At 39.7% G+C, this 144,179-nt stretch overlaps 1 protein-coding gene across 2 annotated transcripts; it reads right to left on the bottom strand.

The window, feature by feature from the left end:
• Positions 1 to 29,450: 29,450 nt before the first annotated feature.
• On the bottom strand, positions 29,451 to 88,687 carry VIPR2 (vasoactive intestinal peptide receptor 2). 2 transcript variants are annotated; one of them, XM_086614450.1, is made up of 13 exons: positions 88,637 to 88,687; positions 85,387 to 85,489; positions 71,284 to 71,391; positions 67,448 to 67,545; positions 50,494 to 50,591; positions 47,049 to 47,190; positions 43,950 to 44,100; positions 42,948 to 43,008; positions 41,528 to 41,597; positions 34,692 to 34,783; positions 31,384 to 31,513; positions 31,257 to 31,298; positions 29,451 to 29,624 (listed from the first exon to the last, which is right to left on the bottom strand). In XM_086614450.1, the coding sequence occupies exons 1-13, from the start codon at positions 88,685 to 88,687 to the stop codon at positions 29,451 to 29,453; spliced, it is 1,320 nt and encodes a 439-aa protein (XP_086470576.1). The 2 variants fall into 2 exon arrangements, with proteins under 2 accessions (XP_086470576.1, XP_086470575.1); XM_086614449.1 differs by having other exon boundaries at positions 47,025 to 47,190.
• Between the last annotated feature and the right edge of the window lie 55,492 nt (positions 88,688 to 144,179).

Below are 144,179 nucleotides of genomic sequence, written 5' to 3' on the forward strand. Positions count from 1 at the left end.
ATATTTGGAGGAAATTAACTTCTGATACTCTTTGTACAGTGTTTCTTATATTACTGCTGACACATATGTAGGTCAGTGCTGTTTCATTGTAGAACACTAAACAGTGCATCTTGCCTGAAGACATCTATTTCTGTCAAAAATCTCAAACATAAAAGCAGTAAGATGATCAGACAAATTAAATCAATTGAATTCAGCAGCATAAGCATGTGGGTTGTACTCCTTACCAAGATTAAATAAATGGACACTTAAATGGCTGCTCTGTGTGAAATGACTTGATTTGTTTCACACATACACTCAGTATTGCTTTAGCAACATATCTCATATGAAGGACAACAAAGCAAATAACTCTTGCATGTGTTGTTTGATTGTGGTAGAAACACGATACCACAGTTACTATTAGTGAAAAGCTCTTGATGTCACTCTGCAGCTCCCTCTGATTCTTCTTTCATTTTAGGCTCTGTGAAGGTGACATTTTCAAAGGTTTTCAACCTTGAGTCACGTAAACTATGCAAGTGGCACAGGTTCAGGTTCTAATCAGTGAAGAGAGTGTTGTAAGGAACTAGACCGCTGCAGTCTGGGACTTGATCCAAGTCTACTGAAGTCTCTTGAAAAACAGCTGATGACTGATCATCTTGTATCTCGGGCACATGCTTCTTATGTGTATGGGATTCTTAATTGAATATGAATGTTTTTCCAGGGAAGCAGGCACATGAGTGATTTGCATTATTGATGCTTGGCTTTTGGAGTACTTCCTTATAACTTGAACTAATTCAATACTAATTCACTGAATACACTGAACCAGGGACATTGTGCCATTAAATTAACTTAAACAGCTTTGTAGCAAACCAGCAGCAGCTCAGCTGGCGTTGCATAGAGTTATCCCTGGTGTCCATACAAACTGGTGTGTTTTACCGGGAATTTTATTGCTGAAGATCCATCAGCTCAAGCATGAGCTACTGAATGTGAGATTAAAATTCCATTTGTTTTCCTTCCACAGCACAAGAAGGACATGGAGCTGCTGGAGCGGGTCCAGAGGAGGGCCACGAAGATGATCTGAGGGCTGGAACACCTCTGCTATGAAGACAGGCTGAGAGAGTTGGGGCTGTTCAGCCTGGAGAAGAGAAGGCTCCGGGGTGATCTTATAGCAGCTTTCCAGTACTTAAAGGGGGCCTACAGGAAAGCTGGAGAGGGACTTTTTACAAGGGCGTGTAGTGACGGGACAAGGAGCAATGGCTTTAAACTGAAAGAGGGCAGATTTAGATTAGATATAAAGAAGAAATTCTTCACTCAGAGGGTGGCGAGGCAGTGGAACAGGTTGCCCAGAGAAGTTATAGATGCCCCATCCCTGGAAGTGTTCAAGGCCAGGCTGGATGAGGCTTTGGGCAACCTGGTGTAGTGGAGAGTTTCCCTGCCCATGGCAGGGGGGTTGGAACTAGATGATCTTTGAGGTCCCTTCAACTCTAACCATTCTATGATTCTATGATTCTATGATTCCTTGGGCAGCCAATGAAATAATTATTATAATTATAATAATTAAATTAAATAACGAAATAATAAAATAAATGATTATTTTTCTTCCCCAAGTGTTTGATCTCACAATAATCCTATTAATGCTGATATATGAAACAATCATAAAACCAAGCTTTGTTTTAAATTCATTAAGAAAATTTTGAGACTATCCATGAAGCAATTTAACTACCTGCTCTACAAATGGCACATGACAAGCACAACTGCAGACCTCAAGACACTGCACAAATGCAGGCTTTGTTTAAAAGCTGTCAGAGCAGGCGAATTTGGATTTATCTGAATGGATTTATTTACTTTGACAATTTATGCCTTGACTCAGTTAACCAAAGTACTTAGCTAATGAGGCATTTCACAGATTTCTTTTGGAGTTACCACGTGCTAATATTCATAGATAAACATCTGCAGAGAATACGTTAACAAACACATTGTATTTTGACGGAAACCTTCATCAAGCAAACCCATGTCCGGGAACTCTTACTAAGTGCATAATACATGATTAATGGGCAAGTGAGAACGGGCCATGAACGCTGTGTGGTTCTTCACGAAGAACGCTACTAAGAATGGCGAAGGCAGTATAAAATCATCTAGTGTGGGGAAAATCACAACCTTGTTCCATCGATAGCAGCAAATCATGTAAGTCTGACATGCGCCCAATGAAAAAACACTTCCATGGCAATAGCGTGGTATGAAGTTAGGTCCTTCAGGGACTGCAGAGAAGACACACTTCCTTTGAGAAATGCCGAACTGAGAGCCGTGCTTCTTATCCCTGCACTGGGGAATACTCTAGAGAAAAATAACCCATTATCTCCTTAAAATGTGAGTTTTGAAAGAAATATTTATTGCAAAAGCAAAGATTCAGAGATTCATAGATTCATAGATTTCTAGGTTGGAAAAGACCTTAGAGATCATCGAGTCCAACCATCCCTAATCCCCATTAAACCATATCCTCAAGTAGATCATCCACCCTATTCTTAAACACATCCAGGGATGGGGACTCAACCACCTCCCTGGGCAGCCTATTCCAGTGGCTGACAACCCTTTCAGAGAAGAAATACTTCCTAACATCCAACCTGAATCTCCCCTGACTAAGCTTATGCCCATTTCCTCTTGTTCTATCACCCATCACTAATGTAAAGAGTCCTTCCCCTACCTCCCCACCATCTTTTCTCAAGTATTTATAGGCCGTAATCAGGTCTCCCCTCAGCCTCCTCCTCTCCAGGCTAAACAGCCCCAACTCCCTCAGCCTCTCTTCATAAGTTTTATTTTCCAGGCTTTTCACCAGTTTAGTCGCCCTTCTTTGGACTCGCTCCAGGAGCTCAATATCTCTCTTAAAGCGAGGGGCCCAAAACTGGACACAATATTCCAGGTGCGGCCTCACCAGTGCCGAGTACAGGGGCAGGATCACTTCCCTGCTGCTCCTGCTGGTCACACTATTCTTGATACACGCCAGTATCCCATTGGCCTTTTTGGCCACCTGGGCACACTGCTGGCTCATATCAAGCCGGTAGTCAACCAACACCCCCAGGTCCTTCTTCGCCAGGCAGCTCTCCAGCCACTCTTCCCCGAGCCTATAGCGATGCTTGGGGTTTTTACACCCCAAGTGAAGGACTCTGCACTTGGCCTTATTAAAACTCATGCCATTGGCCTCAGCCCAACGATCCAGTCTGTTCAAATCGCTCTGAAGGGCCTCCCTACCCTCGAGCAGATCGACACAGCCTCCCAGCTTGGTGTCGTCCGCAAATTTACTGAGGGTACATTCAATTCCCTCATCCAGGTCATTGATAAAGATGTTAAACAGAACTGAAGGTGAAGAAACAGAATGTTTTCTGTCAAAGAATTCAAAGTCGCTTGACTGTATGGTAATGAAATCTCATCTTCTTAAAAGCTGAATTGTAGGTGCGATGGCAAAATAAGCAACAAACAGTTAAATAAAAGCAACAAATGACTGAGGCGTCCCCAAATAAAATTATATGAGCTGTTAAGCCAATTATAGAAAAAGGGAAAATTAAAGGCTGTATTCTTCCCACTCAATGTTCCTGCAGAAAAATGACGTTTCCATCACTGCAGATTTGTTTTTTCAAGTTCTAAAATGATGAAGCATCATAATTGTACATGCACTGCAATTATTAAAAAATCCAAAGTCAGAATAGCTATAGGAAGTGCCTGTTGGAATGTCCATCAAATCAGTACTAGATATAGGAAAAGACAAAGAGCAAGGAAAGAATCCGTAACGTGGAAGAAAGGGTGAAGACAGAAATAGAACGGAAAAAACATTCTTTTAGTTATTAAACCAGACTTTGGGAGGACTTGGCAAGATGGATACTGGCTAGTCAAAATAACAGTGATTAAAGAGATATCTCCTCATCCACATCAGTGCTGGCTCTTGCAGTTCAGTGGCTCCAAAGGTAGCTGTTGCTCAAGACACATCAGGACTTGGCAGAGAGGGGAAGCAACCACAGACACTCATGTACCACAATATTTTTCATACTGATGCTGTCATTCAGTTAAACTGAGTTTGAGAATCCTTGCTTTAGGCTCTCAGGTGTTCCTGAACATAAGACATAGCCTTATCTTATTACCTATTATTAACAACTACATATTAGTAAAGAGAATAATAGCAGGATTTCTGCTAGGTTTAAAACACCTAACAATCATTTAATCTGTGTCTCACTAGAAAAATCCTTCGTTAGACTATTTTTATTCACCTGATTTAATTAACATAAATTCCCTGAGATTATTCACCTGTTCATATATTCCCATTTTATAAACTGTTCTGATAATTCATAAAAAATGAATAAGAATTACTTGCTTTTAACCGAAACTCTTCTCACCATCTCTCAACTGTTTCTGATGGTGACTATTAGTGAAAAGGACTTATAGCAAACATTTGAGAATTGGAATTTCTTCTTTTTGTTCATTTAGATAAAACCATTTCTATTGAAGGAAGAGTCATTCTGTTACAAGCTCTCCAAATACAGACATACCAAAAATCTGTAGCTGAAGTAACAGGTTTTAGTTATTGGGGTTTTTTTTTTGTTTTTTTACCCTATTTCCTTAGGAACCAAATTATTCTAATTAAGGGCTGCATTAATTTCACTTGGCTGTAATTGCAGCATTTCTTAAGACAGGGCAAAATCATGTAAGGAAAAAAAGTGAAAGCCTCATCAGAAGATGGATGTGAAAAGAAATGGATATTAAATTCAGCTTTTTATGTTCTGTTTTCCACTGATTATAAATTACTTTTCAATCAACTCAAAATACTCCTTCTATGCCATATAATGAAAAGAGACCAAATCTTACAGGAAAGAATATTCTGCTAATAGAAGGATTCAGATTCAAGTTCAACAATTCTTTTTTGCTCACGTATTTCATGTAAATCTATAGGACGTCTGTGCCATAAGGCTTTCGAGGTAGGGCATTCTGAAAAGAAGAAATTGAATATGTTATGGATGATGTTCAGAAATTTCTGATGTATTCTTTTCTGAGGTTCGTTTTGCTTGAAGTTGGTTTTATTCTGGAAGCTACTCCTGACAAAAGAATACAGACGAGGAATAAAAATCCTAGCTATATGTATATGTGGCTACAGCCACATATACATGAACTGTAGCCGCTCAGAAAGAGGTGCCTGTAGATGATTTTGTAAAAATGCTGGCTTGGTACTCAGTGATAGTTGAAAGTCACAGAGAATATTAAGTAATATGTATTTCTTAACAAACAGAAATTATCACTAAGTTGTTGCTGAAATCAATGGTGCACCTGCTTCTTTATTGCTGTGTGCAGATCTGATTCCTATCAGAAAAGGGATACAGCAAAGCTAGAGATGATACAAAGAGGGAAAAAGAACATGATTAGAGGGACAGAGCATCTGCCATATTGGGACAAATTAAATACCTGCTGTGGATTAACCCCGACAGGCAGCTCAGCCCCACACAGCTGCTTGCTCACTCTCCCCCAGTGGGAAGGGGGAGAGAATCGGAAGAGTAAAAGTAAAAAACTTGTGGCTTCAGGTAAAGACAGTTTGATGAGTAAACCCAAAGCCACACACACAAGCAAAGCAAAACAAGGAATTCATTCAGACGTTCTGCCGTCACCAGGAAAGCAGGAGTTCCATTACGTGTAACGGTGACCTGGGAAGATAAATGCCATCACTCCGAACATCCCCTACTTCTTCCTTCTTCCCCCAGCTTAATATGCTGACCTTGGCATCATATGGTACAAGATATGCTTTTGTTGTTGTATTGGCTGTGTCCCCTCCCAAATTCTTGCACACCCCCAGTCTACTTGCTGGTGGGGCAGCATGAGAAGCTGTCACGTTTTGAGGTCAAAAGACCAGTCTATCAGCTCCCAAGTCAGGCGAGACCCTTGGGTCCGACTCCCCCTGCCTTCCCTTGGCAGCTCAGTAGGTCGGAGGGTGATTCGTCTGCCTTATCGTGGGATCCGTCACTAATAGACAGACAGGAGGTAATTTGGCCAGTATACCAGCTCCCAAGTCAGGCGAGACCCTTGGGCCCGACTCCCCCTGCCTTCTCTTGGCAGCTCAGTAGGTCGGAGGGTGATTCGCCCACTTATTAAGGGATCGTCACTAGTAATACTATGGGCCAACTCCTTATAATAATTCAAAAGTTTCCGGAAACATGCATATATTATTTGTGACAGAATACAGGTTCGAGGATAGCCGGTGATAGTGACTGACTACAAAACAACTTTAATTGAAATACTGCAGTGATAATATAAAACGATTACTGATCAGTGATAATATTAAATAGCTAGCAAGATGTTAGTAAGTAATTAAGTAAGTGCACATAACCCAGATTTCTTACCCAATAGGCGTCCCTATGGGGGGGAGAAGAGAGGTTCAGCCCGTCGACTGATCCCAGGCGTTCCGATGGGGGGGCTTCTCCCTAACATCCCCTTTGTTTGCTGCCATTTTTATACCTTTTCGTATCTTTTGGGTGGAGCTCGAGTGACTCTAGTCATACATAACTTTTATTAGGATTGGTGTAAATTTCTCTCGTGAGGGGTGTTCACAAATTAGGATTGGTGTAAATTGCTCGTTTGAGGGGTGGTCGCAGCTCGGAGGCGGGTGGAGGTGTGACTTAGTAGCTGAAGGACACAATTTCGCCATCACTGCTGAGGCAGCGGTTGTGATTCACTTCCCTCAATGGCATTTTTATGGTTATCTTTACCAGGCGCCTCTCATCCCTGATAACAGGGATGAGCCGTGATACCTCCGTACCACTCTACTCCCCATTTCAAGGGTATTGCGTGGGCCTTGTTCGTTGTTTCTTGTCCCCGATAACAGGGCTGAGCCATGATACCTTCGTATCACTCTACTCCCCATTTCAAGGATATTGAGGCCTTGTTTGTTCCTGAGAGCAGCAGCTGTGCTTCATGTCAGAGCTGCTCTAATATTAGCTGAATTCTGGGGAACAATATTCTCCCATTCCCCTCCAATTTCAGTCATTTTCCCACAGAAGCGAAGGCAGCCTTGGCTCTGTGTAAACACTGTTCAGCAATACCTAAAACATTGGTGTGTTATCAACACTGCTTTGGTCACAAATCCAAAACAGCACCCTACGGGCTGCTACGAAGAAAATTAACTCTGTCCCAGCCAAAACCTGCACAATATCCTGGCACTTCCTGGTTTAGAAAAGTGATGACTGCAGAGAAGTACCCTAGAGTCAACTCATGAATGGGGCAACAAGGGAAGCATTATTCACAACTTCTCATAATACAAAACTTAAAGGCCACTCAATTAAATTATTAGGTTACAACATTAAAATAAAAATAATTACTTATTCAGACAATGCATAGTGAAATTGTAGTACTCAGACTTTGAAGATGCCGTGGTGGTCAAAAAGTTGTAGTTGTGTTCAGTCCAACTCATGGAGGACAAACTTAGCAGTGAGTACTAAGTAAGACGTTGCTGGATGCAACTTTGACTCAAGATATTCCCAGACTACTGTAAGCTGCAAAATGGGAGAACACATGCAGGAGAGAATCGTTTTATCCACAGTCTTTTTCCCATCACTTTTCGCATGCATCCACCACAAATTCCTGCCAGAGACAGCTTGATCACCTGGGCTTATCTCTGGATTGATATAGTATGGAATTTATGTTCTTATTCTCAAAGAAGTCATTCCCAGGTGAACACAAACCAAGACTGAAGAAGTGAAAATCAGCACACCTAACTTGAGATGGTATGACTGCGGCAATCTCTAAGCATCATGGTTCAGGACATTAGGAAGTTCAGCTCGTGTTGCACAGAAACAACATCTTTATGAAAAGACTAAAAATGCGTCTGTAAAAATAAAGCTCCTTGGAGATGTGAATTAAACAGTGTCACCTTGGCAAGCAAATATTTAGAAGAATGGAAAAAAACCTCAACATTATCCACACATTTATATCATCAGTAAATGTAGTTTATGGACGGATGTTATCATAACCTATGCTCACAGTCACTTTGCTGTTCTCTGCAATTGCCAGGGCAAAACATTTCTGCAAGAACATAAAGATAATGGCACAGTTAAATTTAGTTGACTATTTTAATCTTAAAATTCAGCCTCTAAACACATGCAATTGATAGTATACGAATGAGTCATGGAAACTTGCTTTTTATGAGGAAAATTACTAATGTGCAGTTCTGACTTTTCTCATTACTTTTTATATCACCAGTTTCCTTCCAGTATGCAGTTTAGTGATCATTGATCCACAACATTTATAGTAATTTAAATGTATTTCAGGTAGTGGGTAACATGGCTCCTGCCACTTCAAAATTCTCATGAGTTTCCAAGCTATTCTACTTCCACTTTTGTTCTTTATGAGCCGGTCATTGTTTACCAAGTCTTTAATGAGGAACTCCTGCTTTTCTCAGACTGGAACGCATCCCTTTCCCAGGCAGCTCACCAAGTGCTCTGCACCTTGCTTTCAGTCCTGCCCAACTGGGAGGGTCAGCTATGACCAGCAGAGGAAAGGCATCGAGACCAGAAAGGCAAAGGAGGTTCTGGGATGTGCACAAAGGGTACCTTGATGAGCTCAGACACTAGCTGACGTGCTGCCCTGCAGTTTCTCCCACTCTGCCTTGCAAGGCTGCACTGTCATGGAGAATTGTGTTAGGTGCATACTTCCAGATATACTTCCAGTTATACATGCCTTTGACTTTGCTCCTTTTGGAGACAGGTAGAGCTCTCTATATTTTCCAGTTGAAGCAAGTAGAAAAGGAGGACAAGTTGACAACTGACTTTTAAGATTATAACCTGAACTTTCCAAAATGATGGTGACTGTTCTCAAGCTGCACTCAGCCAGTAAATCATTTGAGTGTGCTTGCGTGCCAGGACAGTCTCATGGGACTTCCAGGAGGGCTGGTAGATAAACTGAGTGGCTTTTGGGTGCAAATCAGCCAGCCACAGCCAGTGTGACTAGTCATGATGTCATACGATCCTGAAAAATCTCAAACTAGATGGAAATAAGGGAAGCCATGAAAGCTGTTACGATCTCACCCATTTCACATCATCTTTATTCATGGCTCTTGATCACATGAAACATTTGGTGTGCAGCTCACAGAGTCAGAAGCATTGCCACGCTTCAAGTGTTCCAGCAAAAGGCTCCCGTCGCTGTAGCTGCACGGGAACTGGTAAACCAACTCTGTCCTTGTTTACAATAGAGCACATTTCAGGGACATCTCCACCAGTTTCTATAAACAAGAATTTGGAGCTAGAGACTTAAAAAATAGCCCCTTTCTGGCCAGAAAAGAAACACAAATGCATTTCTAGTAATTTAAATAGCTACCAGCATGTAGCTATACATGTTTCTGAGAAATAGCTTTGAATAACTGCATGAAATCAGTTTAATTAATTCATTAGCACAGGAGTCAGCTCATGGTTAGAGTGTCACTGGTCATTAAAAGTGCCAACTACAAATTTATATCACTAACTGGCACACAAAACTGTAAGTCTTCTAGCAAAAAGTCTGTAGTCCAAAGTACCAAACTTCTATCTCCTGTCTAGAGAATAGCAGGCGTAGCAACTATATTTGGAAAGAAAGGATATCAGACCAACAGCTACAAGAGTAGTGTGACTTGAATGGGATGCAAAGCTTTAAACTATCTTTTTATTTTTTAAGGAAAAAGTAACTTAAGGAATGAAATAAATAGAAAATGGGAGGAAATCAAATATGAGTTTTCCATGGTTAACTGTGCTGGAAAATTCAATACCCTTGTTTGATAACAGCTGATCTCTCAGGCAAAGAGAGTTCTATATGTACTTGAACTAGTGCAAAACATTTGGCATGTGACTGTCTAAAAATGTGAAAGATTAGTATAAGCAGTGTAGACAAAAAGCTGAAATGGCAGGCAATCCTTTTTGGGGGGAGGAAGATATCAGAAGAATTCCTCAGAAATCAGTCTTGAGACTAATCTTAATTAACAGTAATCATTAATTAAATTCATAGGCCTTGGTCCAGAAATGTAGGAATTTACTAATGAAATCTGCTGCTGACACAAAGTGAAGAAAAGTCATCCTTATGTATGGATTTGTTGTGTAAAGAAAATATAGTTACATGGCACTTGAGGATCAAAATGTTAGAAGTGATATTAAACATAATATGAGATGCAAAGGGCTGCTACTGTAAACTTTGGCTATGGCCCAAAGTGCCATCCTTGGAGGTTCCAAGGCTTGGCTAGACAAAGCTAAATCTGTCATCATCCAAGGTGGAAACAGTTTCCTTCTGAGAGGAGGACTGGACCAGGGATCCAGTGATCTTTTCTAACAACATGTCGATGTTTCTATGAGAATGAATGAGAGAATGAAACACTGATTGTTAGTAACATCATTGACTGTGAACTGCCATTGCTACTCTGAAGAAGAAATTGAAGTTGCAGGTTTTTGGTAAGGTATTTCTTGTAGAAATAATAATTGATTTGGGAAAATGCAATTTCCAAGCCGGTTGCTTTATACAGCTGTAGTAACCTGTGCTCAGGAAAGATTAATTTTAACTTTAAAATGTGCTAAAAGAGCAAAATAGGACTATGAGTCAGCCAGGATTTGGGCTGCATCTGCCTAGACCTTCTAATTCTAAGAAGTGTGTCATAAACCACAAAATATTTGGGAGGGTGTAGGGGGGTGATGGTTTAAACACAAAGCCAAATTTTAGTAGAAGGTAACCTAGAACAAATTAAAATTGTCAAAAGTAGGTAAGATAGAAGTGAAATATCAAGAAAACTAATATAGAGGGGATTCTGGAGTGGCTGCAGTCTGCAGGATACATTCCAATCTTATGATCTTACTTTTTTTCCAAAACTTAGAATATTTAACAGTTTGAGAGACTCCATCATGCGGATACTGTGATAGCAGGTAAGGAGGGAACAGAGAGCAAGGATTTTCAGCTCTCGAGAGAATCACATTGAACTGAGCATCTATCTCCTCCAGTATGATTTCACAAAAACAGCCCAGGGCAGTCTACAATGATTTTAGTAACTTGCACATATTGAAAAGGAGAAAATTGGCAGACAAATGGCAGATTAGACTTTGTTGTTATCAAGAAAAGTAGTACCTGATGTTAATGACAGCATGCTTCATCTCAGTACCCTCTACATGCAACCCTGCAACATGTCAATTAAATACTTTCAAAAATGTCTGTTGTTGTAGTTTCTGTGTTCTCTCTTCCTTATCGGTGTCAAGCCAGCTTGTCTGCTGGTAAATTTGAGGCTTATCTTTCACTGAAAGTTCCTAAATCTACCTCAAAATCATACCCTTAATCCTTTTTGAATTAAAACTTTGGTGGGGGAGGAGACTATTTCAGAGTACGAGATGTGGCTCAAAACAAGTCAAGTCCAAGGAAAGCTGAATTCATAGCTAAATAGCAGGGCTGGTGTTCAGAAGGTCTGAACTATATCCTGGACTGCCGCACATTTCCTGTATGAACTAAGCATATCTGAAATATTTAGTTTTCCTCCTAGGAAAAATGTGATTAGTCCTATCAAGCTAATAAACTGAGAGAATTTATTAGCTGATATTTTTTAAGCACTTTGACACACTTATTTGAGACAGTATGGAGTTTCAAAAGATTAATATAAATTATATTTCATCACCATGCATGGATGTCTACACCTGAAACATATTCTGTTTCTCATAGAAGTCTTAATTATTCATGCACTTCAGACTTTAAACATGAAATATTGGTATAATCTTATCTTTCACTTGATAAAATTAATTTTCTTTGATTTCTGTCTTCATCATTCATTCTTCAGTCTGTTCTCTTCAAACTACTAAAATTTCCCTACATTCATACTTTACCAATTGCTCCTGCTCTAAGAAAACTCAACTTCTAGCTCTCTGGAAGGCCACAGGTAGGATCTTATACTATGCCTACAAATGGACCAAGTGTGATAAGTCTTTCTGGTTTAAGCAGCCTCTGACTCCCTTTTCCCACTCCAATTCCTTTGCCTACACCAACTCTCAGTGTGCCAATTTAACCATTTGCCAGGCAGCATGGTGAAACAGAGCTGGGAACTGCTCTAAGCTAAAAATAACCGTAGTTTGCAGGGTGATTTTCTTTTTGGGATAGATATGCACAGAGACAGAATCATGCTTTTGATGAAGTATTAGAGAGAGAAGGTCAGATTGATTAGCAGCACACCTCATGTCTGTGCTAAAATACTGCAATTCTCTTGCCTGGCCTGCTGGACCAGGAACTTGAAGATGTCTCTGCATCAGCTATCACCGCTGGTTTCCAGGAGAGAGATAGAAAACAACCTTTTAGCTCTTAACTCCACTCCAGTGAAACTAATCTAACAAATAATGTGAATTGACAGCCCCTACAGTATCACAAACAAAACACTTTGATTGCTTAATTAACTGCCTGATGACAGTCTCACTCCTTTCCAAGTAAACAAGTACAGTTGCTCTTTCCAGCTCCATACAGAAGTAAGCTGCACTTCCTTACACAAGCTCTCTCAGAGCTGGAAATACACAGCGTTTGCTGCATTATTTGAATTCTGGATGTCACCCTCAGAAATAAATACTGAGAACTGAAACTCACAAATACTGCCAATATGCCCATGATTTATTCATGAATGGAATAGAGTATGAATGGAATGGAGTCCTAAACCTGATGTATTAGGGAAAGGGATATTAGTCAAATTAAGTAGCTTTATTCCAGTTTCACCACCTGTGATAGCATCTTTAGAGTTTTTTTATAGCCTCACCAGAAGAAAACAGCTTTGAATCCGGAAAAAAAACGAGCTTTGAAAACTATTCATATGATGATGCAAAAGGTTTTACTAAACCATTTTCAAAAGGACATGACAGATGAAAGCAGAAATACAGGAATAAAAGTATAAAATAGGCAATATTACACAACTTTGAGGAGAAGTCTTTCCCTATTGGAAAAAGAGGAATCATAAGGTATTCCCTTGCAACAGCAAAGAGGCAAAGTTTTATAGCAGACAAATTGGCACAAGAATGTTTTCTAGGTTGTGTGAGCAGGTAAAAATTCTGGCTTTTCCTATCCTTATAGAGGGAATAAAGTAAGGGAAGGCAGGAAGAAGCTGCTGCTTTGGACAATCTTAAAACTTCATCTTAACAGAGTTAATTCCACCTTGGTTGAAACTCAGATGAAAGCGACCAAGGAAAGTTTTTATCGTTAAATACACTCTACTGCGGTTTTGCAATTATATCTGTTCTTGCAAATCTGTAAGATTTACGAAACAGTAGAGTCTGAGATATTTGATGTGTCATGAAGCTTTCCATTCCCCTGGGAGTAGAAATCCTGAGAACTGGTATATCACAGTGTTTTCATGTGCATAAGCAGCCTGGAAATAGTTATCTTAAGGGCTGGAGAAGGGGAAGGAACATTTTCCAGTGACTGGCAATAGCAAGAAAATCTCTTCATGTGCAGCAAAGCAACATGGAGCAACACAGAGCAATGTTTGAGTCCAGAGGCTAGAAGCCAATAAGGAAATTCAATGTCTTAGTTTGGAAACTTTAAACTACTGGAAGTATGGTATTACTTATAGCATGGAAACATTGCACTTGGAAAATGCGCTGGTCAGCTCAACAATCATAGCTGAAAAGAAAGTTATCCTTTAGAAACAACAGTCTATGGTGGAGTGGCAATGGAAAAAAATAAGTCTTGAGGGACTGTTATGGAATAGTTAAAATGCAACAGGGAGCTGGGTGTTGCATGTGTTCAGGTGTAGATCATGAACACTTTGGATTAGAAAGAAAACAAGCAGAGGTTGCTCAATAGCAGTGTTTAGATGTGTTTTTAATGAAACATGTGGTACAGGTGACTGTAAGATCATTGATTTGATCTAGAATGCCACTGTGCTAGCCATGATACAGCAATGCGTCCAGAAATGCTTGTAAATAGGTAAAGAAACAAAAACCCCCTCTTGAAAACTAGCAGACATATACACGATACTCAGTTTATAACAGATAGTTGCAGTCTTCATAATTGTTCTGCATCAATTATTTCCCTTGCAGGGACATCTCATAGAATCCAGTTGAATGATTCCTGGAGTAAAATGGTATTTGAAATAAATTTATGATGATCTGACACTATGTGGACAAATAGAAAGCCAGCCCTCATTTATCATAGAATCATAGAATTTCTAGATTAGAAAAGACCTTAGAGATCATCCAGTCCAACCGTCCCTAATCCCCCATTAAACCATGTCCCTAAGTAGTACATCCACTCTTTTCTTAAACACATCCAGGGATGGGGACTCAACCAGCTCCCTGGGCAGCCTATTCCAGTGGCTGACAACCCTTTCAGAGAAGAAATACTTCCTAACATCCAACCTGAACCTCCCTTGACTAAGCTTATACCCATTGCCTCTTGTCCTATCACCCATCACTAATGTAAAGAGCCCTTCCCCTACTTCCCCTCCATCCCTTCTCAAGTACTTGTAGGCCGTAATCAGATCTCCCCTCAGCCTCCTCTTCTTTAGGCTAAACAGCCCCAATTCCCTCAGCCGCTCCTCATAAGTTTTATTTTCCAGCCCCTTCACCAGTTTAGTCGCCCTTCTGTATCAGACTGTATCAATGGCTTTTCTAAGGTCAAGGAAAACTACATCCACAGCCCTTCCCTCGTCAGCCACACGGGTCACCCCATCATAGAAGATGATCAGGTTTGATTGGCAAGACCTGCCTTTCATAAACCCATGTTGACTGGGCCTGATCACCCAGTTAACCTGTATGTGCTCATTAATAGCACTCAAGATAACCTGTTCCATGACTTTGCCCGTCACCGAGGTCAGACTGACAGGCCTGTAGTTCCCCGGATCCTCCTTCTGCCCTTTTTTGTAAATGGGGGTAACATCCGCCAGCCTCCAGTCCAGCGGAACTTCCCCAGTGAGCCAAGACTGCCCAAAGATAATGGACAGGGGTTTGGCAATGACATCCGCCAGCTCTCTCAGGACTCTCGGGTGGATACCATCAGGCCCCATAGACTTGTGGGCATCCAGCCGAAGGAGCAGATCCTTGACCCGTTCCTCTTGGATCACAGGAGCTTCGATCTGCTCTCCCTCCCTGCCCTCAGACACCATAGGCCAGCTCACCTGGGAACTACTAACCTTATTATTAAAGACTGAGGCAAAGAAGGCATTAAGGACCTCAGCCTTGTCCTCATCACTAGTGACTAACGTACCCCCTGTGACCAGTAGGGACTGGAGGTGATCTTTAGCCCTCCTTTTGTTAATAATGTATTTATAGAAGTATTTTTTGTTGTCCTTTACGGAGCGGGCTAGTCTAAGTTCCAGTTGGGCTTCTGCCCCCCTGATTATCTCCCTACATGCCCTAACTTCCTCCCTGTAATCCTCCCTGGATGCCTGCCCATTCTTCCAAAACTTATAGACATCCCTATTATAAGTCCACATAGTTGCCTGTTCTGGAAACACTAATTTCATCTGTAGGCAAACTTCTGTTTTTCAATCACTCATATTGCTGTTGACTCGGAAAAAGTCACAAGTTCTAGCTTTCTTACTTTTCCCCATCAAAGACACAACTTTAACAACAATTATCTCATTTGGATGGTGTGAGAATTACTGGAGATCTTTAAGTACTTTAAACAAACTGTACTGTTCTCAAGTACTGTCATTAATTGCACAGAAACTTCTGCACGAATTCAGTGTCTTGTGTCGGTGATTTGCATCCTATTTTTTTTCAGTGTCCAGTCATCACCTCTGAGGTTTGTTAATTTGATACTAAACCAGCATGTGATAAATCACAAACAACACTTCTGTGTGTGGGAGAAAAGATTAAAGAAACTATGTGTGAGAAACAAAGCTGTAGGAAGAAGCAGGAATTACTGTAAATGTCATTCAGAATTACTCAGCTGTACAAGACTACTATTCTTATTTTACATACAGAACATACAACAGTTTTAAAAATCAGATTGCTTTGGAGGTTAGAATGAAAATCTAGTGCTCTCATCTTTCCATTTCTTTAAGTTTCTCAGCTACATTACAGTGGCTGATTTTTAAAGAATGGTAAGTAATATTGGCACCTAGATGGACTTGCGTTAAGTGTTTACTTGGTTAATGCCAGTTGAAATTCAGTCAGAAATTAGCTCTGAGTTATTACTCACCAAGAAAAGAAGAAACAAAATCTGGCCTAAAGGCCCTCTGCATCTTGTCTGGTCATTCTTATTTCTCATGAACAGCACAGTGCATCCTCATCCAAAATCTGAAACTGTGCTTTCTCCTTCCACTGTAACACAGGTATAGGCCTGGTACAATCTGTTCCAAGTACTGCTATATCAAATCTGACAAGTTCTTAGCAATTAACTGTGATAAAAGCCATCTTGATTTTTAAGTAACTCCTGTGATACTCTCCAGCCATACATCAGATCCATAATTAACAGTCACCTCAGTACTTGAAACACCATGTCAGGAGTTAAAATAAACATTTGCAAGAGAAAATCTGAAATAATAAACAAATCTTAAGCAATGATAGCAAGACTTTCTGATGTACGTGCCAGACATCCCACTGGAACTCACAGCTGGGAGGTCATACTGACAGTTTGAGCTGTCTGCACTGCTGTCCAACGGCCCCAGATGAGATCGCTGTCCCTTAAAATCACTCGCTGAAATAAGTCAACTCAAGCCTTCAAAAGAGCTCCCTTTGACACTGGTGCAGCTGATCCAAGCCCTCCCCTTCCGCCCTTCTAGTGGGAAGTCAATTTACGTCAACACCAAGATCACTGGGAAGGGGTTTCAGATCCGTCTGTGGGAGAGTCTGGTTGTATCTCCTTGGCTCTGCCCATGGCAGTATGGGTGCTCAAGGCTCTTACCCGCAGCGTGCTGACATGCTCTGATCTTCCAGCTCTCTGCCTTGGCGCCCACCCTCTGGTTTAATGTTCCAGTTTCAGTTTCCTGCTCTGAGGGGTCTCGTGACAGTCTTATATCAGCTGTAGCTCTCATCTTGTTTTCCTCCTGCCATAACAATTCAGAAAATGTATCCAGAGACGATAATAAGGTGCAGACCAATGCCAGCAAACAAGTAGTGTCTATATAAATTAAAGGGAAATACGTATAACGTCACAAAATATTCACAGTATTGCAAAAGGAGAAACTGCATCCTGGGGAAACGCAAAAGATGAATTACAAACATTCTGTAAGATGGGTAAGTATTGGTAAAGGATTCTCAAGATCATTTATAACTTACATAATTGAAACTATGAAACACAGCAGAGGAAGAACAAGCACTGTTGCTTTAAACTGTGCTTATGATCAGCAAAACCCCAAAACAGCTCCTTAAGATCCACTGATGTTTTGGGACTTAAGTATAGGTTTAAAGCTTGAAATGTACTCAGTTAGATATTTGAACAGGCCTGAGAATATGTGCCTTTGTAGGAGACAGGCACATATTCCTAGCTGGTACCATACTGTCACCTGTATGCCCCCAGCAGATACAGTAGAGTAGCAGTTGAACATTTGAATATTCAAAGCAATAAAACTTTATGGTAAATAGATATCCAGATGCTTTTTATTGCTTTTGTTTTTTGTTTGTTTCAGGAGCTGAACTAAAACATTGCAGAAGACTTATTTTAGAGCAGCAACTATTTTCCTGCAAAGAACTACTATGGTATCCAGGACATTTGAGAATCTCACTTGAGGAAGGGCTGTACACAAAGCATAGGTCCTTCACCAGCCACAGCTTGTGACAAAAACCTTCCCTGATGGGATTTCTGCCCTGGGAAGATTGTTTAGTCCCTATTGCTGAGGGACTTGAAGAACAGACTAAATGAATATGTCAGGAATAGCAGAAATATAGTTGAGGTTGGGATAGGCAATAAGTTACCTTGCAGGCATTTGACTCTGCATGTCTGAGACTTGTGGCTTTACAAAGGCAGATGGCAAACTTTAAGTGGCATTATTAAGGAAACAAAATGTTAACTATTTTCAAGTGGAAAAGTGAAGGGCAGATTAATGAGTCATCATCAAAAACTGACATTCCACTTAGCTGGTTTTGAGCTCTACTTTGATGGTTAGCAGCCTGCTGGCTACTGAGATTGTACCATTAGGGAATCATCTGGTATTAAATAGGTACAACCTGGACACTGGTGAAAGACTGAAAGCCAAAATTATTGTATTTTGATTTGGGAGAATGGAAGAATAAAGCCATGCTGGGTCAAGAAAAAAATCTCTCATACAGTGGAAATACTTCAAGGCATATGAAAGCTGAGAGAATTTTATTTTTCCGTTACTGATTTTGGCTTTGGGAATCACAGCAAACATAATCCTTCACCTGACACAGTAATACCACAGTGCTTCAGTTTGTGATGAGACCAAGATTCATGATTTATATTAAATGCCTTCCAAATGTATTACCTTATTTGCTTATTGGTTTAAAAATGCTTTGTTGGTCTTGTATTGTGAAAAGCTTTGGACTTTTCTGTCTTAGCAGAGGAATCAGTGTTAGAATCATAGAATCACAGAATAGTTTGGATTAGAAGGGACCTTTAAAGGTCATGTAGTCCAACTCGCTACGATGAGCAGGGACATCTTCAACTACACCAGGTTGCTCAGAGCCCCGTCCAACCTGACCTTGAATATTTCCAGGATTAGGGCATCTACCACCTCTCTGGGCAACCTATTCCAGTGTTTCACCACCCTCATTGTAAAAACTTTCTTCCATATATCTAGTCTAAATCTGCTCTCTTTTAGTTTAAAACGATTATCCCTTGTCCTATCACAACAAGCCCTGCTAAAATGTTTGTCTCCATCTTTCTTATAAGCCCCCTTTAAGTACTGAAGGGCTTTAATAAGGTCTCCCCGGAGCCTTCTCTTCTCCAGGCTGAATGGCCTCGACTCTATTCATTACTCAGAAAAGTTTTCATTTTGTCATATGTAGAAAGCCAAAAACTGGCCTTCATGTCATCTAAAATACGTAAAATTTCTATTTAGGAGAGAAAATACAGACCATCACTTGATAGGTGGATTGTACCTGAATACCTCAACTTTTCAGCCTGTATAATTTGGTTGCAATCTGGAGCAAAACTGCTCAGGTTTTATATGCAGTGCATGTGTCTGAAAATTTAGCTTCTACTTTAGCTTCATACATATACAATGGAAAATTTTTTGGAAAATAATTCACAGTTCCCCATGAAAAGGATCCCCAGGGAGTGATTGACTCAAATGGGATCTTCAGCAAAGCTCTTGACTTCCTATCACAACCCTTTTTCCGTTCACCTCGTACTACATGTACCACCGCCAAACCAAGGTTCCCTTCACTATTCCATTTTCCTAAAGTATAATCTTATTTCCTCAGAATAACATCCTGCTTTGACCCTGTTTTAATCCCCATCTTCACATAATTTTCCTGTATGTTTTTCTTTTGATTTGTCATTTTCCATTAATCTGAATTTTTTAAATGTACTAAACTAGTCAACTGCAAGTTAGTTGTGAAGGTCAGAAGCCCCTTTACTCCCTATGAGCCAATGAAATACTTCAGCATCCAGATTGTCCCTATTTTTTAATTGTCACTATTTTTTAGACTTCATGAAACATTGCATGAGGAAAGTTAAAACCACTGAAAAAACATTGCCAAATGCTGAGATGAATAATTACAACTCAGAGGAAATAAACTATTCAGCCCAGACATTTGGAGAACATATATAGAAATACAGTTGTACTATTCATAGATCAGTATATGAATAGGTAATTGGAAGAACTTTTCTAGGCTAGGGATGAATGCAGATCACAATAGAGGGAGAAAATGAACTTAGACTAAAAATCTCTCTATAGTACTCACATTTTCTTCCAAATTATCTCTGTCAACAGCAGTTTCTATTCATTCAGAAACAAAGGAGCCATGTCAGATTCAATCTACAGCTGAAACAAGTGACTAAAATAGCATTAATAGAGAGTTTGTGATAGCAATTGATAAAGGATCAAAACCTAATGATTTTTCTGATTCATTTATGTGTTTAAACTCTCAGATTTGGAAAAGTTTATAACTTTTTTCTAACTTTTCCTATTTCTTTCCAAAACGTTGGATGTATTAATGCAGTTAAGATCCCACGGTCTTATGGGCGTGTAGAAAGTATAAGTGCATGGGTCATGAGGTCTAATCCCCTGCTCTTATAGATTCATATCATACTACTCCCTTTAAGCCATATAAAAAGGAATCTGAAAGTGGAATTTTCCTTAGATGCCATGAAGCTTTTTCAAAACCTCACTGCTCTGGAGATTACAAACAACTTTCTAACTTCCAGTCTCAGTTTATGCAATGCCAATCAATATTTGATTTTTGCATGGAAATTTGCATAGGTAGCAGAACTATAAAAAACCCTCCCTCTGCTAACATTTGTGCATACAACTATGGTTGTCACTCAACGTTAATCCTTTTGAATAAAAACCTCCTCCTCCTGATTAGTCTATCAAGTATTCAAGAATCATTACAAATTCAATATTTCAATGCAGTGAAGCTAGTGAGGGCTGCAAAGTAAATACCTTCTTACTGAATGTTATGGGAGTGAGACAAAAAAATCTAGTGATCGCTCAGTTTAAGTTAAGATTCAGATTTCATAAGCAGCTGAAAGAAGGAGAAAACCTCGATCTATCTATAGTGTGACCCCGTCAGACTGCCACTGAGAAGGAAACGTGTCCGTGAGGAGCGGCAGCACGGTCAGGGCTCGCTGAACCCACTGCCCCCAGGGACATGGATCTCCCCGCTGCAGCCCCGCGCCGGCGTCAGGCGGGTCCTCAGTGCAGCCCTCCCTTGGGGCAGGATGTGAGATATCCCAGAGGCAGGATCAGTGCTTGGGCTGGAATTTTGCCTTTGCATTCAGCCAAAAAGGGGATTTATAAATAGAACACTTAACCGAGATGTTTAAAGTTAGATAGAAACAAACTGGACCAAAATGACAAAATACCCCAATACCCCAATACTGCCTGTGTCTTCCAAGCTGGAGTCAGATCATATTTGGGGCATCAGGACAAGTAACCAGAGCTATACACTGAATAGGGTATACACTGGGCTTTTAAAAGATTTTTTAAAAACTTATTAACAATATTAATTCCATATGTTATAAGACAAAATGGTACTTTCAGGTGTCTAAATTGATAAATTATTGTCCTAATCCAAGAAACAGGATGTTACTTACTGTCTTTATAGGCAAAATGAAAATGATTCTTTAAAGATGTTGTGTATTTCAGGGAAACAGTATTTTTCTCCATGTTTTTGTTGTTGAGTAATAAGGTCAAGTGAAGTGTTTTTTAAAACAGGCCATATGGTTTGGGTACTTAGCTGAATAACTGCAGCTAGAATCTGCAGGAATTGTTCAATTCATCACCTGGCTAAGACACAATCATCCTCTACAGCACAATTTACTGTATTACTCCAATTATATTTTAATTTTCAAATTGCTTCTCATGAATACAGCTCTGTGTAACAAAATGTCCCCTAGTAGTCAGGATCCGTTATTAATTATATTGTTATAAACTTGCTTACTGATCTTCTCATTATTTGCAGAGTATTTTTCACATCCTACGGAGACAGGCAGCCAAAGCCCAAGGCACTAACTAAGAGCAGGTGAAGAATGGAAGCAGGAAACCAGGGATAAGCAGTGGCTGAGGGCTATTGCTAAATAAAGCCTTTCTGAACAGAGAATTTCACAGCTTAACAGGATTGTGTTGAGAAGCAGTCTCAATTACAAAGGCACCAGCTCAGAAACGCAGGAGGACTTCAACATAAAGCACAGCTCTTCGTTTTGATTTCTTTTGTCTTCCGAATCCAATATTCATAGTTAACTGAATATCCTAGGGCACTGACTATATTCTGCAGGATATTACTAGAAAAATATTTATTTTTCCTATGTGAAAAATCTCTAATTAGTTTGACACAACATATACTTACTTATTAAATGGTTTCATTCAGTAGTTCAACCTAAATTGCATGTCAGCTAGCTCAACATATATCCCAGTCTACGTCGCTAAGGAAAGATGAGGGTATTAAAATACAGTCAATTGCAAATAATAGAACTTAATTCATAGAAAGCATTTTATTTTATTCAGTTGGACACATAGGCTCTGATTATTTGGAAATTAACTCAAGAGAATTGTGCAGTCCAAGGAATCCCCTTTGCAAACGGAAATGACCTCTGTCCTGCCACAGAGTCACTGCAGTAAAGAAAATCACCCCCAAACCCCACTGACAACGCGGTGTTGCAGGGAGGTGACATGCAGCAGACTGCAGCGTGCGCTGTAGTGCTGCTTCTCCTGAACACGTGCTCTCGGGCCTCTCACCGAGCACCCGGTTCCTCCTCGTGGTCTGTGTCAATCTCCTTTTAGACTGTCACTCTGTCACCTAAGGGCCAACCTCTGCCTGGGTGCAAGCAAATGGAACTGGAATTGGGAGCTAGATGGGAATTTGGCTTATGCGCTGCCAAGGGAAAACAAGGTGTCTTCAAGCTGCTTCTTGACCGCAGGCTCCCTCACTCTCTCCCCTCCCCAATACATTGGCCTTTGCTTTTATTCCACGGACATCCATTTCTCTAGCTACAGGACTCCGCCAGCATTGATAGTGTTAAAATTGTCTAGATTTTTTTTAAACGGATCCACTTCTTGCATTTGACCAGACTCAGACTTGCCATGGAAACCTGCCAGCGCTGTTGCCAACACTGATGGGAGTCAGCCCCACTGCTCCCCTGCACTCAGGCTCTCCTGTGCCTTCAGGCTCATCAGCCCTAAAGCAGCTCACCTGCAGACATCAAGATGATCTGGTTGTGGAGCCACTCAATTAGCAACGGGGGAGAGAGAACATGCACGTGGGCAAGGATGCTGAAGTGCTTTGCAGTCATGTAATTGAACGCAAAAGGCTTCAGACTGATGTGCAGCTCATACAGGCACACGCATAAGGTGGGAGAGGATGAGAGCTCAGGTCTCTCAAAGGGTCAGAAGACCATTCCCAGTGACGTAGCTTCTGTGATGACTGAAGATACACACAGAAGGGGACAGATTTGCTGGTCCATGAGGGGCAGCAAAACAGCACTCCGTCCTTTGTCCCTGCTGGGCGTTCCTGCCAGGGGAAGTACGCTGTCCTGTGAGGTGCCACCTCCTCCTCCATGGGCTCACCTCCCTCGCTGGCCCCACCACTGCCAGTCTCGCCATGGTGTGCCTCTTCCCTGTGACCATTCCCATGGCAGGAGCAGCCTCGGCCTTTTGTTTTCTATGTGATATATTTCCATTTTAATTACATTGCGGAGGAACCCTGTGCTGCCAAGGCAGGAGGACCATTTTCAGTTTTGAAAATTTGGTTTATGAGTGCATTTCATAAATATATAAATCACATAAATAAGTTCTGTGCAAAACCTTTAAAATTTTTATTCTTTGATTCCTCTTCAGTCCATTATTAACTACTATTATCTCTAATAGCATAAAGATGTAAACATTTATTTGTTCACAGCTTTATATATAACATATCTCAGAGAAGGCTGTTAGGTACGTGACATTAGAAACTGAAACCAGAAAAGAACAAAAGAGTAAAACTAGAAGAAAAATACAGTGAGTTACTGTATGAAAAGAAAATCTATTTACACACATTAATCTATACAATGTCAGTCTGTACATTTTGTAAAAAATAATCACATTCATTTACATCATCTTTGATTTTTACCATACTTGACAGATTAAAAGTTATTGATAAAGACGGCAAAAGAGAATTTCAAAACAATACTTATACTAACGTGCCAGGAAAAAAAAAAAGCTGCAGGTTATCATAAATTTATTACAGTGCTTTGGGAAATAAAGGGGGCTGGGACATTTCAGCCACTGGTTTAGCTGACAATGGAAATGTTGCTGACTTTTAGATCTAACTACCTACTGCTATCATTTGGTAGAACCAAGTGCAACACAGAGTGCTTAAACCATATCACAGAATGCTCCTTTTAAATGCTATCCTGATCTACTCTCATAACGTGCATGTTAGAACACATTATTATTATCATTATTTCAGTGTTGTCTTTTCATCCACAGAATAGCGCTGCATGCTGACTTTTGCTATTTGGTTATGTCAGGGTAGTACTGACAGCCCACAGCTTATATAGGCACTCACGGTAATGTGAAGGTACTTTTGCTTGTAAAAGTATTTCCTGCATCCCTGTGTAACTGCTCGGACAACAATCCTTATATACATAGCAGCTTTCTCTGCAGGTTACTTGCTGGTTCTTCCTTTTTATCAGATATATTTAATGCTTTATTTTTCATTAGAGATGTCTGAAAAAACTGTATAAAGTGAAATTGGACTTTATTCACAATTGCTTTGCTGAAATGGACAAATTCACAGTCAACAGAAGATATTTTTTAGAACTCATAAAAATAGAAGACAAATAATACAAATGATTCATCTTAGTCTTTACACATGGAGTGTGAGACATACACACTTGTCAACGCCTCATTTCATAAAGGCGTCCCAGACAGATTCTCTGGTTTGCTGAGGGTCTATGCCTGTTGCTTTCCCCTTCATCATGTTAAAGGCAGAGCACAGCCTGTCTGGGGTGCATGAAGTAGACGCTACAGAGTGGGGCAGGCTGCCTCCAACTTGACTGTAGAAGGCTTTCTGTAATACTTTTTGCCACCAACTAGTTATTGCCACTACAGCACAGTTCCGATGTATGCTTCAACTGGGTAGTTCTTCGGCTGGCTACCTGCAGCACCCACCCCGGTGCCGTTCAGGGCTCTCATAAACTCCAGCATAGAGTGCACGGAGTACTTAAATACATGTCAAATTCTTCACATTTCATGAAAGCCAGCACTGCTTTCAGCTGCTAAAAGGGTGCTCTCCATATCCCTAAGGTTATTTTGCTAAGCACTTTAATGGACATGACCCAGACACCAGGGCCAACATATTTTAAAAAGAAACTAGTTTTTATGGCAAAATACATGTCAGCGATAAACTCATTGCATGTCACTAGCCAGTTCCTGGTCAGTTAAAATGACTACGTAAAGTCAAAGATTTCAAAGGTACAAGCAGGTGAGCTGCAAGTGGGAGTGAGAAATATGGTCAATGGTGTGTGTCCTCCTGAAGGAGGAGATACTAAAATACTTTCTTTGCTTCTCTTGCCTGAAGCTGTTACAAGTGTAACGAGGCAGAGAAGAGAATCAGGAAGAGTATTTGAGAAAGTGCCTTGCTGTTAGAATTTGAAATTTGACATTAGTGTCTCAGAGAGGAAATCTAAACATAATTCAGAGTAATTTTCAAAAGACTTCACATAAAGAAAATTTCTGGTAGTATAAAGCACTTTGTTTTAGCGTATGACCCCTCTACAAAAGACAACAAGCCAAACACCCAACCCAAAACAAGAAATAATTGAAAGGTGAAGCCAGGCAAATCAAAATGGGATGTAAGGCTACCGGCTTTATCACGGAAGGCAGTCAATCACAGGGACACCCTATTAAATGAACCAAGGGATCCTCCAGTGCCTGAACTTTTGAATCATCCTGCATGTTTTCTTGGAGGAAAACTTTGGCCAACTCAAGTTACTCGGCTTAAAAAGGAGTTCTGGATACTATTAGCTAGATAACTGAATGGCTTCTTCTGGAGAGATTTATCTTACCTAATTTTAGTTGTAGAGTGAGAAATCTAAGTACTAGCTCTGGGCTTATCTTATAGTAACTACAGAGAAAAAGGTGATTCAGCTTACCCGCTTTAGATGCCCAGCTGAACATGGGATGAATCATCTTCAACTAGTGCCTATTTCTCTATGATGACTATAGAAGGCACTTAAAAAGAGTCTTTAGCTCAGAGGCAGACATCCAGCTTTAGATATTGAAACTAGGCAGGTGAATTTCACCTGAGCTTGTGGAGCACCTAGCTGAAATCGACTTGGCAGAGGAAAATTTAAGTCAATGCTCACTCTGTATTTAGATTTTGATCATGGTTAGCAACTGGAGAATAATCTGTCACTGCGTCCCTCAGGCATCAGCAGGAGGTAAAGCTCATAAAAATCACTCAGAATGAATGGTGCTGCCCTGGTAGCTCCAAGGAAAGTAAAGTACAACAATCAACTGCAGTACGAGAGTGAATTGTATTATTGTTCTTGTTCAGTAACTTTACATGATGTGCTCCTGGCTTTTCATTGGGGACAAAAAAATCAGGTTTTGTGCTCTGAAGACAACTCATTTGGGACTTTGATGCAACCAAAGAGAGAAAGGCAGTACAGGAATAAAGAAAGGGAGGAGCACTATGTGACAAGGTCACGCCCAGAAAGCATCTGCTTGTCTTGCTGCCTCTACCTGCTCCCCTGATGCTGCTAGGACTGAGCAAGAACTAGGTTTAGGGATGATAGAAGGCCAAATGATGTTTTCTTGCATTGTCCTTTTGACTCTTAGAGTCACCACAGCACAGAGCAGGAGTGTGTATCTCCACACCCCTGTGCAAAATGCAACAAAAGACAAAGCCATGAGAATCTGTTTTCTGGGTGTCGTAAAGATGCAAAACATTGATCAGGTACTAGGCTTGTCAAACTGTTTTGCAGCTTTTACATACATTTTAATATGATATGTATCTGTGTGTGAAAAGGCAGCTGAAAGTCAAATAAATAGGTGATGATGGGGCTGATGCTGTAACTTTGCATAAAATTATTTGGAAATCAGAATTTTCTGGGAGTAAAAACAAGTGAGCACAGTGCCCTCTGGGCCTTTACTGATACGAAAATGCTTGCACAAAGCATTATGAAGTTAAACTGTCTGTCAGAAACATATTTTCTATACTTAAGATTGTATGGCTTTTACAAAGTACTACAATTTTCACTGGTTTGAAAGAAAAATATATGCAGCACCTCTCTCCCTTGTGTGCTATTCTTCGCATGCCCACTTAGTCCTTTACAAACTCAGTGATACCATCTATGTTCTCCCACTGGTGCAACTTCATTGTCTCATATGGCATTACTCCCTACATGAAAAGTAGAATCGAGTCCAAATTCATCTGTGCCCTGTTAAGGGAATCTGTGCTGTTTTGTTGCAACATAAGATATATTTTCTTATTTAAGCTTGTCTGTTTTATAATCCAGAAATCATTAAAATGTAGATTTTCTCCATGCTCACCTAATTAGAACAAAGATAGTTTTCTCTAGGACACAATGAATTCTAAAAACGTGTAATTGGTGATGCATCATGCAGAACAGACTGATGGAACTAATCGCTTGAAATCTCTATTGCTATACCAACATTCTGTCTATGTGGCAACTCACTCAAAGGACCTTCTTTGAACATAAAGATGAGTACGCTTGAATGCTTGTCAAGTGTGCCTTTCTAGCCTAGAAATGTGGGGAAATAAGTACATCCTGCATGTCACATCTCAGGGAGATGAGCAGTCCAAATGCCACTTCAGGGAAAGAAGCCTAAAGTGCACAGATGTATTTAATTCAGGTCTAGGAGCAGCCCTCAAAGCTCCAATGTGTCTTCATATATTTGCAGTTGAGTTTGTTGATAAGGTTGTTCAGTGATCCAGGAAAAATACTGAAGTTTGGCAGTGGTTTCTGAGTCTAAAGCTTTGGGGAATATATTTAGTTTAACTACATGTGTAGGGGCATATCTTTAGATCCCATGGGACTCTCATTGGGCACTTCACTCCAGAATCTCATAGTTACTGCACTAAGCGACAGCTGAAAACACTCTGAATGACTGGAGATGATCGGTACCTTCTTTGAAGTCAAGTTTGGCAAAGTAACAATTCATCATGTGATTATTGTTTAACTCAAATGATATCTATCATGTAAGGGTTGGTGTCAGGTAACAGAGTTAGCTGTCCTGCAGCACTCTTGTGAACCATGGGGCCTTTTCTGCCTTTGGTCTGACACAACTTTCTATCACTCCAAGGTAATCTCATCAAAATAAATTGTGTTTGACTGATAACTAGCTAAACTAAATCAGACCAAGAGGTGTATGGACACTTTGATGGCTGCCAACAATATTCCCAGTACTGGTAACATTTTCGAGAATGTACATGTATGCCTGCCAAGACATGCCCTTCCTGCTGTTCTTCCCTTCACCTGGCAATATTATGGACTTTGGATTCTGGTAGCTCTGTACAATCTGTTATCTGAAATATCAGGGCAATTGCTTTTACGGATCAGAGGTACTGATGCAAATATATGTTATTTCCACTTGCTGTTTATAGTGGACATGGTTAAATGTGACATGGGAAGTAAACATCATTGGGTTTATTTCTTTTAAAGAGTGCAAATGTTCTGTGTATATTTATAAGAATGTCAGTTCTACATCTTTTTTTTTTTTTACAAAGTAGCTATGCAAGAGGTTTGACATTGTTGAGAATTCTTTCTATTTATGCCTTTTATGGTAAACTTTTAGGGATTCTGTCTTTTTTTTTTTTTTGCTGGAGTTATGGTCAGGACTAAATTTTAAATCAGCTCAGGCAGATACAGAATAGAATTGAGCTAAAAGAATTTACATTATTCCTTAAATAGGAGTTGTAGCTTTATTGCAATATTCCTTTTTTTTAGCTGCTAAGTATGTAGTTCTGGAGACATATTTCAATTAAAATATTGTATAAAAATGATATTTTCAATAAGTAATATGCTATCCAAGGCTGTTTATCCCATGCTATACAGCTCTAGCAATAAAGAACCTATTCAGAAAATGGTTTAATAAAAGGTCAACACAAATATCTTTGATTTTAAACAGAAAATAATAACTAGTGATTGCAATAGCACTATTGAAAAATGCTGATGTTTTAATCAAAACTATTACAGCAGACTTTTCTGTATGGACTGCAAATGTAGCCCTATTTTCTGCACCTAGACATAAAACCAGACACTTTTTAAAGGAACGACAGGATTCAAATCAAACTCTGTAGCAAGTAATCTCTGAAATTTATACAATTAGCCAAGAAGTACTACCTTTTTTCCCTCTGTATAAATAATGTTAATGATTTCCTGGATTAGCACACTAAAGTCCCAGTGCGGTTAATTATAGTCTTACATTTCTTTATTTTTATTTTGTTTTCCATAATTAGGAAAGAATTTCCTAATCCTTAAGGAAAGAAATGTTTCCTTAAGTATAAATAAAGTGTAAGAATTTTTCTCACTTCCCATCTTAACCTTTTCAACATGCACCAAAGAAGTCTACATTGAACAGTATACCATACATCTATCTTGCAGACATGTTGGAGGGTAAAGGGACCATTATAGTATATGAGTTTTTGAATAGTTACAGCTAGTAAACAGCAAGAGAACATCAGAATTAATATGAATATCATTTGAAAAAAAACCACAACCAAACAGAAAGTATCCATGGGCCAGGTGTCTCTATTATTAACTGGTTGGTTGCACAAACCAATTTCTCAAATACCAACATGTAGAAAAGCAAAGAACTAAACTGTACTTCTTATAAAATATCACATCAAGCTGCATAATGAATGATATATCCCACAGCTTTTCATGTTTTGGGGGACCTAGCTGATTTATATCATGGTGGTCTCTGTCTGCATAAATGACTGAGCCCTTGAATTCCGGTGGAGCTGAGAAATGCTTTCTGATCCATTTCGAGAAATTGAAGAGCTGTGGAGTCTATAGTCTCTGCCTGCTGTCTGCTTCCAGCACAAACTCCGCCATTTTCTTTTCAGCTCCCCTTGCACCTGTGTTAAAAAGAAAACGCACAAGATGAACTGAAAATTTTCTTTTACGTGAGGAACTTTCCCATGGTTATGGGCTACCAAATAGGGACCTCTAGGAATAGAATCCTAGAATGGTTTGGGTTGGTAGAGAGTTTTAAAGATCATCTAGTCCAACCCCTCGGCCATAGGCAGGAACATCTTTCACTCAATCAGGTTGCTCAAAGCCCCATTTAACCTGATCTTGAACACTTCCAGTGATGGAATATCAATAACTTCACTGGTCAACCTGTTCCGCTGTCTCCACAACCCTCACAGAAAAAAAATTCTTCCTTACATGTAATCTAAATTTACTCTCTTTCAGTTTAAAACTGTTACCCCCTGTTCTGTCACTACAAGCCCTGCTAAAAAGTCTTTCTCCATCGGGCTTATAATCCACCCTTTTTACACTGAGAGACTGCAATACGGTCTCCCTGGGGTCTTCTCTTCTCCAGGCTGAACGATCCCAACTCTCTCAGTCTGTCTTCATAGGAAACGTGTTCCAGCCCTCTAATAATTTTTGTGGCCCTCATTTGGACTCACTCTAACAGGTCCATGTCATTCTTGTACTGAGGACAATCACCTCCCACGACCAGCTGGCCACATTTCTCTTGATGCAGGATACAACTGGCTTTCTCAGCTGCAAGCACACATTGCCAGCTCATGTCCAATTTTTCATCCCCCAGTATTCCTACATCCTTCTCTGCTGGACTGCTCTCAGTTCATTCATCTCCAAGTTTGTATTGATACCGGGGATTGTCCCAACCCAGATGCAGGACCTTGCACTTGGCCTTGTTGAACTTCAAGAGGTTTGCATAGGCCCACTCCATAAGCCTGTCAAAGTCCCTCTTGATGGCATACCTTCCCTCTAGAGTATCAAATCAGTTTTTACAAAGATTATAAAACAGAGGTGAAGACTGTGTCTACACTGTCTGTGAGGAGATGCCCCAAGGCCACTTTCAAAGTCAGTTTTGTAATGCTTGTGCTATAACATTAGCTTTTGGTATCTAGCTATTAATCACATGTACCTAAAGCATAGAATCAAATGATTAGCCCCAAATCAGGCATCTCATGAATAGAAAAGACCAGAATAGCATTCAGGAGACCTGAATGTCAAGTCCCTCTGCAAGCAACTGTCTTCTTTAGACAGATTCCTCCTGTCAGAAACTGCATGCTGTTTAATGTATATTCTACCTTAAAAAGTAGCTGACATCACTTCTGAAAATCTGCTGCTGTTCTGGAGGTTAGATTCTATCAGAAGATTACCCCTAAACACTTACTAAACGGTGTTTCAAGTTTTGGATAAATTTCTAGACTTGTTGCACCTCACTTGCACAATCCACATTGCTTGTAACAGAGCTAGAATTAGATCACGTTAAACAACAGTAGACACACTAACATCTCAGTTTGCAAAGAATTGGATTTCAAACTGTTCTTAAATCTTCACCCAAATACATGAATTTCTCCTGTTGCATAGGAACCGCCACATATATATTCTATAAATAGAACACAAACATCTTCTAAAACAGTTTCACGTATCAGAGTGGAATTATAGAGGCACTTACACATTTACTGAAAACAATATTTAACATTCTCAGTAGAAAAGATGAGACTTACTTCACTGTTCAAAAAACAATACAGGACTGCAACAATCAACCCCTGGAAAGAGACAATATTCCTTAGTTAGCAGGCAGCACAAACCTAGGCCGATAAAACTTCTTCTGAATAAAACTTTAAAATTTACCTGAAAAGATCCCAAACACAACTCAAAGATTATTTTATAATTATTGGAACTGCGGTCAGGAAATAGAGCAAACACTGTGTAATGAACTCCAAATAACGGAATAAGCAACAACGTGGATTTTGCAAGTCTCCTGGGTAAATAAAAGAGAAAAAGCTGGAGTTTAATGATAAGCTCTTGTTTTACTAAGACAAGAACCTGATGCGAAGTTGTTTACATAAACCTTGCAAGACATCAGATTTATAAACAGTCTTACTAAGAGTCATTTACTACAAATTGTTTTCCTTTCAGGCTTGCTATGAGATTAGCCACGTAGTAACCCCACAAATTAAAGTGTGCAATTCCATGTTATACTTGAGCATGCTGACCTTGCACTCTTCCAAAACCAGGGAAAAGGCTGCAGGGCCTCTCTAGACCAAAAGACTCTTTTTCAGTTGACCTCTGGACAGCAGCAGGGTGGAGGATCTGTCCTCTGCTGTGTCTCTTTGCCACACACTCAGCTCTCAGCCTGCTTCCCTGGCACAGTTTTCACCTTTGACAAAGTGTCACAAGCTGCCATCAGATCTCTCAGAGTATTTTCTGAAAGGGTTCACAGTGGAAAGGAATAATGCCTTCCTGCAAAGTCATACTGACAGAGCCTCGTGTATGGAAGGTAAAATCTCTGTCTTTCAATTAATTGATGTTAATTTCCTTTAAATGTGCAACTGCATGGTTAGTCTGTACATTGCACATACACAGTATGCAAATAGTACCTAGGAAATGTAATTCAGAATAATTACGGCTGTGAGATTTTCATGAGTAAGTTCAGATTTACCCGCAAATGCTAAAATCTCATAGCTATACTGATGGTATTAAGCATATACCATTAACTACTTTTTAATGTCATCAATCACATAATACATTTTAGCACAAGACACTACTGAAATTAAGGAAGGAGAACTTTAAATTACTAAGCAGAGCTGCTCTGACAAACTGCTGTGAAACTACTGAAATGATGAATTGCTAATTATCCCATATCTGTCACTTATTTCACTCTAATAACATCAGTCTTATATATTATACAGAGCCGGTCATGCATGATAATGGAAGTCTGGTATCAGACAAAATTCAAGAAGTTATAATGTTGGGTCCCATAATTCATCACTGTCTTGGTGAATATAACTTGATTCAACAATGAAAGGATTTTGTTGTGAATTCACCTATTTTAACAGAAAAGTCAAGGTATTTCAAGCAGTTTTGTTTTTTCTATGTCAGTCTTCATGCCTTTCCTTTGCTCCTAATGTCCCAGAGGCTGCATCTGTTTATGTGGAAACAATCAGTTCTGACAGCAAAGTTTCTCAAGAATAGTAAAACCCTCATATCTAAAGCAGGACAAATAGGATTTTCTTAGCAGAAGAAATTCATTTACAACTGGAGGAGATGACAATGGTAGCAAATTTCCTGGTTTTCCAAGTGAAATGGAGAATTGATTTTTATTTGAACTTAACCTTACCCACTGCAAAACTAAAATGAGCAGCAAAAAGGATAGAACTAGGTACAAGCAGGTGAGACAGAGGAAGGGAACAAAAATGGTGATTTGGATGGGTAGTATTAATTTTAGACTCATATTTCACTTGCACTACATTCTTGTTTTAGTAATTTTTGTCTAGCTGATGTTACTTTCTCTATACTGCCCTTACATTTTAGTGACGGAAAGGAACAGACAAAATAGCCTTATTCTTCTCTGTATTTTAGAAAATGCATTTGCATTTTGAAAAACGAGCCTTCCAGACCTTTAATTTGCTCTGTAGATACAGTATTTCTTGAGGAGGTTAATCTACTGTTTCCATGGGTCTTGGCTAAACACATCCAATCCAAATTTAATCAGGCAACCAAATACTAAAAGCAAAGAATTCACAGGGCTGAACAATGAAGGACAAGGCTGCTATTAATGAACGTTTTATACTATGAAGCATTGCAGTAAACTGTGGAAAATGATCGGACTGATAGGAAGGGAATGCCTTGTTTTCATAAAATACATAAATACTACACAGAAACAAAGAAAAGTTCCTGTCACATGAAATAAACTTGAGGGATTTCCTGCCCATAGGTCAGTCATTGTGCGAAATAATAATCTGGCAACTGCATTATTTCATCTAGGTTGATTTGGTTCTCCCACTTTTAATTAATTCAAGCAGCAAACACACACAGAAAAGGACCCTTGAAGAAAAGCTTTATGTCAATCTAGTTGTGTCGCCTTTTCTGTGGTGCATCAAAATTCTTCACTTTTTGCATCTAATGTGTCGTGTTTTTACACAATATATAAGGTCCTCGTTCTCTTGGCTTTAAAGATATGCTTTAGTTTAGCACACTGTGTTTTATCTGGTTTTAGTACAGGAATTCAGTATTTTTTAAGTGAAGAAAAGGCGTTATTCAGGAGCACATTTTCAAAGGCCACTTGCATGGTTTTGAATTTTCAGTATCCTTGTTAGATTTTGTCATTGAAATATCTTATTAACATTCCAAAGTGTCAAACTCAGTGTCTACAGCTGAGCTTTAAAATAAGACCTACTACAACAGACTCTTGATTCTGGATTCCAGTATCCAGCAGCTATAATAATAAACAACAATTGATATGGCAATATAATAAAGAACAAATCTAATTTTAGCAATGTATTTAAATTGCCCCTCAACATTCCTTGATTCTAAAGCTGTGGAAACAAGGGATGTTAGGATCTGATGTTCAAACCAAAACACAGAAGAAGAAAGCCTAAACAGAAATGAAGTTGATCTAAATCAGAAACACTTCCTCTATAAAAATAAAGATGTTATTTTAAGTCAACACAAAACATTGTATTTCATTTTTTACTTTTGGGGAACAATATACCTTCTTTCTAGCTGTTAAAATACATGTAAAAGTTACAACAGAAATTATTTAGAAATGAAATTTTTTTTTAAAATGTTTTTAAGAAGGTTGTAGCAAAGTGATTTGATCTTGAAACTTTTGTTATGTCAAAATAAAATATGTATACATTAAAAGAAAGATATTACTCTATTTTTTTGTATCAGCATATTCATTCATGGATTAAACTCAAATTCAGGAATAGTTTGTTAGTCTTTATGAAACTGTATTTTATATTTAATTTAGTGTTTGACAAAAAATTATGTTCATCTCTTTTTCAGCATAAGACCTCTATTAAACCACATCTAAAAGTACTTCTAATTTAAATGTAATTATAGTATCACAGCAACTGTTGGTAGCAGGTTTCAGCAGAGGAAATCATACAGAGATTATCTTAGTTCTGTATATAATATCTAAAAATATGACTCACTTGTACTGTGACTGGTCATTTCCTCCAACATCTGGAGATCTTAACTTCTGCAGTAAGATTCTTATAATACTAATGAAAAGTATAAAATTCACCTGCAAAGAAAACAAATATAATGGTGATTTCTGACTTCACTCAATAGGCAGCACAAAGAAACACTTATCAAGTCAGACAAATCAACTCAGCGGTGGGCGTTGTGTACCTCCTGCCAGAACACATCAAGCTCTACACTATCAAACCTATTGTCTGTTTTCTGCCTCACTGGGTGTGTTATGTCCAGCACACCTCTGCATGGCCACCAGTTCCAGTCTGGCTGGCAAAAGCCTTTGAAAGCCTCATTGTCAAAAGTTCCCTCTTTCCAAAATCTCAGCTGAAGACAGGTTTCTTAGCTGGACGGGACATTAGATGCGATTGGGTGCAATCAAGCATTGTCCTAAATTGTCATGTGGATTCACAACTGGAAGCCGAAAGGAAAACGTGAGTCCCATACACAGTTTTGACCCTCGCTTGACTCTTGCCTTGACTTTTAATATTTTCTCTCTGAATTAGGGGAAGAGAATATTGTTGCACAGGTGATATGTCCACTTCAATCGAGCACTAAAAGGGCCTCTCACAAGCATCTGTCTGTCTTGGGTATTGATGCAGACCTTACCACTGAAGGAACTGAATTCTTTCAGTCTAATTCTTGTGACAGTCTTCTGAGATAGAACAGCAGTATTATTTTATTTCATATGTTATTTCATAGAAATGCACTTGCATAAACAAAGTTATGATCAAATCGTGACCAATCTAGAAAATTGAAGTATATAACTCAGTAGATCCTAAGTCTGACTCCCATTATTTCTTCACCCTTGGCTTTTGGCATCTTGTGTTCACCAGCCCTTCTGGTGCTGGACTGTGGTGAGGTCTAGGAAAAAGGAATATAGCATGCCTGTACTAAAGTGAGGTAACGCTTGGAATCCACACCTTCAAAGCAAGAAGGTAAGGTAAAAACTACAGCTACAGCTACATAGACAGCTGCATCAAGTACACACATTTTAGAAGAAATCAACCTAGAGAAAAATTTCTCTCTCTGTCAAAATGAGCATTGTATTGCTTTTAATTAAACCACTTCAAAAGCCCAAAATCAGGAGCTTGGGTACCCAACCAGACAGTGCCTCTCACTCCTATAAACCTTCAGTCTCTGCCTTGATGTGTTGTTGGAATTCTTCTTTTACCAGTCTTAATAATTTGACTGTAAGCTTTTCAAGTTCAGTGAATTTCTGTGTCTTCTCTGACATACTCAGTACAATTTGTGATGTTAATAAGTAAACTATGATCATAGCAACTGCATGCTCCTTTGTATTTGATATTTTGTTTGAAATGACAGTCAAAGAGAAGTGAAAGGAACTGAGAGGGATTAAATAAAAAATTAGGAAAATTAAATCTAGTATTTTTGAAAAAAAAAAAAGAATAAAAAGGAAATGTTAGAAAATATAGGCCTTTACTGAACTTAACATAGATTTTTCAGGCAGATTATGACTTAGAAGTTTTCCTTGATGCAAATCTCCTATAAAAGTAACAGGCAGAACCCTGTTATAGCTGATTGCATCTACAGACTTACCACAGCAGAGTATACGGACCAAGAGATATATTGCTATGTGCACTGGAGCCAGTATCAGTGGACAAGGAGAGAGCTCCCATTTCATTGCATACTTGTTAGCCACAAAACAGGAGAAGGAAAAATCTTTATTCTGTATTTGCAAAGAATAACTTCTTGTTCTTTACAGGCACCCTTAGTTTCTACTGTAACAGAATAAACTGTCATTCATTCGATTTCTGAAGCATCAAATCATCTGCAAAACTACACTCAGGTGACTCACGTTCTTGACTGACACTCATGTATCACTTTTAAGTCTGTTTTCAAACTCATACCTTTCTGTCTGTAAGCACAATCTTTGATTAATGAAAAACATACGTTCTTGTTTGGAGTTTGCAACAGTCCTTGGCACTACTGAGCTTGTAAATCCAGTCATCTGAAACTGGGTATTAAGATCAAAAGCTGGCGATTGCCACTGACTTACTACAGTGGAGTAAATTAATTTATTGGATTGATTATTTGTTAAAATCCTTAAAAGTATGGATCTCATTTAGAAGAGTATGTTTCAATAAAATAAGAAACAAGTAGTGCCCTGGAATTTTACTTTTAGTATTGTGGCTTTTCAGTCCCACAAAACCATTTGAGCATAATGTCTTTAAATAAAATATAGTATGTATACTGTCCAATGAACATTAAGACAGGAAAATGAGAAAATAATGTGAATGCAGAGAAACCACAAGAGAGTGATGAAAAATTATGCCTCTTTAGTGGAGTAACAGCAAGATGCTGCTGGTACTCTTTTCTACTGGTTGACGACTTCTGACAGAAAGTTTTTGAGTCTAAATACATTGTCTGAGCGTGTATCATTTATACTGCCTTCATGTTGCTTCTTTCTTGCTATTTAGTCCCTTATACTATCGGCAATGTGAGATAATAAGGTAAATATTTCTCAGTTACTTTGATGTGACAGAAGTATTTCCACCCAAATACCACTCCTTCCCAAATGAGTGCAGTTTATGCAAGTGGAAGTAGGAGAAGACAGCTGTGGATGCATTTGCTAAATGGAAAGTATGAGTATCATCACACTAACTGTGTCACCCCCAATTAAATAACTCTGAAACGTGTACAGTATGAAATGTGGAAGCCTGCCAAATAAATTTTCTCAATCCAAAACTGTCAGGAGGAGATGCCAGGGAAGGTTTCTGACACACTGAATTAACTGAAGCCATTCCCACTTCGAGAAGTGACTTCAGAACTTGCTCTCACAGTACTGTTTACTGTTTGATAATAACCTTATAGATAGTATAGTCTTCTAAGCAGTGAAAATATTTGGAGTTAACATAGAAATCAGTGGAAGAGAGTGAATATGGCATGAAGATTGAGTGGACTTTCTGTTAAATCTAATGCAGTTAAACCATTGCTCCTTAAAACCTTTCCTTCATTTCCTCTGTCTCTCAAAAGTATATTCATGGCATCATCCTCACGATCAGGCTCTGTTTCACTTTTCTTCACTCTTCTTCCTCGTCTTAAAGATTTTCAATATCAGCCATACTCTGGGCTTTCTTTCATGGCATTACATAAGACAGATGATGAGAATTTTCAGCTTAGGTGTTCTGCTCTCCTTTACTTTAGAATCATAGAATCATAGAATGGTTAGAGTTGGAAGGGACCTCAAAGGTCATCTAGGTGTTCTGCTCTCCTTTACTTTCCTGAAGTTCAGCTTCTTTCAGAGTTTTCCTGTGTTCACCTCATTGACTGCTTACACAGACGTCCTTCCTACTACTGAAGCCATTTGTTATTGGTCATCGTTGTCACCATTCTCTGTGAGGTTTCCAGTCTTCCTACATTCCTGAGCAGACTGAAGGCACTGTGTGAGTATGACATGAGTGCATCATACTTTTATTGAGAAACATCATGACTCTATCACAACACCTATCCAAAGAACCCGCAATGATCTATTTTCCTTGTCGAATGGCAGGTAGCACTGACCTCATTATTCAAAGATTTGAATCTTCAACTTCTATTTTTTCTAGAAGATAACAGGAAAGGTTGAGGTTTATCATGGTGTACGTATACTGAAAATTATATTCTCATGAATGCAGTGTTTTTCACTCATCAATAATAAATTTTATGTTTAGCTCCTTTTGCTCTATGGATGCACGCTCTACTTTGATCAACAGTAAGTTTGCATAACATCCTAGCTGCCACAGTGAACGTGCTGGCTGTAGTTCAATGTTCCAACAAGATATGCCACATATCCAGCAAGAAAGGGTGAGTATCACTGCTTTTATAACTCCCTTTCACAGCTTGATTTCCCAAATGCAAAAGGTAGTTGATCAAACAGCTGAAGAATCATTGGAGAAGTTGCTTCACACAGTACGCACTGCATAATCACTTGGCCATCCTTAGTTGCACTCGTTCCTAAAACACGTGTTTAAGTGAACATATCTGGAAGGAGACAGCAGATCCTAAATATGTGCACCTGGCAAGCTGAATAAGGTCATTTGCAAAATGCTTCCCTATATCTTACAATCCCTTGGTATCAAATCATTAACAGAATCATTAAAATAAAAAAGGAGAATGACTATTCCTTTGGCTCAAACAGTGATTCTGGTCCACGGTTTATGATGTACTGGACTTTTGCTGACTGATCAGTATTCCATTTTCTTAACTCACAACTCATTTCCCAGTCTGCTAAGATCCAGCTGCAACTCAAGTCTGCCAATGAGCACTTAGATAACTTTCGTTTCCAGGTCTAAGACTTCTTTGGAGAAGCACTGCTTTCTGGCACATGAAGTCTCAGCTGTCTACCAGATAGCTGTTTAAACTGAACATCCAGAGGACTTTCATCTTTTTGTAAACACCAGGCAGTTTGTTTTGCTTTTATCTTTCAGCATATTTTCCCCACTCTGGACCATCCCGCATTCTCCAGTTCCTTTGAGGTACACATGTTCTCTTCATGATGTAGTTCTGTTGCATGCCCATTTCTTCAAACCATAAAACATCTTTTCCGTGAGTCCTTACCTTACGTCATTTTACACATATCATAGAATCATAGAATGGTTAGGGCTGGAAGGGACCTTCAAAGGTCATCTAGTCCAACCCCCCTGCAAGGAACAGGGATATCTCCAACTAGATCAGGTTGCTCAGGGCCTTGTCCAACCTGGCCTTGAACGTCTCCAGGGATGGAGCATCCACCACCTCTCTGGGCAACCTGTTCCAGTGTTCTACCACTCTCATAGTAAAAAATTTTTTCCTAATATCCAACCTGAACCTACCTCCCTCTATTTTAAAACCATTACCCCTTGTCCTATCATAACTGGCCCTCCTGAACAGCCTCTCCCCATCCTTCCTGTAGGCCCCCTTGAGGTACTGGAAGACCGCTATAAGGTCACCCCGGAGCCTCCTCTTCTCCAGGCTGAACAGCCCCAACTCTTTCAGCCTGTCCTCATAGGAAAGGTGCTCCAGCCCTCTTATCATCTTCGTGGCCCTCCTCTGGACCCTCTCCAACTGGTCCATGTCCTTCTTATGTTGGGGACTCCAGAACTGGACGCAGCACTCCAAGTGAGGTCTCACGAGGGCAGAGTAGAGGGGGAGAATCACCTCCCTCGACCTGCTGGCCACGCTCCTCTTGATGCAGCCCAGGACGCGGTTGGCCTTCTGGGCCGCAAGAGCACATTGCCGGCTCATATTGAGCTTCTCGTCCACCAGTACTCCCAAGTCCTTCTCCTCAGGGCTGCTCTCGATCCAATCACCACCCAGTCTGTATTTATGCCTGGGATTGCCACGACCCAGATGTAGGACCTTGCATTTGGCCTGGTTAAACTTCATGAGGTTGGTACGGGCCCACCTCTCCAGCCTGTCAAGGTCCCTCTGGATGGCATCCCTCCCTTCCAGCGTGTCGACGGCACCACACAGCTTGGTGTCATCGGCGAACTTGCTGAGGGTGCACTCCATGCCACTGTCCACGTCACCGACAAAGATGTTGAAGAGGGCCGGGCCCAACACGGACCCCTGAGGGACGCCACTTGTGACCGGTCTCCACTTGGACATTGAGCCGTTGACCACTACTCTCTGAGTGCGGCCATTGAGCCAATTCCTTATCCACCGAGTGGTCCATCCATCAAACCCATGACTCTCTAATTTAGAGAGAAGAATGTCGTGCGGGACAGTGTCAAAAGCTTTGCACAAGTCCAGGTAGATGACATCCATTGGTCGACCCTTGTCCACCGATGCTGTCACCCCATCGTAAAAGGCCACCAAGTTGGTCAGGCACGATCTGCCTTTGGTGAAGCCATGTTGACTGTCACCCACCACCTCCTTGCTCTCCATGTGCCTTAGCATGGTTCCCAGGAGAATCTGCTCCATGACCTTGCCAGGCACAGAGGTGAGGCTGACCGGTCTGTAGTTGCCCGGGTCCTCCTTGTTCCCCTTTTTAAAAATGGGGGTTATGTTCCCTCTATGTATATATGTATATGCCTACATCTGCCTACTCTGCTTTTTCTTTCAACTCTGTGAAATGCACTCTGACCAAGATGATAGGAAGTTCTCTCAAAATGTTTTTCAGCAGGCACAGATTGAAAGGCAAGCCCAAGCATAATGTGGGCTCTTGAAATCTTGTGTAATCTAATAATGCCCTAATTTTTCTGAGTAAAATGTAAAAATAAAGGAAGTGTATCTGAAATGTATTAATTTGAACTGACTGTTTTCAGTCAGTTACTTACACAATCATTACAGCGAATAGGAATTTTATTATGCTACTCCAGTAATTCTAATGAGTTCCACATAGGAAAAGCCCCATGAAACATTCTCAAATGGTATTCTTTTGCAAATACTTCATGTTCAATATATATTTCAGTAGGCTACCAATTAAAGAGAGATATACACAGCCATAGATTTTTATGGCTGCAATAATATCAAATTCTTGATAGCAGGGCTATCTATTTACACGCAAAATCAAATCTGCAATTCATTGAGAAGTATAATTAGATTTTTGCTTCCCCCAGGCTCATAAACAGGAGAGATGTTAAAGAAAGAACAACATACAAATAAAAGAAATTGCTCATTTAATAAGAGACAGATAAATTTTGAAGGCAACAAATTTTAATGGCCTTGGCATCTGTTTAACATTTCTCCTACGGCGCAATTTCTTTTCATTAAAACAGAATTCTTGCCTATCTAACTAGCAGTAAAGAATAATGGCTATATGCACTGCACAATGCTGAAGTGATCTACAATTCATGCTTCAAAGTTTACTTACTATAATAGAAATTAAAATTGGTATTCGTATAACCCACCAGGGACCACCATGCTCATTTGTATCCCAGCAACTATAAAAAAAAAAAAGGAAAAGGATGTTGACATTAATATCATCTGGCAAGCAAGACCTATGAGGAGAAGTATTTCTTATGTACAAGTCAAAGAACACTAAAATAATGCCTGTTCTAGCCTAGAATTTGGCATTCAATCTTTTTCTGCTTTTAATTTTATTTCCTTGGTTTTAATATGCATATTCAAAACAGCTAGAACATCAGGCACGCTAGACTGTACCATTAGCCACCATGGAGGATGTTGGTCTTTAGGGAAACCAAGCTTACTTTTTCACTTTGTGTAAGGACACTTTTGCAATAAGCACTTAACACCAGCCTCTGGGTAGCAGGAAGATCTAAAGCAAGTGATAGATATAATTGAAATGAATAATTCCTTGTGGAATATTTAGGTTACAGATGGCTGGAACTTGTTTAGGAAAAACGTGAGACCAAACCTGCAGCATTTTCTGAAAAACTGAAAATTTAATTTTCACTGGAGGCTTGGCACTTTTGGTCCAAACACTCTGAGAAGAAGTGCTCTGAAAGATTAGTCTTAAGCAAGGGCAATATCCTTCCGAGTTCCCCTAACTGTGATCATAACGACAAAGAAAAAGAAGTTAGCCTTTGGTTTACGTGTTAGAGGCCTTGCAAAGAAAACTTAGAAATTATGTAGAACATGATTTTTCAGTTTAATTACAGAATCAACTGAAAAATATTAGTCAAGTTGAAAACAAGGAGTGTGAAAACTGTTTGTCCCACTAGCTAGGAATGTTCTCCCATTCCTTGGGGCCAGCAGCAGCAGCAAGTCTGATCTTCCCACAAAATTCTTATCTCAGTTCCACTTCCCATGCCAGGAGCCAGGCCTAGCTCTAGTTAGTCACAGTTTTACCTGACTACACGCATCTTACTTATGTTTACATCACATTGCGTCACTTCTGGGAATGTAATTTAGATACACCCAAATTTATCCTGATTTCAATCATTTGAGTTTCTAGTTAGCAAATTAGAATGCCCAGTATCCTACTGCACTGTATAGCAGCACTGAACCCAAGGACCTCCTTTGCTATTTTAAGTATTATTTTGACTTCCAAGGCAGATAGTGTTAAATGTGGGTCTCAAGGGGTAACACTAGTTATAACCCTTCTCTGCCCTTTCCTGTCCTTAGATTTTCTTCAAATAAACAGCAAGCATAAACAGCATGCTGAAGAGCTCCTAAACACTTGTCCCTTTATTGCCACATCTGAAACTTCAGTTCTGTATTTGTCCCCTTCAGAACATCAAACTACTTCTGTATGAACACCACCATACCCAAGACAGGGATTGTATTGGCACAGTTGGAAGCTTTAAGCTTTCTGTCCCCCATGCGCTTACCCAGTGTCCTCTAAAATGATCCGTGTCACTGTCCACGTAATAATGAATATGGTAGGAATTCCTGAAAAATCCCAAAGAGGTTTAGAAGATGATCACAAAAATGTAAGTCCACAAAAAGAAAAAAAAGTTCAGTCTGCTAGTAACCAATTATTTTCCAAATATACAGCATGTAGTAAACAGTTTAGTGAATGGAGGGAGAGGCCCATCTGATGAGCTACGTGATGTAAGCAATATATTACAAACAAAGATCGCAGGGAAGTGGGTTTATTTCTTATAAAAATGCAGCCATAATGACTAATACACAAATAACATGCCTTTCTTAGGTTTCTTTCAAGCCATCAGACCTACAGGGAGATAGATACAAGTTATGCATTCCCAATGCACTTCCAAGGACTACAATATAAACCCAAATTGTAAGATGTTTCGGAACGAACCATTCCCCTACACTGATTTATTCCCATTTCTCAGCAATATCTAAACGTTTCATGACCACCTATGACTGGATGCTTTAAAATGCTCCATATAAATATCATTGCACTTTCTGGAAATGAAAGGAATACATGTATTTAAAACCAGATGAACAATATTATTGGGCTTTTCAAAACGGCAAACAGCATAGCATAGCCTGTGGCCGTGCAGCTAAACTTTCTTTTTCCTCCCAAATTAGGACAGCCTGAATCATACCCGTTGTCATGGCAGTCCTTGCACCATCCTATATCTTGAACAACCCCTGAGCATTGTGCAGATTGGCACAGGTCAGAGCCATGCCAAGGAGCAAGCTAGTAGTCATGCTTCAGCAGTTTTGTGCCCGCTCTCTCCAATGGTACAGCGGCTCTAACCAATGCTGGAGTTGAAATGAGGAACTAGTGAGTCTGAAGAGTCATCCAACAGAAATGGCATGACTACCTTGTATGAAACATTGAACCTGACTAATACAGATAGAAAAAAGAATATGTTTATTCTTTACATTTATACGTTTAAAGAAGATGTTTAAGTTCTTACCCCATCCAATCAGCAGGTAGATTGTGAAGTGTCTGTTCGGGGAGAATATTAGCACAAGGAGAATGTGGAGGTAAAGTCCTTCAACTAAGAGCCAGTAAAAGTTTGCCATAACACCATACTGAAAAAATACCAAAATAGCCTTGCAGCCCACCTGAAATTTGAGAATAGGGATCAAAGTTGTTGCAGGAAAGATGCCGCATTATTCTGTTATTAATATATCCTATAGGTCTTAACTCTCTGTATAACACTAGTAACCCAGGTCCGCTATAAATTTTTTTCCTACAGTCAAACAAATTGAGACATTGTAAATGTTACTATATACATATAAAGAAAATGAATTATAAAAAAAATATTTAGATGGCTTTCATAGAAATTTTGCTTAGAAATTTTGAAAATTTCATAGTTCATATTGTAAAAGGTGGTGGCTATCAATAAATACACATATTTGCAATAGTTAGTTAATGAATGGCTATTAGATTAAATGATCATCTACTAGGTAGCTAATAAATATATTAACATCTCAGCTGGCTTCTTAACATAGTAAAAACTAACAAAGAAACTGCTTTATGAATTTTTCAAGGCTAAATGAGAAACTGAGTGAAAAATATAACTTTACATGATGAATACTCTAAGTAGACTTAGAGAAAAAAAAGTTGATTGGACTTTTAAAAATAATGTTTTCCCTTTAGAAAATGCATTAGTGTTTCTTAATTAACAAAACACATAAGCATGTATCATAAAATGAAGTCTCAATATACTTATATTCTGTCAGAATTAATTTTCAGATGTCTGTGCTGCTGATGTTCTACAGTGCTGGCTGCTGCTACTTTGGTACTTCCCAGTAGGAATCTGGGATGTGAGAATTGAACATAAAAATGTTTCTGCTGAGACTGAGTTGAGAAATGCGAAGATATGATGAATGTAACAGACTAAACAAAATGGACTAAATAAAATTTCTAGTTTCTGCCAGCTTTATTCCCTTCCCCATTTTAAATACCCTTCAAACCTCCACTGTTTCTGTTAAAATTCCAAGTGCACCAAATACCTAAGTAGGTAACATTCATTTAGTGATCAATTCATCTGTCTAAACATAGATGTCTATTATGAAGTGAGATGCCCTCAGGGACCTGTCACCAGCTGCTAAGCCAGAAGGGCATAGACCTCCTAGAGATACTTCTTTGTATCCATCAGCCCTTTCGGGTGTCTCCGATATCTCAGTGTGTCCCAAGTAACATACATGCCTCTATTTATGCCAGTGTACATGCCTATACAGACAACTAAGTAAGAGCCCAAAGGCTTGAATTCATTTCACCTAATTTTAGCTGCCTACAAGCAAGGTTTCTGGTGAAAGCTTGCCACCTACTAGCCAAATAGCTCCTCATACAGTTTATAAAGAGAGACAGGCATGTCCAGAGAAAGTCTTAAAGCAGATGAGATAAACTGTCCAGTGAGAAGGAGAAGCCCAGAGAAACAGCTTAGTCCAGTCATCTCATGCGGTAAGACTAATCTTACCTCTGGACCTTGTACGCACTGAAGGGACACCCATTGCAGACCAGTAATGGGCCAGAAAATTTAACATGCAGAAAATTAATTATTTCAATATGCAGGTTGAAATTTGCTTTTATGCTTGTGACTATTTACAATGAGATTAGCAAAGTCTAAAATTTTTTTAATCTCTTTTAAATTCCAATACTCTGCTGTATTATATTCTGAACTTACATACCAGAACCATGCATCAAAATATTTTCCCTTCCTCCTGCATCTAATCCTATATCAGGTGTCTTTCCAGATGCTGAATAGCAAAGGTATCTGTCAGTAAAAAGTTAGCCAAAATTATGGCTCTGTGTCATTCAGATCCAGGACCTAACTACATTGCATTTTGAGTTGTGTGCTTTTAGACGTCTGTGCATGCAGCAGAACTGTGGAACATCACACACGTGTGACAAAAGGGGCAAACCCTGCATGCTGTTATGTAAGAAAGGTAGCATCGAGCCAACGCAAGACAAAACAGCCTTGCCAAGCTGGTGCCAGATCATCCCACATATAATGCAACAAAAATTACTCAACAGTCCACAAAACTGGACATATTCAAGCATGAAAGTATGAGGCTTTGCAGCCAAGAATAACTGGAGAATAAAAGAAAATGCAGAAATCAAGTAGCATTTTGAGAGTCCATTGACTAATCTCTCAAGGACCTCAGAACGTTTGATTAGCCCTGGCAATCTGCCTACTAACTCCTTTGCCTACTTTGAATCTACTAACTCAAAGCCTATTTGTCTTCATCAGAAATATCCTAGATTATGAATTCATACATACAGCTTGGTAGTCACTCCTAAGAACTTTATATTTGGGACAATATGGCTTCATCAATATAAAAATATCTTCCTTCCATTTTTTTCTCACAAGCTTGAACTGTAGTAAATTAAATTCAGAAAATATTTAGCAATATTTGTAGGGTTCTTCTGCAGCACTTTTGGCTGAAACAACGCAGGCAGAGAATGGGGAATATCATGTACTGGTCAGTCTTTTAACAGCAAGACTTGAGATTTTTTTAACCCCTGTGCCTGAAAATGCAGTAAACATATCAGCTTGCCAAGAATGCAGATGGCAACACTTCTGTCATAGCTAGAAAGGACAGAGGAGTCAATAAAGACAACTCCTGCAAATATTTAATTCCCTGACTTGTTTCTCTCCCTCCATTGATACCTGTCCAATTCCTGGATCCCTGATAAAGCTGCTGGAACATTTCCAGACGAGCTGCCTTCGATCATTCTCAGCTGATGGCACTCCTGTTTGTCTTAAACTCTCCCAGCTGATTAATGCAGTGCCCATATTTATTATGAGCTATAGCTGGTCATGATTTGTTTTGGCAGATGACAAGTTGTCCCTTCATGAAGACGCAAAACAACATTAGCTTCTGTTACTTGTGCTGCAACCTTCTTTCTCTGGCTACTTCTAATAGAGCATTTTTCTAGTCATTATATTCTCTACAGAATTGTCTACACTGACAGCTTGGTATTCCTAAATATTTAAAAGGAACAGGGAGGAAAATTTAGTGACACAACAGTATTATACCAGGTAGCAAATGCGGTTTATTACCCATGAGGTTTGATCCTCTGGACAGTGAGCTGTGTTGGAGCTGGAATACAGAATATCATCCTTGACTAAAACAGAGATTGCTCTTAGAATAAAAGAGAGGAACAGGTTCAGATGGATGTAGTTCCGAGTACAATGAAGTTTTCTAAGAAGAGATTTAAAAACAGCCATTTTAGATTTTGAGACAGAAAGCTCTTGAACAGACTTCTAGTACTCTCCAGTCGTTTCTTAGTAATATGAACCTTGAGTGAGAGCCTACCCTTTCGTCCTGTCATATTGTCAGTGCTGCCTTGCTGTTTTCTTTTATCATCATCATAGGTTGTCCAAAACATACAAATAAATTATCTCTTACTCCTTTTCAGCATCACAGACCAAAAGATCCCAGCGGTATTTCTTCCACAGTTTAATATAAGGTGACAATAAACATAGATTATTATATCCTTCTATGTGTACACTCATCCCAGTGTTTTTCTTGCTAATAAAACTTTGATTATCCTGGATATATTTCAAATATGCTCTCACCTATTATTTTCTGGTTTAATCTTTTATTTAACTCCTGCATTTTGCTATATAATGGCTCTTCATCCTATGATGTCAGTGTATACAGGAACAATTTAAAAATGCATTCAAAACATTGGATTGTCTATTCTTTCTATCCAGAGAGATGTAAAACTTCTCTTCTTTAGTGCAGCAGCCATGTGAAAGCCTGACAAACAAACGATGAATTAAATATTCCAAGTACGTGAATGAGTGCTCCCAGGAAGCAAATTATAAGTAGAGGGCTTTTCACTTAAAAGACAGTCCCTTCAAGATCTTGCCATTTAATAGAGTTTTTAATAGCAAATCCCTAGAAACCAAACTTCTTTAAGAGGTTTTTTTTTGGTCAAAACCAGCACCTTGAACTGCACCTGGAAAAAAGCCACAAGCCAGGATATTTTAGCAAGTATGAACAATGAAAGAATGAAGATGCAATAGGATGTCATGGTGGTGTGCACTGGCAGCTTACAAGTAGTCTTCACATTTTGATTTTTACCAAAGAAGACTAAATAATCCATTCTGAAACTACTAAAGCAAGGATAGTTACAGTTGAGTGTAGGGAAATAAATAACAGATCCATCTTGCTAGCCCCTAGTTTGGCAAAGTCATAATACCAGGCTGAACTTAAAGCAGCTGTCAAAAATCCAGTGCTTTCTGTGGCTATGCAAGTCCTTTGCTGTGACAGGTTCTGAAAAAAACTGGAATACCACTGTTATGTTGGACTGCGTTGTATGTTCCTATGGATTCAGTGAAACATGCAGGCTGCAAATGTGAGGAAAGTATTTTTCTCAAATAGGGAATTTAGTTCTAATTAGTTCTTCATCCCATTCAGTAGCTGAAATAATAAATGTTGGATATATACAAGGCTGTCAAATCAGCGTTTTTGAGGTAGTGCGCAAGAAAATATTTTTATTTGGGATACCTATGATGATTCAGAATAACAAAGAAATGCTGTTCTTTACAATGAAACAAAAGCTACAATGCTTAATCCTTTGATACGAATACCTCATGATACAAAACTACGAGGTGAGGAATCTTTACAGACAGTTGATGCACATGAGAGCACATCTTACAGAAATGATGGAGATTCATATTTTTCTCCTTGGTAAGAAACACATATCAGAGAAACTGACTATTTTTTTGGAAGTTTTACTGTACAGGAGTAACCCCAAAGGAAGTATAGAAGATCTACAGTAAGATCCAGAATGTCAGTGTTATGTAGAAATATCTGAAAAATACTATTTATTTTCAATGATTTTGATTTCCACTTTTCTAAAATTTTATGATGTATTACAACTTAGACATTCAAAATGAAGAAATAGAAACTTGCATTCTAAGAAGAGTAAAGATACTTATTTTGACTAAATCAAAACCATTAGCTTTGCTGTTTATAAATTAAGTTTGCAGAAGCAAGAGCGTGCCTGAAAAATTGGCAATCTCCGTCAGGAAAATATTGGTCACAAAGTTAACAATTAGCTTTAATTATACTAAGTACACAGAGTATTATGGGGGGAGCGGCACCAGAGTAACTTGAAAAATGCTGTCAGATTAGTCTGGCAAGATATTTACAGATATTCAAGTTTTATGTTTTCAGATTAAAAAATTAGCCAGATATAAAATCCTTTCCTTTTACAATGCTTCTAAAGGTGTCCTTTACCGATATTAATAATGGGAACCCATATAATGTTTCTGTAAAGATTAAAATAAAGTCTAGTTCTTTGGAAGAAATGCAAAACAGAATATTGTGACGGCATGGAAACTTTCAGAAACAACTCTCCTTCCTCACCCAACAGTTCTGCCATTCATGTGCTTATAGCTGATACTGTGAATAACTGCAAACTCCTGAGGCTGTATCTGTTTTGTCAGACAACACATAACAATATATAATGAACTGCAGAAGTCAAGTCATAATACTTCAAAAAGAATTTCCACTTCCTTGTCATGAACACATTACCTACATTTAAATTAAACTCCACATTATTCCATGTTTTCTTTCATTAAAAATACCACACATATTCAGGATTAAATGCAGTATAATTTGAATCATACATATACAAATCCAGCAATGCAAAATTTCAATAATCTCTTGAACTCTATCCAGAGTTCACACCCTAATCCTGCTGGATGAAGTCACAATTTTGACAACTCTACTGCGTTAGCAACTTCTGAGAGGCATTTTCTTGTTTTTCTTGGTGTAGAGTGGAACAGGAAAGTTGTGTGAAGTTTATACTGGAGAATATAAAGGCTATTCTATTAGGCAGAAGTGATACATAAAGGCATGAAGGTGAAGAGACTGAGTAAAGCTATGACACTGATAATACGATTTTGCAATTTCTTTTACCAGCTGGAGATAGCTCTCAGTCTCAGAAAACTCCCAGAAATCAGGCAAAACCAACAGACAGTACTGCCTTTCCTAACACAGCCTAACAAAAACATTGCACATCCAGCGCTATCCTTCAGCACATTCATCCATTCATTTACAACCCCATTTGGACAAATTGATGATTGCCTTTGAGTACAGTACCCTTGGAGACCACTGAGAAGCTTCTGCAAAATATGGCTGCCCACTTGTCCAATGTTGAGACCAGCATCCTACTAATTTTAAGAGCAATTCAAGTCGATTTTTAAGAGCAATTTTAAGTCGATTTTAATAATCAAATAGAAAATACTTTATATAATCCATTCCTAAATGACTATTCTTTCTTACATGGACTGTAATATATGTAAACTTGTAAAGTGCTTTGAAATTTTTTAATATGACAGCTGCTAGCAAAAATCAAGTTAGCATTACATTAGTCAGCTGTTTAATTGAGAAAAGTGTAAAATTGATGCATTTTCTAAATATCTGAGCAATCAGACAACAGTTAAATCCATCTTATCTTTTTCATATTTACTCATTAAAAATACATACCTGAAAAGGCAAAGAATTATGCTTCCTGTTGTAAGAGCAATCAGAGATACGCTGTGTCCAAGGGTATAAATTGCCTTCACCCTTACATAGAAGTTGACCTGCACAGAAAAATATATATGCAGAAAGCACTTAATGATATGTAAAATTGACTGTGAAATGATATAATTTTCCATTAAATAGCTCTGAAGGCAAAATAAATAGCATTGTTTTTACTCTTGGCTCTACAGTACGTGATGAGAATGCTGTATCTTTATTCCAACATATTTTTGCAACGCAATGTCTCAAGCCAATTGACCTCAGCAGAAAATTCAGCCTCAGGAACTCAAAATTTAGACACGCAAGCTGGAATAATTTCAGCCAATTATTCCATGTCAATGAGGTCTAAGAAAATATCAGATTCATCAACTTCCATAAACACAATCAAACTGGGAAGAATGAGCCACAGTTTGGAAGAGCAGATTATCTCCAAAAGAGAGAATCTCTCTCAGTTCTTCTGCGCCAGGGTGCTTCATAATATGTTTATATATGAGCTTAAATTTAAAGACATGTTTAAGTCTCATTAATGTCCTAATCTAAATGTTCAAATACTTTATTAAATTGTGAGCCAATCAATCCTTTCTCTCTTTAGTAAAGTTATTTGCTAAAACTTGGAAATTTTTCAACAAAGACTAAAGTACACAGCCTGCTGATTAAATGAAGTTATCTGTAAATTTACCAGCTACATATTACATTAAATCCTATTCTGAATGACAACATTAAGAAAAATAATGCTAAACACTCTCAGAATTAAGCTGCTTCTTCATTTATGCCTACAATAAAGTCATTAGACTGACATTATTTTCTACTGAACCTAGGTAAAATATTAGAATTGTAAATTTTTTTACTATGTTATGAAATTAAAGTTTTAATAGCAGTGCAGAATGTGCTATGTATAACAGACAGAATTTCAGTATTTAGTGCACCTGGTTATATTACTCACCTTCTTAAATAAGGTTTGTAAAAAGCAGCAAGGAAGCAATACTTTTAAATAAACTAAGATAGCAAAAGGAAAAGCATTTAAAAGGCCAAGTAAAGAGGTATCTTTAGCAATACAAATTCATGAAGAAATTAGCTGGACATTCACTTAGTAAATATTATACAAATATGGAAGAGACTAAATGAAATGTTAAATGAAATGAAGAATTTTGAAACTGCACAATCATAGATATGGTTAAAGGGGGAAAAATAAGTGAAACATAACTGCCATAGATCGTAAGTGCATTCACAGCAACTGTCACGCTTGTTAGGAGCTAAAAGTGGTATACAAGGTGTCACAGGATACAGAAATCTCTTTTTCTAATTAAAGAAGTAAGCTGTGATGGCCTTTTTGCCAACAAGTTTTAATGTTTTGTTTGTTTTACATAATATTCATTTACTGCAGAGATAAAGAAGGAAAATAAGGACTTAATGTTTCCAGTGTCATTAGAGAGACAATAAGAAAGTTCCTCAGTTAAAATCCTGAATAAATATTGCATTTTTTTAAAAATTGAAGTCCCTGGGTGGTTAAAATGATAAAACCTAAAATATTACTTTCTTGCTCTCTATAAAGCCTGCTGTATATTTGCAGAGCCCCACTGCATTCCCAAGGACTATCTGTGGGCAAAAATCGTAGGCTCTATTTCACTGTGCGTTAGGTGTCTACACTTACAAACATCTAAGGCAATGTAGGGTCTCTTCACAGGGCCATCTAGGAAGCACTTCTTGTACTTACGTAAGTAGTCAACATAGACTTCATTGGATATATTTCTACAGATAGTGAAGTGGCCCCACAGAGACTAATTCAAGTGTAGCTACCCAGAGCGCACTATTGCTTGCACTGGGACAGATGCCCCCCAAAAAGCCTACTTTTCTACATGAATCCTGTGTTTGCTATCTAGCACTCTAAGTAGTCCAATGTTTCTTGAACAATGTTTCTAAAATCATCTTCAAATACAATTTTGAAAATATTATTTTCTAAATTCACATAATTTCACATAAAATCAGTTCTGAAGAACTGCCCTTCAATTCTCCACTAGAACGGCACAATTATACTCCTCAGTTTGGTTCATTTTGGACAGCTGTAAAAACTATGTCTACAGAAAAGCACTGCAGAGCACCCCTACGCTTCTTTAATTTGGCTTCTGTCATAGCAAAAGGAACATCAGCCAGTCTCCAGGCAATTTTCTGGGAACAGGGTGATAAACAGTTTCTCACCAGCAATTACAACAGCACATGGCATCAAGAACAACACTGCAAATACTTTGGGCTCTCTCCTTCCTTCATTCAACATGACCCGCCCTGCAAAATCACGGAAGAAGGATGCTCTGATAAATGACTTAACAATTCAGCTGCCGCATGTCCCCATCATCAGTATTTTGGAAGAAAATGAATTTTACTTCCTGACCTTGTGCATATCAGGAATTGCAAATATAGTGTAAAGCTTAGAAATGATGCACAGCAGTTCTATTTGTTATCAACCTGTTGGCATTTGCAGACTCCACTAAAACACATTTCTACTGAATCTACAAACAGAAGCCTGAACGGTGTCTAAATCAAAAATTCTTAACATCCAGCATGTAAATTTGAGGGAGATAAATGTCATTTGCCAAAGAAGTTGCAACAATAATGAATCTGCATTGTTTAAATACTGAGTGGAAGTTTTCCTGCTTAATTACACACAAAAAAATGTTTAGCAGAGATACTGCTTTGATAGTAACCACTGGCCACCTGTCATTTGTATTTGTTAATATCCTTCAAAAGAAAAGCACTTAAACGAGGACTTCTGACATAAATTTTGTCCTGGTCCTTCACAGTGCCCAGTGGAAGTGACTTCTTCCCTGCTATTCAGCTTTCTCATTGTGCTAGAAAATCTTAAAGCTGCTGTAAGGTTCTGTTGCTCACCAGCCTAGGCTGCAGCTCCAAGGATGCCATTGCATCTTCCACAGCCAGGAGAAAATGGCCCACCTTTTGTAGGCAGGGTCTGTACCTTAGTTAATTAGTTAATTATATTCAATTCAAGCCAGCTGGGTAATAATAATTGGATGCTATAAGGTTCCTTTCTGCTGCTCAGCAGCCAAAGCATGGTATGAGTTGGTTACAAGATCTGCTCCAAATACAGTCATGTTTGCCTAAGAAGCAGAAATAACTGAGACAAGAAGTGCGTGAGTTTGACACATGCCAACTCATGCATTTGCTGTTAAACAGATGACTAAACTCTATACTTATCAGTGAGTACCATGGTTTCTATACTCCAGACTTAAGATTAGTTCCCTCCGGCTAGACATTAAACTTTCTCCTGCCACCTCCTTGCTTCATTCAGAAACTCTCTGGTGCTGACTTTCTCCCTGCTGACATTTGGGTTAGGCCTTTGTACTGGTTTTGGCTGGGATGGAGTCGATTTTCTTCACAGAAGCTCATAGGATTTGTGATTTTTTCCGAAGAGTGTTGATAGGGATGTTTTAGCTATTGCTGAGCAGGGCTTAAGCAGAGTTAAGGCTTTTTCTTCTCTTCATGCCACTCCACCAGTGAGTAGGCTGGGGGTGCACAAGAAGCTGAGAGGGGACACAACTGGGATAGCTGACTCCAACTGACCAAAGGGATATCCCATACCATATGATATCATGCTCAGCAATAAAAGCAAGGGGAAGGAGGAAGAAAGGGGCACGTTCAGATTTACAGTGTTTTTCTTTCCAAGTCACCGTTATGCGTGATGGAGCCCTGCTTTCCTGGAGATGGCTGAACACCTGCCTGCTCATGGGAAGTAGTGAAGGAATTCCTTGCTTTGCTTGCACATGCAGCTTTGGCTTTACCTATTAAACTCTCTTTATCTGAACCCATGAGTTTTATCACTTTTACCCTTCCAATTCTCTTCCCCATCCCACTGCGGAGGAGTGAGTGAGCAGCTGTGTGAGGCTGAGCTGCTGGCCAGGGTCAACACACAACAGCCTTGAAGCCATTTTTCCACAGATCTTCTAAAGAACTCTGCACACATATGATACATAGGAATTATTAGGAAGCTGACAGTACTAGAAACATTGTTATTTTGATGCAGGGATCCTTAAAGATAATTGAATTAATAAAATACTTTTATCTTACAATAAAGATATTAGGAATTTTGATTATATAATTCTGTTGCTAGTGACTACTTGTCCCATATTTACATGAGAGATCAAAGCATTTGGCAACTATAAGAAGTAATTTCAACCTTCATGTTTCCTTTCAACAATAGAAAGTAGCTATTCTTGAACATGTTTGACAATTTTGAGAACTCATTACTCAAGTCCTTGGCTTCTACCAGACACTGAATACAACATTAGTTTCTCAAAAATGAGTCATAACATCCTTTGCTATTAATTCATCCAAAGGGTTTCTGTATCTACTGCAGGGAGTGGATTTCAAAAACTGTACTATAGCAATATGTCTTTGTTGTTAATGTCTTAAACGTCTTAAATCAGTCAGTCAAAAGTGTGCAATCTGCTCATCAGTACAGAATACCTTAACTCATTGATATTGATTCTCTCCTTTCAAATACATAAAGGAAAACCAAATAGAGAATAATAGTCGGCATTGCCTTTGCTCACTTTTTGCACATTTTTGCCATCTTCATTTCAGAATGAATTGCACTGCTCCTACATTCTTTTCCTCCTCTCATTCCTGTCCTAGACACAGGATCCATTATACTTTCGTAAATTAAGAACACAGAATCAATTGATTTACAGACTCTAACAAACCACTGTCACTATCGTCTTTAGATGGCATGCATTAAGATTTTTATTGGGATGATTCCGGACCAGCAGTCATTATTGGGAAATTGCAGTCAGACCAATGTTCCCATGGGAAAGCCTTGGTTCTGCTTATATGTTCTGCATTGCTTCACGTCAAGAACAATTTGAACTCAGTATAACTTTTACTTCCCCTTTTCTTGGAACCCATTACACTGAGTAACAACAGGGAAAATTATCTGGTTTATGTAATTCAACTGAGTATTTTTTCCATTTTTTGTGGAATAATTTTTTTTGAGATCTGTATAAAATTGATTTTAGGATAAGCAATTTTGCCTTCCTGTAAATGTTTTCCATGCCCAGGAATGCAGATTCCCTGTTTACTTCCTCAAAACAAGTTAGAATAAAGTGCAGGACGGTTCAGTAAAGAAACAGATGTACTAATAGCCACTGAATTTTGCAGGGATGAGGCCATCTGAGCTAGGTGTCAAGATTCTCGTTATAACCAATGAATAGAAGCAGCAGAGTACTATTCATATCATCCTAAGCCAGGCATCTAAAATAATTTAGAAGGACAGTGGAGTAAAAACATTTACTGTTTCTTCAATAAATACAAATGGAACCTAGAGAAACTAGTGCAGATGCAGATGACAGCTGTCTAAAGTTAGACAACATCACTGTCCCAGGAGTTTCTCCACTGATTTGGTCAGCTTTCCATCAGGCAGTGAAAGCATTACAAAACTTTGGGGTTTATTTCCATTAAGATTTTTTTCCTTTATTCTTGTTACCATTTTGTTTTGGCTGATCCAGCAACTAAAACTCACACAGTCTCTCCTTCTCCAATAAAGTAGAGAGGAGAGAGTTCCCCAGCTGGCTCCGCCGCCGCCATTCTCCGTGGGCGGCGCCGGCCCGACGCAGGCAGCTGCCCGGCCGGGAGCCAGGGAGCGGGGGCAGTGCCCTCCTCCCTTCTCTGGTCGATCCTGGGCGAAGCACCTTTTCCGGTTCCCTTGTCCTGACTTAAATAGGGCAATTCGCAGAGGCGCCCTATTGGCTCAACCCCGAGGGGGATGGCAGTCTGATCCGGTGGCCAGAACTAAGCCTAACCCGGATCCAAAACCGGGGAGGTCGCAGGGAGCAAAATCCCTCTCCTGCCACCAGAACCACCCCCCCCTCCACATCAAACCATGACATTCCACCCCTCGCCTCTGCGAATTCCATATTTAGGCACAACTTTAGTTACAGAAAGAGAACACAGAGTTACAGAAAAAGAACACAGTATCAACAACAACATCGAAGAAGAAGAAGAACACACATTTTACAAACAATCCACCCCTTGTCCCTTCACCAGTCACAACAATCAAAGTTTCCCAAGGTCCTTCTGTTTTTCAGCACTGTGAAGTCCATGTTTTGCCCGTTACCTCTCCCAGTCACTATTCTTATCTCAAATTCCTCGAGCCCCACGTTGGGCGCCAAAAGGGACTGTCGTGGTTTTAGGCTGATCCAGCAACTAAAACTCACACAGTCTCTCCTTCTCCAATAAAGTAGAGAGGAGAGAAAGAAAAAAAAAAACAAAAGGACTGAGGGTTGAGGCAAGAACAGAGGGAGCACCCACCAACCATGGTCCTGGGCAAAACAGGCAGCGCTTTTCTCAAAGCAAAACAGTTTATTAATGATTACTTAGAAGGACAAAGGGAAATAAAAACCGATTACTTGAGAGGACAGAAAGAAACAAAACCAGATCTTAAAACCGACACCTTCTCCCCCCCCCAACCTTCCTTTTCCTCCCGGCTCTACCTCCTCCCCCCAGCAGCACAGGGGGCAGGGACTGGGGGAGTGCAGGTCAGTTCATTCCGTGCTGTTACTGCTGCTTCTTTCTTAAAGGAGAAGGAGTCCTTACACCCTTTTCCCCTGCTCCAATGGATCCCCTACCCACGAGGAAAAATCCACAAACTTCTCCAACGTGAGTCCAGCCCACTGGAAACAATCCTTCCCCACAGATTGCTCCGGTGTGGGCTATACCACAGTCTCGGGTACTTAGGGAGCTGCAGCCACTCGCTCCGGCGTGGGTCGTCACGAAGACTCCAGATGCCTCTCTGCCTTGCCGTGCCCCCAACACGACCATCCTCGGGCTCAGGCATCTTCTCCCCACGGGCTGCGAGTGGGTCGCTGCTCCACCGAGGCCGTCCTGGTTGCAGGGGGGCAGCCTGCTATCTCACCATCAGCCGCAGGGGAAACTCGGCTCCGGCACACCTCCTCCCGCTCCATCCTCACTGACCTGCTGTCGATGCAGCTGTTTCTCTCAGATCTCAGTCCTCTCCAGGTGAACTCAGCCCAGTGGGCACCCTGGGAGTGGGGTGCCCCCGAGTTCCCCAGCTGGCTCCGCCGCCGCCATTCTCCGTGGGCGGCGCCGGCCCGACGCAGGCAGCTGCCCGGCCGGGAGCCAGGGAGCGGGGGCAGTGCCCTCCTCCCTTCTCTGGTCGATCCTGGGCGAAGCACCTTTTCCGGTTCCCTTGTCCTGACTTAAATAGGGCAATTCGCAGAGGCGCCCTATTGGCTCAACCCCGAGGGGGATGGCAGTCTGATCCGGTGGCCAGAACTAAGCCTAACCCGGATCCAAAACCGGGGAGGTCGCAGGGAGCAAAATCCCTCTCCTGCCACCAGAACCACCCCCCCCCTCCACATCAAACCATGACAAAGGCCAACATTTGAAGTCCAGCATTTTTGTTTTTGCTTTTATTTGGAATTTTTCCAACTGAGGCCCAATTCCTATGGGATACTAAAAGTCTGTTTTCTCAGTAATAACATCACAAAGAAAAAATACAACATATTCTTTTAAAATCTTTCAAATAACTACTGGTAACTAGGTGAAATGAATAAGGTAGGACTCATTTAGCTTAACAGATGTAACAGTGAGATATAATCTTTCTAAAAGGTAGGCAACTCAACAGAATTAGTCATTGTCTCCCACAAGGAGGAGAGTCAATGGAGAAGAACAGACTCTTCTACACTATGATTTTGACACTGTCCCGCACGACATTCTTCTCTCTAAACTAGAGAGGCATGGGTTTGATGGATGGACCACTCGGTGGATAAGGAATTGGCTCAATGGCCGCACTCAGAGAGTAGTGGTCAACGGCTTGATGTCCAAGTGGAGACTGGTCATGAGTGGTGTCCCTCAGGGGTTCGTGTTGGGCCCGGCCCTCTTCAACATCTTTGTCGGTGACGTGGACAGTGGCATGGAGTGCACCCTCAGCAAGTTCGCCGATGACACCAAGCTGTGTGGTGCCGTCGACACGCTGGAAGGGAGGGATGCCATCCAGAGGGACCTCGACAGGCTGGAGAGGTGGGCCTGTACCAACCTCATGAAGTTTAACCAGGCCAAGTGCAAGGTCCTACATCTGGGTCACGGCACAAATACAGACTGGGCGGAGAATGGATCGAGAGCAGCCCTGAGGAGAAGGACTTGGGAGTACTGGTGGACGAGAAGCTCAATATGAGCCGGCAATGTGCTCTTGCGGCCCAGAAGGCCAACCGCGTCCTGGGCTGCATCAAGAGGAGCGTGGCCAGCAGGTCGAGGGAGGTGATTCTTCCCCTCTACTCTGCCCTCGTGAGACCTCACTTGGAGTATTGCGTCCAGTTCTGGAGTCCCCAACATAAGAAGGACATGGACCAGTTGGAGAGGGTCCAGAGGAGGGCCACGAAGATGATAAGAGGGCTGGAGCACCTTTCCTATGAGGACAGGCTGAAAGAGTTGGGGCTGTTCAGCCTGGAGAAGAGGAGGCTCCGGGGTGACCTTATAGCGGTCTTCCAGTACCTCAACGGGGCCTACAGGAAAGATGGGGAGAGGCTGTTCAGGAGGGCCAGTTGTGATAGGACAAGGGGTAATGGTTTTAAAATAGAGGGAGGTAGATTCAGGTTGGATATTAGGAAAAAATTTTTTACCATGAGAGTTGTAGAACACTGGAACAGGTTGCCCAGAGAGGTGGTGGATGCTCCATCCCTGGAGACGTTCAAGGCCAGGTTGAATGAGGCCCTGAGCAACCTGATCTAGTTGGAGATATCCCTGTTCCTTGCAGGGGGGTTGGACTAGATGGCCTTTGAAGGTCCCTTCCAGCCCTAACGATTCTACGATTCTATGATTCTATGATTCATGCGCTTCATTGCAGTTGTAGCAATTCAAAGTATGATTTCCATCCAGGCTCCAAAGACTAGATCTCCTTTGACTGTAGAGCAGGCATAGGCTGTCTAGATTAAATGCAGATGAGTACATTGTACAATCTAGTCAGATTAAATTCATCTGACTTGTAATTCTAGTCATGCAAAAGCACATATTTTTTGCTTACTGTTCAAAAATCTCAGTTTTATCATGTGTCTTTACATTAGCAGCCATGATACTATTACTGCTAACTGCATGCAGTCCTCGTGATGCCAACATGTCAAATAGTGAACATATATCCCAAAGTTACTAAAGACTAACAGAAAAAAACACAATAGTGCGTGGTACAGAGAAATTACAGGGAAGTGAGGAAGAAGGCATTTTTGAAGGGTAATTTAAGAAAAGGTCAGGTGTCAGAAGCTACTGATTAAGCTATGCTTTAAATGCTGTTTTGCTGTGGAAATATATAAAGATGTGGCTTTTAATTTTGTGTTGCACCATTCTCACAATAGACAGGGGCTTCAACATGTATGCATGCAGATGATGAATAATTTATAAGTCCGTTAGAAATTAAGGTAATTCTGGTAAATCTAATTTAAATAAAATTAAATATAATGTTTGTCAATTCAGCTTACTTCAAAACCACATAGTTAAACTGATTAAAGTTTTTGAGTAGCCAGAGTTTGAGCCTTCGTCTTTTTAATTCATTTCTTCTGTTGTAATTTACATTCGTTCAAAGCAAGACACTAGTCAAAAGGAGCTGTCATTCTCATCAGATCTCAAATGAACACAGAGCACGTAGTGAGCACAGATCCAATTCTAGATGCTGTAACTGCAGATGTAATTTTTTTTCAAAATATTCTGTGCTTTTCTGTTATAGGATATTTAGCAAAAGACAGTACTGCAGAATGATTTTATGGTATGTTAAAGACAACAAAGATGTTAATTTCAAATTTTTTGTCTTTTAATAGCATCTCTATGTGGCATTTGTTTGAGTAAAAGTCTCAATAGAAACATTAAGAGTTAAAAGCCTTCTCTAACACATATTTTATCTTACAATCAAAGTCTTAGAGCTATGTCTCCTCTTAATACCCCAGTGTATAACTTGCCTTTATGACTCGTACCCTCTATTTCCTGAGATGTGAATCTAAACTCAAATATGGAGAGGGAGAGAGAAGAATATCATTGAAAGGTATTTTTTGCCTGATGGACTCCTTCCCTTATTAATAAAATACTACCTGCTGCTTTTACCAATAAAGCATACTGCACAAAGTTCTTGACTGACCTGCCTGTAATAATGCCTCCACAATGTCCTGGATAGTTGATATTTAATACATAACACCTCAGCGCTCATGGTTAAGTGGACAAATTGCCGCTTTCGGGTCTGCTCTTAACTGGCCTGGCTAGACTATGATCTGTCATCACACTGCCAAGTTAACCAACTTTGGAGGCTGTCAGTTTGCAAGGGCATCAAATAAACAGACAAAAGGAATAACATATAAAGAAAAAAACAAAGGATGTTATTTTTAAAAATTGTTCATAAAAACTCAAAGAGAAGGAAAGCTGCTTAAACGGATTTGCAGGCAGTTTCAGAATTCAATACAAATATATCTAACAGCATTTCTGAGATTATTTTTATGTGTAGATGTCGTGGACTGCCTGTATCCTCTCACAGTGGGTCGCAACCAAACGGCTGTTGCGACCACGACGTATTCCACAATCAGAAGGCTGATCCAAACTCGCTACTATCTCAATCCAACAGAGAGCTCCAACTCACGCTCTCTGGGGGGCTCCTACCACTCCAGTCTCCAGGAGGGAACTACCCCACTCCCTCTTGGGAGTGCCCCATCTTTAAGCCTCCCATAGGTCACGTGGTCTCCGGCTGACCACCGTGACTCGCAGCACCTGTCTCGACAAGGCACAGGTGCTTCCCATGTAGCAGCCAGGAACTCCCCCAACATGTAAGGAGTAAATTTCCAAAGTCAGTAGTAAAAGCATCTGCTAAAGGGAATGGTGAACGGTCCAGAAATCCCCTGAAGGCAATAAAGGATTTCCACTAGAGACATCCTTTGCTCCAGTTCTCTCACACTTCAGCTATTAGCAACTTGCAACTGAGACAATCTCAGTCCTTAAAAAGCATCTAATGGCAAATTCTATAGCAGTGGCAAGAAATACGGGAGCCGTTATATTTGCATACTCCCAAGAGTCATGCCCTCTATATATAAGCCATGTGTCACCTCTTGAAGTAGAGGGAACTATATCAGCTGTATTCACTACTAATTGAAAGTTCAGACGTTCTTCACCTTGTTAATTTTTGAAGGCATCGTAAACCCCCATTATTCACGTTGGGAGCTGAACTATTGTCTAATAACTCCAACTGTGGATGCAGATGCATAAATTGCATTCGAGTGCAAAAACTTACCCAAATTGTTGCCATTTATAAACAAACTTGCCTGGCAGGTGTTGATATTACAGAATTGAAAATATTACTTTAAATATTTTTCCAGCCATTAGGCTATATAATAAGAGAGTGTTTTGCACTTTGGCATAAAGAAAGTAGCTGTGGTTCAAACAGCATTGGGTCGATTGAAACATGCCCAACAAAAAAGTTGGACTTGTTTCATTTTTATATTGTTCCGTACCATCTTGAGAAATCTGCCTAGATTTGATTTCAGAAAAACTCCATTAATTGTAGCTTTTGAAATTGGATCCACCTTACTTGTATCTGATTTCAGAATTCTTAAATGAAGGAAAAAAAGGTGGAACCCTGCATGAACTTTCTAACAAAGCATCAGTTGTCCAGTCACACTGATGTAACTGCGCCTTTGACTTAGCCTCTGCCTATGTATTCTGAGCTTGACAGTAACTGTCAGGCAGCCTGGATGCAAAATGACTCCCATCACTGCTGCCCACTGGGGAGAATAGAAGAGGTTGTCTTCCTCCAGAAAAAACACATTACTTAAAATAATGTTTCTGGCATTCTGTACACATGCATGACCCCTACAACAAATAGCCTGACTGAAGTCAAAACAAGAATCCTGCGTACTTTTAGTCCAGCACAATAGCTGTCAGTGTCAGCAGGACTGACTCTGTCTGCTGGCCATTCGTCTGCCAAATGGACGAACATGAAACAGCTACACAAAGGTGTAAGTCAGGATTGAAGATAATCAGCCAAGAGTACTTTGACATTACCTTAATACTGACTATGGTCATTTTATTCAAACTAAGTACAAGCAAATAAGAAATAATTGCACAATTGAAATTATTTTATCATACGAGACAGATTTTTCATTATTCTCCATTCTACATTTGAAATTGTGGCTAATGAGCACATTTCCTTGTTTCAGAACCTTTTAATGGTCTAGTATTACAATGGTCAGATATCTTAAATGTTTTAAAATTTTCTACTGATCAAAAATTAACTCTGCTTCTCAAACTATTGTAAAGCTAAGTAAACACTACTACATTTTGAATCCATTACATCAAAAATTATAATTATTTAAATTCAGGTGTTACGATTTTCAAAAACAAGCAAAAATATTAGATGATTAGCATGAAGCACTTTATCAGACTCAGCAACAAAGAGGATGCAATCATACTGCTACTCAAATTTCCTGTATAAGCATAAACAGAAGTGTCTTAATTTGCCCGTAAGACCTTTGTAACTTCTAGTGACTACACAAAAAAAAATGGCGAATGGTGTTCTGAAATTACATGTTAATTAAATATACACATGACCCTCATAAAGCCAAAGAAATAAATTCTGCATTGTGTTGTGGTAGCTGAAAACCAGGAAATTCCTTTAGATAAATATCGACTTAGTTATAGTTATTAAATATTTGTCACTACTCTGCATTTTATATAGCACCATTTAGAAACAAACTCTTTATATTGTATTGCTGCAAAAGAAATAGGCAAAGCAATACCAATTCTGATAGCACATAAAAATCAATGTCTCTTATGTAAGATGGGCATATCTTATTTCTTATTTACTATTCTGTGTGAACCATAATTAGACAGTTGTCAATTAAACTTCAGCTTTAACCTCTGAACTTAATTAAAAATTTGCAAGGTTGGCAGCCATAAAACGAGTACAAAGAAGGTACGGATTGGCCAAAATAGAATTTAAAACTAAATTATACTTATAAAAGATTTTAACACACAATAAATATCAAAATCCTTTTAGATTTTGTAACTGTATTCGAAGCATAAACTGATTTGAGTCATGCATATGAAATGGAAATTCTATGAAATTTTCTGCAAGTCTAACAAAAATAGAACTTTTTAAACTGTAGTAAGAACAGCTACCCTCCACAAAATATTCACATGATTATCTGAGCAATACTGATTCCAAAACTGAAATCCAACAATTTACTTTTAAAGTATTTTAAAATATTCAAATTACAACCACTGAACTAAACTCAATAGGCAGTTAGGCATAGCAAAAATCAGTAGCTTATGATTATCAGAACAATTTTATGGAAATGTTTACAGAATTTGTAACTGCTTTCTAGACTACAAAGATCTAATCCTAAAATGTTTCCTCTTTTTTTTTTGTGGCTACCTAATGTTAACAGGCTTTAAAAGGGTATGAAAAAACACACATATAAAAATACATTGGATTAGTTCATGTTTGTGTAATTAGTGTTACCTTCAACACACTTTTTTTGTAAAATCTATTCTTACACACATTTGTGTTTTGTTTTCTTAGACACTTTTTTTCTGCTAACGTTTCCTTTAAAGTTAGTTTTGTGTTATTTTTACTAAGTTCAGGAGACAGAAGTCTTCTGTTTATTTACAGAACAGACATAGCACAGAAGCTTCCTATGCAAAGTTGACAGCTACCCAGCAGATCTTTGAACCTCAGCCTTGGTTTGGAAGGACCTCTAGGGGTGAGAAGGTAATTCAGTGCTGAAGGAGAAGACGCTCTGAAGAAGTTGATTCTTTGTCCAAAGGAGTTTTGCTATTGACCAGAAGTCACTATTAACGTAAAAGAAACCCCCACACCTCTCTATTCATTTAAACAGAAATATAACTGATCATTACTAAAGCATTAGGATCATTATCATCCCAAGTGACTCTTTATTTTGTTTATTCTATGAGCTAGTATATTCCTGTAATACTGTATGTAAGAGAGTCTAGTATTCACAGACATGTTTACTTACAACTGTATTAAAATTTGTGATCTGACATTTTCGTGACACGTGCGTCAGAGTACACTCCGTAATATCTAAATATTCATACGAGAAGATCATCTCAGAAAACCTTAAACTGTACAAACAATGTAAAATCAGAACTGGGTCTAGCAAATGAGTTCAGTGCTTTAGAAACACTGAAATAAGCAAATGCAAATAGAAGTGGAATAAAGAATCCTAGTTCTCTCCTTTTGCAAAATTAACTTCAACACAGTAGCAGTTTCTAAAATCTTATAGTACTTACTTACAAGAGAATAGATATAAACCAAGGTAAAGAGATGGATTACATGTTGTAGACAACTTTTTTCTTATGGGGCACTTCTACACATTTTTAAATGGTGCAGAGCAAACCAGAATTTACTAAAAATATATGTAATAAAATTGATATTCCTTGTGGTATTTAATAATATTTATACAAGTAATCATAGAATGGTTAGGGTTGGAAGGGACCTCAAAGATCATCTAGTTCCAACCCGCCTGCCATGGGCAAGGAAACTCTCCACTACACCAGGTTGCCAATTAATGATACCTCTTTTCCAACATGTTTTTCCTTTGATTCACCTTAAGCCTAAACATCATCCAAAAAAGATGAGGCCAACATTGCCTTAAGTATCTCTTAATAATAGTAGCATTATGATTTTTAATTATGTCAGTAAAGATATCTTCTTAATCAAAGTTCCCTAACCATAGTGGGAGAGATGACAACTTTATAAATGCACAAATCTCCCTATTTTCCTGTGTAAATATGTACCAGCATAAATGTATCTGTGAATGTGAACATTCTCATCATGTATTGGTATTCTGCAGTGTCTTTGGACAGTCTGCAACTAATAAATGAAATTCCCAGTGTGCTCTAGAAGAGAGAATATCAGCTTATATTCAGGCCTAGCCCTTCTCACTGAAGTCAATGGAAGACAATTTTGTATTTATGTTAAGGAATACTGGTCTCAATCACATCTCATGGACAAAGTAATGAAAAGTGCAGAATGTAACATAAATAAATATAGCATGACTTATGGGCCCTCAGAAAAAGCACTGGTAGATGGCTGACCTGTATTACATTTTGTTGAGAGGGAAGGATTCAATTTAGATTCAATAAAAACAATCCATTAGTCCAGCGCAATGATCCACTTCACAGAGAGGAGCAATGCATCTGTTCTCTAAAGATAGCCACAGGCATTCAAGACAGTATTTATTTGTGTCAGCTCTAACCTCACTGCCTTGACTCCACTTGTCTTGAGCAGTGTATCTGTACTGGGTAGCAGGTAGCATACCCGGGATGTTATCGCTGACAGCAGTCTAAGGGTGGATGCTTCGGGAAACTGGCCAAATAGGGGAATACTTCTTCCATAGATGAAGCTTCTACTTATGGACAAGCTGCAACAGTATCACCACATTTGACAGCTCTGAAGAAGAGACAGCCTGGAGAAGAGAAGGCTCCAGGGAGACCTTAACTGCATTCTCTCAGTATAAAAAGGGGGGATTATGAGGAAGATGGAAAAAGACTTTTTAGTGACAGGACAGGGGGTAACAGTTTTAAACTGAAAGGGAGTAGTAAATGTAGATTGCTTGTACGGAAGAAATTTTTTCTATGAGGGTGGTGGAGACAATGGAACAGGTTGCCCAAAGAAGTTGTGGATGCCTGATCCCTGGGAAGTGTTTGAGGCCAGTTTGGATGAGGCTTTGAGCAACGTGATCTAGTAGAAGGTGCATTGGCAGGGGGGCTGGAACTAGATTATCTTTAAGGTCGCTTCCAACCAAAATTATTCTATGATTATGCTTTGGCAATTTGAATCTTTATGTCTTGACCCATTTTCACTCCACAGGACAATATCCAGGTTGAATGACAGTGTTTTAAAATGGTTGTTTTAGTGGTAATGCTTCTGCATTCCCAAGATGCCAGATGATACCGATATTTTAGAACGTGTCTTCAGAAAAGTTGGGAAAACAACATAGTCTGTCCATTTTTTTTATTATCTATTTTCAACTACAGTAATAGTTGGGCTTTTACATAGAGAAAGAGATGGCAAGAATTGTATGCCTTAGCTAGAATGCCAGCACACCTCTTCAAATCAGACAGAACAGGTCTGCTGGAGCTATTCCGTGCATGCTAAAATCCAGAAAAACCCAACCAGTCAAGTATCTTTATTCATGAGAGGACTTCATCTGTTCATGATAACGAGAGTTTTACTGACATTATGAGCTCACGCTTGCAAACAAAATCTTGCTCTGCTAGCCTCAGCAGAAAAGCAGATAGCAAATAGGTAAAACATGATGGAAAAAGTACTTCCCTCAACAAAAAGAACACAACATAGTATCTGCAAAGTGAAGAAATTAGATTTTCAATTTATACTGCATTTAAGATATCTTAACAGGTTTTTGAACCACTTACAATTACTAATGCAATTTCAAGTCCAATATAAATCTGTAATAATTCCAGTGACCTAAATTCATTCTATTTTACTTATAACTTGAACACATAACAGCAATCAAGTGGTGCATACATTATTAACAGATTATTACAGTATTAGGATTTGTTATGATAGAAACTTCTAGAAATAACATAACGAAAAACATACAGTGCACAAGCCCAGTAACACTGCAATATTAGAAACACAGATGCATTACTGAAACTACCAACTGTTTATAGCCTGGAGTTTCAAACAGTTACTGAACTCTACGTTTCTGATTTTATCTCATATGACATTTACAATCCAAGCATATAGCAATCGATGTTACCAAAAATTACTACAGGATTCCATTAACTCTGATATAGTAAAATGGGAATTATTTAACAGTAGAATATGTCTGACAGCTGTGTTGAACACCAGCATCTAAATGAATAGAAAAAGTATTTCTCCTACCTTGTAATCATCCTCATAGTCATTATATCCACAAGTACTTAAGATGTCAGGAAAAATATCTGACCATCCATTATTTGTACAATTTTTGCTAATATTTCCTGTAAAGCAAAATTTGAGATTTTAAATCAGAAAGATTCAAAAGTCTCCTCTTCAATGAATCTTTAGACAACCTAACTTTGTCATCCTCTGTTAACATGCTGTATTTCCCAGCACTTCTATGAAAGCAACCCAAACATTTCCTTTCATGTACTCTTTATTCATATTACTTTGGCTTTTACTCCTGCTCTGAGTTGCCTTTGCACTAAAGAAAAACAAAAGTGATTCCAAGCTGTGATGGCAGGCTTCGTTTTGATATAACAGCTGTTTCTGTTACATTTGCAAAAGCCTGAAATATTTTGCTGTTTTATCTGAAGTATTCTGGAGGGAGTCTTTCAGCTCACTGTATAAAGGAGATAATTTGTAGGTAAAGTAATTTGATAGAAAAGTATTTTAAGTGAGAGTTGTTTTAACCTCTTATTTAAGCTTTTCTGAGAAGTTAATACCAAATGATCTACTGAAGAGTTACAAAAGCTCTTAGATATTGTGGTGATGAATTGTTACAGCAAATATTGGTAAAGCTGGTAATCAACGTTAAATGCCAAATTATGTGCTAGGTCAAAGAACAGGGAAATAAAGCTGCACGCTGAATCTCACTCTTTGAACCAATCGCTGAAACAATGTAATCCAAGGAAGGTACAGGAGATGCACAAGTATGGTTGGAAAGGAATTTTGAACATCTATTAATTTCAGAAAGGATTTTTTGGTTGGAAATGAGAGAAGTAGTTGACTTTTTTTCTCACATGAAGCCATACAGATGAGATGGGGGTAATCCATGGCTCTAGTACTTAATCTAACCAATATGAGCTCATGTTCATACAATATGGAACAGCTTCAATAAGAGAAAACTGAAGAGTCTGATGTCAGAATAAAGAATAGTCATTAAAATTATTATAACTTACTCTTCTAATATTAAATAATAAGCAACTTCCCCTCACCTTTCTTACAGTGGTTTTTATATCCATGATACTTGAAATCTATAATAACATACTGCTTTGGTTTGGACTTTAACTGACTTAAAGATTCCTTTTTTCCAGCACACAAGAACAAATTTATGTGTCACAATCAACTTTGGGAAAGAATAACCAAATGTGTTTATATACACTCCAAACTAAAGCTTTTGTGATTTTTATCTTGCCCATTGGTTACCGGAATTTTTTCTTTGTATAGTCTTCAGTGGAAAGCTGTAAATATCCTACAAATGGTTGACCAACGAAAAACCAAATCTTCCTAGCTTAGAAAAAGACCTTGACCTCAAACCACACCATCTCCTCAAAGAACAGGACCAATTCTGCCATTTGGCATAGACATGGCATTTTTAAATGAAAATGTAACCTATTTATACACTCTGAAGAGTCTTCACTTTAAAAGTATATCAAGATTCTCTGACTAGGCAGAGCAGAGGAATGTGTTAACAGAACACAAATTACGTCAAAGCCATGTACTCAAAATGCTGAAGTGTTTTCTTCTATCAGTACTGTAAGGCCTTCTAACTTACAGAGAGTTACGTAATGTTCTAGGAAAGACTGTTTATTTCTACACCAGCTTTCCATGCAATTAAGTATTTCAGATGGCAACCTGATCTAAAATCTATAATTTAATTTGACACATATATTTGAATACAAAACTTCACAGAATAACTTTCTGATACTCATTTAGTTACATCGTCATGTACAATACAGAAAAAACATTACAGGATAACATGACTGCTTTTATAGTAAAAAGTCACTTAATATAAAGTTACTAATATTCAATAGAGAATTAATTCTGTGGCATGCTGATACTATAACCTTGATCATCACGTAAGAAATTAAGCGCCAGTTCTCCAAAAGTTGTAAAGATGAATTAAAAAAAGTAATTGTCTTAAAATTTAAATTAAGAAATCCTTTAAATAATCAATGGTATTTAAAAGCCATGTGATTTGGAACACTTCCATAAAAAATAAGGTAGTCTAGACAATCTTGTAGTAGAATTTTAATTCCTTCTTAATCCTGAAAAAACAAAAACATACATCTCACAAACCTGGCTAAATAAAAAAAAGTTAGATCTATTGTTTAAAGATATTTTTATATTTTCCTGCCATAGGAATCAAGTGAATTTGAAAAGTGTGTGTATGAACTAAATAAATTATATATTCTTCAGCATAATCAAATTATAAAGGTGCTGAGATACTTAGTTAGATCTTAATTGAATCAAGCATGCAAGATGTTTGCTGTCTTCCTTCTCTGAAATTTAGACACAATTTTAAAAGTTCTCTTAATTGAACAGGTATAGCTAAAACTCCACCCTGTTAGTTCCACAAGCAAGAAGTAAACAGGTAGCTATGAAAAAAGCTGTATACAGGAAAACTATAGCAAACTATAAAAAGGAAGTGATCTTTCAGTCTTGATGACACTATGCCCAAGTGAGATAGAGTTGTAATGCATTGTAAAGGTTTCAGACTTAAATATTTATTGCAGTTGTTTTACAGGAAAATTAAAATGCTATTCTAATGTAAGATACTAACATTTTTTTAATATCAAACATCCAAACTCCAGAGAGAGTGTGCATGCTCTAGGTTTTGGCAAACAGAAACAAGCAGTGTGATTTAATTCAGACTTTTAATTTTTCATATTTATTAGTTTGCCTTGTCTCATGGCAACACCTTAATGTCTTCTTTTGAGTCATTTGAATACTTTTACAGATTTCACAAGATTTAGTGAAGATTACACATACTTTACCCTTTATAAACTGTTTAGACTATCCACGATAAACTAATCAAGATTCACCAGCTCCAGGAATGCAAAATGCAAACCTTTGCTCATCTGTAGATTGTTTTAGTCATCTGCTTTTTACTGGAACAAGACTTAATCAACAGTTTTGAGATTAAAGGTATTTTAGTCATAACTCAAGTTTGCCTCTATGTTAAAAGTAATATCGTTAAAAAGCTCTCCACAGAGATCTCTAAAGCAGAATAAAATCACTGTGTTTTTAATAAAATCAAAGTGTTGCATCTTTCACTAGCTCTTCACGACAAAGGTTTCTCACCTGAGCAATGGGGATAAGATTTTTCCTGCTGCATTTTAAGATACACATGTGAAATGCTATGTGTGCATCATCTGTTCTTAAAACCCCACTAACAAGCCAAAGTGCAAAATTAAATCACAGTATGATATATTGACGAGATGGTGCAGAAGACAGTAGAATTAAAAGAGTTAAGTTTCAGCAATCTGAGGCACCAATAAGCTCTTTTCAAGTTCCATTAAAAAGCAGAATAGAAGGTTTCATATTAACTACCTTGAATTGCAATAGTGATAATTTCAAAGTAATATGTGTTAATGTTGGTTCATTATTCTCATGAAGGCAAGGCAGAGCTCCCCTCCTGAGCACAGAAGGAACAACCTGCATGTGACCTGCTGGAAACTGTTAAAGATGTCAGTCAGGCTCAGCTGCCTTAATAATTAACATAAATAGGTCAAATAGAGCAAGTAATGTCTTCAGCCTTGATGAGTGTCACTATATCAGAATACGTATTTAGTACTTGACTCAAAGAATACCATACAGACCACAAAGACAATTATTTGGTCTTTTCATTATGTATCATGAACAGCTATGTTAAGACTCTATTATTTTAACTCTTTAAAAAGAAAATAAAAACCTTAATCTGAGAAAAAAAAAAACAAACAACACAATAAATTGTTAGCACATTGTTATAAAATACCAAAGAGAAGCCTGAAAAAATACACCTTAAAATTAAATACCTGGTTTGCCAGAAAAAAGGCTAAATACTTTTGGACAAGGAACGGTGACAGTCTCTCCAATCTTCGCAGGACGCCAACAGGTGATGTTATCCCAAACTCCAACACATCCTGAAACAAAACCAGCAGTAATAGACTTGAAAGCTCAGTCTGGTCTGATTCACCCTGCTGTATTTACCTTATGAAGACTTGGTGGAAGCCTTGGACGAGTAGTTCAAGAAAGATTAAACTCTTTCAAGAAAGTTGCACAGATGTTATTTTCTATGAAACTGTTACAGGAATCACAAGAGTCTGCTGATTAAACAGCTTATTTTTAGGTCAGTTAATACATTCTTTACAAAATGTCCCATTAAAGCTATGTCATTTTGATGGCATTATGCTAAGAAAAGATTAAAAAAAAAGTTTAAAATAGCAAAAGTAGTTCATTGGACTCAGCATCACAAATATGATGGGAGCGCATCATGACTGGAGAATTTGTGGAACAATGGTCATGGACTAATAAAACAGTCTCTCCTAAATAACAGACTTGAACAAAGAATGCTTCTGTATATTTGTTTCAGGAAGCGGGGTGATAAAATGTTACAGGCATGTTTTATGGTAGTACTAGTAATAACTTGTTACTAGCAGATAGTAACTACTTGTTACGGTTTTGCCCATACTGATGTCTCTATAAATAATGCGGCTCAAAACCAGTATCCTGTGAAAGAGCATAAATCTTACCACAGTCTGCTACAGACACTTGGATCAAGCACGCTCTGTGTGTTTAAAGTAGGCTACTTACAATGCATGCCTTCTAAGGTAAGTAAAGAGTTACGAAGGTCTCTGAGTATAGGCCTTAGGAAGAATTATGAGTACAAAGAAGTAAGGAAATGTTACTCATATTATCTCAGTTTGAGTTATTTCCAAAAAAAACCCACAAAAACCATGTACAAAATTCAGGATATTTTTGTCTTCAAATAAGGCAACTGATAATCAACTACTGAAATTTGTAAGTAATGTTAAAGAGAGAAACAAAACTTTTATCCTACTAGCATTATCTCTATCAGATTATCAAAAAGTGTAAGGGACAGTTCGTTCCTTACAGTAAGGAACATGAAACTTGCATTAGGAATTACTCACATCCATTTATGATACAATTCTTCAGAACAGTTACAGTATCAGCAATTCATTTACTCTGTGCTAGTGAGGACACGCCCAAAATTAAGCCATCTGAGTTAAATGAAGCTGAAACAGGAACATTTAAAAGTTCTATAGTTGTGGTAAACCATCTTAGTGCAATTAAACTCCGACAGCTTGTGTCTAGTAACATCTTACTTTTTAAGTTTAAGTTACTTTCAAAGTACACATAAACTAGGGAACCCAAGAGTGTGTGTCCTGGTTTTAGCTGGGACAGAGTTAGCTCTTCTTTTTAGCAGCTAGAAGAGCTCCATGTTCTGGTTTTACTCAGAGGCTCGCTCTGAGAAGAATGCTGATAGCAAGTTGATGTTTGAGACTCCAAGGACTTTTCAGTGTGCCGGAGTGCAGAAGCACGGGGGGATAAGGGGGGAGCATAGCTGGGACAAGGGGGACACGATTCCCCTTGTGATTTGTGGTGGAACTTAAGACTGAGGGCCAAACTGGCCAATTAGTATTCCGTATCATGCAGCGTCATGCCCAGTATAAAAGCGAGGGGCAGCCGGACAGAAGGGCTTTTGCACTTTGGCTCTTTCGCCGCTTTTGCTCTTTTGCGCTTGCTGCACTGTTGCTCTGTTGCCTTTTTTTCTCTCTCTCCCAGTACTCCCACTCTCAGAGTACTCTCTCTCTCTCTCTCTGCCCCTCTCTATTTCGGGACCTCACGTTCGTCCGGGATTTGCAGTTTTGGGACAAGACAGGCTGCGGACACGAGGGGGTGGTGAGCATCTACACTGTGTATTAAATCATCTGTATTAAATTGTTCTTATCTCAACCCACGGGTTTCCCGTTTCTCCTTTAATTCTCTCCCTCATTCCTGGGGGTGGAGGAGGGTGAGTGACCGGCTGTGTGTGGGGTTCGGCCTAACCCACGACAGTGTGTTACAGGACCAGCACCTGGATTTGTCTCTGGGGGTATGTCCTAGCTGCAGCATGTAGGAGAGCCAGTGACACAGCATTCTCATGGGCCTTGCCTTCCTTTGGAAGACATCTAAGTGTGTGTCGTGGTTGGGAGGACCCTCTGTACCAAGAATAGGGTGTGGAGATGAAGATGAGAGGAGGATTACGGTCTAAATTCTGCATTTGGTCACCAGTTCCACAGTAATCTTTATACAGTTTCCCAAGGAAATGCCATTCTCCAGAGGAGTCACTTGCTCATGGGGACTGGGTCTTTCTTCATTCCTCTTAGGATTATACAGCTCTAAAAGCAGCATCTGTTCTATATTCAGAAAGATGCTGCCAAAAATAAGGGATTACTAATGGGACTACTTCACAAAGTTTATCTGTGTGGGTAGATAACATGGCATGCCTTATTCTCCACTGCCTTGTGTGTTGTATCAACCTCCAAAGAGGTATGCAACAAATGCATTGCTGTTCATTACCTCACGTACTCACTTCGATGCCTTTTCCAGTCAAGTACCAAAAAGCTACAAAGAGATCTGAAGATTCCGAATCTCCAATCTATCACAACCTCTCTGGGCAACCTGCACACACAGAACTTCCTCCATGAAGAATTTTCACATGCAAATCCTTTGCTGCAGGTTGCTTCCATTGTTTCTTGTTGTGTTTTTTATTTGTTTCTTTTTTTTTTTTTTTCCTGTTCACATCTGAGAAGAGTCTGGCTTCATCTTCCCTATAAGCCATCTATAAGGTAGATCAAGACAGCAATCAGATCACTCTTCTTCAAGCTGAACAAGCACAGCTATCAGTCAATCATCATATGCTGCATATTCCAGTGCCATCTCCATGCCCTCTGCTGAGCTGATTAATGGCTTTCCTGTAAACTGGAGCCTAAAACTGGACACAGTACTCTAGTGAGATGCAGTATTACAAGAGCCAAATAGAGACAGACAACTGCTTCTCTTGATCTACCAGTTTGCTAATGAAGAACAGTATATGGTTAAACCTCATATACCTAAGGGTGCACTTCTGACTCATGTTTAAATTAATATATTTCTAAAGGAAACACCTAAAATGGGTCAGAGATGTAGAGTTGATCCTTTCTAGTGTACCTGCCCATACAGCTGGTTCATACATTTCTTTAAGAATTAACTCATGAGTTTTATCTATGCTCTGTTTCACCTGACTGCCTTCTTCTCCATCCAGCACTTGTGGTTTTTCTTTTGGCATTAGTAATGATATCTCTGAGGTGATGTTGACTTGGCCATCTGTATATAATTTAAGAAGTTTACATCTGAGCAAGTCATCTTTGTTCCCTTTGAAGTCAATGGAACTTACACATGCTTAGGTGCTTCCCGAGTTGCAGTACTGGATCAAAATCCATCTCTCTCTGATGCAACACCGGCGCTTAGGCAAAGTAGCAGAATATTTAACTCAGCCAATTCAGGTCATGCACCCTTCCCAATTGATTTTAAGCCAGAAACAACATCAACAACGTGACACACAAGTAATCAGAAAGACAAAGAAACTATTTTCTTCATCTGCCAGCACTCAGAACTATAGTGACAAATTGAAACTCTTTGGCTTTGATGGAGGTACTGCTTGAGCCAGCACAAACAAGCCCTGGAGTACACAAGAATAATTAGCATCTTGTGCGACTTCAGACCTTTTTAGTTTATTGGCATTTCCACTAACAAGTGAGAGCTGAGATGAGTCGTGAAAGTGTTCATACACACTCATAAAAGCTGATGACTTCCACAAATTTTTCCTTTTGTTCAATAGACTCTCTGTAAGATCGTGGATTTGCTACAGTAATCTGCAAACAGTCCAAAGGCCTTTATAAAATTTTGCTACGCTGCTGTATGTACTAGGCTAAGGTTTTCCTAAAAAGGCACTGATGTGGACTTCAGAGCTCCATGAGTACCTTTTCCACAATAAACACAAAACTCTTATTCAAGCTTCAATTACATTAAATATTATACAAAATATCTGAGGTTCAGGTCCTATTTCCACCAAAATCAATCAACACAATTTGTATCAGATCTCAAAGCTATCTTGCAGGAAGGAAATCAGTATACAAGCTTTTTTTGTTGTTGTTAATGTCTTTTTGAAAGACATTCAAAACATTACAAGTCACTAATGTTTTCCAGTGAATGTATTTTTTACCTCAGTTTTTCCTCAGTATTTTAGTACTTTACAGGCATCTGCAGCACAGGAGAGAATAGTTTAAGCAGTCTGAAAAAGTACCAAACAGACGAAGTAACACAAAAGATGCATTTTGTACATCTAGACTACATTCAAATGCATCTACAATCATGAGAGTGAAACTTGAGTGGCTGTCACAAGAATTCCAAGAAGAACATTAAGCCTCAATTTATGTATATTTACAGGTTTATTTATTATTGGACAGGAAATCTGAGAAAACTGCTGAAATGTCTTGGAGGTGTTTATAGTCACTGAATGACTACAGTGTGCTTCTGAAAACTGGTCTAGGGCTGAATACTGAAATGATGGTGTTACTGGTGCACTGCCAGGGGTTGCTAGAAGTACAACTGTTAAACAATATACACTTTTCTAAGCTTTCAACTCACACCTTTCCTCATTTCCGCTTCCTCCCATTACTACAGATTTTTTACAATATTGCAGTAATATATCTTTTTCTTCTCTTAACAAAACAGACTTCATTCAGAGGTGGAATACAATTAACAAGTCCATTCTTACTATGCTTTCACCAATTTGTTTCTTCCACCCCAACAACATATCTCTACTGTGCACAACTGAAACTAGCAAATAATTTTCCACTGATCTTGGAAATTCAACATATGGCACAACTGGAGACCTTGTGGAGTTTCACAGGTCTTCAAGTAGATACTGATCTTTACTCACCATAGTATCCTTTTACAACAACAACAACATATGCAATATTGTCAGAGGGTGACAGAGCATGATTCACTTCATTCTAAAACATGTGAAAATAGGCCAGATTAATTGCTCCCAATATCTGCCTGTTTCTCCACAGTGACTATAGAGCAGCCCACAGTGCTATAAATACTTACGCTGTTGGAAAATGAAGGTGCAATAAATCCTGTTAAATGTGTCTCCTTCTGCACATAGAATATCTGACTGGATCAAGCTTGATATTCTACTCTCTAGTCACTTACTCTCTACTACTCTCTGTCCAGTCATTAATACATTCAGTGTTAGGATTTTTGGACTGTCATCCACCACTGCTGCCATTTCATAAAATCATTAGGTACGCTCTGACTCTCTGGAAGCTTTACCCACCTCCCACACATATAAGCCTGTTTCCTAGTGTCTCCAAAGGATAATAACCAATTAAGATACAAACTATTTTTACTTGTAGCTTTAAATAAGGTTTTAAGTTTTAGTTCTAGTAACAATTCTACCAATAATTCTATAGAAAATATCTCACATTTTAAGCAAAACTTAAATTCTCCAATGTTTGTTTCATATATCTGCAATTTTCTTTACTTGTCATATTTTTAAAAAATATTCTAAGTACCCAAAAGTATTTTAATGTACATTTTTATCCTTTTATGGATAAATGAATGGATAAATCCATTTATCCTAATGGATTTTGTCTCTATGTTTGCATCCTGCTTCAATAAATTCTCAATCTCTAAATGTCCTTGTCTTTTCACTGTAATATGTACACATACAAAACCAGTCCAGCTCTGGATCTGCCTTAGCTCCTCAATTTTTTCTGTGCATCTTTACTACTACACTCTTTGCCTTCTTCTTTACCTATTAATAAAGACAGCAAAGGCAAAAAAAACCCAGGTTCTTCATCCCTATTTCTGGGGTGTCTAGAAGAATGCTTCTGCATCCTACGTATAACTATCCCTTTTCAAACTCTTCATTTTCATTATTTTTCTTGTGTGTCATTCGCAGCTTATTCAAGGAAACAATCGATCTTCCCTGAAAACCTGTGCTCAAAGACTTGCTCAAAAGTGCGGCCACGGTGTCACTCCTCTACTACTCTTCCCTCCTGTTCCTCCAGATGATATTGCAGATGCTATTCTTAGTTTCAATGAGATCACTTACTTTATTTGAATGCTTGTGATGCATTTGTAGATACTTCATAATGAAGGGAAATGTAACAGACTATAAACTACATTTTGTTTCTCATTTTTTTCAGGTTACATAAATATTGCCACCACATTCATCATCCTGCTGAGATCCAGTCTTCGAGCAACAAGTTTGCTTACCTACATGTGCTTCCTCATCTATAAAAATGTGTAACACTGCGCTTTACTGGAAAGTTTTGTTTATATATACATTTTATCCATTTATTAACCACTAGGTGGCACTTCGCATTTGGATTTAAAAAATCGTCAATTCCAAGAGAGGTTCAGCATTTTTTAACTATCCAGGCATGCATGACACATGAAACAAAGCGAGAGTGCTTCGAAAATCAGCCAGAAAGTTGTCATCTGGGCCAGGGTTTATTTTTTGAACTGGGAAACGTTTTGATTTTTGCATTTAACTTGACAAAGCAGAAGCAGTCTCACCTCTTACGGGCAACGTTTTCCAGACCGTAGGTCTGAACGCCGCAGCATGTAATTTAGGCCGCGTGAGAATTTATGAACATACATGGACCAACATTCTTTCCGCATTTGCACGCGAGCAATAAGAAAGAGAGGAAAAGGAGGTGCGAGAGAAAGAGCGAGCCAGCGAACGGGGAGCAAAGCAAACACACAACGCAACTGCTGAAAGCAGTAACAGGAGTAAGACACGAGCAAAAATACTGTTGCTCCCAGCAACTTTGCTGAAGCTACTTGCTGCCTAGTGTTGTCAGGGCGCTGAGCGCACCGACCCGCCCCTCGCCCACCCCGGGCCCCATCGCAGCGCAGGTCAGGGCCTTCGGCGATGGGTGCACCTGACCGTAGCTGCATCCCAGCGGAGCCTGTGCCCGCCTGTACCTGTGCTTGTGCCTGCCTCTGCCTGCGCCCTGCCTGGCCCTGCCCAGCCATCCCAGGGCTGTGTCTGGCCCTGCTTCCCTGCACCAGCCTGGATCCTGACTCCCCATCCCTGGGCTGATGCCCTCAGCTGTCCCTACCCCAGGGAGGTGCCTGATGCCCAGAGCTGAGGCTGCCTCTGGCTTCCCCCTGAGTGCTTTGGCTGAGCGTGGGATGGGTTCTGCCTGCCAGCCCTGCCTGTCCTGCCCGCAGCGCCTGTCCTGCCAGCCCTGCCTGTCCTGACAGCCTTGCCCACCCTGCCTGTCCTGCCTGCAGCACCTGCCCTGCCAGCCCTGCCAGTCCTGCTAGCCCTGCCTGCCCAGGGGCCTCCAACCCACCTCCACAAGGAGCTGCCGGACTGTGATCCTGTGAAAATGAAGACACTGGGTGCAATACAGTCAAAATGCAGCTCCGATATGCCCATGTCGAACTAAAGCCCCATTGTGAAATTGTGCAGTGGGTACAAGCTCTGGTTATTCAGAAATACTGAGGAGATGAGAATGTAAACTTTCTTAATTAAAGGTCAACAAAAACTACTCATATCCAGTAAGGAGATTTTTGGAAGTCTGCAGTATACATCGGATTTAACTACTTAAACAAAATTATGAAACCAATAGAGTTTATCTCATATTCATCTAGAATGTTTGCAGTTTATAAGCTCATAAAAGCCAGTTCTATTACCAGGAATGACAAAAATACTTCTACTGAGACTTCTAGGGGATTACTGGCTTTTCACTACACAAAACATTTCAGAAGAAATGCCTTATTTCCTTTCTGAAGAACAGTTTCCTATGAGAGAATCAAAAATCTAGAGCTCAATTTTATTTTTTAATGTAATTTAAATATTTTTAGGGTACTGTAATGAAATATGTAAGTTGCCAGCTAAATCTTTAAAAAAAAATCTCTGAAAAAGAAAAAAACATTTCCATTCAAATTTCCTACAAAGTAAATCCCACTTTCCAATTATCAAAATGTTCTTTGGAGACAACAGCATTTTTTTTGGATGACTGGACAGCACTCTACTCTTATCATAAGAACAGTATTTTCTGTTATATTGGAAAGATATTCATAGATGTATAGTCTAAGAGGTAAGAGGTACCTTCATCTTGCTCCAATTTAGACATGCTGTACATTTTTCGTAAAATACCATTATATATCAATCTCTTGTTCTTATAAAACCCATCACAAAATATTGCAAGTCTGTATAAAGTATTGGGACCATATATTTCTGTTAGTTTGGATTATATCTAACTCACATGCAGTTTGTTGTATTAGTTGGAACTCTTTCAGTGCTCAGGTATTCAAGATTGCCTCCTCATGGTATTTGAACTTTGGGTGTCATGGAGAGTAGACTGCCATGGCCACAGCTGTCGTTATCAAGACTCAAGTACAAAACTATGTGGGGCAGTATTTCTTTCAGAATCTTTGAAAAACACGATAAATTCACTTATGGCTGTGCACTTTTTCAAGGAAATGAATGCCATTTAGTAATGTCTACTGCTGAATTTCTATTTATGTTTTGGAGGGGTAGAAATTTCCGACTTTCAAATTTGTAGAATGTACCTGCGGCCACATGCTGCCTCTCTTTTGCAAAAATGTTTGTTATTGTCATGCTTAGTAAACTTTATTATGTGAGATTTGGAATGAGGCTGATCAGGACATTTTCTTGGTCTTTGCCATTTATTTCCTGTTGCTCATCTTTCAACTACACTTCCCATACCTCCTTTCATTGAAGGTTCTTTCCCATCTATCACCCAGCCTCCCCAAAAGACTAGCCAGCTCTGCCTCTCTTCTGCCCTCAAATGACTAAGTGTAACTTCCACAAAGCCCAGACTTTGTCAACACCACAAAGATGGACAGTTTCATGTGGTGTCATTAATGATGATACTTCAATCAATGGAAGCCAAAACCAGACAAACATTCAAAGTAGACCCCTCAGCTCCCCTCATTAAAAAAATATGTGAATCAAAAGTAGCAGCATGTCTGTACTACAGCTAGAAAAGCAGCAGCACAGAGATTCAAGAAAGCTAAAGTTGTCCTCCCAAGAGCTACTGGTGATGCACGAAAGGAAGTTCCATGATCCCACTATCTCATTTAATTCTGCCTTTAATGCTGCCTTGCATAACTCTAAGCAACGCTGCAGTCTGAACTACTGACTCATTTTACTGAGAAACTAGCTGCAAAAACAAACAAAAACTGATGGAAGCGAGGAGATTGGGAGGATTAAGAAAGGGGAAACCTTGAGGAGATTCCCTTTCACTTAGCAAGAGAAAGGCCTCATCTGATTTTGTGTAAGTCTCCATACTTAGTTTCCACCTGAGTGATCATCAGGTTGGCTTAATTATACTCACAGTCAGTCTTTCTTTTGCATGATAGAGAGAGATACGTATGTGTGTGTACGTGTGGGTTTGGAATCCAAAATAGGCACCTTTCTGACTGGAGAAATAACCTTAACAGCAGAGGTTAGTTGGATAAATTAACTTTTGAACAACTTGCTATGGGTCCAACATTTGAACATTCACCCCACCATTCTGAAGAGCTTTCAGAAAGATGTGCTCTGTTTCGTCCACAAAATTATGAGCTCAGTGCTGGAATCACTGAGTGAAATTCTACTGGCAGTGTAATTCAGGAGATTAGATTACATAGTGACATTGTCTCATCTTGCTTTAAATTTATGAAGAAGTGAGAGTATAATTTTGGTAGTCCTGTCTTTTAATTTCCCATGACTAGCTGCATTATGAAGCCTCTCTTTGAGAGGTTTATGAAATTCTTTCCCAAAGCGATTTCTCTTTCCTTCTACATCCCTTTCTCAAAGTTAAGATGCCGTGTCTAAAATCAAAAATGTTGTCTGGCATATGGGTCTCACAAAAACACATTTTGGAAAGCAGGAGGCAAAAAGACTCATTTAATTGTGCAGCCACTGAGTCCAAAATGAAAAAAAAAAACCAAACCACAAACCAAAAAACCCAACCACTCAGACTTCATTTTTCCATCATGAGATCCTTTTAGAACCTTTTGTTGTAGTGAAAGTGAACCTCCTCAAGGTTTCCCCTTTCTTAATCCTCCCAATCTCATCAAGGTCTTCCATCAGTTTTTGTTTGTTTTTGCAGCTAGTTTCTCAGTAAAATGAGTCAGTAGTTCAGACTGCAGTGCTGCTTAGAGTTATGCAAGGCAGCATTAAAGGCAGAATTAAATGAGATAGTGGGATCATGGAACTTCCTTTCGTGCATCACCAGGAGCTCTGTTATAAAGTCTAGTGATTGAGTTCTAACATTTCTGACCATAAGATTTCACTTTTCATTTAAAGAACAACAGAAATGAATAAGGTAAAATTCTAAACACTGAATAAAGACAGACATTTGCAGTTGGCCATTTTTTATGTATTTTCAATCACGTTTCATAGAATGGCATAGGCTGGAAGGGACCTCAGAGATCATCTAAGAGAGAGATCATCGTTTATTGGAAGCTTTCTATTTTTTTACAAAGACAAGCCATAGGTAGTAGGTAAAAGATAAATTAGTGTTTTCCCATATGGACCTCAAAATCTGTAGCTATTATGAGCTATTTAGAGTAGAATTAATCTGCCCTCTAAAAATGAGAGTGCAAAAAAAATCCTCTCCTAGGATTCCAGCTAAGACACATCCATACCTCGGGTGTTAAATTATAGGAGGAAAGAAGAAAACGTATGTGGATGGAAGCTAATGTAGTCTGCATAAAATACACCAATAGATTTGCTAGAGAGCACTACAGAGAGGAAGTGCTCTCTGCCACGGATCTTTGGAGAGTGACTTTCTTCCCTAAAGGGAGTGTAATGCCCCATTGGAATGGAGCAAATGCCTGAAAATCCCCAAAGCAGGAGGTCTGGATGTCTAACAGAATGACGTTGGCAAACGAGCAGAATTTAGACAAACTAAGTCCTGTGGTTTTAATATATCCTTAGCATTGTTTAAAGGATATTTACAGAGTATTTATGCAGGTTCTTTGCAAAACACACTATTGCTTTATTAAGCCATCAAGCAAGCAAGTCCTTCGTAGACCTTATAGTCATGGATTTTAGGTGCACTACAAAAATTCTCAGTGAAATTCTTCAGCCCATGTTATGAGGCAGCTCAGGTAAAATGACATCATTTTATCACGTAGAAAAAAAAAAAAAACACAACACCACAATCGCCTTTAAATCTTTCCTTTATGTCTCCCTAACTGGGAGCTGAGAAGTATTAGATAAGGTATTCCACACATAATTGCCATCTAGGCCAAAGGAGAAACTGCCTGTCCTATCTGAATTTTGGAGAATCCAAATTTTTAGCTGTGCATGTCAGTCACATTCTAGAGCATGTTACATAGAGGTGAGAAGGCTTCTCAGGTGCCCAAGAAGTTAAGGAAAAAATTCCCACTAATTTCAATAATGAAGGTCCAAATCTCCAGTGGAAAATCTCAGTGAATTTTTATTTCCAAATTCTAGACAGGACCTTCGCTAGATTTCATTATAGCATTTGTGACACAGGTAGCACATACTAAAGTTAGAAAAGCATGACATGGGCTGTATAACCATCTCTCCCATTCGGGAAAAAGTGAAATAGGTTTTGTTAATTTATTGTAATGAATTATGTTTCAAGTGTACTACAAGTTTTAGGTGTGGAGCTAGGACTTGGACCTGTTCCAGTTCGCCAATTTTCATTAGTAGTTCTTCTTTATCAGCAGTCAGAATATCACTGTGACAATCTGCAAGTCTCTGTTCAAAATATGGCTTATATCTTTGTATGAATACAGAGAGTTTATTAGGAAAATAAGAACACAGAGAATGGATGTTTTTGGAAATGTAAATGCATATATTTTGTGTAGGCTCTTCTGAACAGGTTCTTGGTAAAGGTATCTATAACATAAAGCATAGGATAAATTCTCCTATAACACTAAATATACAGATTTAAGGGTTCATTACCACAGAAGCTTTATTCCAGTCCCCTACAAAATGGAATATTCCCTTAGTTTCAGCCAGGCATTCAATTAAGTGTGTAAATCCTTCTGCTGCTGTTTTATCACTACCTGCAGGGCTGAATCAACACCATCAGACACAGTCTCCTTCCGAGACATCAAGTTTTCACACAGCAGTTTGCCTTTAGGAGGCACCCCTCTTCCAGGGAAAAGAGGCTGTGAAGAAAATATTGTCATGAAACTTATTTCTTTCCCTAGGCAACTCAAAATAAAACTGGTGTGCATCACAAGGACACCCTTGGAGTAGCTGAGAATCTAGATCACAAAAGCAGATCTTGAAGAAAGCTTGACTTTCAAAGCCATACAATAACTAATAGTGAATTTATTAATTCAAGATTTAATTAATTAAGCTGGGCTAGTAATTATTTCTCCATCTGGCTTCACACTAGTATTATTTATGTAATAGTCGTGTCTCTTCACCACTCATATAAATAAAAAAATCTAAATGTAGATTAATTATTCCAGTAAGACTTTGCTAGGCGAGATATCCATGCAAATTATTCACTGTTATTATAATTTTTCTAATTACTGATCTGGATTAATCAAAAGGAGAAATTATAGTAAAACACAAACTGTTGATGATCCTTTTAGTTATTTTATTGTATACAAATTGCTATTAGAGTATGCACTGAGGGAGTTACACATCTAAATCAAGAAAAGAGGTGGAGAAAGTAGTATGAGTTGGGACTCATGTTTATGCTCAAAGGGCACTGCAGATGGCAGTTCCCTGAGGTACCACAATCATCTTCAAAGCACATTCAAAACAGACTGAACACGAAAAAGCAAATACACTATGTATCACCTTGTTCAGCCAAAGGAAAACAACTGCACTGCAAGAGCTGTAGTATTCCACGGAGTCCAGTTATTCTGAGAGAATACATACCTGGACTACCATATCAAAAGGCAGGACATCGATGAGGGTCAGGGCTTTGTAGAACTAATTTGAAATGAAATACTTCCAGCCACTTAAAGATCATTTGAAAACAGAAATTTAATGATTAGTTTTAGATGTGACATTACTGTGTAAAAATCAAAATTGTATTTTGAACTGAAAAATGTTCAGTTGCCTTCAGATCTAAAGTTTCCTTTCCCTTTTTCTAAGTCGCACTGAAAGCCCATCCTTCCCTTCAACATTTTACATGTCACCAGAGGAGTGCTGGGCAAATAACGAATGAAGCGCGCCAAGTGCTTCTACCTTTCCACCTATAGGTAAGTAGAGACTGCTTTCTGCTCAACCAGTCAACGATATCAAACATATAACTCATTACAAAACATTAATACCTTCGTCATTAAAAAAATAAAAGAAAATTAATAAATACACCCTCCCAACTTTCCTAAAAAGCCCAAAACTTTTAACCGGGTTCTATCCTAACTAATGCTACAGAGTTGCTTTTCATTTGGCTGCCTGGATTTATCTGTTGCCTTCGTATTTTGCTTGCTGAACAAATGGCTTTATGAGCAGCTCGAACTTCAGAAAATGTCATTTTTACATAATCTTATGTTCTACTCACATGAAAGTGTAGCAAGGAAATCTAGTAAAATCTAAAATTAAAAAATAACAAACTACATCTCCTCTTCCTTATTTCTTCTATTAAATCACAATTGGCCATTGACTCTATAGTACTCTGGGTGCAAATCTCATCTTCTGCCTGGAACATCACCTGCCTGGGAAATCCAGAGATCATTCCTGCCACTAGTACTTTACTTTCAACCATAGCTAGAGAGATGCTTGGATCCAACGCTTTCAGCTTTTCCTCAGACTGTTTTTCTGCTGGCCCTGTCATCACCAGCCTGCACCTTCTCTGCCAGACAGAAAATACTGGCAGCAACAGCTTAAAAGATGAGAATGCATTTGCTCTCATCTAGTGTCCCACCAGCACCTGGTACACTTCTCACAACATGCTTGCTGCAGCTGTACCTTTAACACAAAATCTGCATAAATTCTAAAATACATAAAATTATAAGCACAGTACAGACAAATAGGGCAACCGCAACATCAAACAAGGTAAAGGGAGAAAATTTTGAATACTTCAGTTGTCTCTACATTACAGCGTGTATTTTCTTACCTTTGTAATCCATTGGCTTTGCATTCTTTAGAAGTTCCATGCACCTTGTTTCTTCCTTGTGAATCTCCAGGTGAAATCTGCATTCTGGATGAACACCATTCACCTATGTCAAATTAACAAGTCAGGGTCTTTAAACATGAATTAAAATGCATTATAAAGGATGCAACTACCAATAATGAAATCCACAACTTTAAGTGGCACTAGTTTTGCCCAAGTATGTGCTAGGCATTTTACAGAAACAGTCATTGCCCGTTTTAGCTTCTCACACATTGACTTTTCAAAACAAAATGTTAAAATAATCTACTAGAGCATTCGCTGGCTCCCTCCTGTAGCATTTCAAGGCTAATTAAATTGTAATTTACAATAAAATATTTAACTTTCTAGTGCATCCACTGATATTCTTTCATGAGACTATTTCCTCCAGAAAAACAGTGAGTTAAGCAGGAAAGTAAACATGTTTGCTTTTTGCTTTTGTAGTAAGTTAGGAAGCTGAAAGTTTACTACGAATCAAAGAACATGAAAAATGATCAAACTGCATTCTCTTTGACACGGTAAATTCTGCTTTTCTTCCCTTTTCCACCATATATATTTTACCTCCTGAAAGCCCCAGAGCATGATTATTTGATTGAAGCAAATGCTACACAGGAAGAAAACCCTACTTCTTTAAAAATGAAAGCACTATTGCCTTTTCTCATTTATAGCCCTGCCCTCAGTTCCTTGGTTTTCACAAAGGGTTATTTATGTTCATGGGAAGAGACAAGGATGTAGCAGTATTGGGGAGAGAAATAAGACACAGGGAAGTTGTACCGAAGTCAGTTGAATTCTCAGAGGCAGACAGAGCCTGACAGAGAAACATGCAGAGTCCATACAAGACTGCATGGGAGAAATGACTGTCGTAGGTGACAAATGGCAAAATAGGAAACACCACTGGAGCTGAAGGGACAGTGAGACTGACCTCAAATAAAGTAACATCATAGCGAAATAAAATGTGACCATGCAGTACTTCAGTCATCCTCACACTTGTAGCACCAAGAAAAGGGTGGTCTGTCTCCAAGCTTCTCCCTCACCTTTTCTCTCTCTTGCTTTTTCTAGGAGACATTTAATAGCAGAATCTGGTAATAGCATCTGATTTGTGAGACACTGTTTTTTAAAATGGCCATACTTATTCAAGCTGTGATCACAGACCGGGCATCTAGAACCCAGAGTAAGGACTGAGAACCTGGTTATTCTGCAGACTCCTTGCAGGCAAGCCACTCGCACAGCTGTTAAAAATACAGTGTAACAGCCATAAGCATAAACAGCAGGAGCGGTTAAGAAAACTCATGAAAATCTGTCTCTTCTCAGCAATCTGTCTCATTTCACCGTCTACAACATCAGAACCTTACTTCCTTTTCCCCATCTCTTCTCTATATTGACTATAGAAATCATATGTGTTCAGGGCAGACCTTTTTTTCTTTTTAAAGTGAATTTGTAGAGACCCTTAACATGAATTAGGATTCCTTGCACTTATAATAGAAAGTTCAATATTATACAGAAAATATCTTGTGTTTTGTTATATATTATCTGTTTTCCAGATAGCTCCTATGTAAAATAAAATCTCATATATACATATTGGTTTTAATTGCATTTTCCTTTCACATAACAGATTTTCAATATGTTGGGTTTTTTTACCAGCTGCAAGCATTCCGTAACTGAGAGTAATCTACTTATCAAAAAGTATTATAATTACTGGGTCTTGGAAAGGTAGGTTCCAGCAAATGGAAATGTTAACTAACTGAGGAGTAAATTGAAGCAGCTACTTCAAGTAAGAAACCTGCCGAGTAAGTGACTTCTCTCTCTCATACTTACAAAAGAACTGCAAGTTTCTCAGTATCAGTGATATAATAGTGGGGTTACTTTGAGAACATAAATTTGTTTGTACTCACAGGTAACACAACATTACTTTTCAAATATGGGATGCAGGCCAAACTGTAATATACTTTGTTCTATTACATACACGAATTTCATTCAGATGTACTTCACTAAGGTAAAGAGGTTTAGAGTTCAAGACTACGTGGCACTGACCATGTCCTGAAACACGTCAAGAACCCCAAAATGGATTCTGAGGGCCCTCACCATCTTTCAGGGGTTGTGCTCATCCAGCTTTCCGTCTGCTTTACCAAGGGTAGGTTATCTTTTGTAACCACTGAATACAGAACTGCGTGGACTGTGTTGTGCATTGCAAAGGTACACAGTTAGCTGGAAATCCAGCTGAGGAGTCTGTGTTTTCAGTGGCTTAACAGTTTTCAAGGCATCCAGAATAGCAGTTTGACTGAGAAAACATTCTTACATGTACCTTCGATATGGTTTCCCAACTTTTGGTGGAAACGATTTGTTATTTTACATTTATAGTAACAAAAAAATTGAAAGATTTAGAGGGCAGATTTTTTTATTGTTTATAAGTCATGTTTCCAGCAACGTTACAGACTTTTAAAAACAACTGAAGAAACGTTTAAAAATACAAAGATGTTAAAAGCAGATGTCCTAAATTTGAAGACTTCAGCATTCTGAATGCTGTGCACGTTGTTATCCGGTTTCATGTATTAAAAGAGAAATCAATCATGTGGGTTTTTTTCCCCATATTATCACCGCTAACGACCCTCTAGACTGTACCAGGGCAGTGCTCTGTGACAACTCTTCGCAGACTAGTGATGGCCACGGGCTACTGGGGAAAATAGCGGGGAACAAGTGACTCGGCGACGAAAGCCCCGGGGCCGGCACCCTCCAGCCCCGCTCCGCCGGGGATGGGGCCCGGGCCCGACCCGTGCTGCCCTGTCGGGGCGCAGCCGTCCCGGCCCCTGAGGAGCGCCCGGGGGTGCGGGGCGGCGCCCCTCGCCTGCTCCTCCGGCCCGGCCCCGGGAGCACCGGAGAGGAGATGGGCTGGGGGTGCCGGCGGAGGCAGGAGCCCCCTTCCCGGCGAGATGCCCGCCCGGGGACAGCGGTAAGCGCGAGCGGCGGGAGTCACTTGCCTCCCGAAGTGAGCGCGGTGGGGCTGAAGTCTCCGCACCTGCTGCGGCCACCACTGGGCTCCCGCTCCGGGGACCGGGGGAAGCTGCGAGGGACCCGCCAGCCCGGGGGCTTCCGCACAGGCACTTCAAGGACAGGGGCGGCGAGAAGGGCCGTGGGGGTCACCCCACCCGGTCCGGAGGGGCGAGTTTTACCCCGCTCCCGACGGCGCGGCCGCGGCCGGGCGTGAGCGCGGGAGACTTACCCGCCCCAGGCTCCAGCAGAGGGAGAGGAGGAGGATCGGCAGGTTCCTCATGCCAGCCGAGAGCCGGGGCCGGCGGGCTGCGCTGCCCCGCGCCGCTCCGCGGGCCCCTGTCGAAGGCGGCGAGAAGGAGCCGGGTCCCACCGCGGCACCATAAGGCCCGGGGGCCGCCGCCGCGCTGCCGGGTCGCCGAGCCGAGCCCCCCGCCCCGCGGGCGGCCGCCGCCCTGCGGCTGTAGGCGGCTCCCGCACCTGCCCCCGGCCGCCTCCCGCCCGCCGCTCCGGCGGCCGTCAGCTCCCAGCCCGACTGAGTCCCTGTCCGCCGCCGCCTCTCTGCGCTCAGCTCCTCCTCTAGACCCCGGCTCCCTTCCCTCCCGCTTCTCCTCAGCCCCTTTCCTCGGCTTCCTTTTCTCCTCCTCCCTCTCCCCACCGCGGTTACTCCCCCCATAAGAGGTGCGAGTCGTTAAGAGCCGGGACGCCCCTTGCCAATCCCGGCTCCCCGCAGGTGCTCCACTAGCATCCCGGGCTACGGACGGCATTTACCCCGCTCTGTCCGCCTCGGGGTGCCGGAGGAGCTCCCTCTTCTCACGCATACATATCCAGAGGGGCCTGGGTGCCCGTCCCCAACAGCGCACCGGTGCCGGCACGGGGATGCCTTTTGCCCCCGAATCCATTAAGATACGCGAGCACGGTTTCCCCAAGCCAGACACGCACAAAAATCCACACACAGATGTGGGGTATGTGAAGCGATCCCTGGCAGGGTCAGTCTTATCACTGGGCAGGTCAGCAATTGTATTACAAAATCTTCCTCTCGATCTGTATTGCTCCATCTTCCCGTTTTTTTCAAGGTCTCGATAGAGTACCAACAGCTTAAGGCAACTCTGTTATTGCCTGACAGTTTACACCAGGCATAGAGCTTGCTTTTGCCTCACAAGGTATAGAAAAGATATAATTAAGTGACGTTCATGTTAGCCCATGCCTCTTGTTATAGCAAACACAGCTTTTAGCTCAGAGAGTAAATTAGAGTAGTCTTTACACTCTGCTGTAATTTAAGTACTATGTATTAAAAGGTACTGAACGGGCAACATAAGACCCTCCTAAATAGCCTTATGCCATCCAAAATAACCAGCTATAAGCAAAACCGACGACATTTCTGGGAAAAAGCTAAAGAGAATTTTAATATTTTTTAATGCATTTGCAAAAGTTCTTTTAATATCTTGAGGAGAAAGACATGATTATAACCTTTGTGATATTAAAAAGGAATATTACAAACCATAATTAGTCATGTTATAACCTGCATTCTGAGAGCAGAGGAAAACATCAATGTGGAAGGAAAAACTTCTTGTAGGATGGCATATGATCAAGTAATGAAAATATTTTCTTTGTAATAGAAAACAGTATCCCTTTGGATTGACTTTGATCTATATGCAACATATGGACTGAAGTGCCCAATTCCACCTGTGCCTGAAACAGCCAGGTTGGAGGAGAACCTGGTTGTGCCACTGGCTCTGAGTCCTGGGCAGACTCTCAGGTCAAACCTCTTGGAAATAGAGAACTGCACAGAGCAACCTGCCTGATTCCTGAGACCAGTGCCCAAGGTTGCTGGTTCCTCTTCGGGCTCCTGGTTATTGGCACATGCATTCTGAGGGTGCTCCTCATAATTTCTTAGGAGCTATAGGTCTTTCCAAAGTAGCAATCTCAAAGGAATTTCTCTAATCTTATCTTTGACAAGACTCTGATGTCTTATCATTATTGCAAGGCTTTGGAAAATCCTTTTCTGTCTTCTCTCTCTTTAGAAGTTTTCTTGCATTTTGTGATGACCGGCATCCTGCTAAGAAAGCAATCATTCTCATGAGTGAAATTTATACGTTTCAAGGATCTTCAGGCACTTCAGCAGTAAACCCAACAGCAGTCCCTTCATAGAGGAGCTGTCAGGCAGACTGTCCTCCAGCTGGACTGCCCCAGCAGCTGAGGACACAAGAGTTGCCAGACACCGAAACCCAGTGTTTGATTCTTTGAGCAAATGATTTATTAGGCTGTTGGAGCTGAGTAGCCTGGGAAACCAATTAACAAATTAGTGTTAACGTTCTGTGTAGAAACAGTCTTGGGAATTGTCATCATTATTCCTTCTGTGGAATGACAGAAATTAGTATCTCGGGTAGTAGGCAGTCCACATGCCCCAGAGCTGGCAAAGCAGTTCTGGAACTTGCATCTCTTCTATCAGAAGATTGCCCAGAGTCAGACTTGTGTGATGTTTTGTTTTCAATGAATCAGCATTTTAGGCAAAGAGAAAAATCATCAGTTATTTCTCAAACCATTTCTTCTGTCGCTATTCCCAGTGACTCTTTGACATAAAAGAGACACTAGATGAAAGAGATGCATCAAATACTAATATTTTTGTTTAGATATAGCTAAGTGCTTTTTTTTTTTTGCCTGAAAAGAATACAAATTATTGATGGGTGAAGCCCAGAAAACGTGGTTCAAGTTCTTTTCACTTAAACATAGCACAGTTCAGTGCCCTGTTGTAGCAGATGTAGAGGGGGAAAAAACAATAAGGGAACTAAAACAGCTGTTGGTATATAGAGATATATATAAAGGAGACTGAATTTGACAGGCCATTCTTGGACATGGCACCAAATCCACACTGACTGTCTAAATTTGTATGACTTCTTGATTCCTTCATAACCTGATCTGTTCTTTGCTGCATAAGAGTATCAAAGGAAAGAACAAAGAGAGAGATTTTGTGGAGGTATCCACAAGGCACAGAAGGAGTGCACAGACATGGAGAAAAAGGATTCCAAACGCGGAGAGAAATTCATCCCCTCTTCACAGTAGAGGTGACAGAAAAGTAAATGCAGTTTGATAGAAACAGATATCGTTTTGAATCATCAGAGCCTGAGTGTTAGAGAGAGGGCAGTGAAAGTGGAGATGGAAAGTTCAGCAGCAGGTAATGGACATAGTGGCAAGCAGTGCCAAGGTACAGCAAGCTCTCCGCTCCCACAGCACATGCAGGAGCCAAAAGATTTGCTTCAATTCCAGCTGTTAGAAAAGTCTGCCTACAAAGAAAGGTACGTGCCAGTAGAGTTATAAGCAACAAGTACCTTCTGTCTGGCCATCTGCCTCTTCAGAGTCCTCTAATACACAGGGTTGGCAAAAGTCGCTGATGTGATTTTGGTCAGGCCCATGGAGAAGCCGCTGACAGCTTTCCGTACTGAAACAATGACATCAATCCCCTTTGAGCTGACTCTTTATTTAAATTGTTTGTGGAGTTCAAGATGTTTTGACAATTTGTATTCTATCCACAAGTCATGTACATGTGATGTGTATAAAGACTAAAACCCCATTGCTTTCATTGTTTAAAAGGAGATTTTCTTTTCTTCAATCATCTAACAATTATTGCTGACACAGAGCATAACATACCGTTGCCAGAAATACCTGAACCACATGAAAAACTCAAAGCACTTATACAAACCATCTTAGACAACGTGCCTCTTTGAAAGGTGGCTATCTCTTGAGCTGCTCAAGCTATTTCATGTGTTTTGAGTCCTGATTTCAAGACTGCAGAGAGATATCTTGCTTTCACTTTATGGGGAATGCTGTAGTAAGTCTAACTGCAAAAGAGATGGTCTTCCTAAGTCTTCACACTTAGCAAAGACGCTAGGTCTTCATTAGATATCCCTAAATCTCCCAAAGGCCCTCTCTGCTGTTATCCCGCATTTTGTTAGGCTTTTTCTTTTCTGCAGTCTAAATACTTCAGGGAAGATTTCATCAGCCATAGAAATAGACGTTAGAGAGGGTTTCCAAGAAAAAGGAATTGTGGCTTTAATGTATGTGCAGTTTGGACCTTTTATGTTGGAGAAGATTGAAGTTCCCCAAAATTTTAGCATCAGTATATTAGTATATCAGTATATTAACATAGATGATCTTAATGAACTTCTTTCAATGATCAAATGGAAGCACAACAAAGAAGGTGCCAGGCAAACAATATGTGTCCTGCTTATGGCAATGGCAATTCAGACCTTGGACAGGCTTCAGGAGACATATGGCTACACCACCATCCTTTGAGAAGCAGCACAGTGTTGCTACTGTCAACAGTTGACCTTCCTGCGCCAAATGTTCTAGTAGCTGCAGGAAGAGAAGAAGGTAAAATGCAGATTCTCTGAATAAACACAAGAAACTCATCAATATATTTTATCTGCAGCTCCAGCAGGTGTTCGAAAAGCCCTCCTAGTTATTTCGAACTTTTGCTGTCGTTACTCATCGTCTTGTGTCTACATAGTATCTTGAACCCTGTGCTTCTTTCTTAGACAAAGAGCAATACCATGCAGAGGGAAAGTTTTCTAAGGAGAGACTGTCCTTAAGTGTCACCTCAGCCTTTTCTTTTTTTCCTCTTCCATTTCATCATCCCAACACTGCTCTGCTGTCTCTAGACATGGAGAGTAGCTGCAGGCTGTAGCTGAGATTGTATCTTCTAGTGATGATGCTCAAACTGCTGCACCAATGGCTTTTTTACAGTGGCCTGTGAAACGGCAGCTCACCAACATCAGGATACCAAATGCATCCAAACAGCACATATTCCCAACCAGCAACATACTGATACGAAGAACTCTTCAGAGTGGTCTTTCTATAATGTGCAAATAACTTGGCTACTCAAAAATATCTTTCTGCAGATTAGAAATATGAAGAAATTCCATGAAAACAAAGAGACTTTTCGCTCAGGACTTTTAAATGGCTTGTTTAAGGAGATGTCTGTAACTGTGAAGTCTTCAGTCAGGATATGGCACAGGGACATTGTTCACCAAAGACACAGAGTGCAGTCTATAATACTTAGTGTAAAGTGTGCAATTCTGTAATTTCTTCCTCAAATTTATAAGACCCCTAGGTCTTTTGTAATTTCAAAAGAGTGATGGAAGTCCCTTCAGTATAATGAACCTTTCTGACTTCTTGGCCAGAGTATTCTACTTTTCCTATTTCCATTATAGGCAGGTCCTTTCATTAATACTTATTGAACAAATTAAATTAATAGGTACTTTTTACATTCAGATGCATAGGTCAAGTAGTAGCTAGTCTTTTAAATTTATAAATTAAGCATAAAATAAATAATTTGGGTATCTGGCATAGTGGAAAATACTTGGCTAATGTCATTTTAGCTATGATTTCCTACAAAGCTCCAGGTTTGATCAGTGATTTTTGCGTCTTTTACTGGGCATGAAGAAATCAAATCTTTTTATTCTGGAAATTTGAAGTATTTTTTATTCTGATACAATGAGAGGAAAATTGTTCCCACCAGTTTTAGGGGTTTTGTAATGGTTAGTTATTATGAGGATATTTTTTTTTTTTACAATTTAAAGTAAAGGATAGACTTTGCCACAAAACGCTAGAGGCAAAAACCGCAGAACTTAACTGATAGAGTGGCAGGCAAGGCTTTAGAAAAGTAGAGAAGAGTAAGTGCAGAAGGGAAGACAAATGAAAAATAGAATAAAATATAAGTAGTATTTATCAAGAGGAGTCAGTACCAGCTTAATGCAATACTTTTCTTTACTAAGAAAAAGTAAGAAAATGAGGCTTTGGGCAACCTGGTGTAGTGGAGGGTTTCCCTGCCCATGGCAGGGGGGTTGGAACTGGATGATCTTTGAGGTCCCTTCCAACTCTAACCATTCTATGATTCTAAAATGTCTACACAAAGAAAAGACATTAGATTTAGTCTGGATAGCTGTCAGTAAAGCATTTGATACAGTTCCATGGAAATTGCTAGTTAAAATTGAAATGATGGAGCTTACTGAAAAATGTTTGACCAAAATGTGGTTAAATGAACCTGACAAATAACGCTGATGTGTAAATAGGAGGATAAAAGGAAATAGCAGTGAAGTTCCTCAGAGATGAAGCTGGAGTCCTATTTTATTATTTTTAGTAATTATTTTCATTTTTGACAAAATTAAATTTGCTAATGATTTAAGGTGTTGTCAATAGTAAGCCGTATCTAGATATCCCACAGAACTGGATCAACTGAAAATGAAGTACTAGAAAAAAGTTGGAAATTTAATACAGCAAAATGGAAAGTCGTGTGCTAAAGAACAGTGAACAAATATTTCCACTGTAAGCTAAAGAGCAATAGCGGGAAGTCCTGTGTGTACAAGTCAGTGTGTGGCAAATATGAGTATTAATGTGACATGGCTGTGGAAAATTAATGTGATCTTAGGAAATATGGGAGAGAGACTTGCTGTAGACTAAAGGAAAAGTAATGAGGCTAGGTAACGTGCAAAGGACTGGTCAGATCTTATCGGGAGCGTTGCATATAAATTTAGCCATCCGCAGTCAAGAAAGATGAATTCAGCAGGTGCTGAGCAAATAAATGGAGACCTAAGGATTTTAGAGAACGCTTGGTTCGATAGCCTGTTAAAATATAAACTGAGATGAAATATGTCACCAGGAAAGGAACTATGCAGACTAAAGGAAATTTGGCAGAAAACCAGGTAGATTTACCTAGGTGAGAGTGAGTGCATAGAATGATATCAGGTAGCTATTCTGGACAAATATTTTAACAGTGAGGGCAAAGAAAGAAATTGCTTTTCAAGATGGAACTTGATCAGACAGGGAAAATAATTTTGTACTGTGGCTCTGTTCACAAACAGTAGACCAGGCTTTTCTAGAGGACTTTTCCAAGCCCTTAACCTACTTGGTGGTAAGTAGTCCCTCTCCAAACTTTTCCGTCAAAATCACCATTCTACAAAAAATTAGTTGCTAGATTCTTTGTCTTCTTACACAGAAAAGGTAATTTGCTGTACAAAGTGCACACCTTTGTGGAAATTTTCTATTAAAAATATGACATTTTTTGACAGAAATACAAATATTTAGTTTTTGGATAATTTTTTTCATTTGGAGCTTTTCAAAACAACCATAAATTTTGATAGAGGGGAAAAAAAACCCGTCTCTACCAGGCTCTACTTTCTGAAGATTTTTTGTCAGTGGAATCTTTTCTTGGTACAAAGCAGATTTTAGGCCAATTTACAAAAGCTGGATCTGGGTCTTCATTTTTTTGTAATCTGGGAGTATTTGTATCAGGAACCCTGTACTGGGATCTTCTCCAGGAACAGGGGAAAATGAAACATTAAGACTTGTACTAAAGAATGATTGAAAAAGATGAAAAATCCAGGCCACCTGTAGTTTTGGTAAAGGGAGGGGGTGAGAAATTACATTAATGTAGGCAAGAGATTGAGTGCTAATTTTGCATTATTTTAGATCTTAGAATAGCGCCAAGTAAATATACAGTGAATTTTGAGTCAGAGTAAGTTGCTGCTTGAGGTTGTTTTGATTGTTAAGTTTTTGTATCTTTGGGATAGAATATTGTTTACACCATGGAGTTTTTTTGCTGACACTTCGGGAAGAAGACTGAAGCTTGGCATACTTTAGAAATTCAGAGCATTATTCTGTCAAAAACCTTGAATAACCATCAGCTTAATGGGATATACATAAAGCAAGAATTTTAGAAAGAAGAAGGATGAGATTTCAGTGTAGTTATCAACATGGGCCTTGATTTCTATTACTTAGCTCAAGTCTACCAAGGAGATATTAAAGGAAAAACTTAATCTTTAGTATAATCAAACTTTTAAACACTGTAAAATTGCTGTCTCCATTAAGAGAAAAATTTGATAGCGTAAGATAGTAAATGAAGCCGAACTGTCCAGTGTAATGTGATCTGAATGACAGCGTCATCAGGAATGGATTACTGAAGGTTGTGTGAAGAATTTTCCCAAGTAACAGGAGGGTAAAAGAAATACATGTTGATGAAACAAGCCCCTGTAGTCCACAGGAATGTTCCATAGACAAAATCAATACCATCCACTTCAGGTGCCCAAGTTAAACAGAAAATGTCTGAAAAGCAGGAAAAGGCAGTTGTGACACAGGCTGCCAGTGTTAGTGGGTGAAGACAGATGCGCGTTCGGGTCAGCAGGCGTCTGTCTGCAAAATGAAATACTAGGAGCAGATGTGCGCTCTGTCCTTCTCTACATCTTTGATTCTTTTTGGTTGAAATGAGCTACCTGGTTTGAAAGTTGTTAGAAAAAGATGGATAGAAAATGACAGTGAGATTCATGGCTACATAACGGCCCAGCTTCAAGAGGACATCACTACATTGGGGATGCCTTTGAGCAGAGAGCCGGGTAGACTGGGCAGCTAGAAGTTGTATATTCAAACCCTCTCAAGGCTTACATGGCCCTGGAAAGTGCATTTATTGCTGTGATATTACACAAAAGATGAGTATTAACAACTATGGCTTTGAATAGGTGTAATAAAGTGCTTGTAGACCCTAGATGCTTACATTTTGCTGGAAAAATGTATGACTGTGGTCTGGATCTTACCCCATATTTCCTGAATCATAGAATCATAGAATCATAGAATGGTTAGGGCTGGAAGGGACCTTCAAAGGTCATCTAGTCCAACCCCCCTGCAAGGAACAGGGATATCTCCAATTAGATCAGGTTGCTCAGGGCCTCGTCCAACCTGGCCTTGAACGTCTCCAGGGATGGAGCATCCACCACTTCTCTGGGCAACCTGTTCCAGTGTTCTACAACTCTCATAGTAAAAAATTTTTTCCTAATATCCAATCTGAATCTACCTCCCTCTATTTTAAAACCATTACCCCTTGTCCTATCACAACAGGCCCTCCTGAACAGCCTCTCCCCATCTTTCTTGTAGGCCCCTTTGAGGTACTGGAAGACCGCTATAAGGTCACCCCGGAGCCTCCTCTTCTCCAGGCTGAACAGCCCCAACTCTTTCAGCCTGTCTTCATAGGAAAGGTGCTCCAGCCCTCTTATCATCTTCGTGGCCCTCCTCTGGACCCTCTCCAACTGGTCCATGTCCTTCTTATGTTGGGGGCTCCAGAACTGGACGCAGTACTCCAGGTGAGGTCTCACGAGGGCAGAGTAGAGGGGGAGAATCACCTCCCTCGACCTGCTGGCCACGCTCCTCTTGATGCAGCCCAGGACGCGGTTGGCCTTCTGGGCCGCAAGAGCACATTGCCGGCTCATATTGAGTTTCTCGTCCACCAGTACTCCCAAGTCCTTCTCCTCAGGGCTGCTCTCGATCCATTCACCACCCAGTCTGTATTTGTGCCTGGGATTGCCACGACCCAGATGTAGGACCTTGCATTTGGCCTGGTTGAACTTCATGAGGTTGACACGGGCCCACCTCTCCAGCCTGTCGAGGTCCCTCTGGATGGCATCCCTCCCTTCCAGCGTGTCGACGGCACCACACAGCTTGGTGTCATCGGCGAACTTGCTGAGGGTGCACTCCATGCCACTGTCCACGTCACCGACAAAGATGTTGAAGAGGGCCGGGCCCAACACAGACCCCTGAGGGACACCACTCGTGACCGGTCTCCACTTGGACATCGAGCCGTTGACCACTACTCTCTGAGTGCGGCCATTGAGCCAATTCCTTATCCATCGAGTGGTCCATCCATCAAACCCATGCCTCTCTAGTTTAGAGAGAAGAATGTCGTGCGGGACAGTGTCAAAAGCTTTACACAAGTCCAGGTAGATGATATCCGTTGGTCGACCCTTGTCCACCGATGCTGTCACTCCATCATAAAAGGCCACCAAGTTGGTCAGGCACGATCTGCCTTTGGTGAAGCCGTGTTGGCTGTCACCCACCACCTCCTTGCTCTCCATGTGCCTTAGCATGGTTACCAGGAGAATCTGCTCCATGACCTTGCCAGGCACAGAGGCGAGGCTGACCGGCCTGTAGTTGCCCAGGTCCTCCTTGTTCCCCTTTTTAAAAATGGGGGTTATGTTCCCTCTCTTCCAGTCATCGGGGACCTCACCAGACCGCCACGACTTCTCAAATACAATGGCCAGTGGCTTGGCAACTTCATCCGCCACTTCCTTCAGGACCTGCGGATGGATCTCATCAGGTCCCATGGACTTGTGCACCTTCAAGTTCCTCAGATGTTCCCGAACCTGCTCTTCAAGTACAGTGGGCGGTGGTTCATCCTCACAGTCCCTGCTAGTTCTTTCCACAGCTTGGGTGGTAAGACAGGAGGCTTTATCAGTGAAGACTGAGGCAAAAAAGTCATTGAGTAACTCAGCCTTCTCTATGTCCCGGGTAACCAGAGCACCAGTATCCTTCCGGAGGGGGCCTACGTTCTCCTTGGACTTCCTTTTGTCCCCTACATACCTATAGAAGCATTTCTTATTGCTTTTTATATCCCTTGCCAAATTCAATTCCTTCAGGGCTTTAGCCTTCCTCACCTGATCCCTGGTCACTTGTACAGCTTCTCTGTATTCCTCCCAGGCTATCTGTCTCCGCTTCCACCCTCTATAGGCTATCCTCTTCATTTTCTTTCTTTAACAAGTGCTAACTAAACCCTGAGAATCTAACTCCGAAATCTCTTGCTCTGATTCTAGAGAGGTGTTGAGTGTCCTTGGGTTTGTGTAGCTGCAGTGGGCATTGATGAAGCTCAGACTGGATTCATTGAACCTTCAAGAGAAACTTGAGCATTGCCTTGCCAGCCTTAATCCTGCATTCGTGGCCCAACCCTGTTCACCTTGAGATCAATGACAGCAGTCCTGTTGGCTTCAGCTGAGAACACAATCAAGCACTTGGCTGTGAAACCATGTAAATACTGCTCAAACCTAAAATTTCTATAAATCACATTGCTCTTTTTGAGGGGAGCACATAGCTGGCTGGGCTTATGATCATCAGAGAAATAATGGCACAGTCTTCTCCTTTTTTCAGTATTTTATAGCAGCTATAGTGTGGGGCACCTCATATATATCGAGGAAGGATATGCACTAACTGAGTATGTCAGCAATTAGCTAAGTCTCCTGAACTGAAATGCCAGTTCAACTTTTCCCCAGTCACAATGCTATTTCGGGTTGGAAACTTAGAAATTAATCCTAAGAGATGTAATCTCCCTTCTTTAATATATACTGTTTTTAATGGAATTGTGCAGAATGATTAGTGAGAGGCAAATGTCAAAATACCAGACAGAAACTGACTCACCAGTCATAGGATTTAATATTAAGGTCAGGCTATGGAAAGACAATGGTGCTTGGTCTTTATTGCCTTGCACCTTATGTAGTGATTTACATTGCAGCAAAATGACTGGAGTGGATGTAATGTCCTGTTTTTCCAAATTTGATAGTATTTTACATATTCCTTCCACAGTTGTTAGCGATGACACAGGGCACAAAGCAGTAAAAACCAGACAAGAACCTGAAACAAAAGAACAAGCTCAGAATGTCCTAGAAGATGATTACAAGCAATCGTCTGTGGAGATTTTAAGGTTTACTTTTTTTTTTTTTTGAGGCTGAATTGAAACACTGAAGTTCTGTCCAAATAGAGCATAGCAAGAGCACACACCGTGCACACTCTCTCTTCCTAGTCATTCCAATTTTTCCCTCTTTTTCTTAATGCATTTGCATATGCCAATTGGTAACAAACCTTTAATGTTGATGTTTTTTATTTGAAAAACAGCTTTCATCACAGAGCTTTGATTGCATGTACTACTCTAAAGTGAATGAGCTCCAAATTACATTATGCTTGAACTAACTGCATCTACTCACTAAAAGTATCTCAGTCCATAGTGCCATAGGAAGACACAGAAAACTGTAACATCAAATGCTAACACCAGCTTTTATGCAATCCTAAGCTTACATGTTGATGTTGCTTGTTTACTTCTTCTCTGTCACTGGAACAGGCCCCAGCTCACACATCCTGTAAGTCTTTGCTGCAGTTCTGTTCCTTAACTGCCAGTCATCACCTTATGCTGCTGATTTGCATTTCAGTTGTAGTAAGATGATGAATTACAGGGCTCAGATTCAAAGTGTCACCTACTTGTGTTCTCACTGTTTATTCTTTTGTCATCTGGTCTCTCTGCGCTACTGTCCATCCACCTTGTACTGGCTGGACACTAGATAGCATATGGTAGTAATTTCATTCTTTTTTTTTCTCAGCAGCTTCTCAAGGTCATTTGCCAACTCCCGCTTGTCAAGCCATGGTGCTAGCTTACTTGAGGAGTGCAATGTTTGGTCAATATTTGGATTTCAAAATACCCAGAAGCTATGATTTTGACCACAGTAGCCACAGCAACTTCATTACTACTTCATTTTGAATATATTTCTCGTAGAGGTCACTTACCTAACTGAATCTGAAATAAGAATATTTCTGTTATTTCTGAAAAGAATTATGTGTTTCTGAAAATGAATGGTACGTTTTTCTGTTTTCTTGTAGCTACTCTGAAATACGAAGGGCTTGCCATTCTGCCAAGGACTGAGGGCATTGATTATGTTAATGCTTTTGAGAAGAAAGATGAAGACATGACGCTGCAGAAAGGACGCATAAGGGAAGAATCAAATTCAAGGAGGTAGCACAAAACTGAAGAAATAGATGGTTGTTCATGGAATGATGAAATGCAGTAAATGTTCATGGAATGATAAAATATGGAAAGGTCTACAGGATGATACTCAACAGTCTGTCGTGTTTCTATGGAGTATGATGCTCCTGAGCCTTTTGGGATATCTGCTTAAAAGATATCACTTATCTTTTATGTCTCTGGGTAAGGCCTAGGTTTAGTTTTCAATTGTGGTAGGAGATGCATAAACAAGAATGCCACTCCTCTTATTCTTATTTTCAGAAAGAAGAATTACATACAAAGGAGGAAGCTCAATAAAAGTCATAAGCAAAGGTTAAAACTCTGACAAGCAGCAAGGAGGCTATTCAAAGACACCATAGAGGCATTCAGGGCAAGTGCATCCCATTTTAGAAAGACAAAAGAAATCCAGCATGGCTGAACAGAAGAGTAGGGGAGGTTATTAGAAGAAAGAAAGAACCTTTCAAAAGCTGAAAATGTGTCCAAATGAGGAAAACCAGAAAGATCATAACACTCCACATATTACATGTAAAAAAACAGAATAGGACAGAAGATGAGCGTCCAAATGGCATCACTACTAGTAGTAAAGTCTTTCTCACACATCAGAAGCAGCAAGTCTGCTGGAGAGTTCGGACAGCCAATCCAAGGTCGAGGTACATCGATATTTTTAAAGAGACAGTCCATAGAAGAAAAATGAAATGGATTCTTTGCACTTGTGATTGTAGTGAAGGAGTCTAGAGAGCTCACCTTGGCAGAGCCTTGCTTATAAGTGATATTTCAGGAAAATAAGTCCCTAGTCAAGAAGTTATGGAACAGATAGACAAAAAGAACAGTAACTGCCAGGTTTGACAATATTCCTAAAGGATCTTAAAGGAATTCCCAAGTGAAAGAACTGAGCTGCTAACAACAATTTCTCACTTAAATCTTTGGTGCAGAAGATTGGAAATGAGTTAATACGGTACAAATTTTTAAATAGTATTCCAGGGGACGTGTTTGGGTGACATGAAGATGAGTAATGAAAGATTGCTGGTACTCTCTCAGTACAAAGACTAGTCAGGACATGAAATTAGACTACTAAGCTACTTTTTTTCACACAATGCACAGACAATGCATAGACCTTTCCAGAGGATGCTGAAATTCCTAAAATTTTATACAGGTTAGACATTGAGCAAATTGATGGAAGAAAAACCCACAGAGGGTTAAGTATAAAGATATTACCTCTGGCTTAGGAAATGCTTTAAATGCAAATCAGTGGATTCTGGGAGAATATTTATGAAAGACCAACTGTCTTTGTCCTGTTTTGACACTCTTCTCTGTATATTTGCTGTTTGCTGCTGTCAGAGGCAGGCTATTGGATTAGTGTGGAAGTCCTGATGGTGTTAGATTTACGTTCCAGCAGTTCCAATAAGCAAATGTACCTTTGCTGGTTCTGCTGCAAGAAGTTGACAGGAAGAGGGGAAATTCCTTCTCCAAAATCATCTTCAGTAACCTGCAGCTGCACAGGATCTGGGATTAGACGCGATTCCCTCGGAGATGAACAAATGAGGAAAATAATCCTTGTTTATTTAGCTCCTCTACAGCTCTACCCAAAATGTGTGAGAAGAAACTAAAAGATAAAGAAACAAAGAACAGGAAAAGCACAGGCAGCATCAAAACTCTGGCTTTTAGTTATTTTTTTTTTCACATTAGTTTTAGTTTTAATTTGCTCTTCAGGTTTTCATACACTTTCTGTAAGTGTATACACATTAGTAAACACCTTGTTTACTAGTCTAATGTGCACATTTATGTCTTGTTGGCAGGCAAGATTATTAACAATTTTTTATGAGAATATACTTGCCATCTTAAGTTTGCTTAAGGACTTTTTGGGGTCCACTTAATTGTAAGGAAATGAAAAGCTGAAATCATACCAACCTCAAAAGATTTTATTAAAGGGCAGAAACAGCAACTAGCAATATGTATTAGCCAAGTCCATGGTACACTGTGTTCCCAAACTACCTAGCACAAAAAGATCCATTTAGATTGATATTTTATTTGGCAAACAAATTGGTTCTTACACCACTTATTCCATAATGAATATTGAATACTGTAGGTACAACATACCTCTAGGAGTCCCCTCATATTTGAAGTTTAAAATAATATTCATAACAGGAACTCCAAAGACTTGCAACATATCAGGAATGACCCACAATATTTCACTACTTCCAAAACAAAGTTTGCCTTAGCAATCAGTTACCGTCTGCAGCATGGCTTGCCTGTTTCAGAGGTAGAGCTGAAAGATCTTCCAGTATACTCTTTATTAGCTCTTGGCAGCATAAATACGATATTCCTGTGGTATATCATGCTTTCCTAAGCCAAACAAATGCAAGGAATGTCCATTTAACACAACCCCTTACACAGATGGACTTTACAAAGTCCAACAAAAAGTAGGCAGAGTGTGAAGAAAAAAGTCAATATACCGCTCTAAAGGAAAACCAATATACTGTTTTGCAAAGGGACGGAGGGAAAGAATAATAAGTGTACATGAGGAAGAAAAGAAAGATACTTTGGAGTGTAATGTTACAGACAAAAACACACTTAAGAGAAACAGATTTCCTCCCAGCTCAATGATAGAGCACACAAAGGAGGAATGTCTTTTGCAGATACTGTTAGGACTGAAAAGCTTCTGGCTCAAGAGCATGAGTGTGCATATATAAATATCCACAAAGATCGTCTCCTGAAGGGGAACTATCCTCATATGAATGTCACCAATGATTTAGGGTAGTCCCTGAATGTCGCCCTCTGAAAACTTCTTGTTGTTGCTGTTACCAATAAACGGGAAATAACTGATTTAGCAACACCAGTTAGTTATTTGGGAACACATAGTTTTCAACTTGACAGAAAGAACCAATTTCTTCCATACTGTTATGGGAATGTGGGATATTTCTTCACAGACTTTAACATTGCTCACAAGTTTGAGCTGGTATGGCTACTGCAGCAAAGTAGGTACCTGAGATTCATTAGGCATGATCAGATATGGCACTAATTCCTATGGAAACACTGGATGTCAGGGCCATATAAAGATACATGATAGGATATTGTTTAATGGTCATTTTTAAATCTTCGTTATGAGAGTATGACTGGCTTTGATTGTGTTGTTTCTGAAGACTGTCTAGATCTCCCTCCAGATCTGGCAGAGACTAAGTTTACAAAATATTTGCCAAAGAATGGCTAAAAGGAAAAAATATAAAAGGAAAAATTGTAAAAGGAAACAGTTCTATAAGCCTCAACACCAATCGCTAGTGGACAAAAGAAAAACCTATTTCAGAAAATTCTGTGCTCAATCCTGGTCCTTGCCTACTGCCCTGGTGAGAAGAGTTGCCAGCTCCTGTTCATGTTCCTGGAAGACTGTGATTTCCAAAAGCATGTGTGAGTGTGTTTCTAGAGTTTGGCTATGATTTTGGGATTCCATCATAAAAACGTGCTGCTAGGTGAAGACAACCTTAACACCACAAGGCTGGATTGGGTCCCAATACAAAAGCTCAAACTGTTTAGTCAACTCCAAATATTTATACTTAGAAAATGTATTTCAGTAACAAGCTGTGTATTATTTAGTAAAGTTTTCTCTGGAATTACCCAGAAACAGAAATACAAATTAATTTCCTGCAAGGTCAGTATTGCGAAGATGAATGCATATTCTTGTTTATTATTTCTGTTCCAAACTGCTTCATTCCTCTATAATAACTTTCTCTGAAAGATAAATCTCATTTTTAGATCCTTCCTACTGAATTATAAACAAATCAGATAAACAGGTATAAACCAGTTCCATCCACAGACAGAAGATGGAGAATTTATCCCCCAGATTTTAAAATATATAAGTGCGTCTCAGGTCAAATAGAATTAAATACATTCCTGAATGCTAGCACAGGTCTTTGTTTCCAGTTCCTCATTCCAGATCAAGTGAAATAGCCCAGATACTCTGTTTGAAGGCTTTGGTACCGATGCTTGGTTATGGGACCAAATATTAACCACTGGAAGGCTTTCATGCCTTTCTACTTGATCTGCACTCACATACTTCAAATAAAGTTATGAGAGAATGAGTATTCCAAATTTTTCATTTTAGCAATTTACTCTGTAATGCTCCAACTATTTAATTCATATAACAAAGGCACACCTTTAAAACATTTTATTTCTTTAAAAATAGTCAGACTGTAAAGTGACAAAGTTCAAGTTCTCTTTTGTGCTTTTATGTGCAATATGTCTCATAAAAAAGTTTAAGAAGTGCCTCCAAGTAGGTACTGAATACACTGAGCACTCTGTAGGGAGTGCCTACCAGAGTAGAAGATACCAGTTCAAGGAAATTAATTTATTACTTTGATCTCTCATCCTTCTCTTTAGCTGTTTGGTTTTCTACTTGACCTCTCCCCAGTCTATATACCTGTGCATCGATTTATGCTGTGCCAAAAGTTTTGATCAAGTCATTGTTATTTCTAAATACCTTCAACACAACTTTTTCTATTAGATCAAATAACAAGCTTTTATACCACTTACAGAGCTCTGTAAAGCTTTTTCTACTTCTAGTTGTCTCTACTCACCCTGAGTCAAACCATGCCATGTCAGTTCTCTTTGTCTCCAGTTACAAATATCTCTCTGCTGGTTTCTTAGACTCTTATACATTGCTTTTTCGTGTCCCTATCCGTTGATCAGTAGTACTATGAAGCAATAACAGTCTCTCCCTAGTGCCTGTGAAGTGAATGTGGGGAATGGTCCCATCTCAGAAGAACTGCAACAGCCAACACTATGAGTGGAGACAGTGGAATCCTACCTTTAGAAAACACTAAAGAGAGATCTGAGACCTAAGTCTTCTCTGTCGCTCCAGCATGTGCACTGGAGCTCAGGGTCTCAGGCAAGCACTTCGTTGCTTGGACCTGCCTTGGATAGAGTCTACTGAGAGGGAAAGTTGTGATTTTGCTCCGGAGTCTTTCAATTAAGAGTATCCAATCAATGTGCAGGGGAGCAGAGTTCTTCTTTACATAATGGGACTTAAGCCGATTCTGTGAGGGAGCATTTGTCATTTCTCATGTTGAAGTGGTACCTCTGTGCATGGCATTCACAAGACCCCAGCCAGCCCAAACAAGTAGCAAAGACGAAGTTTCTCAGAGAGATGATATGGCTTTCCTGAGGTCAGTCCGTAGGGCAGGGGCTGAATTCCGTTCTCCTGATCCTGAAGGCAGTGTTTGGTCTCCTAGGCTGTGGAAAATGAAGAGATGCTCTGCTTAAAATTTTCTTGAGATTAAATTGTGGTATCTGCTCAAAATACTGAGGAAAGCCTAATCAAATATAGTTATCGCATTTCCAAATAAATCAGTAGGGCAGGAAATACACAATTCTTCTCTTTTGTGTATATTCCAATTGCTAATTAAACAAAAAGTTAATTCTTTTAGCAGTTTCCAAAATGAGGTTGTAGTATGTCAGATACTGCCTTGTATATGCATAGGCACACGTGAATGAACTTGGTATGTAAGATATCCTCCACTTTCCGCCCCAGCTAGTAAAGTGACTTCTACTACTTCCTGCCCCAAAAGGTGTAAAGATATGAAAATAAACTGTATGAAAATAACTAAATGAAAAAGATGGTATAAACTTGTTGAAATACTGTGTCAACATAATTTTGATAAAGTTTATTTCAGTTTCACATCAGCTGACCTTCAAATAGTAATAAAAATTGTTTTCATAGTTCCAATTTCTAGAATATTACCCTGAAATTTTCATTTTAGACTCGTATTTCTATACACATTTCTCTATAATATTTTTCATTTGCTTGACATGGAGAGAAACATCTGCTTAGTCACAGCCTGTAAACATATATGTCAACTGAGGTCTCAGCCTTTTAAGTAAGAAAACTTCTCATCTCTCATGAACTTGCGTACTAAGATTTAAGATGAAGGGCTTTACTGGAGATACTTGGCTGCAAATTTGAAGCTACTTCTTACTTAAAGGTGGTCTTCAAAAAATCATTTCTGGTTTCTTAAGGGCTGTCAGCCCTTTGTGATCACACTGCTGGTATGTATCTGCTATCCCTATTTGTAAAAAATGGGCATTTGGGTAGAAGGTTGATTGGGGGTTTTGTTTGTCTTAATAAAATTTCCCTGTAACTTAAAAAATCCCATAAATACCAGCTCTTACCTTGTTTTGTTGAATCATTATTTTGAGAAAATAAAGATTTTTTTTGTAATCTATTAATACCTTTTTTCAAATATGATGAATGCTGAATATTTTTTAAAGGGTTAGTTCAGTTCCTGAAGTTAAGTAGGGAATAATAATGACCCATGAAAACCCAGAACTTTTTCATTAGCATGAGAGAAAATTCTTTCTTTTCTAAATAGCTCTAGTTTCACTGCCTTTGGTCTTGGGATATGTCACAATTCTCCTAATCTTTCCAGGCAGACTTTCCAGCCTGCTCATATTAGAATAAAAAGGATATAGCTTTTTTCTTTAGTTGCAACCTCATTAAACCCCATATAATATAGAGAGAGGAAATTGTATTTTAGCTTGCATTATCTAGCAAAGCAAATCCTATAGGAAGAGCTGAGGTTTTCCATAAGCGTCTAATGTAATTGATTCAATTGCTTAAAAACTTGCTACTGAAACCGGCAACAATATTTTCCAAGGTACAAAAGTTTTTTTCTAGAGAAAAGTATAGGCTCCTAGAATCTTAAAATCTAAATAGAATCAACTACAAAAAAGTAATTGCAGGACCAATGGAAGAGAACAATTTTTTTTAAGGATTTGTGTTTAGCTTTAAGTGAGAACGTTAGTGCAGGGAACTCACATGGAAGAAAAATCTTGAGGGAGGAGAGTGTTCATCAGTGCCTAATAAGGTAAAGTTCCCACTGACATTTTTCCCATGGTTAGAACATTTCTAACATTTCTGCCTTCCATGAATTCTCTTCTTTGTAGCAAGGCCTGAACTACTACTGCATTTTTCTCCTATGTGGGGATTGATAGACTGATGGAATTCTTCCCTTTTTCATTCAGTTATTTTAATAAAATTTCTGGCGACTTAGTATCTATCTTTCCATAGTAACTGAGGTGATATAGTTTTAGGGGGGTTGTACTTAAGTGCAAAAAACTCTGTCCTCAGTATACTGTACTGCGTATAAAAGTCCACTGTAAACAAAGAAAAAACAGAAATTACCAAAAATGTGTTTCTCCATACTGCCTTTTTGAAGTGAGAGAATTGATTTATACTGCTGTAAGAATACACGTCCTCAGCTTTAGCTTTATTTTAAACATCTACCTTAGTTATATGATCCTAATGAGAACGATAATGACTCAAAATCTGTATTGCTTTTGCTTTCAGAGCTCAGCTGGTTGATAATTCAGAAGAGCCATCCCCCTGCTTTCATAGATGAGAGGCTGCGACACGGATTAAACAACAAAAGAATGAACTAGTAGAATAACAATAAAAGAAAAAAACCATTGAGTGGAAAATAGAGTGCAGAACTGCAATTCCTAAAACTCTGATTCAGCCACTGCTTACTGTTGGAGGGGTCAAAATCTCACATATGCTGCTTTCTTGGTTATGAGCTTCTCTGCTGCATGATGCTTTGCTTCTGCAAATGTCCTGTAGCATCTCAGGTCTTAACAGAGTTAAGTAGCTTGTGGAGATATTGTCCCAAAGGCCATTCCAGATTCACGAATTAGACACATCTTCATTTGTTGCCCCTATGTTTGGGAATCTGGGGAAAAAAAATGGCAAATGAATCCATTTTGGCTGCTCACTCTTAAAATGCAGGCAGAAGCTGCTGCTTTTATTCAGCAGTTTAGCATTTTTGAAAGACCATCCTGAGTCCCAAAGTGCTGCTTATGTGTTTTACCTGAACAGCTCTCAGGTAGGATGCATGAGCAGCGCCCAGGGCAGCAGCTGAAATACGGGACTCCTTCCGCCCAGCTGTGAGCCTGCCATGGCAGACTGACATTTAGGGACTTTCTCTCTTACCCCATGAATCCCTGTTTTATGCAAAGCAGTAGAGCTTCACTAGGAGGACAAAGAATTCCAAAGCCGTACAATAGCTGATAGCCACTAATTGGGCACTTCCAGAGATGCGAAAGAGAGAGCAGAGGAAGGAACTAAATCTGGATCTCAGAGATAACAATAGCAGTGAGCATGATAACAGCTGTAAAAATCATTCGTATTGCCAAACAATTTTTAAAGAGATACACCAGGTGATAGAACTAGCTGAACTGTTTCTGTCTTAAGAGAGGCACCTCTCTGCAGCCCTGAGCAAGGACCTAGCAGGACCTAGCATGAGGCAGAATTCAAAATATGCTCACTATAGCCTGTTAACTATTTCAGGCAGCCCCCTGCTTCATGTGTTGCTAGTTACAATCCTGTCTGTGCTTTCTTTGCTTTCTTTGTGCATTGGAGAGATCTAGAACTTATCTTTGTGTTACTGACTCGTACTTTGGAGACTCAGGAGTTAGGCATTGCAAGGCTCAGCATCAAGTTATCTGAGCCTTTCCTGCAACTGAGACTCAAATGATGTGTTCAGAGTTGCATAGGAAGTCTGTGCTGAAGGAGGAAATTGAACATCTGTCCCTCAAATTCCTCATCAACATCAAGCTTTTGTCCATTTTCTGGATATCTTATTTTGAGGCAGAAGAACTCCCTGGAACACCACACATTGCTCCAATGCTCAAGAAGAACTGGAAGCCTTCTGGCTGTTGATCATAGCATTGTCTTCTGTGGCCTTGAACAGGGTGTATTTATTTGGTGTTTTTAACTGAGAATAAACAGTATTAATAAAATATGATCTATTATATCTAGTTTTTATGTATTTTACCATGTTTCTGTTTTTCACATAATTTTGAAGGCATATATTCACACAGAATTTTTTTTTTTGCTTGGTATAATCATTATATTGCCACTTAGAAACTGGAATTATGTTGCAATTGATATTTCCATTTTTTTCTCCAATGATAAACTGTGCTTCTTTTGAGAAGAATAAAGACCACAGTGCATCTCAGAAATTGTAATTCAACCAGGTTACCTGCCTGGCTTATGGAAAAGAATAAAAGCAAAATGTACTTGAAAAGCATTTCCCCAGTAATTCTGTGTTGGCTCTTCTCAAATTTCTTTGTCAGTGGAAAAAGTGTTTTCTGACCCGTGCTAATAACCATCTACTCAGTTTTTTATTTAAGGGGATTGATGTTTCAAATAATAAAAGAAAAAAGATGTGGATCTGATCAGATTTTGTTTTTAAATAAATGTTATAGGTGAACTGAGACTTGGTGAAGGAATTTCACAGAGAATTTTAGTCACCTGTATAGGAAGTCAGACTACCTGTATTAATAACAGTCTATTCTTGTTTTAAAACACATGAACCTGATTTTTAGTTACCTTTGTGCACCCATTAATATTCTGAAAGTGCTCACGAAAATACATGGAAGAAGAGAGGGCGAGAAGAGCTAGTCTTCCATGTAATCATTTAAATAAAAACAACCAAATTATCAGAACTGCTGAGCCCTCACCAGGTCTTTCAGTGTATTTGGCCTCATTTGCTGTGACGTGGAAGCCTTAAATATTGAGGAAGCATTACTGTTGTTTTGCAAATGCTGCCAAACATTTGCAGAAAGATTCGTCAGAGCTCTAACGTTAACAGCAAGTGGTTGTGTTGTGTAGCACCTAGAGACCTCCTGTGATAGTTCAGAGCTGTGCTTTCAAGAATTGCGAGGAAAAATAAATTAAATGACTTCTCCAGTATCACACGTCAAGTAGACACTCTGCATATTGCTGTTAACTCTGAAGGTCGAGGTCGGGGCTGTGGTTTTGCTGCTCAGAAGCAGTAGTCCCTGAAATGGCTGCGCACCATCTCCTGCCCGTGTGGCCACCTGGAGCCAGCCTGCGGCTGGGCTATTGATGCATTCCGCGAGTGGGCAGGAGATGTCCTGCTGTGCCCTGTGTCTGGCCAGGCAGTGCAGAGCTAACCGTACAGGTGCCAAGGCACAAACTTGTCATAAAGAGCAGAAACAAGCTACAAGCTATACCTATATCGCAGTATTACTATGGTATCTGATTCTTTCATCGCTCTGCCCATCAGCACTGTGCAACTGGTTGCAATTATAGTTTTGAAATATTTTCTGAGCCATTTAGTGTAGCTACATGGATCAGTGGCCCAAAATCTTTGGGGAGGGGAGGGAGGAGGGAGGGAGGGACAGGAAGAGGAGGGAGGGAGGGAGGGAGCAAGGGAGCGAGGGAAGGAGGGAGGGAGGGAGGCCAAAAGAGATGATGCACCAAAGCCCCAAAGCCAAGCATTCAAAAGTTTCATAACGGAAGACTTAAGGTTGCCTGTAACTTTCTAATGGCCTCCTGGCACATGCGTTGCAATTCAGACCTTCATTACACGATCATATTTTCCTCCCAGTATCTCTGCCTCATTTAGTGCATGGATGGATATATACATAATATTTCCTTTTATTTTATGCAGTATGTGACCTTAATTCATTTACTTAATTCATGGTATCCAAACCCTCCTCAGAACAGAGATTTGTCAGTTTTCTCAACAGCTGTTCTGATGTGCTCGGTTTCAGAGTACTTGAACACTTCACAAATGTAATGGATTAATTTTCACAGCACCCAGCTGAGGTGCTACATTATTATTAGCCCTTTGTAGGGACTTAGAGATGAAGGTCAAAAGCTAACTACCTAATTTTGTGTTGCACACTGAAATGTGGAGCCTAATTGCTTAAGACTTCATACAGTACTTTCTAGCAACCGACAAACTGCAATTTTAAGAAACTCTGGTGAGAGTGCTTCAGGCAGTCCCAATGAGATCAACATTGTGTGCCAGACAGATGGTCCCAGAAAGGCATCTATCCCACAGTCTTCCTGCCATCCTCAGCAAGGGTTTTCCAGCACTTACCCCTCTCATCTCCCCACAGCACACCCCATGACCTGCCATTCAGCCTGGTGTAACAGGAGCAACCTCCTGCCTTTGATATGATCAACCAGACTTTTGTAGCAGAGAGGGAAGCCAGACTGAACTTCAGCCTCTGTGATGCCGCTTATCTCCACTTACCTCCATGGGCCTGTCTGATTCTATAGACTGCTATCAAGAGGGTGACAAGCCTTTTCCTTTACGGCCTCAGCTCTTTTGAAAGACAGCATGAGGAGAACTCTTCTGATACCCCAGGCCTTCAGGCCAGGCCTACCAACATGACCCGTGTACATCATCCTCTAGGGCCTGGATGCCACCTCCTGCAGGAAGCCTCCACACCTGGCAAAAGCCAACAAAACACATCAGCACCTCACATGGTCCCTTGATGACAAGTCAGGCAACTCTTCCATGGGTTTTTATGCATGTGGGGAGTATATCTGGGACATAAACCATTATTTCACTAGTCAGAACAGAACACTTCTGATCTTCTCAGTCACAGGTGACTGTAGAAAAGAAGCCCTCATAACCATCTTTAAATACTAATTGATGCTTTGCTGCTACCAGGAAGCAGCTTTCTTCTGTTACCTAAGGCAACAAAACAGACAACCACCAAGTCCTAGCTCAAGCTTCACTTTCCTTGTAGTTCAGCCTTCAGCTCAAAAAAATGGCTTGTTTCTTCCAATGAAACTGAACCGGGTAGAAAAAGACAAGGCAACCCACTGTCAAATAGGAAAATACCAAATAAACTGCAGGACACCCACCGGGCAACTACAGACCGGTCAGCCTCACCTCTGTGCCTGGCAAGGTCATGGAGCAGATTCTCCTGGGAACCATGCTAAGGCACATGGAGAGCAAGGAGGTGGTGGGTGACAGCCAACATGGCTTCACCAAAGGCAGATCGTGCCTGACCAACTTGGTGGCCTTTTACGATGGGGTGACAGCATCGGTGGACAAGGGTCGACCAATGGATGTCATCTACCTGGACTTGTGCAAAGCTTTTGACACTGTCCCGCACGACATTCTTCTCTCTAAATTAGAGAGTCATGGGTTTGATGGATGGACCACTCGGTGGACAAGGAATTGGCTCAATGGCCGCACTCAGAGAGTAGTGGTCAACGGCTCAATGTCCAAGTGGAGACCGGTCACGAGTGGCGTCCCTCAGGGGTCCGTGTTGGGCCCGGCCCTCTTCAACATCTTTGTCGGTGACGTGGACAGTGGCATGGAGTGCACCCTCAGCAAGTTCGCCGATGACACCAAGCTGTGTGGTGCCGTTGACACGCTGGAAGGGAGGGATGCCATCCAGAGGGACCTTGACAGGCTGGAGAGGTGGGCCCGTACCAACCTCATGAAGTTTAACCAGGCCAAATGCAAGGTCCTACATCTGGGTCGTGGCAATCCCAGGCATAAATACAGACTGGGTGGTGATTGGATCGAGAGCAGCCCTGAGGAGAAGGACTTGGGAGTACTGGTGGACGAGAAGCTCAATATGAGCCGGCAATGTGCTCTTGCGGCCCAGAAGGCCAACCGCGTCCTGGGCTGCATCAAGAGGAGCGTGGCCAGCAGGTCGAGGGAGGTGATTCTCCCCCTCTACTCTGCCCTTGTGAGACCTCACTTGGAGTACTGCGTCCAGTTCTGGAGTCCCCAACATAAGAAGGACATGGACCAGTTGGAGAGGGTCCAGAGGAGGGCCACGAAGATGATAAGAGGGCTGGAGCACCTTTCCTATGAGGACAGGCTGAAAGAGTTGGGGCTCTTCAGCCTGGAGAAGAGGAGGCTCCGGGGTGACCTTATAGCGGTCTTCCAGTACCTCAAGGGGGCCTACAGGAAAGATGGGGAGAGGCTGTTCAGGAGGGCCAGTTATGATAGGACAAGGGGTAATGGTTTTAAAATAGAGGGAGGTAGGTTCAGGTTGGATATTAGGAAAAATTTTTTACTATGAGAGTGGTAGAACACTGGAACAGGTTGCCCAGAGAGGTGGTGGATGCTCCATCCCTGGAGACGTTCAAGGCCAGGTTGGACAAGGCCCTGAGCAACCTGATCTAGTTGGAGATATCCCTGTTCCTTGCAGGGGGGTTGGACTAGATGACCTTTGAAGGTCCCTTCCAGCCCTAACCATTCTATGATTCTATGATTCTATGATCTCCAGTGTGCAGCAGGAGCTTAGGAAAATCATCAGGAATGACGGAAGCATGTGGGTATTTTGTATCCCAGCAAAGATCACTCCTTTTATGCTTCTGCTACTGCTTTCTGTTAAAGCATGCCACTGTTACCTGGAGAGGCGCCTACAGAAATGGGAGGGCAGGAGGTAGAGGGAGAGGACAGGAGGTAGAGAAGAAGAAAAGGAAGAGGGAGGGAGTGAAATGTCTAAGTATAAGGAAGAAAAGAGTGAGGAATAACCATCACGGTGGTCATATACTTGCATCCTGAGCATGGTGGTGCTTGACTACAGGATGGGTTCTGCCTGCTTGGAGTCTCCAACCTCTGCACCCTGCCACTAGTGCCAAAACGGTCTGATGAGAACCCCAGCAGAGGACAGGTATGCAGGTTGGTGCCATGAGCTACCACTGTGTGGGATGAGTGAGCTCTCTTAGGGCCATTCATTAGTCCAGTGATAATAGAGTTCAGTATTAGGTTCTTCATGGAGATTTAGGTCTCCTGGATCTCGTTGTGACACCTGTGCACGACACCTATGCGCGTCTTGTTGTATTTCTTATCTTTTGAAAGCTTGATTTTCAACCGTTACATTACCTAAGTTAACTTTGGATGTCATTTCAATCTGTTTCCTTCTCTGTGCTTCATGCAGACTCTCTCTCCCCCTCTCTCCAATACCGTTACTTTTTCTTCCCTACAATAGGTATATCGAGAGAATAGTGAAACCTTCGTAATGCTTTCAGCACCACCAAGTGTCGTGGTTTTAGGCCGATCCAGCAACTAAACTCCACACAGCCCCTCTCTCACTCCAGTAAAGTGGAGAGGAGAAAAATATAATAAAAGAGCTGAGGGTTGAGACAAGAACAGAGGGAGCACCCACCAACCACGGTCCCGGGCAAAACAGACTCAGCTTTCTGAAAGCAAAACATTTTATTAACAGTTACTTAAAAGAATAAAGACAAGCAAAACCAGTTACTTGAGAGGATAAAAAGAAAACAAGGCCAGATCTTAAAAGCAACACCTCTCCACCCCCTTTTCCTTTTCTTCCCGGCTCTACCTCCTCCCCGCAGCAGCGCAGGGGGCAGGGAATGGGGGAGTGCAGGTCAGTTTGTTCCATGTTGTTACTGCCGCTCCTCTCTTAAAGGAGAAGGAGTGCTTACACCATTTTCCCTTGCTCCAGTGGATCCCCTACTCATGAGGAAAATCCACAAACTTCTCCAGCGTGAGTAAGACTCACAGGATGCAATCCTTCCCCATCGGATTGCTCCGGTGTGGGCTTTACCACAGTCTCGGATTCTTAGGGAGTTGTTGCCACTCGCTCCGATGTGGGTCATCATATAGACTCTAAATGCTTCTCTACCTTGTGCCCATGCTTCACAACTGTCCTCAGGCTCAGGCATCTCCTCTACACAAAACACCTTCCCACCAACGTGGGTCATCCCATGGACTCTAGATGCGTACCATCCTCAGGCCCAGGCATCTCTTCTCCGATGTGGGTTCTCCACGGGCTGCGAGTGGGTCGCTGCCCCACCAAAGACCATCCTGGCTGCAGGGGGGCCACCTGCCGTCTCGCCACCGGTTGCAGGGGAAACTCAGCTCCGGCACACCTCCTCCCGTTCCATCTTCACTGATCTGGTGTCGGTGTGACCATTTCTCTCGGATCTCAGTCCTCTCTGGATGAACTTGGCCTGGTGGGCACCCCGGGAGCGAGGCTCTCCCCAAGTTCCCCAAGCAGCTCCGCCGCAGCCATCCTCAGCAGGTGGCGCCGGCCTGGCGCGGGCAGCCGCTCAGCTGGGAGCTGGGGAGCTGGGGGCAGCACCCCCCCTGCCCTCTTCTCGCTCCTGGGCAAAGGCACACACCTTTCCAGTTCCTTTGTCCTAACGTAAATAGGGCAATTCGCAGAGGCGCCAATTGGCTCAAGCCCCGAGGGGAATGGGAGTCCGATCTGGTGGGCAGCTCCTGCCACCAGAACCTCCCTCCCCACATCAAACCATGACACCAAGAGAAAGAGCAATTGCAAGGCAGGAACAGCTCCAACTTTGCAGGCGTGGGTTGTAGCGTACTGAGTACAAATACAATGACGGGAGTTACCTACCTATTAAATACTAGCACATTTCTATTGGTGACTGTGTTTTTGGAACTTTGCAACGTACCCAAATTTTGGAAGATCTATTTAGGAATAAAGCCAGGACAATCCTGCAAACCACAGAGGTCCCCTAATTTCTCAGTGGAATGATTGTTTTAATGTGCAGTTGCTGTAATCAACACCCCCACCACCCTCCCTGGCCCCCACCATGCCTGTCAGTGTTTAAGAGGCATTTGGACAATGTCCTTAAAAACATGATTTAACTTTTTGTCAGCCCTGAAGTGCTCAGGCAGTTGGACTAGAGGATCATTGTAGGTCCCCTCCAACTCAACTATTCTATTCTGTCTTGTTCTGCTCTGTTCTATTCTACTCTAAAAACATCGTAGGCAACTTCAAACGAAATCTTAAATGGAAAATGCTGGTCAATGTTAATCAACTCCGACTACATTAATTTCTAGGCCAGAGTAGCTGCATAGAAAAAATATTTAGCGATGTTACTTTAGCCTTGTCATCATGATACTGATGGGCTTTTAGCAAGCAAACCAATCCAACTGCAGTATATCTGCACTTTTTATCAAACAGTTCACTGAAGATGTGTATGACACGAAGTGCTAGAATTGTTTCTTGAGTGTTACAAAAGAATATTGAATGAGTTGTATCTACACTTTACGTACTCCTGTATCATTCGAAATCAGTGAGTTACAGAGAACTGCAAAAAGTAAGTACCTTTTTGAAGAAGAATAAAATGAAATAAAAAAAAGTGCGCTCTAGATGCTAAGAGCTTTACAGTTATGCATAAATTCATTCAATAAATGATTAAACATGTTCAACACCTTTGGGAGACTGCAGTGTTGAACTTAGATTAGATGGCAACTCTAACTAGGGGCAAAATAAGGTTTTCTATACTGAATCTGGAAAACCAACATCACTAAAGCCTTTTACTGTTTCAAGGGAATTGCACAGAGATATCTCTGTTTTCATGCTGTTCTGGTTTAATACTGATATTTCAGAGTTTCAAACCATTGTCATCAAATCTGTGCACTGCCAACGAGGTCAATGAGGTTGTCAAACAGACAACATTTTTAGTTAGTAAAAAATATCCATGCTGAATATTTCTATACTTTATGAACAAAGAATTTCTAAATTTATTTAAAACTTCCTAGAAAACTCTGAAGTAGAAATATGATGATCTAATTAATATTGTAAAAACTTGAGATTATGTGCAATTGTTTAATTCCTTTCAAATTATATAATTTAAAAATAATTTTATAAACATATATAATTCATATAATCTCCCCCACCATTTTTTAAATTGTAATTACATTCCATGGAATTTTTTTCCATAAAGATTGTTGTGCTAATTCCTAAAAATTTCTTGTTAATTTTACTTTGAGAAAGTAAAAATACTTTTTAACCTATAGTTAAACCTACAAAACCATGGCCTTAAATGAATGACTTCAGGCACATTATTATGGAGGAACCATATATTTCTAACTTACTTCTCACTGTAAGACTAACAGTCTGGCCAGTGTTATTCTACAGTTTAATAATCTGCTTCCTCCACCCTTTCCACCTCTGCATTAACCCCGAGTACATATCTATGCCTGATGGATTATTTTGATTTTTTGTTTTAAGCTGATGGATTATTTGTAAATATATACAGAAGGACAAAATGTGTCTGCAGTGTCATGTCAGAACACAGATGCAACAAATGGTGCTATTTATAAGCACAATGGAGCAGCACTTTCCCCAGCTCCAGGTGTAAACCACCAGACTTCAAGCACTTCCTCTCACTACCTGTCCCTGAGTCCTGGAGCAATCAGGAATGGAAGAGGAGGAGGATGCAGAGGAGCAGGACTACGTGTAAACAGTGTCAGTGAGAAGTGGATTCTTCCTGTGAAAGCCAGCATCCTGACTGCTTTTTATGGCCACAAGGCAAGCCAAGATTTCAGTCTTCCTCATTGGCCTAGTAACACCAAAAAGCAGAGCTTAAGTGGTGGACTCAAGTTTTGAGTGAACTGATGACTTTTATGAAAGACTACAAATCATTTTAAAGGCCTTTCTGGAGTTCAAGAATGGGCCAAACTGTTTGTACAGAAACAGCCAATGTGTTTTGTTTTTTTTCCCTAAATGAAGGTTTGTATGAAGACATCTGTTAGCTGGCCCTAAAATTTTGCTCACACAGCCTGTCTGAAATCAAAAGAAGGGGTGTAGGAAGAAAACAAACTGGCAAAAAGGGAATTAAATAGATATCCTGAAGTAATATGAGAAGGGTTTGTTGCAAGACTCATTTTCACAACTTCAGGCTATAGCAACCCTTCTCAAAAAAAAAAAAAAAAAGAAACTGATTTACTGGATTGCTGGTTATCGATTGCTGTTTCATTAGTTGCACGCTATGTCTTGACTGTCATTTTGTATATAGTAAAAAACATTTTCAGATGGACTATATCAAGAAACCTGCAAAATCTCAGGGTTGCACTGTGGTACTATAAAAGAAGTTGATGGAGCTGAGTTTTACTGTCCCATGTAAATTCACAGCTACAACTTGTTTGTTTAACTACTTTTCTGCAGCACAGTCATCATCATGTTTGTTCTGCAACAAGAGATCATGAAGAGTCCAACGAAACATTTGAAAACATCTCAGCTAAGGGCGAATTATGTTCATCTGTAGTTAATGTTATCATTGGATGATTTTTTCCGTGAGCCATTTATTAACCAGAAAATATGCTTTTGAATAACCCCAAACCACTTGTAATTGCAGATTGAATTCAGAGAAAAGATGTTAATGAAAATTATTACTTATTATAAACTTTTTACACATTATAAAAAGTTATTAATAACTTATTTTTTATTTATTTTAGAGCTAACCTGATCGAAACAGTGAAAGAAGTCATCAGTTCGATTCACAAAATCCTGGAAGAGGTTGTAGTGTTTCATACAGCAGTTAGACTTTTACCCAAGGAATGGCAAACGTCCATCAAATTTCCCTTTCTCCTTAAGTGATCTGCATCCACCACGCCCACATTCCATGCATCTCACTCTGCTGTTGATAGTCTAACACTAACTATAAAATACTAGTCACAGAAATGAAGTCACTAAAGAATGACTTCCACACAGGACGGCGCAACAGCCATCCTATAAAGTCACTCTCTGTCTCAATGACAACATTGGTATTTTATACTTAATACAGAAAAGGACAAGTACATGGTGGGGAATGTGGGAACCTTTTAAAAAGGACAGAGAAGTCAACCTAAAGGCTCTAACCAAGTGCAATGACCTACACTCAGTTTTACAGAGGTTAAAGTTACTCTCATCTTACATTGTTTCACAGTTGAGGACGATGCCTGATATTCAAAGGAAACATTTTGTTGATGGACAGCTGAAAACATTTAGTTTAAATTTTTCATACTAAAGAAAGAAAAAACATAACTTTCTGCATTATTTTATCTCAAATGATTGTTAAATTTGCAAATCTATCAGAAAAGGATTATGTTCACGGTAAGCATTTATACCATTTATATCACTGTTGTGTTCCCCAAAGTACAGCAGCAGGGAAATGATCATAAAAAGAGCTGGTTTCAAGAACGAGCAGTTGCCCTTAGTCCAAGATCACAAGGAACTGGGAAACAGTCAGAAGGACTGCTGAGATTGCAGCATAAATTATCTCAGGAAGGCAGGAGAAAAAGGTGAGGGTACGCTATAGCTTCCAGACTGAGCCTCCAGTGCTCTAATCCAGATACTGCTCACCAGAGTGCTTTTTCCTTTGTTAGGAAAGTATCTGCAAAAGATTTTGCCATACAGATTAACAACATTAACAAATTAGCAACATTTGTATTATATCTCTATTGCAACAGCTCCCGTCAGAACAAGATCATCTATCTCACCATGCTAACTGTAAAAACAAATGTTTCTGGTCTGTAGAGCTAACAGTCTAAATTCAGACACAATAAACAAATAAGATAAATGGAGAGACTGGAGAAGACGGCAGGAGGGAAAAAGCGATAAGAACACTTAGTTGCATAGACCATATACATGCATAATTACGGCTCTATTTATAAACTGGAACTAAACATGAGATATTAATGAGGTTAGTAATCCCTGCTGGCCAGCTGCCTAGCCGTTAAAGGAAGGACAATTTGTCTGTAAAGAGACTATTCCTACACCCCGCTGTGTTGCTGAGCGGGATTTTATAAATGCCATGGGGTTTATTCAGTTTCTTAATACTGCTAGCCTTACGTTCTTGAGTCAGCTATGCAAGGATAGAAGTTGTACCTCTTATGGCTAGATATTCTCTTTCATCCGCTTTAACACTACAGCAACTAAGAGAGTCCTTTCCCACCCCAATGTCTACAAGGGGACCCCTTGATATATCAAGATAGAAAGTACACTAGTAGCACAGGTGAGTCAAACATTACCTCCTTTTTATTGACAAGACTTTCTGCGATATCTGTATTAGTAGTAATACAATCTGTTTCAATATGCAAGCATATTACACAGTGATAAACATGCTTCAGTAATAAAATATTTGAATTAAGATCCACTCCTTTTCTTCCTTCTTCTTTGCCTCATGAAGCTTAATCCTGATTTAAAAGACTGTAATTGCTTCTTATGATGTTGAGATTTGCTGTTAACACAATGCTCCATGCAATTTTCCATCCTCGCCCCTAGGCACAGATGCTCTGCTGTCCTCAGGCTGTTGCTTCCACTCCCAGGGAGCAGCGAGCTATGGCTGTAGGGCTGGGGTGAGCCGTGCTGATGGATGTTATGGGGCCAGCATGTTTGCAGGAAACACACGGACGTGTGGCTGACTGAATACTTTCCTGACAGGTAATTCTGCCTCCTGATTGCCATAGCTTCCTCTCTGTGTTGATGCCTGTGTCCTGGGAGACAGGGCTTTCCTTCTGCTTTTGTTCACACAAGCCGGGACCTGAATACAGGGAGAAATTAGCTGTTGTTCACCGTAGCAGTCAATGAGAGGAGGTTCATCTTTCCCTCTACCCTTCCCTCATTTCTCACAGTGGTTTTGAATTGGATTTTAGGTTAGTATAAATAAAACAAATCTTCTCTCAAAATTCTTTGCTAGTAAGATGCTCACAGACTGTGAGCTATCTGCTGTACATGGAAAGATCATCTCAGAGCAATAGAAGTTGTTTGTGCCTTGTGACAAAAGCTGTTGGTAGGTGGGCGGTGAATTTAAAGGCAGAAAGAAGATGTGCAGGAACTACCATCTCCCTGCACCTCGTGGGAAGGGGCTGCGTAACCCATCTCCTGAATAAGCCATGCTCAGCACTGAGATGTTTTTCGCCGGCTCAAGAAAGCCGTAAAATACAAGCCACTGGGAGCAGCCCCAGGGAGATATGAATATACGCTTGTCCTGTTCTCGTACTTTTAACTTGGCATCTGCTGCTGGTCAGATATCAGGCTAGACAAATCTTGATCTGACTAGAGCTGTTCTTGCATTTTTATGGTCTTGTTAACTGTCATCCTAACTTCCTATATTAAAGGAGTCATCTGAGATCAAAAAACTGGCCTCGTCATCTGCCTTACTCCTCTCTCCTCAACCTTCTTATCATGCACCTCTCTTTCAAATTCAAGCTTTTAGGCAATCTTAAAAATTATTTTCCATCTTTGTTTTCACACTGCCTCTGGTCTCTTGGGACTAGAATGGGAATAGCCGAAGTACTATGAGAAAGCCCTTTCTCAGGCTATTTACAGCTTATCCAGAAGCAGAAAGAACTTAAAAAACTCATAAAAAAAACAGTTCTCACAAGACCGTCCAACCCAATTTAGCAGATAAAAGGGATTCGAATAGCTTTGAGAACTGTTCAGACTTTTGGGTGGTTCTCAGTCCTGACCTTTTTCAGCAGGTTATGGTTTACTGATCACAATCTGTATTTAATATCACTGTTAGGAGATCAAGATCTGTTTCTTGCCTGGGTTCCCTGCATGGAAGTAAATGGTACCCTTCTCTTGGAACATGGTGAATTTTGCAGTCAATGAAGAGGGGTATGTGCCTAATTTATACGCATTGCACTCTCTTTTATAGCCATCAGAGATGATGCATTGGATTTGGGCGCCTGATTTGGGCACCTACTGCATGCCTAAGGTTTAGAGTGTTGAATATTCCCTTCAGTCTCAATGAAACAAAAGTCTTGCCTCAAAACAGAAGTCACTGTGGAAAGTCTCAATACTGCTGTTCCACTCAACAAGTGAAACTTGCTGTTGAGGTCTTAAGCAAAACTACCTGTGGGGAAAAAAAGACAGTTTTCAAGCTTCTACTTGTGGCAAGGAGCCACCAGCCATTTGGAGATGGGGAGGGAAGGTAAGGTAAGTGTGGGTGATGTCAGGTAGTTGTGAAAAGACAGCAACAGAAACGGGGTTGCATGCGCGTATGAGGAGATCAAGACATAACCCTTTTCTCACTCAAGAGGAGACTTAATTCTGTTTGCTCTTAGGCTGACCCAAGAGAAATCCTTGTCTGAATGATACAAATATCTGTCCTGTTCTGTTTATAGTACTTTCAGTCAAAAATAGCTGGGACAGGAGGGAGTCACGTAAGCAAAGCAGTTTGCTTATGATAATGTTTTTTTCCTGTTTGTATATTATTTGTATACACACACACACACACACACTCACGTGAACAGCCACATCTCACAGATGAGTTTTTTCCTAAAGAGGCTCAGTAGATCAACCACTCATAATACTTCCTCACAGCTTTGCTTACCAGCAGCGTTCAGAACAAAGAGCCTGGTTCAAAGTCCGTTGGAGTCTGTGGAAAGATGCCTATTGACTTCACTGAGATTTGGATCAGGTCCCAAGTCTTTCCCTATTTAGAAGCTGGAAAATAGGCTGCAATTTCCCAGCTGTATATGCTGGGCTAACTGGGCCTGAAACTAAGCGCACAGGAAAAACCTCGCATACCCAAGACTGTACCTTGCAAATGAGTCTTTTGTTTCTGTCTGCTCACGGATCATTGAGTTCTTCAAAGTCAGTCAAACAAATAATGCTTCTAGTCATTGAATTTTCTGTCCTTACGAGGTCTGGCAGCTCTCAGAGATGTTATCTGCAAGATGTAACCATCCCTGTGGTCACGTCAAAAGATACAAATTTGTTCTGCTGCAACAATGAAAAGTAGTCTTTTTTGGAAATTGCAGGAAGAAGAAATATATTTTGAAGAAAACTTTTTCAAATTCACTTCTGTGAAATATTCTTCAATCCTCCAATACGCTTGAATAAAAAGAAGTGTCTGTGGTGTGGTCTTGTCATTAGCACTTAAATTTCTTTCTAGAGCACAGTTTTATCAAAGCAGTTTTGCAAAAGGTTTAAATGAATGACCAGTAGAAGCTTTTGCATGATGAGGGATGAATTGACGGTGCTGTCTCTGATCCCATTCTTCAGAATCAAGTAATAAACTACCTTCATACCTTCTTTTTTTCCAGGCTTGATTTCATTTTTACTCTAATAGCAATCTAGCACACTAGATTTTTGTTTTGATTTTAATCGATACTTTAAAATTACTACTTCAAGCTTAGAATAGGCATGAATAACAATAATGGGCTAGATCCTGTTTTTCATGTATGGAGAAATCTGTATTATTTTGAGGCTTTTTGGAGTCAATGAGAACTTTTCCATTAATTTCAGTGTGAATTTCATTGACTTTGGGCTCAGGAGAAGGACTGATGGAGGATAAAAGTAGTTTGAAGCTGGATGTCAGCACTCTGATACTTCTGCACCAGAGGAATCCATTCCAAGTCTATTGTTTTATGCAGCAATACATTACTAAAGTGACATAATTATGTGGGTGGCATAAGATTTATGATATTCTCAATTTCATATCTTTAAGTATTTGGGGTTTGCTCCTAATGTGACAGATGTACACGATTGTCAAGGCACCAGCTGAATTGTTTTTTTTTTTTTAAATAAGGTTATTTACTTCGGGAAAAAAAAAACCAAGATGTAGATAGTAATCTATTTTTTCATTTCAAATTTCATTCAGATTCATAAGAAAGTTTGTTTAATTTTCTTATCTTCATTATATTTTGATGACAGCTTAATTACTTTAGAAAAATTAATAATTCCTCCGCTTCCCTGTGTTAAACATGTGAATAGTATTATGCACTGATTATAAGGAATGAACTACAACTGACGTCAACAGAATTTGTGTGACTGCACATATTATAAATGAAACCAGAATATTATACAACAGCTGGAAGATAGTCTAAGAAATAACTTTTTGAATGCCATGTTAAGGAACATGCTGACTAACACATTCGTTTAATTCAAGAATCTCTACACAAGTACTGTGCTTGTCTACTGAGTTTTGTGTAGCCTTGAAAATGTAAATGAACAGATTTCTATGCTTGTTCTGCCTAAATGTAGTGATTCATATTTAAATAGACCCATTGTACTCTGATTAAAAGATGCTATAGCTATCTGATATTTATAGGCACATTTATTATCCAAACTGCAATGAAGCCTGACATAGCCAGAGTCTGAAGAGCTCAGGATAACAGTCACACTTAGAGTCACTATGGGTGTACAACTAGTCAAAGACTGAGAAGGAAACTCTCACCAACTCCAGGATTTTGAAAAACAGGTAAAGTTCAGCATTCTCCTACTCGTTGTGCATGTAGGAGGATCCACAAACTAGCAGTGTTCGTTGCAGACTCCAATGCTAGTACATGAATTAACTTGTGCAGACATGTGAGAGTAGATCTTTCCAGAGTCCAATCTAAAACATAAACAAAGATCACAATAACATCTTTTCAGAGCATAGACAGTAACTATCTAGAAACACAAATAGTCGTCTTTACTATGAAGGCTTTACAGTCATTAACACACTGATGTTCATGATGCTGCCGGGTGACATATTGGTGAGACTGGTAGAAACCAAGTGAATGTCAATCGAGGATCAGTCCTGTTGGACTCACTCAGGAAAATGGACATAATTGTCCACTAATGAAATGTCATTTGCCATTTGCACAAATCATTGGTGTGATTGACAAAAATATATTGGAAGCTTATTTTAGCAGGTACCTACTAGTATTCATTACATTTAAGATAACATCAGGGACATTTGTTTTCCCAGGCTTTTTAGGGTAAAATTTTATTTTTTGCTGCTTCAGTCCATTCTTCATTTGTGTCTGAACAGGATTTACTTTGATAGACTTTGAAATTGCTTATGAATTTGATACAGCAATTCACTCCGTAAAAAAATGATACTTCAATCCAAAACAATTTGAATTTTACATTCAACATATATTTTTTCTTTTATTAAACTGTCAGTGAAGACTACACTCTTACTGTACAAAACTGTTGAATATTGGATACCAGAAATTTACAGGGCATTCACTCTACTGATGTGATGATTCTTGGCTGCAGGTATGCGGATTGATTCTGTGTAACTGGAAATTTAGAGCCATACGCTTGGTATTGCACTTGCATGTCATAGATCAGAGTGAGGGGAAATAGAAATCATCTCACTGAACACAGAACTTGCCCTCAGGGACTGGGATGTCTCACTATTGCTATAGCATGAGCAACACATAGGAATCAGAGTATGTGAATGGAAAAATCGTAATCCTTCTTGGAGAGAAGCAATCCTCTTGAATATATGCCTTGAGACAGTAGGGCGTCGAAACAGTATTTTTTTCCTGAGTTTATAGGTTATTCCTGTTCCTCTCATTTATCTGCCAATAACACACAGCAGACACTGGGACAATAGTCTTCTTTTAATATCTCCTCTGATCCCTTGATAAGCTTCATACTCACAAAGGGAGAGGAGGAAAAATGCGATTTATCTTTGCTTTCCTCTGTAAAATACAGATGTTTCCTGGTAAGGAAAGAGATAAGATCACTTGGCACAAGGACTTGTAAGTCACACTGAAGAAAGTTATGACAGTGATAGCAATATCAACAAATAATTGTTGAGGAAATTCCTTAACATCCAATGATATTTTCTCAGTCTTCTAGTAACAAAGTATTTATTAAAGATTGATCCAAAGTTTGACACAGAATAGTAGCATAACATACAAGTTTAGGTGTTGATATAAATATCTTTTACCTATATATTTTGAAGTAAAATATGTGAGTATATCTTATCAACTTCTATATTTTACTATATACACACTCCTGGCAGGCAGGACCAGACCACACATCTCCTCTGTGGTTACAGAGCTTTGTCTGTGCAATTTGTAGGTCAAATAACTTTGCTTTCCTTTTTCTCCAAGGGTATTGAAATCATTAAAGACAAGGTTTGGAACCAGAAGTGGATGTCTTCCATGAGAAAAATTAATATGGGTGGGAAAACAGACAAGTTTGGGGAAAAGATTTCTTGTTAGCAAAAAAGGCAAGAAGTTTCGAACTGTATCAAAACAATTGAAATGCAAGTATGCTTTATTTAATCTTACTACAACTTCCTATATTTTTCTATGTCTTGGTAGCTTTCACGAAGCCATCTTGAGCCTCAAAGCTCGGCATTTTTTCCAGGTACATAATTTGGGCAAATAAAAGTATATAATATTTCCTCGCAACCTGGAACAGATTCAGCTGGAGCAGTTTGCAGCACTCCCCATCTCCTGAGCAATCTGTAGCTTTGTGATGAGGATATATTCCTAAGAGATGGTTGCAGATCTGTTAAGCTGAAGGCATTTGAATTTCTTTCTCTCACTTAAGACTGTGTGTGCTGCAGTACAAAGGTGTAAAGGTAGGAAAAGAACTAATGTAGTGGAAAAAAAAGGTTTACTCAGGCAAAAAAAGGAAGAGAGAACTATACATACCTCTTCAAAGGATGGTTAAAGACTACAGAACTTGAGTATATAGCAGTGCCTCTGTACAGCCCTGTGAAAAGTACTGCAAGGTGGGCTGTGTTTCACATTGTAACCTCAGAGTTTACTCTTGGTTTGCAAGAGGGTTCTGTATGGTGAGTGTGACAAGAGTTGGGTATCCATCCACAGGTGCAGTATGAGGATGAGTGCAAGGATCTGCCATCAAAGATCAGGCTTCAGAGGTTTGACATTAAAGCATCTGACTATTAAGTTCCTAAATCTTTAAATGTATCCCTAATGCTTCAGTTTCTGAATATATATTTATCTCAGAAGGTGTGAAGAAATAAGGCTAGATAACAGGTTAGTTGGGGGAGAAGGGTCATTTGAGACTGGGGTAAAAATTAAATTGTCTTTTAAGTTTGTAATAATTTGCTATGTGGCAAAACCAAACTTTATTACAGAACAGTCAGGAATTCCCAGGGTCTGGTGGGCTCTAGTTTTTGTTCACTATTGAAATCTACCCAGTGTGTTAAGTATATCACTTCAATCTAGTGTCTATTATATTCGATTCTTAAATTTCGTCTTCTACAATGTTTCATAGAGTCATAGAATGTTTTGGGTTGGAAGAGACCTTAAGATCACCTAGTCCCAACCCCCCTGCCATGGGCAGGGACACCTTCCACTAGATCAGGTTGCTCAAAGCCTCATCCATCCTGGCCTTGAACACTTCCAGGGATGGGGCATCTACAACTTCTCTGGGCAACCTGGTCCAGTGTTTCACCACACTCATTTCTCCTTTATATCTAATCTAAATCTCCCCTTTTTCAGTTTAAATCCATTGCCCCTAGTCCTATCACTACATGCCCTTGCAAAAAGTCCCTCTCCAGCTTTCTTGTAGGCCCCTTTAGGTACTGGAAGGCTGCAATAAGAACACCCCAGAGCCTTCTCTTCTCCAGGCTGAACGGCCTCAACTCTCTTAGCCTGTCTTCATAGCAGAGGTGCTCCAGCCCTCGGATCATCTTCATAGGAGAGGTGCTCCAGCTCTTGGATCATCTCCGTGGCCCTCCTCTGGACTCACTTCAACAGGTCTCAGGAGAGCAGAGTAGAGGGGCAGAATCACCTCCCTTGACCTGTTGGTCACGCTTCTTTGGATGCAGCCCAGGACACGATTGGCTTTCTGGGCTGCAAGTGCACATTGCCGGCTCATGTTGAGCTTCTCATCAATCAGCACCCCTAAGCGCTTCTCCTGTGGGCTGCTCTCAACCCGTTGTCTGTCTAGCCTCTACTTGTGCTTGGGATTGCCCCAACTCATGTGCAGGACCTTGCACTTGGCCCTGTTGAACTTCACAATGTTTGCGTGGGCCCGTGTTTCACATGTGAATATCAACTTACAAGTTTTTTGGTTGAGAGAAAGATTACTACTAGCACTGGCAGATAGTCACTATTTATCCTTCCAGCAACATACAATCTTTAAAAATTCCCATAGCTATCTGATATTTATAGGCACATTTATTATCCAAAGCATATTTTTTCTTGTGGGAAGGCACACAAATGCCCTGCATTGCAGAATGTCTGGTTTGTTTCCCCCCCCCTCCAATATTTCTCTGAATTTATTGATCTTAGATGGGATTTAGTTCACCTAAGAGGAAAGTGTTTGAGTAAAAATACTGGTCATCTTCTACCAACAATTTGCAGAAACAGGCACTTGGGAAGAAGCTATTCATCCCAACATTCTGGGATATCTATTCATCTTCAGGATGCACCTTTGTCCCATCACTGTGGTGGAGGGTACTTAGATGTCACACCTACCTTTTAAATAGTGATTACTAAGTGAGATGAATTCTAGACTGTTAATTAACAAAAACACTTCACACATTCCAGGTAATATTCTGACTAATACAAAAGTCACATTTAACTTCTGTTTACAAAGATTTAAGCTACTTTTTTGAACAGAGAATCTTGGACCTGAGAACTCAATTTTTGTAACAAAAATATTTTAATATAAGGAAAAAAAAGTGGTCACTTCCAAAGCTAATGGAAATAATGGGTTCATGCAGTGACTTTAATTTAATTGCACAAACATATAACATGCAATCCAGAGCTACCAACAGCCTATGCAGTCATTATCTAGGTTTTGATTCTGTCATTAATGGTGCTCAATTCCCATTCACAGTGCTGTCAGATTAGTGTGATCTATTTCTGTATTTTTAAATGTGAAAATGCCTATGCAGAAATCTAGGTATTTTGGATAATAACAGAATTTTTGTCTACATAGGAGTTTTATCCCAAATGTAGAACACAGCAAGGAACAGACCTGCAAGTAAATGAAGCAAAATTCCATTCCAGACAATGGAAAAAGAAAAAAAAAAAAAAAAAATCCTCTGTTAAGTGTATCTGACCCTGTATTTGACAAAAACTCGTTAAAAAAAAAATGGTAAGAGATATCCTAACCACCCCAAAACCTTCTCCAGTGACAACAGTAATATAAATCTGAGCAGTTCTGCAATGGCAAGAGGACTAGAGTCTCTATCTACACACAGACCTCAGCACTGACATTCTGGGACCTCATTGTGTAGCAGGACAGACAATGTTTTCGTTTTCTCATTCTGTTGCATTTAGTGGAGCAAAATTCCTATCTGCAAAAGACAAGGAAGCAAATGGATTCCAATCACAATCTACAACAACGGCATTAATACAAATTACTCTGTTGCCCATGTACCAAACTACAGCTATACTGCTACTTATGCCCTGTGTAAGGAAGGAAGATGCAGCCTGAATACTCCTGGGAAGACTTGCTGGACATTCTGATTACATGGGAAATTCAGTGACTGAAGCAAAACTCCAAACACTTATTTAAAAAAAAAAAAAAAAATTAAATCTTTACCTCTATTTAGTGAGCATGAAGATCATGGACATCTTGTGCTGCTACATTCCTCTTAGGCTGCATTTTCCGATATATGGGGCTATGTGCCCTGGGACTCACAAAATCTCTGACGAGGCAAGCACTGATATAACTCAGATCATTGCTATTAGGCAAGGATCACTACACTGGATTTTCATTACCTTTCAAGAGGTTGTTAAAACTCTTGGCAATCATTACTGGAGAAGCAGGGTAGCCAGTTCTCATTTTGCTGCTTTACAAATCCATTAATACTTCATACTAAATCCAGCAATGTTCAAACCCCTGAACACCACCAACCTTCAACGACAAATGCACGAATCAAGATCTTCTGTTACCAAGACTGCATTAACCAAACAGGTTATGATATACCTTGCCAAAACGCAGGAAAAATAATCAAAATAAGTACCCAAAACACTGGCTGAATTTTGCTCTGAATTGCCCTGATGTAAACCAAAGAGAACATGTACAGGGTTTTCTTGCACTTACACTACGTAAACATCATTTGAGTGTTATGTTTTGAGATGCATAACCGAAATTCTGTTTGAAGAAGGTTTATAAGAAGATCACAGATTTTTGCATTAATGATGCAAATGCAGAAAGTCAGAGTTATGGGACACACAGCAGACAGAAAAACTCCTAAAGCTCTTGACTTCTGCCAACTGTCCAGACTGTCAACAGAATTGTGGAAAATAGAGGATGTATGAACATATTTCTTCCCCTTAACACTCTTCATAACCCTCTTTGAGGGAAGCACAAACAGATAAAACATGAATAAAGCTTCTACTATCTTTCATCTTTCCACTCTTCAGAAACTGGGCAAGCTTTCAGCCTCCAGCTGCCTATTACTAACTTTAGCTTGTTTAGCTGCTTTTTCGTGCCCATTTAACCAATTCATCACGACAAATGTTCTGCTCTGGCTCCAGAGCTGGCACATCTGAAAATATTTACTTCCCCTTTTCTTTTGTTATTGTTTAGTCTCATCTATTATTTTCCAAATCATATTACACAGGAGATGGGCTAGTTTCTCCACCAAAATGTAAGATTGATATGAGAATATGCTTGAAGTGTATCTAGTCAGCGATTTAGGAAGCAAATATTTGTTTTGCTGATTTTTTTTGACCCAAATGTTTGTTATTTGCTTGGATGTGAAAACTACCCTGAACAACATCATACACTTCTTAAAATCGAGTTCCTTCAGAGAGCTGCATAAGGAGATCCTATACTAACTCACAAGATCCCACCAGCATGATTTGTTTTGTTGACTGGGACCTCACCGATTTCCCAAGCTAAGTGGCTCAGAACATCTTCAAGATTCCTGTGACCTATGCACTAAAGTCTATACATAAAAATACTGTACAAATAATCTATTACATACACATCCTTTCTTTATTTGGATTTGAATTAGATGCTTTTTTTTAAAAAAAAAAAAAAGTTTTTTATTTCACAAAGCCTAGGATGTTTATTTGTATGACAAAATCCTTTTGCAGATTTTTCACTAAAAAAGGAAGCTCCTTATGATGTACATTAGAAATGATCCAAAGCTACATGACTTGATATTACAAAGCAACATGAACATGAATTTGTTCCGATCATCTGCGAACCTTCCATCTTGGAGCACGTAGCAAATTTTTGCATGAGATATTCTAGTATTGGTAAGTCTTATTTAAAAAAAATAAGAAATATAAGACCTTCTTTTAATTCCCTTATACAGATCTATAATGGCTACTCTAACTTAAAAATAAAAGAAGTGTTTTTTCCTAGAATTTTAACTTAGATCTGTCCTTAAAAATAATTTATCTGAAGCAAGCTACCTCCTTTCTCCTTTTTTAAATCTATAATATCTAAATTAATACATGAACAAATAGAATGAACAGGTTGCAGCTGAGGGAAAAACATTGACTTATTTATCGCTAAAGACCATACCTGACCCAGGTCATACCTGTTAAGGCCACAATCTTCAGAGAATCCCACAGGCTGATCAGGAAATTGTAGACAGATTACAATAGAAATATGGTACATACAGTCATGGTGCTCAACAATGCTTCTGAATTATTTTTTTTGCTGGCTGAATTGCCATTTCTTCCTTTCAATTTCTTCTCTCTCACTTCACTTTGAAAAAGCTTAATGGAAAAGACAATAGAAATAACAGAATTCACTGAACTAAAAAGTAACATTTTCACTGGGGGAAAAAACTCAAAAAAGCTACCAGGAAGGCAGAAAAACATTTCGAAGATGCCCCTTATGATAATCTCAATCATAAAATAAACAGTAATATCAAGAATTGGAAAATGAATTTTCACTTACTCAAATATATAAATACATATCATGTCTTTCCAGATTGGAAAAAGACAGAATGAAAAAATAATCCTTTCATATTCAAGCCATATAGCACAAAGTGAGAAAAAGGACGGATCCTGACATATTTATAGTCTAAAAGCACTGGAATTTCCACATTTTTCAAAGCTAATCTCATTCAGAGGGGACTTAGACCTGGAACAGTGTATATATATTTATAGATATTCCGTAGACTCTTCCAGTACTAAGTGAAACACTAGACTACTTTTATTATTAGCAAAGCAAGAACTGATTCACCTAGGCCTGACAGCAGTAATATAGAGACACAAAGTCCCAAAGAAAGTGGAAACAGAACCTCTAGCTTTCTGGTCGGTGTGCTCAAGTGCTTCAGCTCCAGCTCTAGGCTCAGGGCATAACGCTTGAGTGGCTTCAGAAGAGACTGTGGTACCAGCTTGGACTTACTCCAATATAATTAAAAGCAGGCTTGTGCTCATCTGCTTTGCTCGGTGAGAAATGCGATATAATTGTTTCAAGATATAGCAGCGTGCTGGTATAGATGGATGGGACTTTATGAAGCTCCTCTACTGCTGCTCTGACCTGGCTGGACATAAGCTTCCTCCAGGCTGGAAATAAATCGTCTGAGGAGGGCACATTTCACGTGTCTGACCCATAGTGACCAAAGCTGGTCCTGGGCTCGTCTGCATTACTTGCATAGACATACCTGTAGTCCATAGTGCCAGTGCAGGGCCTCTCAGCAGTGTAGACACAGTTTCATTTTCATTTTCCTGCTCCAAGACTGAGGAACCAGGACTCAGACCTGTCTGTTCCTGCTTTTTTTTTTAAAAAAAAAAAAGAGAAGGAAGCATGATAAAAGATCAAGGCGAGCTAAAGAACAGCCGTAAAGTGTTGCCTACCAGCAAGAGAAGGTGGGAGCATTGGCTCTGCGTCTGGTGGAAGGAGAAGGGGTCACCAGCACCCCCTCCTCCTGACATGCACCTAGCTGTCTCCTGTCAGGCTACCTGCAAGGCTAGCTCTGCCATGAATTGGTCTGCGTTCCCTGGCTGATCCCATCCATCAGCCAAGTGTCCCTGTGCAGCTCAGGCACTCACGTGTTCAGCATCTATCATTTCACCTATGAAAACAAGTCTTCTGGGCTGCAGGGAAAGGAGAGGGAAAATGAGTTCTTTATTTCCGAAAAAAGTTCTTCAGAAGGATAAGCTAATCCTAATGACTTTCAAAAATTAGTACTGCATGTGGCAAATAGAAAAAATGAAGAACTTTCAATAGGCATTCCAAAGTGCCACTTGGCACTGTAATTCAACTAGTAATTAAATTTTCTTAGGTCTAAATTCAGGATATGATGTGTAAAAAAGACCTAATTTCAAAAGACATATGAATGAAATGGAAATGCAAGTGTGCGTGATTCATTCCATCAGCATCATCAGCTTTATAAATGCAGGTTCAAAATACCCAAGGTCAATATTTCTCAGCTATAAAAGTGAAAGGAAACTGCGTTCATGAAAATCATCAATAACTTTGGAGCTGTAATGAGGGATCTTGCAAGAGGTCACAGTTTCTTTCAAAACGAAAAAGGTAACAATAACTGCAGATATCTGAGTGTCAAAATAGTCCCTGGTTTGTTTTTTGTCTGAATCTGATTCTCCCATATAGTAAAACAAGAGCTAGGGGGAAAAAAAAAAAAAAGGCTTTTCCATTTCAATTTCTTCATCCCATTTATGCTCTCTAAGTTTCCCTGAACCTTGCTGCACTGCAAGTTACTTTCATTGGCCCTTTTCCACGTTTTCCTGTCAGGCAATGATACACTCTGTAGCTTCATTGTTAGCACATACTGGAATTATTGAATTTTAGGATAAACCTGTGAATTTATTGTAAACTGATCTCTGCTCTGTAATATTTACTATTTTCCAGAAGCACTTGCTTTTAAAATTTTGGAGACATCCAGATGTAAATTTGGGAATCACATTTGAAACAAAGATTAGTTTGGTCTTGAGTTCCTAAATTTGCTGTGACCAAACCTCATTTGATTTAATGAATGATGCAACTGACTTCCCAATTCATAATAGAGTTTTCATCTGATTATTTCTCAGATCTACGTGAACGTAAATTGTCTTAATACTCATTGCCCTCTAACACAATGTCAAAATTGGAATATATTTGGTGCTCCATATAGTTTTTATGACTGATTATTAACCATCTTTGTTTACAGTGTTCTGTTTTGCTTGCATGTTTGCTGATTGTCTTATGTAAGAGCTGTATCATTAGCAAAACTCAAGTAATGTTCTGCTTTTGGATCACTCTGTTCTTATTTTACCCGTCCGACTCTATCTTAAAAACTTATAAATACAGTGATGCCAAACGCCATGTTGACAGAACCTCTCTGACATCAAAGCTAATGTTGTCTGTCACTGTGTCTACTTAATCTGTACAAACTATACCCTGATATAAAACCATCATGTCATATTTATTTTGTTTTGGCTTACAACATATTCCAAGAAAGAGGCTACTAAATACTTTCTTGAAATCTGCAATGCGTATTTTAAGTATTTGTTATTGTTTGATGCATCTTTGATACAGTCTTCTGTGGCTGAGGGCTGGTTAAGATCTACCCTGCTCTTGCTAAGCTTTGTCTTTATTCTCTTTAAAATGCTTTCTTAGCATATTTGGCTTATTAATTCTGTCATTGAACTTTTCTCAGGTTGAGCTTAATAATTGATTCATCCCTTCAAGCTTAAAAATATTATAGATTGAAGTAGTAGGTCTTGTGATTTACTGCCATCTCTTTAGCATCAATTTCCTTACTATTCATGTAAATCTTCTTGGATTTTTCCATACTTCTGTTGTTGATGTGATTTTTATTGATTTCGCTTTACATGGAAGAATTGTGGGCTTGTTAGATTTTTTGAAAATGTTTTCTGGAAGAATTTATTTTGGCTGTTTCCTTCTGTTGATAGAGCTCTGTGTTTTCTCATTTACCCATGCTGAAGGATTGCTTCTCTGGAAACTGTATTTTTTCCAGAATTTATGATATTGTCATACAGAAAGGGCTTCAAGATGTCAGTATTGATATCCTGTGATGAGTTAAGCTTTGCTGCATGTGAAATCTTTACTTCTGTTTGAAAATGCTCTTGGCCTGTTATGGTTAGTTTTATCTTTTATTTTTCAGAGGTTTGTTTTCCTATGTTTCATCTGCTTTCTTATCATATAGAGTTTGTTATCCTTGGTTCTGAGGATTAGGATTGTGGCATATCCGGATATTCATGTAGGTTTTTTCCAATACATATATGGTACCTGATAGTTCTGCTGGGAGAATTCCAAATTACTTCATGGATTTCTTCATGAGGAAATATAATTCATGAGCTCCTGTGCCAGAAACAATTCCAACATCTATGCATCATTCTAGTTTGGAAACTCATGCTATATTTGTACATTTATTCTGAGCTGTTTTCCCAGCCACAAGGTCTGAAGTTCCTCGTTAACCTATTTGCTGAAGACTTATCTAAATAAGGTGGGGTTGAAGTTTATGTGAAAACAGGAAAAGTTCTTGCCTAGATTTTTGTTTAGTTCAGATCTGTTTTTTCTTTCTTTTTATTTGTTTGGTTGGTGTTTTTTTTTCTAACCTAAAAAAAGCTCCCCACAGTTAGAATTAGATCCTATTTCAAGAATGGAATGAGACAGTCAGTCAGTAAATATTTCTTTAAATTAATTATTCTCTTAATAATTAATTATTAATTAATTAATAATTAATAATTAATTAAATAAATATTCTCTCACAATGTCTTTGACATGTTTATTTATCTATAGCATTTTTTGAAGTATAACTGAAAAGAATATGATTTTCATAGTCAGGAGGTCCTCATATCACAATGCTATGTTCCAGAAAGAGGTGGTATGCCTAGTTAGGTGTACCAACTATCTGAGGTTTGTTTCCAATAGAGTCTCACTGCTTTTTCTCACTCTATTGAGTTGTGCTTAAGCCTGCAAAATAAACTTTAAACTCTACTTGGCAGGAGTAACCAATGCTGCCAATTCTTTAACTAAAATGTAATTTTTTATTTGAATTTAGATGTAGATCCCACTTTATTTCTATCTAGTGACATCTTGAGGACCTAGCTAGTTGTTATAACAGAGGTAGACAACAGAGGTGCCATTACCCTAACCGTGTTAATTTCAAATATTTTTAAACTTTTTTTTCAGTACTGTATTGTTGATATGAACTAGAGGTTAGTAGCACAGGTTCTCTTATCTCTAGTGACCAACTTGTATTTCATCTCCTGTTGTACCTGACAAGAATATACTGCTATGTATTGAATAGAGAATTAAACCAGAGCAAGTGAAATTGGAATGAGGCTTTTGGAATACAGTTATGTTCACCATATGGTAAGAATTATGATGATGATGATGATGATGATGCAATGCACAAAGGTTTTAAGTTAAAACATTTAGAAGGGCCTTCTTAAAACCATAGATGCTTTTAAACAATTCATACAGACTCCTAATGCCTGGAAGGTCTTTTTGACCATGAATCAAGCCATGCTGGCTTTTGCCCTTCACATTTTTCTTCAGACTAAGCCACAGAAACAAGCAAATAAATTATACATTAAAATTTATGAGTACAAAGTTTTCCTTCCCTCTAACTAATGTGTGTGATTTTCCCTGGAGAAATTCCCTCCTGCATAAGAAACTAAAGCTTTTAAGCAAAGAATAGTTCCACTGTCGGGAAGAAAAACAAAATCATTGCCATAACGATGTTATTTTCAAATATTTTATGATTTTGAATACTATATTGTTCACATGAATGAGGGCTTAGCATGTACAACCAAAGTTAGCTCCTGAATGTCACAGCACTGTAATTCAATATGAAAAGAAAAATTTGTGGGTTAAATCTTTTTTCTGCCAGCAAGGACATTTTGTAACATTTTATTTTTTAAAGAAACCTCAAAAGGAATTAAACTCTCAAAGCAGCAAACCTTTCAGTTCTTTTGATCTCCTGACAGCTGAAATCAACAACTCCAGAGCCTACGAACGCTTTAGTTTCCAGTCTGGATGATGAACTGTATTTGCAGGAAATAATCTGTTTGTACGGAACAGACAGACAAACTAGATGCCTGAATTGAGAAAGTTGTCTCAGTTCAGATTAAAATTTTCATCCTTTTCTGAAGACTCAGCAAAACTCAATGATAGATTGTTATTTTAGTCAAGAGTAACATTTTGAGGCCAAAATGGACCTTCTGAAAATCATGAAAATACAGATGTAGGCCTGTAAACCCCTACTTGATAAATTGCAATGGTATTGCTGCAGGAGGTTTCTGCAGCATACTTATTAACATCATTTTTACATTGGAATGCTTTTCAAAATCAGACTATTTCTGCAGAAAAGTAAGGGCTTTATCTTGACTTCCAAGAATATATCGAGTGCAGTTATCTGCTCCACTATAAATACACATTTTTTGCAAAAGAGAAAACATAATTGTCTAGAGTCAGTGGAGCTGATTGTTAGAAGATCATTATTTTCTTGGGTCACATCAAGATGGAACCTTAATCAGTTCTATATTAAACCAAATTACTTTATCGCATCAAACATTTGAGACAAGCAGGCTTTAGTTCTAGCATCATGTATGTAAGAATGTGATCTATATATAGCTAATGTGTGTTTTGAGTTGCAGAGTGAAAGGACCTGTAACAGAAGAACCAGCCCATGGTTGCTGAAATTTCATCTGGTACTGACCCAATATTATAAACATGTAAATTTGGTTGTAGGCTCCCAGCAATAAAAACCCTCACGAAACAGACAGCAGAGGACCGACAGTCTCTTTGCAATTAACCTATTCAATGTAATTATACCTTACTGTTGCTCAGATAGGTTCACTCTTCTAAAAGGCACAACAAAACGGACTACATGTTATTTGAATTATCTGGAAAACAGTTTTACTGAGATCAGCTGGGTATTATACATAGAAGACATAAAATAAAATAATTTTTAAATGGTAATTACAGAACAGGTTAGAATCAGACCTGCAATAAACTGGAAAGTTACTTTATTCTATACAGTACAAAAGAAGAAAAGTTCACTTTTTCTGAGTTATACAAAAATAGTATAAAAAAATAATATTAGAAGTTAATAGAAAGGTTATATTTCTCATTTTATCTTCAAGACAGCTTACCTGGGGGACTTGAATTTTCCAAACTAGGGAGCATTTTAAGGCTGGGTTATCAGCCGAATTACATAGATATTTCCTTAGCAGCCAGACACAAAAGTAGAATTTAGAAGGGAAACACAATCCATTTGTAATATACCACTCTAATAAATCTTAAAACTACAGAATTCAGCATATAACTCCTTTGCTCCTGGCCGCTCAGCTCCAACTTTTTGATTTCAAGGTAAATTTGATTTTTTGGTCCAAAGTGGAGGTTTCCCATGTTCCACAATGTTCAGAGGAGAGCTTGCTGTGCTCCATAAATGAGTGCTGCCACTTTCACTGGGACCATCAAGCTGTAATCCTCTGGGTGTGTTGAAAAATTGTAGAGGACACGAAAGTCTGTCTTGACTTAGTTTCTGAACTTCCATCCAGAAAGAGATTTAATGGACTCAAGAGACAACACAGTTTCATACTTTTGGGGAGAAAATACTTTTCAGGAAAAAGGAGGGTTTGTTTCTGAAATAACTCAGTGGCACTTTGGGGCAGGTTGGGAATAAGAAGGTCTTTCACATCAAAACAAAAAAAGAAAAAGGTATGGATTGCCAAAGAGTTAGATAAATCTATCTGACATAGCTACATTCTCAATTTGATTAGAAAGAGACAGAATTGTGGGTTTGAAAAAAAAAGAAAAACATGAATATCTTCATTTTCTTTCAGTCTTTCCAGATCTGCTTTAGAGATTGAAGAAGTTCAGTAAAGCCACCGAGATTTTGAATGCTTAGACTAAACCAAAATTAACAGCCAAAATTTTGATACTTAACTCATTACAAGTATTGGAAACAAACAATATCTTTGACCTAAATTGGTACTACTTGTTATCATAATTTAGGAGAGGAATTGGGGGGGGGGGGGGGGGTGGGGGGGGTGCACATGTGTGCTATTTTGTTTTTTTATTTGTTTGAAATCTTAAATATGATATTTGCCAATGACAGTGGGAATGGGTACTCATAATAGCAGCTTTTCATGTTTCTCTTCATATGCTTAATCAAACTATCTGATTATAACCCTTCCCTTAGCACTTCATGTATTGTCTCCTCGGGAGCACAATAGATGTAATTTCACTCTTTCAGACTAACTGATTTTCATAGTAATTTCATTGCCATTATCCATCTTGCACGGAGTGGTTTTGTATATAAATGTGTCTGACCCATGGCTTCTGACTAGTAGTCTGAAAAAAGGTAGCTTTCAAACATAATAAAAAGGCAGAAGTCATAGCAGAGCTAACAGCAGCAAGTACAGATAAAAAGACAACTTGGACACAACAAATTTGAAAATAGGAAACAGAAACTGAGTTAGAGGAAGATTATGAGAGCATACCTGATTGCTCTTCAGCAGAAATAATTCTTGTAAACATATCATATAAATTAAATCTTGCTAGATTATTCTGCACAACAAATATTTCATTTCCATAAAAGTCTGATGTATGTCAGGTGTCTCTATGGCAGATAAGAAATTTAATATGATTCACCTTTGTGTCTACTATTTAAGTATTACAGCTTTGGAACAAAGTAATAACATAGATGAAATGTCAAGAGAGTCGACCCTGCCATTGACTGGATGCCAGCAGAAACCAGTAGTCCAGCTGAAGAAACCTACTGGTAGTTGTGTAAGAATACTCAGTGTTACTGCTTGGACGTATCCAAGAGAATATCTTTTCTAGAACAAACATTGTCTTCTTCTAAAACATAAAGATGATGAAGTAGGGTGGTAAAAACAGCAGTATGGAAGTGTATGGTGAGATACTACATAGGGGTAATGAAACTGATTTTACTTGTTTATCCATTATTCAGCTATGACAAAGGATAGAGAATTAATCTTGCGAGGCTCCTGCTTACAGGGGAATTCAAAATTCAGGATCCCCTATACAATGCACAGACAAAGCTCCCCTGTGGAACAGTTGGCCTGTGCTGTTCCCCAACAGTGTGAAGCATCAGAGCTACTTTGGGGTTCACGGCCAGCACCTGTTTCCTGCAGTTAACCCTCTATATTCCTTCAGTCCTTTCTTTCTCACAAGACAGACATGCACTAACGATGAAGCTGGCACAGTGAGACAGATGCTCTGTCTAGAAACTTAAAACCTGAGTTAGCTGTCTCCCTTCACTTGTCTTGAACAGAAACTTGGACCAACATCTTGCTGGTGCATACCATAAACACTGATATATTTTTTTGTTCCACTGAAACTGTTCTTATTTAAAACATCTGAATGACTGCTGGTCAGAGAGGACTTGAGAATGTGCTTGTCAGAGAGCATTTGAAAAATACAGAGGGTAAAGACACATATGTGGCCAGAAGACACGGGACTTAGTTTCTGCTTCACTTTGGTTTAAAAAACAGTGATTTCACTACTTTTACCCTCCTGGGACTTTTTCCTCCTCCACATTACAATGCTGTTCCTACTAAATGCTTAAGAGACTGTACTGAGCCCAAAATTTCTTTTCCTCTTATGATTTATCTTTTCACTGAACAGGTAAGCTACCTTGTCTGCTATACTGGTAGAGTGGACCTGATTGCTTACCAGGTGGCATGTGTCTATGAAACACTCAAATTAAGTCAACGTTGCATCTAAAATTCCTTCGAGGCCTCAGTAACTTGAAAAAAAACCACTAAAATGTAATGGTTCATGCGCATATGGCTAGAGTTGGGCATTAAGGGTCTGTGCTCAAGAGAAAAGCATATTTCTCTATTTCGTGGTAATAAACATTTCTTTCTAATTGGAGAGATATGGATTTGATGGGTGGATTGTTTGGTGGATGAGGAATTGGTTGGATGGTAGTGGTCAATGTCCAGATGGAGACTGATGACAAGTGGTGTCTCTCAGCGGTCCATCTTGGGACCAGTACAGTTTAATATCTTTATCAATGACATAGACAGTGGGATCTAGTGGACAGTCAGCAAGTTTGCAGGTGACACTAAGCTGAGTGGTGTAGTTGACACACCTGAGGGATGGGATGCCATCCAGAGAGACCTGGGCAAGCTTGAGAAGTGGGCCTATGTCAACCTCATGAGATTCAACAAGGCCAAGTGCAAGGTCCTGCACATGAGCTGGGACAATCCCCAATATCCATACAGACTGGGAGATGAATGGATTGAGAGCAGCCCTGCCAAGAAGGACTTGGGGGTACTGGTGGATGAAAAGCTAGACATGAGCTGCCAATGTGAGCTCGCAGTGCTGAAAGCCAACCGTATCCTGGGCTGCATCAAAAGAAGCATGGCCAGCGAGTTGAGGGAGGTGATTCTCCCCCTCAACTCATAAGGAAGAAATTTTTTACAATGAGGGTGGTGAAACACTGGCGTAGATTGGCCAGAGAGGTGGCAGATGACCCATCCTTGGAAACATTCAAGGTCAGGTCGGACGGGGCTCTGAGCAACCTGATCTAGTTGAAGATGTCCCTGCTCACTGCAGTAAGAGGTTAGACTAGATGACCTTCAAAGGTCTTCCAATCCAATTCTGTGATTCTATTCTACGATTCAATGAAACCTCCTGTCATTCTTCCATAAGTGATATGGCAGGAACTCTTCAAGCTCTTTTAAAAACATCTATTTAATTTATTTATTATTGTTATCCTTATTTTAAATTTCATTTCAGTCTGTGCGTTCAACACTTTTAGAATGATGTTGATGGAACAGGTGAAGGGAAAATTTTAAGGTTTTTTCAATGAAGAAAACAAGCAATTTTTACATCATAGATAGTTCTTTATATCTAAACAATTAGCTGGTGGGAGTGCTGGTGGATGAGAAGATCAACATGAGCCAGCAATGTGCACTGGCAGCCCAGAAAGCAAATCGTATCCTGGGCTGTATCAAAAGAAGTGTGGCCAGCACGTCAAGGGAAGCGATTCTGCCCCTCTACTCAGCTCTCGTGAGACCCCACCTAGAATACTGTGTTCAGCTCTGGAGTCCCCAACATAAGAAGGACATGGAGCTACTGGAACGAGTCCAGAGGAGGACCACGAAGATGATCCGAGGGCTGGAGCACCTCTCCTATGAAGACAGGCTGAGAGAGTTGGGGCTGTTCAGCCTGGAGAAGAGAAGGCTCCGGGGTGATCTTATAGCAGCTTTCCAGTACCTAAAGGGGGCCTACAGGAAAGCTGGAGAGGGACTTTTTACAAGGGCGTGTAGTGATAGGACAAGGGACAATGGATTTAAACTGAAAGAGGGGAGATTTAGATTAGATATAAGGAAGAAATTTTTTACATTGAGGGTGGTGAGGCACTGGACCAGGTTGCCCAGAGAAGTTGTGGCTGCCCCATCCCTGGAAGTGTTCAAGGCCAGGTTGGATGAGGCTTTGGGCAACCTGGTGTAGTGGAGGGTTTCCCTGCCCTTGGCAGGGAGGTAGGAACTAGATGATCTTTAAGGTCCCTTCCAAACCTAAACATTCTATGATTAACACAGAAACTCTTACTTCAATACACATAACACACTATTTGAATGTTATTCATGCGATGTTTCCTTTTTAAAACATTTTGTCAAAAAGACTGAGTCAGATTTGAAACTCAGAAAGTATTCTAGAATACAATTTTAAATTACTTGGTACTAATCTGATAAACAAATCCTTCCTTAAAGTAGAGTGACAACTTACTGTATTTAGCAATCATGATAGCAAATGTACCACAAAGGTATTCATCATTTTTCCAAAATGCATAAGATCTCAGGAAAGAACCTTTGCTTTTCCTCAAGCCTAACCCGAATTCCTTGAAAGACTGAGTTAAAATCATCCAGCCTCATCATATATCCTGGGTTTCAGGTAAAGTTTCAGATCATCTTGTAGCAAACACCACATGGTGAGATCACCTCAGACTGCAGCAGAACTAACACAGCCTGCCTTGTTATGAGTTGTGTCCTATCCCCAGGGGTTGCTCTGGATGGCAGCAACATGCTGGATGGGTACATTTTGCCTCTGATATTCCCAAGACTAATTGTTTTACTGCTTTCCCCGTGTTTGGTAAGAATGTCTTTTTGTACCTGTTTCAGTAAAACCATTTTCTGTCCATTTAGGCTTGATAGTACAGCCATAGCCAATGTTGCTTTTTGTTTGTTATTGTCCCTTCTCTTTCAGAGGACTTTGGGAGAGCGGTCCTTGAGCCCACTCTCATGGCCTCGGTGAACATCTAGGTGATGCTCAGAAATGTCATGAGGTGTCCCAGAGCCCTCATAGTCCCTGTGGTCCCTTATGGCACCAATCATTCTTATCCAGCTGGACTGAGTTGAGATAATGAACTACTAATGAACTAATTAACTACTCAACTCAAGGTACCTATCCTGCCCACAAGAGGCAGGCCATTTCCTCCTGGCTGCGGAAGATGCAACAGCGTCCCTGGTGCCGCAGCCCAGGCTGGTGAGCAACAACTGGTGACCCCGACGTGATACATCCATGAGACCCTGGGAAGCTCCGACTCCCTCGCCGAGCCGAGAGCCCGAGCCAAAAGAGCCGGAGCCAGAGCTGGAGCCGGGAGCTCGAGCGAGAGTCCTTCGGAGAAGAAGGTAAAGCTGCAAGCCCCGACGTGTTATTCGCGGAAGGGAAGCGTGCTGGAGTTGGATGAATGGGCCGGGTCTCTGCTCACCCTTAAAGCCTTTGTGAAAACAGAAAAAATGGTAAAACAAAAAGGGGGAATTATGGCACCAATCATTCTTATCCAGCTGGACTGAGTTGAGATAATGAACTACTAATGAACTAATTAACTACTCAACTCAAGGTACCTATCCTGTCCACAAGAGGCAGGCCATTTCCTCCTGGCTGCGGAAGATGCAACAGCGTCCCTGGTGCCGCAGCCTAGGCTGGTGAGCAACAGTCCCTGTGTGACAAGTGACAGGCTATCATTATCTAGTCCATAGATGAGACAGTT

The sequence above is a fragment of the Tauraco erythrolophus genome, chromosome 7 (assembly GCF_009769465.1).
Source record: "Tauraco erythrolophus isolate bTauEry1 chromosome 7, bTauEry1.pri, whole genome shotgun sequence".
Taxonomy (NCBI): domain Eukaryota; kingdom Metazoa; phylum Chordata; class Aves; order Musophagiformes; family Musophagidae; genus Tauraco; species Tauraco erythrolophus.

What these genes read in the sequence shown, in the direction of transcription:
- VIPR2 (XM_086614449.1), bottom strand. Translation starts at nt 88,687, where the DNA reads ATGAGGAACCTGCCGATCCTCCTCCTCTCCCTCTGCTGGAGCCTGGGG. An exon ending in ATAATTCTTTGCCTTTTCAG is followed by an intron (nt 47,191 to 50,493) that starts GTATGTATTTTT and finishes ATCTCTTCTTAG; the next exon opens with AAAACTTCATTGTACTCGGA. An exon ending in ATTGTTTTTTGAACAGTGAA is followed by an intron (nt 29,625 to 31,256) that starts GTAAGTCTCATC and finishes TTTTTAACACAG; the next exon opens with GTGCAAGGGGAGCTGAAAAG.